The sequence below is a fragment of the Cervus canadensis genome, chromosome 4, assembly GCF_019320065.1.
Source record: "Cervus canadensis isolate Bull #8, Minnesota chromosome 4, ASM1932006v1, whole genome shotgun sequence".
Lineage (NCBI taxonomy): Eukaryota > Metazoa > Chordata > Mammalia > Artiodactyla > Cervidae > Cervus > Cervus canadensis.
In genome coordinates this window covers 63,906,200-64,040,081 of record NC_057389.1, presented here as the reverse complement: position 1 = coordinate 64,040,081, position 133,882 = coordinate 63,906,200, and the positions used below count along the sequence as shown (strand labels likewise).

The following is a 133,882-nucleotide window of genomic DNA, read 5'->3' as shown; positions in this document are numbered from 1 at the left end:
TTAGATGTGACACCAAAAGTACAAGCAACAAAAGAAAAACATGAACTGGACTTCTTCAAAATTAAGATGTTTTGTGCTTCAAAAAGACAACATCAAGAAAGTGAATAGACAGGACTTTCCTGGTGACTCAGTGGTAAAGAATCTGCCTGCCAATGCAGGAGCTGCAGGAGACATGGATTTGATCCCCTGGATCAGGAAGATCCCACGTGGCGAGGAACAACTATACCCATGCACCACAGCTAGGGAGCCACTGCTCTGGAGTCCATGTTCCACCACTACTGAGCCCATATGCAACAACTACTGAAGCCCACGTGCCTAGAGTCTGTGCTTTTCAATAAGAGAAGTCATTGCAATGAGAAGCCAGTGCACTGCAGCTAGAGAAAGACCTCTTGCAGCAATAAAGGTCCAGCCAGCCAATGAATAAATAAGTAAATAGATATTTTAAGAAAGTGAAAAGACAAAAGACAAATACCCAATTTTTAAAATATGCACAGAGGTTCTTTTTTTTCTTGCCCTCCTCAAAAGTTTAAACATAATGCTATCATATAACCCAGAGTCCTTGGTGTGTACCCAAGAAAATTACAAAAAAAAAAGGTCTTCACAAAACCTTGCACATAAATGTCCACAGTAGCATTATTCGTAATAGCCAAAAGATGGAAAACAATGTGAAAGTCCAGCAGGTGAATGGATAAACATTGTGGCATGTCCATACAATAAAATATTATTGGGCAATATGATACACTGTAAATGAACCTTGAAAACCTTATGTTGACTGAAAGAAGTCAGTCACAAAGGACAATACACAGTATGAGTCCATTTATATGAAATGGAAGTTATATTATGAAATATGGAAATTATAGAGATAGAAAAAAATTAGTGATTACCTATGGCTGGGTGCTTGGTGGGGAATGGGTAATGACTGCTAACGGGTATAAGATTTCTTTGGGGGGGTAATAAGAATTGATTCTGGTGGGGGTGGTATAACTCTGAATTGTACACTTTCAATGGGTGAATTATATGGATGTTCATTAAAACTCAAGAAGCTATTAATACTACAAAAAGTTAAGTCAAGGAAAACCAACTGATACCCCTTTGTTTTTTAATTGACTATTGATATTGCTCTCAATGTCTTTAACTCTGAGCAACTGTTCTCACAGAAAGGTTAATACTCTTAAGCAAGTTTATTTGCTCTGGATATATTTCTTTGGCTGCTACTATCAAACATGATTTAAGGAACTTGTCATCATTAGACGACTTTCCTCACTTACATAATGCTGCTGCTGCTGCTGCTAAGTTGCTTCAGTCATGTCCGACTCTTAGCGACCCCATGGACTGCAGCCTACCAGGCTCCTCTGTACACGGGATTTCAGGGAAGAGTACTGGAGTGGGTTGCCATTACCTTCTCCACACTTACATAATGAGTCACTAAGAAACTTTAGTTGCAGCCTCCTTTTCATTTTTAAACATTTTTGGAAGAAATTAATTTGTAATGAGGTGTTGTATATCAAATCTCGAATGTCTTTTAAACAAGTAAAATCTCCAGTGTTCTCTATGATCTAACCTCAGAAGTCACATTCATTTCTGTAATATTCTGTTGGTTGCACAAGTCAACCCTATTCAGTGTGGGAGGGGACTGTACAAGGACATGAGTACCAGGACTCAGAAGTCATTGAGGGCCATTTTAGAGATTACCTACCACAATGCCTTGTTAAGAGAAAGGAATCAACAAAAACTGTTGCTATAAAAATGCAAACATTAAAAAAAGTAGTTAGTACAAATCCACACTTGGTTCATAGTCTCTATACATACTCACTTTCTCGAAAAAAACTCCAAGTATACATACTATTGAGGCAAATGAGAATATTAATGATTTTGTTATTATTCATTTATTCCATAACAAATCACTCAAAACTTAGTGGCTTAACACAACAATAACCGTTTATTGTCTCTTACAATTTCATTGGGTCAGGAATTCAGGTGGGGCTTTGCTAGGCAGTTCTCGCTTGGGTCTCTTAACAGGCTGTAGTTATATGAACACTTAACTGGGAATGGAGGCTCTCCTTCCCAGGTGGCTCCCTGATGTGCCTGGCAGTTTGCTGCTGACTGTTGTTTGGAGGACACTGTTCCTCTCCACAGGGGCCTCTCTACAAGGCTGCTCATACCACAGAGGCTGGGTCATCCTAGAGTGAATGTTTCAAGAGACAAGGCAGAAACTGTAATGCCTTTTATGACCTTGCATCTGAAGTCACAAATGATGCAGTGTGGGAAGGGACTATACAAGGACATAAACAACAGGGAATAGGATCTTTAAGAATCATCTTGGAAGGGTAGTTACACCAATCCAAACCATAATTTTCCTTCATGTGATTTCAAGCAGTTTACATAGGAAAAAAAAAACCTCCACTGACGACAATAAAATCTACTTTTAAAATATTGGTTCAATTTCCTTTCCAGTCCTTATTTACATGCATAACCTGTGTACATTAACACTCACAGAACACTCCACCCAACAATAGCAGAATATACATTCTTTTCAAAGGGCATTCAGAACATTCACTAGGGTGTGTTTACTAAGGTAACCCATATTCCAGATCATAAAATAAGTCTCAATAAAGGTAGAAGGATTCAAGTCATATAAGGTTTTGAATATGGTATCTTGTTCATTCATGAACACCCATATACCTGGCTTTGGGGCTCCAGGTATATCTGACCACGGCAGAGTTAAGTTAGAAATCAGTAATATAAACATCTCTGGAAAATCCCTCAATATATAGAAACAATAATACACATCTATATAACCCATTGGTCAAAGAAGAATTCCAAAGGAAAAACTAGATAATATTTACCTTTTCAGTTTATAAATTTATATGTTTATAAAAGTATAAAATCATAGTTTTAAAAATGTGAGTTCTCTCTGTGGGAAGATTTTTAAATAAAAATTCAATTTCTTTATAAATATACAGGTATTTGGGTCATTTGTTTATTCTCGAGTGAAACTTGTTCATGTGGGTTCCAATGAATTTTTCTATTTTATTAAATAAGTAAAGTTATCTTGCTATTTCCTAGTGTCTTTTTTTTTTTTTTTATTAGTTGGAGGCTAATTACTTCACATCATTTCAGTGGGTTTTGTCATACATTGATATTAATCAGCCATAGATTTACACGTATTCCCCATCCCGATCCCCCCTCCCGTGTCTTTTTAATATATGTGGAATCTGTAGTGACAGCATCTCACTCATTTCTGATATTGGTAATTTGTCTCCTCTCTTTTGTATTGAGCAGTCTGGCTAGAGATTTACTGATTTTTATTAAACTTCTCATGGAACTACTTTTTATTTGTTTTATTTATTTATTGGCTGTGCCGTGGGGCTTATGGGTTCTTATTTCTGTGACCAGGAATTGAATCCAGGCCCTTAGCAGTGAGAGCACAGAGTCCTAACCACTGGACCACCAGGAAATTCCCATAGAACTACCTTTTAGGTTCACTGACTTTCTCTATTATTTGTTTTCTATTTCACTGATCTCTGCCCTTGATCTTTATTATTTCCTTTCTTCAAGTTGTTTCAGGATTTATTTGCTCTTCTTTTTCTAGTTTATTAAGGTGCAAGCTGAAGTCACTGTTTTGAGACATTTTTCTCTAATATTTAGTGCTATTAATTTTCCCAAAGTATGCATTCGCGGCATCCCACAAATATTTCGCTTCCATCTTTAGTTCTTTAAAAATATTTTGTAATTTTCCTTTTGAGTTCATTTTTGATCCATGAGTTATATAGAAGTGTTGTTATTCAGCTTCTGTATGTTGAGGGATTTTCCAGAGATGTTTCTGATACTGATTTCTAGTTTAACTTCACTGTGGTCAGATATACCTTGTATGTACTGTAAACAAAGAACAAAAGAGCATTTTTGCTCACCAACCAATTCTACAGGGAATAACCTGCTGCAGATGCTCACCAACAGTGCACTCTGCTTCACACAGAGGAAAGGATGATCTCAGGATGCTCTGTGATTTGGACAAGCAGGCCCCTTAGATGTATATCTCAGGAAGATTTTTAATGAACTCAGATTCCTGCATCTTCCCACATATAGGAAAGCACTGAAATCATTAACCTAAGATACCTATTGTTTGTGACTAAAGAATAGCAAGGAGAGATAAGAAAGCCTTCCTCAGTGATCAATGCAAAGAAATACAGGAAAATAATAGAATGGGAAAGACTAGAGATCTCTTCAAGAAAATTAGAGATACCAAGGGAACATTTCATGCAAAGATGGTGCACAATAAAGGACAGAAATGGTATGGACCTAACAGAAGCAGAAGATATTAAGGGGTGGCAAGAATACACAGAACTATACAAAAAAAGATCTTCATGACCCAGATAACCACAATGGTGTGCACTCATCTTGTATGTTAGCAAAGTAATGCTCAAAACTCTCCAACCCAGGCTTCAACAGTATGTGAACCGTGAACTTCCAGATGTTCAAGCAGGATTTAGAAAAGGCAGAGGAACCAAAGATCAAATTGCCAACATCTGCTGGATCATCGAAAAAGCAAAAGAGTTCCAGAAAAGCATCTACTTCTGCTTTATTGGCTACGCCAAAGTCTTTGACTGTGTGGATCACAACAAACTTTGGAAAATTCTTCAAGAGATGGGAATACCAGACCACCTGACCTGCCTCCTGAGAAATCTGTATGCAGGTCAAGAAGCAACAGTTAGAACTGGACATGGAACAACAGACTGGCTCCAAATCGGGAAAGGAATGTGTCAAGGCTGTATATTGTCAGCCTGCTTATTTAACTTATATGCAGAGTAGTAGTAATAGTGTTAGTTGCTCAGTCGTGTCCGATTCTTTGCGACCCCACGGACTGTAGCCTGCCAGTCTCCTCTGTCTATGGGATTCTCCAGGCAAGAACACTGGAGTGGATTACCATTCCCTTCTCCAGAGGATCTTCCCAACCCAGGGATCGAACACAGGTCTCCTGAATTGTAGGCAAACTTTTTACCATTTGAGCTATAGGAAATACCTGGTGTATATGCAGAGTACATCATTTGAAATGCCTGGCTGGATGAAGCACAAGCTGGAATCAAGATTGCTGGGAGAAATATCAATAATCTCAGATATGCAGATGACACCACCCTTATGGCAGAAAGCAAAGAACTAAAGAGCCCCTTGATGAAAGCCTCTCCTCTTTCAGAGGAGAGTGAAAAAGTTGGCTTAAAACTCAACATTCAGAAAACCAGGATCATGGCATCTGGTCCCATCACTTCATGGCAAGTAGATGGGGAGACAATGGAAACAGTGAGAGACTTTATTTTATTGGGCTCCAAAATCATTGCAGATGATGACTGTAGCCATGAAATTAAAAGACGCTTGCTCCTTGGAAGACAAACTGTGACCAACCTAGACAGCATATTAAAAAGCAGAGACATTGCTTTGCCAACAATGGTCCGTCTAGTCAAAGTTATGATTTTTCCAGTAGTCATGTATGGATGAGAGATTTGGACCATAAAGTAGCCTGAGCACCGAAGGATTGATGCTTTTTTAACTGTGGTTAAAGAGTTAAAGCCTGTTAAAGTTAAAGAGTTAAGAGACTGCAAGGACATCCAGTTAGTCAATCCTAAAGGAAATCAACCCTGAATACTCATTGGAAGGATTGATGCTGAAGCTGAAGCTCTAATACTTTGGCCACCTGATTGGAAAAGCTGATTCACTGGAAAAGACCCCGATGCTGGGAAAGACTGAAGGCGGGAGGAGAAGAGGAGGACAGAGGATGAGATAGCTGTATGGCATCAGCGACTCGATGGACAGAAGTTTGATTATGTGTAATGAGATTATGTATAACGTGGAAAAAGTGACAGATTTTATTTTCTTGAGTTCCAAAATCACTGTGGAAGATGACTGTAACCATGAGATTAAAAGATATTTGCTCCTTGGAAGAAAAGCTATGAGAAACATAGATAGCCTATTAAAAAGCAGAAACATCACTTTGCTGACAAAGGTCTTTATAAGCTATGGTTTTTCCAGTAGTCATGTATGGATGTGAGAGGTGGATCATAAAGAAGGCTGAGCACTGAAGAATTGATGCTTTTAAACTGTGGTGTTGGAGAAGACTCTTGAGAGTCCCTTGGACTGCAAGGAGATCCAGCCAGTCAATCCTAAAGGAAATCAGTCCTGAATACTCATTGGAAGGACTGATGCTGAAGCTGAATCTCCAAAACTTTGGCCATCTGATGCAAAGAGACAACTTAGAGCCTGATGCTGGGAAAGATTGAAGGCAGGAGGAGAAAGGGATGACAGAGAATGAGATGGTTGGATGGCATCACCAACTCAGTGGACATGAGTTTGAACAAATTCAGGGAGATAATGAAGGACAGGGAAACCTGGCAGGCTATCGTCCATGGGGTCAAAAAGAGTCACACATGACTTAGTGACTTAACAATGAGATTATAGACATGATTAGGTTTAAATCTGTCATGTTGATATTTATTGTCTATTTGTCCCATTTGTATTTGTTTTCTTTTTCCTCTTTTACTTTTTAAAAATTCTATTTATTTCCTTTGTTGGTTTATTAGCTAGAGTGTGTTATTTTGTTGGTTTATAGGGTTCATATATATTTAATTCTTTCCTCTAGGAATCTCCCCAAGACAAATGAAAGCATATATCCACACAAAGACTTATACATGAATGTTCATAGCAGCTTTGTTTGTAGTAGCCAAAAACTGGAAACAGTCTAAATATCCATCAATACATGAGTGGATAAACAAATTTGGTATATCCATACAGTAGAATACTACTATCAGTAAAAAGGAATAAACTGTTGATAAACATGACCACAAGAACGAAGGACTTCTCTGGCAGTCCAGCAGTTAAGACTTTGCCTTTCCATGCAGCAGGTACTGGTTCCATCCCTGGTCAGGGAGCTAAGATCCCACATACCACATGGTGAATAAACAAAAATATAAAGCAGAAAGAATATTGTAATAAATTCAATAAAGACTTTAAAATGGTCCACATAAAAAAATCTTAAAAAAAGAAAAAAATGAGTCCCCAAATAATCATGTTGAAAGAAGGCAGACCAAAAAAGTACATACTATATAATTCTATTTATATACATTCAAAAAATGCAAACTATTCTATAGTTAAGTAAGCTATATTTGTAGTTTTCTGGGGACTAATGGCAGATGGGTAAGCAAAGAGGAATGGGTGGGAAGGATTACAAAAGAGCACATGGAAGCTTTGTGAGACAAGGTTTAATTATCTTGCTTGTGGTTATGATTTCATGGGTATATATAGATGTCAAAATCCATCAAATTATATACTTTAAGTACGTGAAGATCATTGTAGGTCAATTGCACCTCATAAAGTTCTGAAAAGAAAATATTGGCAGGAATTTCCTGGCAGTCCAGTGGTTAGGACTCGGCACTTTCACTGCCCTAGCCGGGATTTAATCCCTGGTCAGGAATCTGCAAGCCATGTAGCCAAAAAAAAAAGAATGAAAGAAAGCAACGAAAAAAGAAAATTGGAAAGTAACGAAATAAAAAGTGTAAATTATAGTGTAATTATAAACCAATCACTGAGTTCTTGGCACCCAAATATGATAACTATTAGCAATTTGGTCACTTTCAAATTCTACGGACTAATTTTCAGACACCCAAGTGGTATCTGAAAATTTTCAAAAACTGTAGTATTCCATTGTGTTAAAAATTATTTTACCTTTCTCTAATTTCTAGGGTCAATTTTTATTTGCCAAGGTAGTAGTTGCTACTATTATTATAATTATACTGAAATGAATACTTTTTTTTTTTTTAATGAATACTTTTATTACCAATCATCCAAACAACAGATCTTGAAACCTTCCTGGGTTCACCTCTTTCACCACAAAATCAACCGATCACTGAGTTCTGTAATTTCTACCTTCTCAGTATCTCTCATATTTGTCACCTTCTTTCCACTCTCATCTTTAATGTGTTAAGTTAGTATAATTGTGTTAGGCTTGTACAAAAACCACACAACATATGATCTGCTGTAAGGAGATGTGTTCCCTCTGGCCTTGCCAAGAGTGATGGGGATGAGTCACTATGTCAAAGCTCTGGGGACCAACATCACCAAGAGTGACCCTCATTTCTCTTCTGAAAAAATTGAAATAATATCTCATTCTTGTATCTTAATGATAAAGATACTAAAACAATAAATCTAAATGTAAATTAAAGCAATAAATCTAAAATGTGAAAAAACAATTTTTCTTGAACACTTATATGTTTTTATAAGGTGATCAATTAATAACTATGTTTTATATATCTGAATATTAATTACACATCTATATATATGTTTACATGGGTTCAACAACTCTTTCTCAGCCATATGCAGCTGCCTTGGAAGGCTTTACCAAACTCTCCCTGTGGTTAAGACTCTAAGCTCTCTAGTGACTTAAGCTTGTACTACTTAACACATGTCTATAAGTGTTTATTAATAGCCTATTAATCCTCAGAGGACAAAGACAGATACTTAATACTGGCTGTTAAATTGTGCATAAATGAGTGTTTTTTCCTTTGTCCACATACTCACTGATTCTCTCCAAGGCAGCTAACTAGTTAGGGGTGATTTTCTTTGTACAAGTATCTAGTTATATTGGCTTACATGTTTATTGACCCTATGGATTTGCCTAGTACAGAAATAATCTCAGAATACTCTTAGGACTTCTCAAGGAAGGGAATTGTTTTATCAAATGTACACCACAATGTTTATGTAAAAATATTACCCAATAGTTGCATGGTTTTTCATTCTTGATTTTGACCAGAATTTTTGGGAGAGTAAGATCCAGTGCTAGGGATTTATCAGTGTGGCCTCACAGCATTTATTATCTATAACCCAAGTAGCTTGTAGCACATGGCAACTTGTATTGTGTCTTACTTAATTTTAAATTAACATAATACTCATAATCATAAAAGGTTGAACTCAGGTGTTTACTACTACTCGCAAAATGTCACATTCAAGTAATGAAAAATAATAATAACCAAAACCCACTAAGACAGCACAAATAGGAGAGGAGTACACAGGGGCGTAGCTTCTTACATAAACTTACCATCACTCTGTCCTTGAGCCCTCCCTGACCTTGGCTGATGAGTGCATACTGTTGTCGAGTTTTGAGCCTTTGCAGAGTTCCATGGCATGAATTGTCTTGCTTCCTATTGACTTTCCTTCACTGTAGGGTTACGATTGGGCCCTTAAAATGATTTGGTTGTTTAAGTAGGCATCCATGATTCCATCAATTTTTCCAGCTTCCACAAGAATTGCAGTTTCTCATGTTTCATCTCCTTTCCTTTTCTCTTTGCCTTATGGGTTTATACTTTGTGTCTGTTTCTTCCTCTCTCTTTTTTTTTTAATATGGAACGCTTCACGAATCTGTGTGTCATTCTTGCTCAGGGGCCATGCTAATCTTCTCTGTATCGTTCCAATTTTAGTATATGTGCTGCCAAAGCGAGCACTGTTGTCTGTTTCTTTTCTACCATGTTATTAGGTGTCAGGAGGAATGGTAATAAATATGGTTTCAGTTCGCTATATTTTAATGAAAGACTTTTTTCCTTTTAGTGTTTTTGTGTGTGTCTCCCCAACTGATAGTGAACTCCAAGGAAATCACTGCTGAAGTGTTATTTATACATTGTAGCATAGTACCTTCCAAATAGGAGTTATACTGATGTTTGTGGTTATTATTGAGAACCTTGAATCGAATGCGCAAGTATCCTTGGGAGGATACAAAAGACTTTCCAAAGACATTGGCAATTTCCAGGTCCTCAACTTCCATCCGTACTCTCCTAAAATGCATCTGAGAATGTCTGCAGCCCAGATGTCATCCTGGCTTCCCTTTCTCTCTTCCTCTTTCATACTACCTTTCTCTGTCTTTCTCTCTCACACATACCACCACCACCCCTACACCTACATCTTTTTATGGCATAATTTTACCAAGATGTAAAAACATGAAGGACAGCATACAAAAATACAATTTGAAATATTCCTTTGGGCCAACTTCTTTCAATTTGTTGTCATTGCTTAGTCACTAAGCCATGTCTGACTCTATGCGACCCCATGGACAGACACCATGCGACCCCTTTCAATTAAGGCACCATAGTCCAAGGTCTGAATATATATTTGGCCTATTATCAATTTAGATATACTGTAAAGGGGGAGGGAGGATGTAATGACAATTTTTGATTAAAGACTTTGTCTCCTCCATTTGTTGCCAAAGAACTTTGCTGCTTGAAGAGTACTGTGAAATTAAGCAAGCTAGGCTGAGAAATGTTGAAGGTGATGACACCTCATTTCTTCCTAGTAATGGCAGGTCTCCATGTCTTAACCACTTTAGAACACGATTATTCAAAATGCATAAAAAACCTACAAAGACAGCACCCAGATCATGGATTCTAAACATCATTCTCCAACTAAAAATCAGGACAGGTCCCTTGGAGAAGTGGTTGGTTCAAAGACAAGGCAAGGAGATCACAAGATGAACCCAGAACATCTTGTGATTTCAAAAGGTAAGGAAGTACTAACAAAAAGATGAAGATTTAGAAAAAAAACAAAGGAGCCAAACTGAAGGAATGCTTCTAATAGTCAAAGGTGGAATAATTTGAGCCAAAGAACAATGCTGTTATTGAATTTTAACCCACAGGACAGAAGAAACATTCACGAGTCCACAGTACCATCGATTAAATGAATGGGAGAGAAGACGCAGCTCTTCCTTATAGTATAATTCCAATTAGTGTAGAAGTAAAGAGGAAAGTGGAAAATTACCATTTGCCAAACATCACAGTAATAACTATTGTTATCTACACTAAAAGTAGTAGGTGACTGTGAGGACAATTTGCAATCTAAAAGTATCTCCTCCAAGATATCTATCAATTAAAAAGGGAAAGACAGTCTTTGTAATGGAGAAATCTGATGAAACCACCTTAATCTAGTGATCAAGGTCAATATCACCAATAGTAAATGACTTTATCGATATTGGGAATTTTTCATTTCTGCGATATTATTCCAAAAAGCATAACATCAGTTCAGCCATGAGAAAACATTTGACAAATCCAAATTGTGGGACATTAGACAAAATAACTGATCAGTGCTCTTCAACAGTGACAAGGGCATGAAAGATAAGGAAAGACAAAGGAACTTAGAGACAGTAGTAGATTTAGAAGTAACTAAATGCATTTTCTGGGTAATATAATGGAACAGAAATAGAACACAACTGAGAAAACTGGTGAAATGTGAGTAGAGTTTTTGGCTTAACTAACAGTATTTTATCAAGTATTAATTTCTTGGTTCTGCTCATTGTACTATGGTTATGTAAGATGCTAACATTAGGGGAAGCTAGGTGAGGTATACATGGAAATTGTAATTTTACAGATTCTCTGTAAACCTACGGTTAGTTCAAATTAGCAAGTTAAAAAAATAAATAAAATCATGACTACGAAGTACACTTTCTCTGTACTTTTTTCCATTTCCAGTGCTAACTTTTGGCCTAATGCCAAGACAAATTTACTATATTGTGCAGTCATACTAACAAATGTTTGCGGAGTAAAAACCTATGATCTGATTATGACTCCTTTTGATATGGTTCTGAGAAATAATACATTTATTACATTTGCCAGGGATTCAACTTCCAGAGTTCTGCTTTTAGGCAGGGTAGGGTAAATTCTTTGGAAGTTACTCTCCACTGTGCCATTGAGTCTGCTTTTTTGAGTAAACTGTGTGACCAGAGTAAGAATCTTGACCTCTGTACTTTTCTAGGTATGACTTTGAATAGTTGTAATAGTAAAAATAATTAGAATTTAAATGTTCTTACCATCTAAATGGATAAGAAATGGCATTAAGAAAAATAGCAGAGACATTAAAGAAGCTTAAGCTCATCAGCACAAACTGAGTTTTATTTAATTCCAAGTGATATAACCTATGCACACGTCTCCCTTCCAAGTTTTTTCACTGCTAAAATTGCCCTTACAGAGATCACAAACATTGTAAACTGCATTTCATTAGTAGTTTATCAGATCTGCCTGTCAACTGACACATTCTGTATAGAGCCTTAAAATGATGTTTTGAGAGCATTTATAATCACTGAAAGCAGATGATTCTGTAAAACAGGTAATTACAGATCTTTAAACTGACAACATACATATATTTAAACATTTAAATAGAAGTTCATTTCCTTCAAAAGTAATTTTCTACTGCTTTTTCATAAAAATATAAAAAGACAACATCTGTAGTTTTAAAAACCTATATTTTACCTAAATCAAGATTTTTCTACAAACGATACCTCTTTCCAAAAATTTAAAACACATCACAAAATAATGTGATGTTAAATCAAATAATTTCATCATGACAGAGTATTTTACTTTTAAGAAATACTTTGCAGTATTTCTTTTTAAACTTTCATGCTAGATTTCAACTGTGTATATACTATGTAAACACACTAGATTAATCCAAGTCACTCATATTTATGCAGTAGACTCATATATGATGAGTTACCATATAAACAGTCATACCACATTGCAAAATGGTAAAAGGCAATCTTTATGAAAACTTTATAAAAAAATTTAGTAAACGGCAGCCAACATCACTCTAATTTTCTGTAAAAACTATATCTCTTCCTCCTACCCCTTTGAATGGTATCTTTTATAGCATATTGACACACAAAAGTATTTACATCCCTTTTACATAAGTTAGCTTTTTATTTATTTATTTATTTTTTTAAGTTAGCTTTTTAAATGACTGTTTTCTTTTCTGACACATTGAATTTATCCAAAGGCACCAAGACTACACTCCTATGTAGTTTCAGAATTTTTGCTCTTTTTTAAGTTCCTCTAGAATCACTTTCCTCAGAAAAGGGTAACTCTAAGAACCAGAAGAAAATGAATGATAAAACACAGTAACCTGAAACTTGCACCATCCAAAAGGTATAAATTTATTAACAGGTTTCTTGAACTTTTCATTTAGGACAAGAAGTCAGAACAACTTTCTGAACATACACACAAAAATAGAGCACATTTAGTAACAGTAGGAAAACTCCTAAGTTTCTAATGTATTAAATCTCACATAATAACATACAGCCAAAAGCATTAGAAATTCACTGCTAGGTATTATGATGCTTTGTCCTGAAAAATGTCTGATACACAGCACTAACGTGGAACAGAGTATGGCATTTATTTCACAGGGAGAAAAGATAGGTTTCATCACAAAAACAGATTTACTAGATTTCAGCTTTGATTAATTTTAGAGATATATTTTAAAGATAAAAAAGAAAAACAAGATTCACCCCTAAAATAAAAAAGTCTTTATATATATATGTGTGTGTGTATATATATATATATATATATATATAATCCATTATTAATACTTTTTATGCTCTTACAATGTAAAACATTTAGAAACTCCTGAACTCTAGAAATGTTGGCCAGTTAACCTATTTGGCCATAACACATTCTGAATTCCCTTCTGAGAATCACATTAATGTTTTCAGTCCATTAGTCCAATATGGATGGAGCAATTCTATTTCTTTTTCTTCTTCTTTGGTGGTTCATCATCAGAACTACTATCTGTGCTGGTGCTGCTACTGCTGGAAGAGCTGGAATCTGAGTCTGAATCAGAGGATGAGGAGGAGCTTGTGGAGGAAGCAGAAGACGATGAACTGGAGGAGCTTTCATCAGAGTCACTGTCCTCTGAGGAAGATGAGGTAGATGTCTCTTCACTCTCTGATGAAGAATCACTGGCTGAACTGTCGCTGCTATTGCTACTGGAACTGGTTACACTCTTAGACCTATTAGATAATTATATGCATGAGAAGCTGACATTTAATAGAATGTTTAAAAGCAATTTCACTTGGGTGTTATGCATATATATACATATACTGAAGCTTTGCCAGTATGGTATCACTAGATTTGATGCTTTATGGATTGCCTAACTGTTAGTAACCCTAATGTGCCCACCCTTCACTCCAACCAGAAGGTCTTTAAATCTCTAGGATGGAATTTGAGAAAAGTGAACATACTATATTATGCTTCAGAGTGAATGCTAGAATACAGTTGCAGTTTAACAACTGGGTTTATTTAAACCTCATGTACAGTGGTTCATAACCTTAACTACTTTAGACAAGATACAGCTGGTCAATAATTTCTTACCAATAATTTCTAATAACATTTCCTAATCTAAGACAAGAGAAATTACTTACTATTCCCAGGTATAAGGACCCTGGAAAGTTGGAGAAAAAGGAGAAGCAAAGGAAGAAACTCCAGACAAGTAAACAGAGGAAGGTATCAGAAAACAGGATGATGTTTAATTATGAATCGCAAATGAGAGACTTCAGATCCAAATCTTGTAACTATTATTTTAAAATCAACCATCCTATCCCTCCAACTATTATTATATATTACCTATATAATATTAAAGCCACACATACCTTTTCTTCTTGGTCTTTCTTTCTACATTAGCTTCTCCAATGCTGATAAGCAACAGGGAAAGGGGGAGGAGCTCTTGTTAATAGAGTGATTATAAACAGCTCAGACAAACCCTTCTGATATCCCAAAACTGTTTTACACTGGAGAAACACTTTGTCTTTTGTAACATGTACTGAGAGTCCAGTGTTTCTTATTATAACCAAGAGAAAAGTTTCCTACTGCAGGTGTATATGGTCCATGCATGAGCTACTCAGGTTGGCTCAGTGGTAAAGAATCTGCATGCCAATGCAGGAGACATAGAGACGTGGGTTCAATCCCTGGGTTGGGAAGATCCCCTAGAGGAAGAAATAGCAACCCACTCCAGTATTCTTGCTTGAAAAATCCCATGGACAGAGGAGTCTGGTGGGCTATTGGCCACACGGTCGCAAAGAATCGGACACAACTGAGCACGCAAGTGTGGTACATGCAGTTAAATTAACTAGCTCTTAAGACAGATGCTATCGACTGTATTTTAGAAGTCTGGTAAGTTAATAGTTAAAATGAGCAAGCACACTAATTTGCTTCTTTTTTAATTGTGAACTTGGGCTGACACAACTAAATCAACTACTTAGTGAACAATAGAACAAAGTAAATAATAGTAGAATAATTGTAATTTATAATTTGGTTTTCCAGAATGGTATTATGTGGTCATTTTATATAAAAAGAAAAGCAACTATTAAAAAATTTTTTCTTAAATGATTCATTTTGGTGTACACTTAAAACTAACACAACATTGTAAATCAACAATTGTTGTTCTTTGTCATTAAGTCCTGTCTGACTCTTTTGCAATCCCATGGACTGTAGCCCACCAGGCTCCTCTGTCCATGGGATTTCCCAGGAAAGAATACTGGAGTGAATTGTCATTTCCTTCTCCAGAGGATCTTCCCAACCCAGGGATCAAACTCAAGTCTTCTGCACTGGCAGGCAGATTCTTTACCACTGCAAGCTACCAGGGAAGCCCAAATCAACTATACTCCAATAAAAATTAAAAAGTCCCATTTCTTGAGACTTCCCTGGCAGTCTAATAGTTAAGACTCTGTGCTTCCACTGCAGGGGGCATGGGTTCTATTCTCTGCCAGGGAACTAAGATCCCACAGGCCACTAGGCACAGGCAAAAAAATTTTAAAAACAAACAAAAAAACTTCCCAAACCATTAATTTTTCTGCATGTCCTCCAAATGTTCAGTTTTAAAACCAGACTTAATACTTCAAGATTATGCTCCCTCATTATTTATAAAGAAAAAAGTCTGGTGATTTCTGAGTGATTTTAAATACACAAATGGCTTGCTGCTATATAGCTGCCAAACAACATGCCTACTAAATCAGGCTTTCAAATTACAGAATTACTTCTATTACTCTACACTGTCCTATAAATTTAACATTTTTATATTCTGAACTTCTCTGCATATCCTAGACAATGCTTCTATCCTTATTTCCCAGATCTTCAAATATAAACATGTATTTACGTAAAGTTGTTTTACACGATGGAATTACTTACTGAAGAATTGTCATTTTTGCAATTAAAATAAATGGTAGAAGTACATGTGTTAAACCACACCACAAGAATTCAAGATCACTAAAATTCACACACTTCCATAATTTTATCACTGAACCAAAATAATCAGCAGTCTACGTAAGAGAGTCAAAACTAAAATTCATGTGAAAGTGAAAGTGAAGTCACTCAGTCATGTCCGACTCTTTTGTGACCCCATGGACTGTAGCCTACCAGGTTCCTGTGTCCATGGGATTTTCCAGGCAAGAGTACTGGAGTGGGTAGTTGTATGCATTTTTTAAGATCAAGATACTTGTGTAATACAACTAGAAAAACAAAAGTAGATGTTGAAATTATTCATAACTCTTATCATGTTTTGCTTACATTCCTAATAAATGAATTTTAACAAATTATGTTTTTCTCCTCATCTTTTTCTATCCTAAGTTTCAATATTTGCAGAGGGTATAAACTCTGGCATATTATATATAAAATACTGACATTTTAAAAAGAATATTGTTATATCATTTTGATAATTTGATAATTATCAATTTTCATTGATAATTGTAATGATATTATCATTAAAATCAAATTATCAATTATCAAATTATCACATTATCATTTGATAATGTAAATATCACAAAATTTGATACCTATCATAATTAATTTTTTAAAAATATGAACAAGCTTATCTTTAACAATCGGTACTTTTACATTATCCCTTTTCCTCTTTGAACCAGTGTTTTTACTTTCCTTTCCCCACAGAATGTATCCTAATATATTTTTATGCCTGAAAATTGTAGTGACCACTTATATTTCTCTGCAATAAAAACATAGACATAACAAAGCTTGAAATTGTATCTTTTAATTACATGTGATCATAAAGTTTTAAAAGTGCTTAAAAATTCTGAGTTGAATTACCATCATCACTGCTACTATGCAAATTGATTAAAACAATGTAAAATATATTATAAATTTTAGTAACTATTATGGAATGGCTACCCACTCCAGTATTTTTGCTTGGAGAATTACATGGACAGAGGAGCCTGGCGGGCTACAGTTGATGGGATCACAAAGAGCTGGACATGATTGAGCAACTAACACACACACATACATAAAATATTCTACTGGAACTGTATCTTTTAAAGACATCAGTTTTTTTTTTTTCTAGTTTTTGTATCCATCAATCTTACTGCTTGACTATGACAGAATTCAGTATCAAGTTAATTCCTGTATTTAATTTTTACAGATTTAACCCTGAAAAAGTTTGTTAACCTGAACAGGTAGACGGTATAGCAATGTTACTTAGTTCTTTGAATTCTTCCCATGCTAAATAAATTCCACAAGTCATATAATGATGTATCATTAAAATACACTTTTTGAAATAAGTTTTTAAAAATAATTTTATTTATTTTGGTTGGGCTGGGTCTTGTAAAGAGCTTAGCATGGTACCTTGCACCAGTAATACTCATTAAACATTAGCTAGTATTTATAATCTAAATCTGGATAGCCATCATAAGATATTTAGTCCCATAATAAATTTTATAAATAAAAATAAATATTCCTTTGAACACCATATGTAACCTTACCTTTGTTGTAATAACAATCTGTTTTCTTTTTCTTTTAAAGCTTTCTTTAGTTCTGCTGTTCTTGAAGGCCTATGTAGGTACTTTCTTTTTCCAGTGCATTCATAAGTCCAATGTCCAAATTCCAAGCATTTCTGACATCTTACATGTTGCTTATTTGCTTCACTACAAGATAAAAAAATAAGAATACAGGCCTTAAATTTTTGACTTGACATTTTCTGCGAGAAACATAAACAATATAAGCATAAAATGATGTGTATGTTTAAGGTACAATTCAAAAATAAACATCATTTTACACTTTAAATTAGTTGTTAGATTTAATCACTAGGCAATACAGTAAGTGGTTAAGAGCTTGGACCTTAGAGTTAGACAGAACTGAGTTCAAATCTTGTTTCCTCAATTCCATTCTAGTAAGGGCAGTCTAGGTAATTCAGACCAACTCTTCAGCTTAGAATTAGAAAAGACAGCCAAAACATTTTTAACAACCTGCTCAAGGATCAGAGAACTAACAAAGAGGTTAAAGAATCACCAAGCCAAGATATGGAAGAGGAGGGAAACCCAGAGTGGTCAGCTCTACATTTAACTCAACTCTTGTCCTGGGGCCTTTTCCCAACTCGGGAGAGTAAGCAAGCATCATTTATAACAAGCAAGGGAGACAAATTATGCATTCAGAGTTAGGACTCTGAAGAGCTTTACCCTAAGAATAAAGCAATGGTGTATGAAGTGCTGCCCAGCTTCTAGTCACCTAGGAGACTAAGAAAAATCTCAATCCCTGAGATTGAATTAAGATTGACAAGTGGAGAAAAAACAGATAAAAGAATTGGAAAGGAAGAAATAAAACTGTCATTCCTTACTGATGATGTATCATGTGTACTGCAAATCCAAAAGACTCTATAGATAAATTTTTATTTTTTTATTTTATTTTTTTTAAATAAATTTTTATTTTATTCTTTGGCCATGCTGTGTGGCATGTGGGATCTTAGTTTCCCAACCTAGGATTGAAACCTGTGCCCCTTGCATTGGGAGTGTGGAGTCATAACCACTAACCACTGACTGCCATGGAAGTCCACAAATATTTTTTTAATGATTAGAATTCATAAGTGAGTTTCAGTTCAGTTCAGTCACTCAGCCACGTTTGACTCTTTGCGACTCCATGGACTGCAGCACGTCAGGCTTCCCTGTCCATCACTAACTCCCGGAACCTATTCAAACTCATGTCCATCACCTTGGTGATGCCATCCAACCATCTCATCCTCTGTCCTCCCCTTCTCCTCCCACCTTCAATCTTCCCCACCATCAGGGTCTTTTCCAATGAGTCAACTTTTCCCATCAGGTGGCCAAAGTGTTGGAGTTTCAGCTTCAGCATCAGTCCTTCCAATGAGTATTCAGGACTGATTTCCTTTAGGATTGACTGGTTGGATCTCCTTGCAGTCCAAGGGACTCTCAAGAGTCTTCTCCAACACCACAGTTCAAAAGCATCAATTCTTCTGCACTCAGCTTTCTTTATAGTCCAACTCTCACATCCATACATGACTACTGGAAAAACCATAGCTTTGACTAGATGGACCTTTGTTGGCAAAGTAATGTCTCTGCTTTTTAATATGCTGTCTAGGTTGGTCATAGCTTTTCTTCCAAGGAGCAAGTGTCTTTTAATTTCATGGCTGCAGTCACCATCTGCAGTCATTTTGGAGCCCCCCAGAATAAAGTTTCTTACTATTTCCCCATCTATTTGCCATGAAGTGATGGGACCAGATGCCATGATCTTAGTTTTCTGAATGTTGAGTTTTAAGCCAACTTTTTCGTAACTGAGTTTAGAAAGGTTTTATATTGGGATCAGTAAACTTCTCTTTGAAGAAATGAATGTTTAGGTCTTCCTCCCACTTTTTGATTAGGTTGTTTGTTTTTCTGGTATTGAGCTACATGAATTGTTTATTTTGGAGATTAATCTTTCGTCAGCTGTTTCATTTGCAATTATTACCCGCCATTCTAAGGGGTGTCTTTTCATCTTGTTTCTAGCTTTCTTTGCTGTGCAAAAGCTTTTAAGTTTAATTAGGTTCTACTCATTTATTTTTGTTTTTATTTCCATTACTCTAGGAGGTGGGTCAAAGAGGATATTGCTGTGATTTACATCAGTGTTTTGCCTATGCTTTCCTCTAAGAGTGTTATAGTTTCTGGCCTTTAATCCATTTTGAGTTTATTTTTGTGTATGGTGTTAGGAAATGTTCTAATTTCATTCTTTTACATGTAGCTGTCCAGTTTTCCCAGAACCACTTATTGAAGAGACTGTTTTTTCTCCATTGTATATTCTTGCCTCCTTTGTCAAAGATAAGGTGTCCATAGGTGCATGGGTTTATCTCTGGGCTTTCTATCTTGTTCCACTGATCTATAGTTCAGTTTTTGTGCCAGTACTATCTTTATTATTGTAGCTTGGGATGTTCTTTTTATAACTATTTATTAAGGACATATTTATGTTGTCTGAACTTTTTTGTAGATCATGTTATAGGTCACAATAAAATTTTTTTTACAGTAAATTTTTAACAAAATCTTGGCTGTCTCACTACATAGTTTTAGGCTCTTTAGAAAGCTGATTTTTGAACTTCAGTTTCTTATTCTAAAAAATGGGACAATATCTACTTCACTAGATTATTGTGAGAATTAGACAAGACCATAAGCATGTTTTATACTTACTGTATGTCAGGAATTTAGCTAAATACTACTTATGCATAAATACATCTAATCCCCATGACAACCCAGTGAGTTTGAGAATAATATCCTCATTCTACAAACTGGGATGTTTGTACAGCAAGCAACAAGGATCTGGCATAAAGTAATACACAAATGGGAGCTGTGATTACCAGTCTACACATTAGACTAATCAACCATGTGGACTAATGATACTTGCCAATTCCTCAAACATGGGTGCATGAGGAGATGCTGGACTTTTAATTTCAACATAGAGTAGTCATCTTTTTACCCCTGGAGAACACATAATTGGTGTTCAGTAAATGTTTGTAAAATGAGTGACTGTTAAAGTAGGCAAGGGTTTAAGAGAACATATATTGTTTATAGTATGCTTTTCATTAACTAATTCCCACATTGTGGGCCAGCTTCTGTAATTTTGACAATAATTTATTTTGGACTTTCCTGGTGGTCCAGCAGTTAAGAATCTGCCTACCAGTGCAGGGGACACACAGTTTGATCCCTGATGAGGGAAGATCCACATGTCTTGGGACAACTAAGCCCTGGAGCTGCAACTACTGAGCCCACACACCACAACTACTGAAGCCCAAGTGCTGTAGAGCCTGTGCAACAAGAGAAGCCACCACAATAAGAAGCCCATGTACAACTAGAGAACAGTCCCTGTTCAAAGCAACTAGAGAAAGTCCACATGCAGCAATGAAGACCCAGTGAAGCCAAAAATAAACAAATAAATTAATTAAAAAACATTGTTAGCACTTGTCCAAAAATAAGCCAATCCTAATGTGAAAAATTAATGTTTCAAGTAAGGAACTAAGACCCAGCAGTAGTATTAAAAGATAATAAAGAAGAGTCAGCTTTTTGCCTAGTAATAGTTCATAAAATTCCATAAACAACTGCCAGTACCATGACTAGAACTTCAGAGTTTATCTCAATATGTAATAGTACAGCAAATTGTTAAGGCTTTCTATAATAAAAGACTTTATGGACTTAACATTAAGTTGCCCACTTTTCAGGTAAAAAGAATCACTAACATTTAATATATACAAGTGGTGCAGTATCCATCTGCCAACGCAGGAGACATATGACACACAGGTTTGATCCTTGGGTTGGAAAGATCCCCTGGAGTAGGGCATGGAAACCCACTCCAGTATTCTTGCCTGGAGAATCCCATGGACAGAGGAGCCTGACAGCCTTCAGTCCATATGGTGGCAGAGAGTTGGATATGACTGAAGTGACTTAGCACACACATTGTAATGCAGGGCTTCCCAAGTGGCTCAGTGGTAAAGAATCTGCCTGCCAAGCAAGAGACACGGGTTCAACTCCTGTGTCGGGAAGACCCCCTGGAGAAGGAAATGGTAACCCATTCCAGTATTTCTTGCCTGGGAGATCCCATGGACAGAGAAGTCTTGTGGGCTACAGTCTATGGGGTCACAAAAGAGTTGGACATGACTTAGCAACTAAACAACAACTATTATAATATGCATCCCAGAAATGATAAAATAAAAAACATTAAAGGATAATTAGTAAAAAATGTAAAATCATGACTCTAATACAAATATATAATGAACACATGTCAAAGGTTTTATTTAATCATTAATTAATAAGGGAACCAGTAAGATGTTGGAACTGGGTTTAGAACAGTATCCAAATAACACACATATATGGGCAATCAGGAATGCAGGAAACAAATTTACTAATAGTTAAAAACTGGTCAACAGCCACAGGGCAAGAATCAGTTGTACTGCTTTGCATGGGTAAGAATCTTCTCTTCAATTTTTCTACAATTCGCAGAGTTTTAAAATAGGTCAAAGACAATGAGGCACAGGTCCTGATAGGGTCACATAGCCAGGATAGGGGATTAGACAACTCAGCCAGTAATCTTTTTTTTTTTAAAAATCCATTTCAAAGTCTTTCACAATATTTCCTAGGAATGAAATTATGGAGAAGGATGGAAGCCTTTCAGAATCAAGAAAATAAAGTCGTCTTCTTCAAATTACAGTTTGTTTTCCCAATATTGTAAGAAATTGATAGCCTGGGATCTCAACTGTTAAAAATATTATCGGCCAGCACTGTGGGGTCTGTTTTTTGTTGCTATAAACAGAATTTCCATTAATATCTGAAGCCCACCTATGATGTTCTAAACGTTAACTAGAGACTTCTCTGATGGTTCAGTGGTTAAAACTCCAAGCTTCTGTGACAGAGGGCACAGACTCGATCTCTGGTCAGGGAGTCAATATCCCTACATGCCATGAGGCACAGCCAAAAATAAGTAAATAGATAAACATTTACTAACTAATCATTCTTAAAAATACTTACATCTTCTATATAGAATGCTGAGACAGACCTATAATTTCAAAATAAACAAGACCAGCAAGCATTTCTTTTCAAATGAATACCCTATTTAATAACATTCCTTTTCTACTAAGCTAAGGCTTAAGGAAGTGTTTTTAACAATACAGCCTTTTTATGTGAAACAACCTTCTTTGATACCTGAAATATTAAGACATGTCTGCCAGACTGGCAAAATTTTAAGCCTATGGTTGGCAAAGGTGGAGAAAGGGCACTCTGAATATAGTAAAATACACATTTTTAAATGCTGGTGAGAATGTAAGTTGCAGAAACTTTCTGAAGGGCTATGTGGTAATACGCAACAAAAATCTTAAAAATGTACATATCAAATAAACAAAAAATATAATATCAATAAGATTATCTATCTAGAGGATCCCTAAGAGTTCCATTTATTATTAAATAAATGAGTTTAATAAAGTCATAGGAAAAAAGGTTAGTATACGAAAGTCAATATACTAGCAATGAACAATTGGAAATTGAAATTAAAAAATACTACTACAATACTTAATTTTATCCTTGTTAAATTCCTTCTTGTTAGACTCAACATGGAGTTCATCTGTCAAGACCTTTCTGGATTGGGATCTCGTTATCCATTGTATTAGTCACCCCTCTTAGCTTTGTGTTAACTGCAGGTTTGATAAACATGTACATGTGTCCTCATCCAAGTCATTTACAAAAATTGTTGACAAGATCAAACTGAGTACCACAGTGAGGCCACCATGGGATACCTCTGTATATTTACTTTAACCCATTAAACAATACTCTGAGTTCATGATGTTCAACTGATGTACCTAACAGCTCTGTTTTGTTCACAAGGATACTGTGAGAGACTTTCGATGATGCCTTATTGAAATCCAAATACCTAAAAAAGGCAATAAAGGTTATCAATCTGTAATGATTTGATACCTGATGAACTTGGCTTTTATTTCTGAACAGATTTAATATATCCAGCCAGAATTTTGCCTGGAATGGATATCAAGTTCACAAGTCTAGTTTGTGGAATCTACCCTTCTCACTTTGAAAATCAAAACAACATTTGCCTACTTCTAGTCCTTTAGCGTCACTGCTGTTGGCCAGAGGTCCTCAAATTACCAGCAGCACTACAGCCATTTCACTTGGAAATTTTCTGTTATGTTGGGGACCAAATCACCTGGGTCAAGTGCCTTAAACATATTCAGAGTGGCTTATGGCTCTAATACCCACTCCTCAAGTAGCCTGAGCATCAGTTCTACTCTTGTCATTCTGCATGTAATTGTGTTTGAGTTAAATCTGATTCAGAGTTAAGCCCCTGAAAGATCTGCTGAATGGGAAGTTCAAATTTCCCCCCTTTCCTTCTTTGGTCCAAAGTCTTTTAAAAACAACATCAATAGTACTTTCTCACTTCTCATAACTTGTAGCTTAAAAATTGTTCTTGTGGAAGCGCTATCTGCTCTTTATAAACAAATCTTTTTGATGAATATAAAATAAAAAGCAAAAGCTCCTCTTTTACTTTCTCTCCTAAAATATTCCCCAAATTTTCCTGCACTCTCCTTGCCTCTAATGGCCCTCGGTCTCCAACTCCCTGGGAGTTGTCCTGACAGCCTTTAAACCATGACAGGTTTTGTTATACACCATGTTTTCTTCCCAGTAAGACCAGAAGCTCCTAAAGCTTTGTTTTTTACTTTTATGTAGCTCATGTACCGAATACAAGCATACCGAAGAAATGGAACATTTAACTCTGTGATACTCTAAAACTTATGCTAAAAGCACTAAAAGTCTTACTTTCAAAAGTGGACACTGTTTGATTTAGTCAATCTAGGCATCATCACCTCCTCTGACCTATCCACCCATTGTTTATAGAGACCCATTCAATTATGCTGGGAAGAGAAAGCGAAAGTGAAAGTCTCTCAGTCATGTCCCACTCTTTGGGACCCCGCGGACTATACAGTCCATGGAATTCTTTGGGCCAGAATACTGGAGTGGGTAGCCTTTCCCTTCTCCAGGGGATCTTCCCAACCCAGGGATCAAACTGGGGTCTCCTGCGTTGTAGGAGGATTCTTTACAATCTGAGCCACAAGGGAAGAGAATGAGATCCAGATTAATCAGAACTTCATATTCCCTAGGCAAGGTTTAGGGTAAGGCATGTAATCCAATCTAGACACTGAGATGCTATCAACTTGAAGCTGAGAGGCTATAAAGGATTCTAGATGCTGCAGCCATTTTAGGACCAAAGGAGTGATCTATCCAAGTATGGAACCAACATCCAAAAGAGCAAATCTGAGAGACCCTGGTAACACCATTTAAGTGGATATCTATTTAAGAAGACCTGTTACTCCATTCTAGATCTCAGAACCATCTTGGAAAAGCCGCCTTCCTCCACCAAGCATACTACTACTTCACTCTGATTCCCTAAGTCTTTACCTTTATGATCAAGGAACTCTTTTCATCCAGCATGAGAGGCAGAGTCTGATCAAAGAGAGAAGAAAAGGATCAGGACTCTTAGAATAAAAAACTATAAATACAAAAAGGAATATAAATATACACACTAGAGCAGGCTGAGTGATGTATGATAAACGGGCAAACAGTGACAAGCTGAGAGTGAATTAAGTGGTGAATGTTGTTTGGGTGTGCAGATAGGTAGAAGAAAAAAAAAAAGGTTGTACAAGAAAGGGGCATACGAACTCCTGCATTATCTGTTCACAGCAAACCTCTTGTGCCCTTCTCTCGCTCATGAGCCGTCACAATGGACATCTTTCAGTTCTTAGAAACTAAGTTCTTTCCTGTCTCAAATTAATTATGCTGTTCTGGATGCTCTTTCACCCAATCCGCTCATGACTGACTCCTTCTCACACTTTTCATCTCTGTTCAAACCCCACCTCTTCAGAGATGCCTTTCCAGTCCAACCAACCTAACCTGGACCGTTCTCTTTTCCCACCATCTCATTTCCTTCAAAGCTCTTACTATCCAACTGCATTTACTTAAAATGTTTAGTTTATCGACTCTTTCCACCAACAGAATGTAAGCTTCCTGAAAGCAGATATTCTGTCTTGAACACTTTCTTACACCCAAATAGAGCCATAGGTAATGCATACATTAATATTTGTTAGAGAATGAATGGCAGAATGTGAGAAGATAGCTTGGGAGAAAAGTCAGTCTGTTCCTAGGTAAGGCGATTACAATGGGGCAGGAAAAGCCAGCTGGCCTGGAGGTTGAACAGGAAGCTGAAGGTTTACGTCGGCGAGAGTAGGGGGTGTTGGATGCGGGCTACAAGCTTCGACTGGTCACTCGTGGGGTGCGCCCACCGCTGCCCACCGGCTGGGTTGGGCAAATCGGCATAAATCACTTAGTAACCAATTCCTGGACGTCCCTTTCGCGGGAACCAAACGCGAGACTCTCTTCAGTCACCCCTAGGTCCCGCCCAGTGGCCTTACGCAGCCGTCTTCCACGAAATCACTAGTGCACAGACATCAAACTTCTCGCCCCGGCCCGAGCCCCTTGTGGGCAGGCGACGTGTAAGAAAAACGGCCACCCTCCGCCAGGCCAAGCTGAGGATCCGACACCGACCCCGCTTCCCGGCACCGCTCAATAGCCCGCTGACGCGCTTCTCTCCGCCCCCAGCCCGCCCCGCCGCCCAACTCCGGCCCTAACTTACGCTTGTCTCCGAGCTATGAGACGATGCATGGGAGTCGCCATCTTAGCGCGGCTGCCGACGGCCGCGCTGGGTTTTGGGAAACTCCTCGAAGTGGGCGGGGACTTCGAACCCTGAAGGGCGTAGGCGTGGGCGGAGCCAGTGGTCCTGGCTAGGCTCTGGAGCTGCTTTTGGGGCAATGGTTGGTTGGGCCCTGGTGTGTTGTGTTTCCTGCATAGTCTATAGTTTGAGGGGGAGGAATGAGGCCAGTTGACTAATCTGAACAAGGGTTTTGAAGGACGAGTCCACATATATTGTTTGGAGAAGCAGGGAAGAACATTGTAGAATGAGGGATCTGTCTTTCCATCTTTATATACAAATCCATTTTTATATACATGAACGAATAAAGTTAATTGCTCAGTCGCGTCTGACTCTTTTGGGACCTTATGAATTGTAGCCCACCAGGCTCCTCTGTTCATGAAATTCTCCAGGCAAGAATGCTGGACTGGGTAACCATTCCCTTCTCCAGGGGATCTTCCCAACCCAGGGATCAAACCCAGGTCTCCCTCATTACAGGCAGATTCTTTACAGTCTGAGTCACCAGGGAAGCCCCACTGCAGTTTTCAGAAACAAGAAGTAGTCTGGATAGCAAAGTTTAAAGGAATAAGTTGAACAAGATTGACTATCAATTGAAGAAGACTGGGGCTTCCCTGGTGGCTCAGTGGTAAAGAATCCACATGCCAATGCAGGAGACACGGGTTTGATCCCTGATGGGAGAAGATTCCACAGCAACTAAGCCCATGTACCGCAACTATTGAGCCTGTGCTTCCTAGGAGTTGCAACTATGGAGCCTGTTTGCCCCGACTACTGAAGCCCGAGTGCAGTAGAGCCTGTGCTCTGCAACAAGAGAAGCCCCTGCTCGCTGTAACTAGAGAAAGCTCATGCACAGCAATGAAGATCCAGCACAGACAAAACTAAATAAATAAATAAAATGATTAAAAAAAGAGTGACTTTAACAAACTATGAAGTGTACATATATGTTAATTACTTATGTGTCATACATAATAATATTTTTCTTAATTTCATAGTGATGTTAGAAGGTTATACAGGTAAAACTGCTTTGTCAACTAGAAAAATATTATACAAATATTAATTATTTAAAGATATTTTAGCATTTAGTATCAGATCATGGAAATTTATTTGAAACACACATACCTTTTCAATTAATTAACTAGACTGCATTGGGTGATAGTTGCATCATGCAAGATCTTTTGTGGCAGTACACGGACTCTCTAGTTGCAGCACTAGGGCTCAATAGTTGCAAAGTTCTGACTTAGTTGCTTCCAGGCATGTAGGATCTTAGTTCCCCAGTTCAGTTCAGTTCAGTCTCTCAGTCATGTTCGACTCTGCAACCCCATGGACTGCAGCACGTCAGGCCTCCCCGTCCATCACCAACTCCTGGGGTTTACTCAAACTTTTGTCCATTGAGTCAGTGATGCCATCCAACCATCTCATCCTCTGTCGTCCCCTTCTCCTCCCGCCTTCAATCTTTCCCAGCATCAGGGTCTTTTCCAATGAGTCAGTTCTTTGCATCAGGTGGCCAAAGTATTGAGTTTCAGCTTCAACATCAGTCCTTCCAATGAATATTCAGGTCTGCTTTCCTTTAGGATGGACTGGTTGGATCTCCAACTAAGGATCCCAACTTAGTTCCCCAACTATGGATCAAATGTGAGTCCCCTGCATTGAAATCCAGATTCTTAACCACTGACATAGCCAAATAAATAAATAAATCTTAAGGAAAAAAAGAAAAACCAGGCCCTTGGCAGTGAAAGCATGGAGTCCCTGGAGTGCCAGGGAATTCCCATTTGTTGGTTAATTTTAAAAGAAATTGCACTCTAGTAAATGTGAAATGTCAAGAGACAGGATAAGATATAATAAACAGAAAGGAGGAAGCACATGACATTTTTTGTGACTTGGTTTGCACACCTGGAAAACCTACAAAAGCTAATTAAAAGCATCTAGACATAGGGGACAGATACAAACACATACAATACAATAATATCTTGCTTTTTCAATGCTAAGACCAGGCCAATGTAGCTTTTTCCCATTGAGGCTCATGGGCTTGTGAGCCTCTCAACTTTGTCCATAGGGCCCAGGCTAAAATTCAGACACTAAGTATTGTAAACCTTAATGGGTAGGAGCTGAAAAAAAGTTAAAACTCTTGCGAAAACTGCAAGTAATTTCTACTGGCAAGAATGAATACTTTAGGAGGAAAGGAGGGAAGAAGGGGCAAGATAGAGGTAGGGCATTAAGAGACACAAACTATTATGTATAAGATAAGCTACAAGAATGTATTATACAACATGAGGAATGTAGTATATGTAAATACAAATGGACTATAACCTTTAAAATTTGTGAATCACTATACTGTACACCTGTAACATGTAATATTGTATATCAACTATACTTCAATTTTAAAAAAATTTAAAAATGAATACCAAGACTTAAGCAGACTATTCTTCTACTCTAGGAAAGCTTCTGTCAAGTATCTTCCAGTTATGTAACACATGGGAAAAGATGGATGTAAAAGTTATGTGCTGGAGAGAGATTTGCATCTCTCTGAACTGAGCTGGTTTTGGTCAGGGTGGTTGTTTCCTGCCCTGATGGTAAGCATCTGTGGTTAGAGAGCTGAGTGTAGAACATGAACAGGCAAACTATACAGTCCACTTGGGTTAATGCTCTGCTATTGCTGTCTTGAAACTTCGAAAAAAAAATTATGTGTTTATTTTTTGGCTACACTGGGTCTTCACTGCTGTAAGTGGGCTTTCTCCAGTTGTGGTACATGGGCTTAGTTGTATCATGGTATGTGGAATCTCCCAGACTGGGGTTGGAACCCATGTCACTCAAATTGGCAGGCAGATTCTTAACTATTGGACCACCAGGGAAGTCCTTAAATTCTTAATAACTTTTGAACAGTGCACATTTTAATTTTGACCTGGGTCCTATACAATATATAGCTGATCTGGCACCAGAAGCTGGTGAAAGTGTTTTCACAAGACTGTGAGACTAACCACAATCGAAACTAGCTCCATCAGGATGAGAAGAGGGGAGAGAATGGATACGCTTTTAAGTTTTTTGCCCTTTCATTATGCTTTACAACTAGTGATTGTAACTATTCAGGAATTTAGTGTTGTAAGATTGGACCCTGATACAAAATCAAATGTGGGTTCTTCCTAATATGCTTTTGCATACAACAAAAAGAGTTCTTCTCCTTCCAGTCGGACAAGAGAATTTGATTAACTTGGCTAAGTAAGGGAGAGGTTCAGCATAGACGATTTGTTTTGTAAAGGGGAATGATCATGCAAGGGGATTGGTGGAAAGGCATTTGGGCCTCTGTGGATATGAAGCTCTGGTTCTCCAAATGAAAAAGCTCTTTTCTTAAAAAAAAAAAAAAAGAATTCCATTCACCTCTGTGTTTGGGGGTGAGAGTGGTGCCTAAGGCCCCCTGGAAAGGGGTAAGAGCTACATTCCTTGATTACTTCCACTTTCCAAGAGGGCTTGAAAACTAAATCCTTGGGCCTTGATGCAGTGCCTTACTGTGATATAAAGCTGTGTGCTTGTGAGTCCAGGATTTGCTGGTTTGTTGTTGTTCAGCTGCTAAGTCCTGTCTGATTCTTTTTGACCTTATGGACTGTAGCACGCCAGGCTCCTCTGTCCTCTATAATCTCCCAGAGTTTGCTCAGAATCAAGTCCCTTGAGTCAGTGATGCTACCTAACCATCTTATCCTCTGCCTCCTCTTTTTCCTTTTGCCTTCAATCTTTCCCATCATCAAGGTTTTTTCCAATGAGTCAGCTCTTCTCATCAGGTGGTCAAAGTATTAGAGCTTCAGCTTCAGCAATAGTCCTTCTGATGAATATTCAGGGTTTATTTCCTTTAGGATTGACTGGCTTGATCTTGAAGTCCAAGACTCTAAAGAGTCTTCTCCAGCACCACAATTCAAAATGAAGAATTCTTTGGCAATCAGCCTTCTTTATGGCCCAACTCTCCACATCTGTACATGAGTACTGGAAAAACCATAGCTTTGACTATACGGACCTTTCTCAGTAAAGTAATGTCTCTGCTTTTTAGCACGCTGTCTAGGTTTGTCATAGCTTTCCTTCCAAGGAGCAAGCATCTTTTAATTTCATGGCTGCAGTCACCATCTGCAGTGATTTTGAAGCCCAAGAAAATAAAATCTATCACTGCTTCCACTTTTCCCCCTTCTATTTGCCATGAGGTGATGGGACCAGATGCCATGGTTTTAGTTTTTTGAATGTTGAGTTTTTAGTGTGCTTTTCACTCTCCTCTTTCACCTTTATCAAGAGGCTCTTTAGTTCCTCTTCATTTTCTGCCATTAGGGTAGTATGGTCTGCATATCTGAGGTTACTGCTATTTCTCTTAGCCACTTTGACTCCAGCTTATGATTCATTCAGCCTGGCATTTCACATGATGTACCCTGCATAGCAGTTAAATAAGGAGGGTGACAATATACAGCCTAGATGTACTCCTTTCCCAATTTTGAACCAGTCCATTGTTCCATGTCCGTTTCTATCAGGTAAGATGCTCTGGTATTCTCATCTCTTTAAGAATTTTCCACAGTTTGTTGTGATCCACACAGTCCAAGGCTTTAGTGTAGTTAATGAAGCAGAAGTAGATGTTTTTCTGGAAGTCCTTTGCTTTCTCCGCGATCCAACAAATGTTGACAATTTGATCTTTTGTTCCTCTGCCTCTTCGAAACCCAGCTTGTACATCTGGAAGTTCTCAGCTCACATCCTGCTGAAGCCTAGCTTGAAGGATTTTGAGCATGTCCTTGCTAGAATGTCAAATGAGTGAATTGTATTTTAAACATTCTTTGACATTGCCCTTTTTTGGAATTGGAATGAAAACTGACTTTTTGTTGGTTTAGGAGAGACTAAAGTTGATATGCTAAGAGAAATAGAGAAGAGAGACAGAAAAAGACCTACCTAGACTAGATTGTGTTTTCCTTTGATTCTTTTGATTATCACACCCTTCCTTCAGTAAATCTCTTTTGTGATTCAGATCGTTGAAGTGGAGATTCTATGTCTTGCCTCCAAAGGATCCCCATTTTACAGATTAGGGGACTGAAACTCAGACATTTTTATTAAGTGATTTATCCAAGGCCCAGTGCCCTGAGCCTTTTCCATTACACAACCTTTCTTCCCTTCCTCCCAGTTTTGTTTATAGTCAGCCCTCTTTATCTGCAGTTTGGGCATCTATGGACTGAGTCAACCATAGGACACAAATATTTGGGGAAAAAGGATCCCAGAAAGTTCCCAAAAGCAAAACTTGAATTTGCACTGGCAACTCTTCACATAGCATTTACATCATGTTAGCTATTATAAGTAATCTAGAAATGTTTTAAATGGGAGATGGGAGGCTGTGTATAGGTTTTATGCAAATGCTATACAAGTTTGTATAAGCTACTTGAGCATCTACAGATTTTTTTTGGGGGGGTGGGGGGAAGCAGGGTAGTGTCCTCAGAGAACCAGTTCCCTGAGGATACAGAGGGGTGACTGTATTTTGATATAATATAGAAGGAATTCCCTTAATCTTTCAGGATTCCATTGCAAGAAACACAAAATAAAAATTTGGCTAAGTAAAGCAAGAATTTATTAATAGCTTATGACTAGCTCATAATTTAGAAGTAGGAAATACACACCCAGCCTTGTGAAGCCTTGAACCAGAAAGTCCAGATCTTAGTCATAGGAACACGTGTGTCACCTCTTTAAGCAGGTGATCAGGTCCAACCCCCTGCAGTACCTGTGTGCTTAATATCAACAGTGATTGGGGAGGGGAGGTGGGAGGGGGGATCGGGATGGGGAATACATGTAACTCCATGGCTGATTCATGTCAATGTATGACAAAACCCACTGCAATGTTGCGAAGTAATTAGCCTCCAACTAATAAAAATAATTGGAAAAAAATATATATCAACAGTGAAGTTCCCTCGTAGGAGTCTGCTTGGCTTCTTACTGAGATGTGCCCAACCCTCTGGTCAGGAAAAGGATCCCACAGTTAGTGGTCCCCAGAATGAGGAAGATCAGAGGAATACTTAAAGGAATGAATGCTGAGCAGAAAAAACAAAAGCTGTATATCCCATAACAGGACCTCTTAATAAGATCTTTCCATGTAAAATTTTCACATGTAGATAGTGGTGGGAGAGGTAACAGTGTTTTACAAAGGCCTACAAGTGGCCAAACATTTAGAAATGTCATATAGCAAAAACAAAAACAAAAAATCCTCATCTCAGATCTCCCTATTCTGGTAAGGATGATAAACTTCTGTGCTCTAAATCCAGATATTTCAATTGTGAGGTCAGATATATTATAGTTAATTTATTGAAGTTCCTATGAAATTGGGAATGATGATCTAATATTTCTTCCAGACATATTCCCATTCATCAAATGTCCCTGGCTGCCAATCCCCTCTACATGCAGCTTTTCTGCCATGTGCGTCCTGAGGCAAAAATGAGTTTATCCTAGTTTGAGCTTAGGTCTTGAAACCACACCTCTCCTGCCTTTGTTAAAACACAAAAGATGTATTTTCATTGTGGAAAAACTTAAAAATAGAGATAAAGAGAAAACAATATATATTACTTTTCATTAAGTACAGACAGAGATGTTTGAGGTTTTCTTTTGAGAAAGGCAGATATATCTTATATGCACAACTGAATCTTATCTAATTATAACACAATGTAAAATATCACAGACAATACATCTCTCAGCAGTAAAGAATTTGTGACAGCATGGCATCCCACTCCAGTATTCTCACCTGAAAAGTCCCACGGACAGAGGAGCCTGGCAAGCTATGGTCCATGGGGCTGCAAAGAGTCAGACATGACAGAAATGACGAGCATGGCATGACATGTGCTTAGTAGATCTTTGCTTCTTTTATTTATTTATTTTTAAGCAACTACATGTATTGAGTGTCAGACACTGTGCTAGGTCTTTGTATGTAGTATTTTTAAAAGATGAGATATAATTTACTAATAACAAAATGCACAGGTTTAAACCACATGAATTTGATGAATTTTAACACATCACGAAACCACAAAAGATGCAACCACCACCTCAATCAAGATACAGTATATTCTCTCCATGTCTGACGTATCATGAGGTAGTGATGTACAAGAGGTATATGTGGTAAGAGTTCCACCATCACCCTCCGTCCATCTGGAATAGAACAAAGGTGTCTGTTTTCCTATTTCACAGTATCCACATAACTCCTATCCCCATTTCTTGGCTCTTAGTGGGAGGATGGGCTCCTAAGTGTAGAATTCTGATAATTCCTTTCAGCTATTTTCATTTCCCTGTAAAATATGTTTATTTTTTGAAAATTTGAGTTTCACATAGACCCATTTTCTCTATTCAGCCTACATACAATTATTTCTTAAGTTTTTGACTTTTAAAGAAAAGTTTTAGTTCTGGTGAATGTAAAAAATATGGAAAAACAAAAAAAATATGGAAAAACAGAATTTACTTTTAGGTCCTTAACTGTATATAGATTAAACATTTGTTAAAATTTAGTGATGTCTATGAATGTGTATCTTAAGGTTTAAAAAGCATAAATCAAGTAATATTTTATCATACCAAACACTCCTTTCTGTGATAGATAAAACAACTGAAAAAAAGCTTTGTTTATTTTTTTCCAGGTTACCAGTGCCATTAGTGAAAAAACTCAAGCTGGCCAAACTACTTAAAAATAAATAACCTCTAAATCATTTTTCATTAGAATGCTAATCAGAAAAATACTAAATCAAGATTCAGTTTATGTGGTGTGTAATGCAAAAAAGAAAACAGTAATTACACTTTGTTTTATGAATAATAGTGGCAAGTAGCCTCTCTCCAAAAAAAAAGCAGATACATCCTAAGAGCAGTTACATTTTTTGTGAGAAGCATTTTATATAGCACCACTTCAAGGCAGGCTCTGGAGTTGTCAATAGATTCTTTTCTTGTGCTTGCCATAAGTAACTTTGCTATAAGGATTTTCTTTTTACATCATCTGGTTTTTATCAATCTTTTGAGAATTTGGAAAATTTGAATTGACTCCAGACATTGTTCCCAGGTGGCGCTAGTGGTATAAAGAACACACCTATGATGCAGGAGCTACAAGAGGTGCAAGTTTGATCCCTGGGGCAGGAAGATCCCCTGGAGAAGGAAATGGCAACCCATTCCAGTGTTCTTGTCTGGAGAATCCCATGGACAGAGGAGCCTGGTAGGCTACAGGTTACAAACAGTCAGACATGACCAAAGTGACTCAGCACGCATGTACCAGATCTTGTAAAGATTTGCTTTACATTTCCAAGTATAACCAGTATTTGTATATCTTGTCCATTTCAGGTATTATACCTTTGCAATCATTACATGTTGGAGCAGTATTATTTTTGTGACACAACATTTATGCTCTGTCTCTGCATTTTAAAAATACTAACTACAAGGAGTTCCCTGGTGGTCCAGTGGGTTAAGATTTGGCACTTTTAATTGCTATCGCCCGAGTTAATTTCCTGGTCTGGGAACTGAGATCCTGCAAGCCACAGGGCGTGGCCAAAAAAATTATATATATATATGTGTGTGTGTGTGTGTATGTATGTATGTATATACTATTCTGTTTCTCTTCCATTCTCTTCAGTGAAGTTTCATGAAGTCATTAAAAAATAGACGTCATGAAGGGGTTTCTTTTTGGAGGTATAATTGACACATAACATTATATTCTTTTAGGTGTACAACATAATGATTTGTTATTTTTACATATTGCAAAATGATCACCTAGTAAGTCTGGTTAGCATCCATATGAAGGGCTTTTTATCATTGGTAAATCATCAGAGTGAATCTTTTTTTTTCTTTTTGGCTATGCCGAGCAGCTTGTAGGATATCAGTTTCCTGACCAGGGATTAAACCTGGGCCACAGCAGTGCAAGCCTGAAATCCTAACCACTAGGCCACCAGGGAACTCCCTTTAAAGTGAATTTTAATCCCAGGAATTTTTACATGAAGATATTTCCTGCAGTTAGAAGGTGGGTTTTAAATGTGGTAGATTTGTTAGTCAGGGATACTCAAGTTGCAAGTGACAGAAACCAATAGCAAATTAACCTTTGCAAAGAAGGAGATGAAGGGATAAATACTGGGGGCAGCCAGGGCAGGGCAGCTCTAGGCATGCGGGCTCAGAACCAGGAATGCGATGCCTTTTGCCCAGAAAACCTAGTTTCTCCTTTCTTCTGAGTAGTAGCCTCCTTCCCTCAGACATCTTTCCATGGGTGTGAACATGGCTACTGGAACCTTGAGAACACATTCCTATAATTCAGAGCCTGTCAAAGACCAAAACCAAACAAATAAGCAAACTGGTTTTATTTAGTTCACTGCAACAGGGTGAGCACTTTTGCCTGGAGACTTTTATAGGGAGACAGCTTATAGGTGGGGTGATTTTAGTTGGAATTGTTGTTGTAATCAAGGGGTCTCAGTCAGTCTGAACGGCAAATATTTGTGTGTAGCTAAGTTTCAGATTATCACTTAGGAGACCATGAATGGGAATTTGGAAAGGTGGTGTCTGGCCTTACTGTAGGTAACAAGGAGGTCACTGTGAATCTTATTTAAGTCACATGTTCTTTGCAGTAAGCTGGAACATGAGGGTGCGGGGGATTTCTAAACCATCTCAAGTTTTCCAGGAAAACAGGGCTTAGGTAAATGTTGAACATTTTCAAGACAGAGAAGAAATTTCACCACTGACTACAAGAGATACATCTCTGGGAAGAGTGCCTTGTGCATGGTCATGTGGTCATCTGCCTAGCTCTGGTTCAGTCTTTGTGGCCCAGTGGGAGGAAGTGCTGTGAGTGATTCGGCTTGAGTTATGTCCACTCCTACGGTCAGGGTGACGACGAAAAGGGGTGGCAGGCAGATAGAGAAAATCGTTTCACAGTTGGCAAACTGTCACAATTTAATGCCAATTGAACTAAATTCTCACTTTTCCTTAACACAGAAGACGACACAAACTTTTGTTCAAAATTAAATAGAGGCACTATAATGATGATACTGGTAAATTACCACGAATTCTTTTCTAGGCTTTTTAACAGGCTGAGAAGTCTCACAGGCTATCCTGCATTTCCTTCCTCAGAAAAACTGCCCCTCACTCTTTCCAGTCTTAATGCTCTAAAACTGAAACAGCAAAAGCCTTTAGTAACATTTCAAATTATTCATTCTGTTTTTGATAGCTTTTCTCCTAGTACTTGCCACTTCTCCCATTCTACCTCAAAGTCATATTTGCCTAAATGTGGGCTTGAGGTCACAGAAATCCTTGTTCCTACTACCGAACAGCTTCAAAGCTTCAAGGTATATGAATCAGCATGTAAGAAAACAGCCCATTATAATAAGGTTCCAGGGAGATTTGACTTCAAAGAAGCAAATATAGACTAGAAGCCTTAGAATCTAAGGAACATCTAAGAGTTTTGAAACTCTTCATTGCTCCATTTCACCAGACCAACTGCAGATAAAGCACAAAAGCCCCAGACTGAGAAGGATCAGAACTCTAATTTGTAGTTTGTTGTTGTTGTTTAGTCACTAAGTCGTGTGTGACTCTTGTAACCCCATGGACTGTAGCCCACCAGGCTCCTGTGTCCATTGGATTTCCCAGGCAAGAATACTGGAGTGGGTTGCCATGTCCTTCTCCAGGGAATCTTCCTGACCCAGGGATTGAATCTGTGTCTCCTGCGTTGACAGGTGAATTCTTTACCACTGAGCCACCAGGGAAGCCCACTTCAAAGACTACCCTACTCTTTTAGCGGTTTAATTGCTCTTAGGTTCCTGCCCTTGGTCATATCTAGATGTGATGTTGCATTCCCCTTTCAGGTGCCCACTGGAAATCCCATCACACCAAGTAGCTCATGATTCTACCAAAGATATATGGGTTGCTGTAAAGGGTGGTCACATTATAGATGACATGACCTCTCACACTCTCTTCCTGGCAATCAATGACCTCTCTCATCTCCTCGCAGATCCAGTTCCCTCTGCCCTTCTCAACCCCCACAGTACCTGCATGTTACCTTGTGAAGCTCTCTGGAAAGTGAAGTGAATGCCCTCCCTTGTGTATGTTTATTTCAAAGCCCTCCCAAGCCTATCTGATTCCTCAGTGCTCTAGAATTCTGCGACACAACATTTTCTTTTACTATATCAGCCCTGTAAGACATCTTTTGGGGTGCCTTTCTAGCTCATGATGACAGTTCTCTGAGACTGGAATTAGTGACCCTGTATTCCCAGGTGTGGGGTTTCCATGGTGGCTCAGTGGTAAAGAATCTGCTTGCCAGTGTAGGAGACTCAGATTTGGTCCCTGGGTCAGGAAGATCCCCTGAAGATGGACATGGCAACCCACTCCAGTATTCCTGTCTGGTGGGCTACAGTCCATGTGGTTGCAAAAGAGTTGGACACAACTTAGCAGCTAAAACAACAAATTCCCAGGTATATTTGACTGAAACAGCTTTGACCAAGCTGGACCAATTAGGTTCTCTTACCTGGCAATTTTATAGTGGAACTGAAAGTTTTCAGTTTTCATCCCTGCATAGGGCTGGGCTTGAAACATGTGCATTCAGAGCTCCCAGCAGCCAGTTCATGAAGAGAGAGAAATTGGGTCTACAGAGAAAGAAGTGTATGAAGATACTTTTAGCTGCAAGTAATCGAAATCTTAAATCAAAAGGTTTTATATTTGCCTTAGTGTGTCTGTAAGGCTCTCTGTCAGTCGTCCCAGTTTCTTTAGTCTATGCTGATGAGCCTGTGTATTACTAACCACTGTGTGGCACATGCCCAGTAGAGATGTCTTCAGAGGACCCTCTGGGCCTGCTACTCCTTCGGTCGCTGATGGGGGTTGGGGGGGGCGGGCCCCAGCTCAAGCTCGACCTTCCTTCTCCATTGCTGCCTCTTGTTACAAGGCTGTCTCCCAGACAATAGCCTTTATGTGTGGGGTCTGGTGAAACGGTCCAAGTTCAGCCACCTATTCCAATGTGCAGTAAATCCAGGGGAAATACTTGTTTCCTTGCCACACCGTACTACTTCCTGCTTGGTCTCTTCAGTTTTCTTTTCTTTTGTTCATATTTGCCCTCCTTTGTTCAAAGGGGAAAATTGGCTAACATGCTGCCTCAGCAAATGGCCAACGAAGGCATAGAATGGAGGTGTTTCCTCCTCACAGACCACCCTCCAGTCTTTACATGGGTCTCCCTTCTCACTCATTTTCCCTGGAGAGACAGCACCTTCTGTCCCTCTTCTACTGGGAGGAGAAAGTCTCTCCTCATCATGAAGTAATTCTGCATTGCCCAGAAAGTAAGTCACTGTGTGCCCTTCACCCCTTCTCACTTTACAGAGGCCCGGAGAACTGGAGTGAGGAGGAGGCTGCAAATGTCTAGGCTGTTTTCTGTCTACTCTCTTGGGGAGGTGCCTGGCTCCAATCACTAGCAATTTTCTTAACGGTGTAGGTTAGTTCATACTCTTTTGTTCTCACCTGTGGGCCCTAACCACCAACTCTGGGACAACTGGACAAAATCTCAGGCACAGCAACAACCATCTCTAATTTTCTTGAGCAATTGTTATGTGTCAGGCAACGTACATTTTATAGTAACCATCTTATTTATGTGTCACATCAGTCCTACGAGGTAGACAATGGATCAAAGCAATTCAATGAGAAAAGGAGTCCTTACAACAAATGGTGCTGGAACAACTGGATTGTGATCTTCCTTGGCCTGTGATGGGGTTATGTCTCGATAAACCCATCATAAGTTGAAAATATCATAAGTCAAAAATGCATTTAATACAACTAACCTACCAAACACCACCACTTAGCATGTGAAAGTGTTAGTCGTTCAGTCGTGTCTGATTCTTTATGACCACATGGACTGTAGCCCTCTAGGCTTCTCTGTCCATGGAATTCTCCAGGTAAGAATACTGGTGTGGGAAAGGCATACCGTCCATTTCCTTCTCCAGGACATCTTCCTGACCCAGGGATCAAACCCGGGTCTCCTGCATTGCAGGCAGATTCTTTACTGTCTGAGCCACCAAGGAAGCCCTAAACATGTTAAAGCATACTTTAAACATGCTCAAAACATCTAAGCAATGCAAATTAGTCTACAGTTGGGCAGAATCATCTAACACAAAGCCTGTTTTATAATGAAGAGTTGACTATCTCAGGCAATTTATTGAATTCTGTACTGAAAGTGAAATGAGAACGGCCGTCTGTTTGTATACATATAGATGACTGCATGACCACCCGGGAGCTGCGGCTCACAGCTGCTGCCCAGCATCTCAAGAGAGGTTGGTCCTACCTATCACTGGCCTGTGAAAAGATCAAAATTCAAAATTCGAAGTATGGTTTCTACTAAATGTGTATTTTTTTTTGCACCATTTTAAGTCAGGGATTGTCTGTATATGAAGAAAACAATGTACCGCACCCTCTTGTTCATCCTACACTTTTGCGGAATTATGTTTATGGGAAATTTAAGTTTAGATCTTGAAATTACAACACTAAAAAGTTAAATCTGCCTATGAGAAAAAAAATCCTATGAGGTAGGTCCTATTATTTCCCCCATTTTCCAGCTGGGGAAATTGAGACTTGTAGACTCTAAGCCACTTGGAACTGGAATTTAAGCCCAAGCTATAGTGTTAAGTAGTCTGTTATACTCTCTCTCGTATACACAGGAAAGCATACTCTCTAGGAAGACAGAACCAGATCATATTTTCCCTGATACCTTTGCCAGTAAGATGTATTACAATTTGCTATAAAAAATAGAATTTTTTTTTTGGCTTTACTACACGGTATGAGGAATCTTAGCTCCCCGATCAAGAATTGAAAGCATGCCCTCTACAGTGGAAGCTAGAGTATTAACCACTGGACTGCCAGGGAAGATCTCTCATTGTTGTTTAATTAACATTTTAAAAAAATCCAGGTGAGGTTGAACATTTTATGTTCATTTGTACTTTTTATTTTATTTTTAATTGGAAGACAGTTACTTTACAGTATTGTGTTGGTTTCTGCTACACATCAACATGAATCAGCCATAGGTATATATACGTCTCCTCCCTCTTAAACCTCCCTCCACGTCCCTCCCCACTCCACCCCTCTAGGTTGTCACAGAGCTCCAGCTTTTGGTTCCTTGCATCATACTGCAAATTCCCACTGGCTATCTACTTTACATATGGTACTATATATGTTTCAGTACTATTCTCTCAAGTCATCCTACCCTCTCCCTCCCCTACTATGACCATGAGTCTGTTCTTTATGTTGGTGTCTCCTTTGCTGCCCTGCAAATAGGTTCATCAGTACCATCTTTCTAGATTCCGAATATATGTGTTAATATGTGATATTTGTCTTTCTCTTTCTGAGTTACTTCACTCTGTGTAATAGTTTCTAGGTTCATCTACCTCTTTAGAACTGACTCAAATGTGTTCTTTTTTATAGCTGAGTAATATTCCATTGTGTATTATATGTACCACAACTTCTTTATTCACTGTACTTATTCTTTAGTGAGCTTTGTCTTCTAATCTTTGGTCCATTTTTTTTTTTATTAACTTATGGCAAGCATGTATATATCAAGATTATTTGATGTCACAATATATTAAGGATATTTCTTCCTAAATTATTGTCAAAGAATAAGTTTTTTATGTGGGAAAGTATACAAAACATAAAATCTATCATTTTAATCATTTTTAAGTGTATAAGTGAATGGCATTAAATATATTCACAATGTTGGGCAACCATAACCACTAATCATTCTGGAACTTTTTTATCAAACCAAATAGAAACTAGGTATCCATTAAAAAGTAATTGATTCACCCTTTCCCACAGTCCATGGTAACCTCTATTCTATGTTCTATGAATTTTCTTATTCTAGGTACCACGGGGGCTACAGTAGTTGTGGCTCGAGAAGGCTCTAGAGCAGTCTCAGTAGTTGTGGCACCTGGGCTTCGTTGCTCCTCAGCATGTGGAATCTTCCTGGACCACGGATAGAATCCCATGTCACCTGCATTGGCAGGCAGATTCTTATCCATGTACCACCAGGGAAGTCCTGTTTATGGTCTTTTTTGCCTTCATTTTTCTATCTTTGCTTTATTGTTTTTGCCTTTTGTTGTTTCGCTTACAAAAGTCCCCTATGTGTGTGTGTTTGTGTAAATATATATATGTACATTTTCACATTTATTTTCTGGTAATTATATGTTTTTATGTTTGAAACTTAATTTGTAAACCTTTAAGTATTTGATTTATCAGGAATATATTCTTGCATAAGGTTTGAGGTAGCGATCTAAAATTTTATTCCCAAAAGTTTAGCTATTGTCCCAACACCATCCCTCCCTCACTATCATGAAATGCCATGTATCCTATACTGAATTCTCATACTAGGATTTGCTTCTAGAATTCTACTTCTGTTTGTCCATGTCTTTTCTGATACAGGATCACAGTTGTAATTATTACTGCTCCATTATACCGTGTTCCCTCTTGTAGTTCTGACATGATGGCTCTGTTGCTGGCAACCACGCCTTTAGTCAAGAGAGACAGGCAGGCAGGCAAGTGCCCAGCCTTGATTCACAAGTACCAGCAACTCTCAAATATTGCAGTGCTTTAGGAAATTCCATTGAAGAGTCTAGAGAGAGGCACTCACGTAAGGAATCTGAAAATTAAGCCTGAGTGGTATGTGTGTGTGATTGAGGAGGGGGGGGTGGTGGTGGGGAGCTCATTCATGAACTTCCACTCCATCATGTGATTTTACTTTCTGTTCATTTACATGGAGATGCCAGATTGCCCCTGTGTCCTCTCTGGTGTGGAAGAGGATTTTACTTTTAGAGAAGTAAATGTCACTCCACTGACATTCTAAATGATTGGAAGAGAACTTTTAGCATGGTAGGGCCTTCTTGGGGCCCTGGGTCTCATTTAGAGGTAAGATGATATGCTAAAGACAAGTATGCTACTCCTTCCTGACTTCTTACAAGTGCTAATATTATTGGAATAAAAATAAGATATCCCAAGCTCTGCTCATTGTCACAGACTACTGAACCAAGTAAGGATATTAGGTTGAGATCTTTAAGGTCATTGCTTTTTTTCAAAAGTAAACTTTTGCCTTCAGTGGAAATGGCACACAATATAACCATATTTAATAGACTAAATAGTATTCCTAAAGGGCCCGTTGTCCAGTTCTGAAGAATGACTTATTATGCACATTTTTACTCTTTGCAAGTATCCAATTCTTTCAAAGCATTTCAAGAATACATAAAGTTCTTATCATGGTTTTGTTTCATAGTACCCCCATAGTGGAAGCTTCTTCTGGTTACCCTTTTTTCACACTTGTCTTTGTCTTGTCTGAAAGAGAAACTCTGATGCTTTCAGTGAGCTCAAGCCATCCCCTCTCTTGTTTCAGCCTGCTGTTGCTATTGCTGCTGCCTTTGGCCTTGGGGATGGATTCCTGTGCCAGTGCCAGGAAAACTTGTTAGTCACTCTCCTCTGAGTTAGGGTTTGCACTGCTGGTGTTCAAGTGTCAAACTGTAATCATCTGTGATATATTTAGAATTTGAACTCACACTGCATTTGAACATTCGCTGCATGTCCACAAGAAAATAAATAGTCGTCCTTTAGTTGTGAAGCCATGCCTGGGCAGAATGCCACATAAAATTGTTCATAATAACACTGATTCTTTATCAAATTACAAATATTCACACTCCAGATTCCTCTTCAATCAGGAAACCTGAAAAGCAAATCGTTATCATGGGGCACAGGTCCTTTTAAAATCATTGTCCTTGAGTCTTAAAGCAAGAAGCAAAGAGCATTCTGTCCTGAGACAAAGGAGCTGTATTTAGCTGAAGGGAAACCAGCACAGGATACACTGAATCCTGATGAATTTGATACTTGAAACAAAAAGTGGTAAAAAGAGTTTTGCAATTTGTAGAGGAGAGATGCCAGCTGCTACTGTGGCAGGATAGCTCCCTGCCGGGGCGGGGAGGGGGGTCGGGGGGTGGGGGGGTGTCCCTCTGTACTCAGGAACAGGACAAGCCAGAGAGAAACTGGACCGAGCAGGTCAGAGTCATGTTTCTGTCCTAAGTGGACCAGACCAACAGGCTGGACTTTGGGGGTGGGGTTGGAATGTCAGCTGCTAGAGGTGGAAGGCGGCTGAGTCTGGGGCTGGTTGAGGAGAGGGTGGAGTTTATTAGGCAAGGGGATTGTGAGTCAGGTTAGGAGAATTATCAGTGACCAAGGGAACTAGATGAAGGGGTTAAAATTTACTGATGGTATCAGCTTGGTGGCCTGGAGAAATCTGTGCAAGTGTATCCAGCATTTTAAGATTATAAAGAGGGAAAGAGTTGGGATTGATGATACTGCAGGAAGTATGCATAAGAGTAATCAGCCCAAATAAGGGAAAAGAGTGAGACTTTGGGGAAGGACCTCAGAGTGAGAGCATAGTGCTACTATGTAAGCCGACAGTATGATAGAGAGAGGAAGGACACTAGGATTTCAGACAATTTGGAGTTAGAAGTGAACTGTAATGGTAGTTTCTGTATCAGAAGAGTGTTACCATTAGAAAAATGCTCGAGGGGAAAAAAAATCGAGAGACTAAATTGTGCTATGTGCTCAGACGCTCAGTTGTGTCCAACTCGTTGCAACCTCATGGACTGTAGCCCACCAGGCTCCTCTGTCCATGGGATTTCCCAGGCATGAATACTGGAGTGGGTTGCCATTTCCTCCTCCAGGGAAATTGTGCTATACTACTCTTTATACTTATACTTGTTATATTTCCATTTGTACTTAAAATTAAACAATGTTTAAACAGGTTATTTTAGGCTTTGTCAGAGCCTTTAAAATAACATTATTAACCTCAAATCTCATGGAACACAGTTTGGGAAAGGCTGGTTTAACCAAATATTAAAAAGTGAGTGAGTGAAAGTCTCTTAGTCATGTCTGACTCTTCGTGACCCCATGAACCGTAGCCCACCAGGCTCCTCTATCCATGGAATTCTCCAGGCAAGAATATTGGAGTGGGCAGCCATTTCCTTCTCCAGGGGCTCTTCCCAACCCAGGGATCGAACCCAGATCTCCCGCACTGCAGTGGATTCTTTACGAGCTGAGCCACCAGTGAAGCCCAATATTAAAAAATATTAAATATAAAAAAATGTTAAATATCAAGATATTTAAAAAGGCACAGCCAAATTCAACCATCATCTATACATAAAAAAAAAAAAACACTGAAAATAAGGAAAGTCTTCCAAAAGGTCTATAGTGAATGACTCTAGATGAATTAATTTCTCTTAATCTTTTGTAGCCTGGAGTCCTGCAGTCCATGGGGTGGAGGAGAGAGTCCTATACAACTTAGTGACTGAACAACAACAATTCTTTTGTTTTGCGTATTTACTCTAATGCTTCCTGGTGGCTCAGATGGTAAAGAATCTGCCTGCTATACAGGAGACGTGGGTTTGATCCCTATGTTGGGAAGAGCCCCTGGAGAAGGACATGGCAACCCACTCCAGTATTTTTGCCTGGAGAATTCCATGGACAGTTGAGCCTGGTGAACTACAGTCCATGCGGTTCCAAAGAGTTGGACACAACTGAGCGACTAACATTTTTATTCTAATGAGGCTTTGCAAAGAACATGAGCTTAAAGAAAGCAGTGGTGTAGTTGTAGGAGGCCACTTTGAAATCGGAATTTTAAAAGTTATGTGACCTTGACCAAGCTCTTTAACCCCATAGGTCTGTTTTTTCACCTTTAAAAAAGTGGAAAATAACACCTATGGGCTTCCCTTGTAGCTCAGTCGGTAAAGAATCTGCCTGCAGTGCAGGAGACCTGGGTTCGATCCCTGGGTTGGGAAGATCCCCTGGAGAAGGAAATGGCAACTCACTCCAGTATCCTTGCCTGGAAAAATCTCATGGACAGAGGAGGCTGGTGGGCTGCCAGTCCATGGGGTCGCAAAGAGTCGGGCATGACTGAGCGACTGACACTTAATGGGTTTGCTGTGAAGATTAAATGGATTATGATATCCAAATCACTCAGCACAGTGTGGCACATACTGTCGGAGCTGGAGCTGGAGTAATTACCGTCATCCCTGAGCTGTTAGAATTTCAGAGTTCAAGAAAGGAGCGCTGGTTCTGTTGCCAAAATCTTGGCTGTCTGTGCACCAATGCCAAACAGAAATATGGAGACAGAGTAATGGAGGAGAAGGAGAGAGTGGCTTTATTACTTTGCCAGGCAAAAGAAAACACAGTAGGCTAGTGCCTTAAGAACTGTACCCACCCCCACACTCACCCCCCATGCCCCCACCTTCACTCCCTGGTAGGTTGGAGGAGAGGTTTTATGTATGTAGTTAGATGGGGTATTCGATAAGTATCAAGGCAGTAACAGTTTTTCATCCTTTCTTATGCAGAGTTTCAAAAGGATGGGGTGGCTGAAAACATTGGTGGAGGCGGGGGGAGGTCTCAGGTGGTCTCATCTCCTAATCTTGACGAGTCTCTCTGGTCCCTTTGGTTTTGCCTCACGTGGTTTTGCTTCTGCTTCTCCTTTAATCAGTAAGTGTTCTGCCCTTTGGAACTCAGAGAAGGTCACCGAGGGTGGAGTCTTGCGGACAAGAAATGGGGGACAAAAAGGCCTTCATGCCCAGGAGTCCCTCTGGGCCCTGCTCGGCATCAGTTTGATGAAGGACCTGGTCTACTCACTGTGACACCAGGGAAATCAGAAAACACCATTATCTGAGCTTGTAGCTTACTTGTGAAACAGATAATTCCAGAAGCCACTCCAGAATGTAGGACAGGACTCCACTGGACACCTGGTAGGGAAGATTATGAATTTCCAACTGATTTTTGTCTTATGGTGAGCAGGCTATGAACACTGTATATTTAAAATAAACAAACACTTAACTGCTTAGAACAAAATATATTTATTTAAAACAATTTAAAAAAATATTTATTTATGGCTGCACTGAGTCTTCATTACTGTGTGTAGACTTTCTCTAGTTGTGGCAAGTGGGAGCTACTCTCTAGTTGCCGTGTGTGGGCTTCTCATTGCAGTGGCTTCTCTTGTGGAGCATGGGCTCTTGGGCCCACAGACTTGGTTGTCTGATGGCATGCGGAATCTTCCTGGACCAGGGATCAAACCTATGTCCCCTGCAATGGCAGACAAATTCTTAACCACTGGACCACCAGGGAAGTCTATATTCAACTACTGTGTCAGAGAAAGGCATTTAACAGGTTCCTTCTAAAATACTCAAAATGCTCTGCTAAATGAAAAGAACTTGTGCTACATCCATGGTATCTTTAACATTAAATATTCTGGCAACTTTACTGCTTTACAATTGATTCTTGGAAACTTGTCCTTTTATTCTTTGAAATTCTTGAGTAACTTTTCTTCTGACTTCATTTATTTAAATATCCCAGAATAGCCTCTTGAGCTATAAGTTTGATGATCAGGGAAACTATTTTTAGCAGGATGAGTACTCTGGGTGACGGATGTTAGCTATACTTTATTTTGAGAAGGACAAATTGTTAAAAGGATTGATAGTACTAATGGTATTTTAAACTAAAAGCTGTGCCAAGGCAAATGAGGCAGGTAGGTATGAAGTTTGAGACAGATCAGGGATGTGTTTCTGCCAGTTTAGCTAAAGGCTGTCGAGGCCTCCCACAAGATAAAAGACAGAGAGGCCACAACCCAGACATAGTGATCTTTTAGGTAGTTTAGGCACTTCACCCTAGGGGAGGCTTGTTAACTGAAAACTGGGTTCTACTTTTGGTGGATGTTGAGCTAAAAAACACAACCAAGCCAAAGATGGGGTGGAAAAAAGGATTTATTACATGCAGTTAGAAAGGAGAACATTGGGGATATTTTCCAAAACAGTGTCTCCCTGAACAGCAAAATTGGGGAAGTTTTAAGCTAAGGAAGGGTACACGTATATCCATGAAAGGCCTTGTGTGGTGTATGCATATTCATGAAGGGGCTTGAGCTGAGAATTCTTGACACAGAATTGAGACATATTGTGAATGAAGCCACAAGGGTCAGAAAAGAAACGTCATCATTCCGTCCTCCACCTAAGTGGGGGCCTTAGATCTCATAGAACTCAAAAGATGTGTATCAGATTATGTATATCCTTTGAGAAGGAACCAGGACTCTGATTTTTTAAGGCTGAACTTTTGTTTCTTGACTGGTTTTCCTTTATTCCTGCATTCCCTCACTTCCCCTCCCCCACCCCCAGTCTGCTTACAGACTGGTTTCTGTTTGTCCAGTGCTTAATAACCCAGAGTAGACAGACGGAGACAGGACTCTGTAATAAGGAAGGTCAATAATATCTTTGGTGTTATTGATATCCCTCTAGGTGGGAAAAAAATAGGAGATAGAGGAAGGACGGTTAAATGCAACAAAATATACATAAGAAAACTTACCATGTTAACCATTTAAAAGATTCATTTATTTTTATTTAGCTATTTTTGGCTTCACTGGGTCTTCATTGCTGTATGTGGGCTTTTCACTGTGGTGACTTCTCTTACTGCAGAGAGAACCTACAGCATCGGCTCTAGGTTCAAGGGCTTCAGTAATTATGGCTTGCAGGCTCCAGAGTGTGGGCTCTGGAATAGTTGGGGTGCATGGGCTTAGTTGCTCTATGGCATGCAAGGATTGAACCCGGGTCCCCTGCACTGGCAGGTGGATTTTGAACCACTGGATCACCAGGGAAGCCCCATTATAACCATTTTTAAAGAGCACAAATCAGTGGCATTATGTATGTTCACACTGTTGTGCAACCATCACCGCTATCCATTCAGAACTTTCTCATTATCCCAGACTGAAACTCTGTACCCATTAAACAATAATTCTCTAACCCCAACTACCAGCCCAGCCCTTTGCACGCGCATGTGTGTGTGCGTGTGCGCTCAGTCTCCTCCGACTCTTTGCGACCCCATGGACTATAGCCTGCTAAGCTCCTCCATCCATGGGATTTTCCAGGCAATAATACTGGAATGGATTGCCATTCCCTCCTCAAGGGCATCTTCCTAACTTAGGAATCAAACCTGCATCTCCTGCACCAGTCAGCCCCTAGTGACCACTGTTTCATTTTTTTTTAAGTTTTTTTCTCAGTATTCTATTTTCTATCTCTATGAATTTGCCTAGTCTAGGCACCTTGTGTAAACATAGTCAATATTTGTTTTTTGTATATTTAGCTTCTTTGACTTAGCATGGTGTTTTCAAGGTTCATTCATGTTGCAGTGTGTTAGGATTTTGTTTCTTTTAGTCTGCATAATATTGCATCATAGGTATATTTGTTGTTCAGTCACTCAGTCGTGTCTGACTCTCTGACTCCATGGACTGTAGCACGCCAGGCCTCTCTGTCCTTCATCGTCTCCTGGAGCTTGCTTAAACTCATTGAGTCGGTGATGCAATCCAACCATCTTGTCCTGTCGTCCCCTTCTCCTCCTGCCTTCAATCTTCCCAGCGTCAGGGTCTTTTCTAATGAGCTGGCTCTTCACATTGGTGGCCAAAGTATTGGAGCTTCAGCATCAGTCCTTCCAATGAATATTTGATTGATTTTCTTTAGGATTGACCGATCTTGCTGTCCAAAGGACTCTCAAGAGTCTTCTCCAAGACCAGTTCAAAAACATCAATCTTTCGGTGCTTAGGCTTCTTTATGGTCCAAATCTCACATCCATACATGACTACTGGAAAAACCATATGGTGGAATTGCTCAGTCGTGTCTGACTCTTTGTGACTGCATGGACTGTAGCCCACCAGGCTCCTCTGTCCATGGGGTTTTCCAGGCAAGAGTACTGGAGTGGGCTGCCATTTCCTTCTCCAGGGGAATCTTCCTGACCCAGGGATTGAACCTGGGTCTCCCACATTGTAGACAGACGCTTCACCGTCTGTGCCACCAGGGAAATCCTCAAAAACCATAGCTTTGACTATATGGATCTTTGCTGGAAAAGTAATGTCTCTGCTTTTTAATATGCTGTCTAGGTTTGTTATAGCTTTTCTTCCAAGGAGCAAGCTTCCAAGTCTTTTAATTTAATGGCTGCAGTCATGATCCACAGTGACTTTGGAGCCCAAGAAAATAAAGTCTCTTACTGTTTTCATTGTTTCCCATCTGTTTGGCATGAAGTGATGGGACCAGATGCCATGGTCTTCGTTTTAATGTTGAGTTCTAAGCCAGCTTTTCACTCTCCTCTTTCACGTTCGTCAAGAGGCTTTTTAGTTCCTCTTCACTTTCTGCCATAAGGGTGGTGTTATCTACATATCTGACGTTATTGCTATTTCTACTGGCAATCTTGATTCCAGCTTGTGCTTCATCCAACCTGGCATTTCACATGATGTACTCTGCATATAAATTAAATAAGCAGGGTATATACCACGTGCTAAAAAAAATTCATCCTTCAGTGGACACTTGGGTTATTCCCAACTTTGGCTGTTGTGGTAACACTGTGAATAGGGGTGTATAGCATCTGTCCTTGCCCTCTTTTTTGAAAGGTTCTTTCTTTCTGTCTCTACACCTCTTATTACAGCCTCGGGGCGCACTCTGTACTTGTTTTTGAAGACAAAAACAGGTATGATTCAGCCAAAATGTGAGAACCATGTGATGATTCCCTCCTGACTCAGTTGATAATGAATTCACCTGCAATGTAGGAGACCCAGGTTCCATCCCTGAGTTGGGAAGACCCCCTGGAGAAGAAAATGGCAACCTACTCCAGTATTCTTCCTGCAAAATCCCATGGACAGAGAAGTCTGGTGGGCTACAGTGGGTTGTAAACAGTAGGCTACATCTTAAGGACTAAACCACCACATGTGGTAGCTAACAAGTTTAAAGGCACACAAAGCGGGCTTTAGGCATTGCTCCTAGAGACTGAGAGGCTTTCTTAGGTAGCAAGTATGAAATAAAATTCATATTTTATGGCAAAATAAGAAAAATTCAAACATAAAAAGCTTTCCCTGCCTCCCCCCTCCCAATTATGAATGACTCAAACTTGCTACGAGTCACTGGGATTCCATTTACTCCTTTAGCTACTCCTGTGACCAGTTGGATTTGGGTTTTAGGAGACTTAAGCTTATACAGTGTCAGCGGCCCTTAAATCAGAGCAAATACTTATAACAAGGTGCTGTGCTTAGTCACTCAGTCGTGTCCGACTTGTAACAAGACATCACATCAAATTAGTGGAGACATGGAGATTCAGACTCCTTGTCTTCTGAGGTATCTTTCGACAATTCATCAGAAATGCTCAATACTTAGAATTGCTTCCTGATTGCCAGCTGGCTTCCCCTGCACATCTGGAAGCCACTTTCAGAAGCGTTTCTCTTCCAGATGTCCAAACACGTAAGGTGCCCTGAAGATTAGCTACCTTCAATTTCATCCTGCCACTTACCAGGAGCATGTCATCTATTTCTGTGTGTCAAGCATCGAGCTTAGACTTATGCTTGTGCTTAGAATGGGTTGGGGGCTGAAAGTCTTATGTGCCGTAGGCCCCTCAATCTGACCGAAGGGCAAGAGTGGTTCAGAAAAGGGTGCGACAAGGCTGACGAACAAAAAACAAGGTGGAGTCCTGGCCTCCGGCGCAGAGGGCACTGTCTTTGACAGAGCTCGATCGAACACTCTGCTGAGGGTCGCGTTTCAAAGGAGGCCTTCTCCTCTGCCCAGTAACCTTCCCCAAGCAGAGCAGATGAGAAATCCGTCCGGACTTTGAAAATCAGTTTGCGATCCCACTTCCCTACACAAGGTGGGGCGTAGGAGGTGCCACAACCGGAACTTCCTTTGAGATAAAGAAAAAAGACGGAAGTAGGCCAGAAGCACTTGCTCAGTATTTTGCCTCAAACCTGCTCTCCCTCCTACTTGCTACTGGAAGGGAGGTGCTTCACTGCTCCTTACCGCTGCAGGGAGTGCTGCGGCGGGTTCTGTGCGCAGGCTCAGTGATCAGCTCCGCCTCCCAACTACCTTTCGGCTTCCCTGTCGCTCCTCTGGTTTTTGGGCCCGGGCTTGACGCACTCTTGTACGTAACTGGGGGGCGGAGCCTTAGGAAGAAAGGCCTCTGAGACGGGGTCTCGCGAGAACATTCCCTCGCAGTTCTCGCGCTGCAGCTTTACTCCCGTCGCAACGAGATCTTTCGAGATCTTCTCCGCCCCCGCTACCGGCGCCCACTCTGCGGCCGCTGAGCCGGAGCCGGCCTGAGCAGTGCCCTCAGCGCGGCCCTCTTTCCAAGACCCTAGGCGCTCGCGTGGACCTTCGCACGTCCCCCACTATCCCAGGTCCCCCTGTCCCACGCGGCCAGCTTTCTGCGCGCCAGCCCCGCCGGGGTCCGTGTCTTGTCTTGCCGGCCGGACCTGGGCTGGAGCCTGAGCTGTAGCCGGCGCCATGTCGGTGGTGGGCATAGACCTGGGGTTCCAGAGCTGCTACGTCGCTGTAGCCCGCGCCGGCGGCATCGAAACGATCGCTAATGAGTACAGCGACCGCTGCACGCCGTGAGTGTGGGCCAGGCTAGCCGCGTGCACTGGGGGTGGGGAGGTAGAGCTTGTCCGGGCTGTGACCCTCGCTATTTGGGGAACGCGGACCGGGTGGTCACCTCCGTTCCGAGCCGAGGTTCCGGTAGGTAGGGGAACCCCACTGGGTTTTAGGTTATTAGGGCCTGCGACCCTTCTTGTGGGTCTGCACTAAGGGCGACGCCTTTTTCTTGTGACCGGCCGGCCGAACAAGGGCTCTCAGTGGCTCCTTGGACCCGCGGAGGCCATGGGTAGGAACTGGAGGGAAAGGCAGGCCTGGCATGTGGGATGGACCGATATTCTCTTTTAGAAGGCACATTATAGGCGCGGGGTGTACTAACGTTTTTTCAGGCCAGCAGAGTTCGGGGCTTTGCACACAGCAAGCGCTTAATAAAAGTTTAATTGAACCGCTTCTGGCCTCTGCCGGCAGGCGGTAAGACCATGCAGCGGCCAGTCCCACGTGAGTGGGGGTGGGGTGGCGCCGGGGAGAGAGAGAGCACCGGAGATCTCAAGATTGGGTTGGCACGGAAAGATTCAGAAAAAGATATAATAAAATCGATGCCTTTTGGATACCTTTAGCGTTCACTTTGGTTTTTCACGTCGCTTCAGTATATTGAACTGGGTTGGGTCATTTTCTGCTGTCCTGTGTGCATCCACCCCAACAGCGTTCCGCTTTTAGGGTAATATACATTCCAGCCAGGGTGTTGGCCCCAGTTGTTAATGAATGACTCAGGGGCTCACTCTAACTTTTAAAAGAACCTATAGTAAGTTATGGGACCGGTAAAGACAGCACTAAAAAAAATCATGACTCACCCAGGTTTTTCCTTGGATAGGGTAAGAAAGAATCTTCTTGTATACTTAGAGATACCTTTCAATCGTTGTCTTCCTTTGGACAAAATCTTTTAAGAAGTTTCGTAATTGTTTGTTTGGTTCTCATTGTGTCTCATTAAGGGCCTCTGTTCTAAGGCTCCTTTTTCACCCTGACTTCTGTTATGCTTCTTCAGCGATAGACTTCTGGCCAACTCGATTGCTCCGTTTACCAGACTAATCTTTACTACCCAGGGGGCTGACAACATTTTCCTTAAACTTACCAGATTTCTACCCCTTTTATTAGACCTAACCCAGGTGCTTCCCCGAAAACCCATCCCAGATTCAAAATCTCAGTTTGATGTTCCTTTCTCAATTTTATAGTTTTTAACAGCATTAACGAGATATAATTCACGTACCATACAGTTAACTCTTTCAAAGTGTACAATTTGGTTTTAGTGTAGTCACAATTATGCAACCATCAACACAATTTTAACATTTTCTTTACCCCACAAGAGAAACCCTGTACTCATTTTAACAGCCACAACCCGATCCCCCACCCTCCCATCTTCATAGTTTGTAATAGTGCGTCTGATGTGTATTTCCAGGCAAATGTATCGTACACTGAAGTTTAAGTATTTAAGCATTAATTTCCTATTTGTTACTGTCTTTCTGGATCCTGTTGTGCTTCATATGTAGAGATAGTTTTCCTCAAGGACTAGAGCACTGAGTTAGTAATGTAACTTTTTGGTCTTTTTCCCACCTAGAGTTGAGCATATTTTATTTAGCTCCAAACGTAAGAATATCAAGTATTAGAACGAAGTGTTCCTGACCTTTCTTTTTTAGCCTCTTATGATGCCCCCTCTTTCGCCTTTAGACAAATAGAAACTGTAACAGTGTTACCGTGAATCTCATTATTTGGAACTGAAAGAGTTGTTTCAGAAAAGGATAGATACACCATGTAAGTGTGATAAAGAATGTTTATTTTTTATTTATTTATTTTTTTGATAATGCTTAAAAATAGTTTTCCTTATATCTCTTGGAAACTTAAATGCCATACATTCAAGTAATTTTTGGACTATGATCTTGCTTAGCTTCGATTTCTGTCTTGGAGTCTTTGGTTAAGTAGAACATGGGGGCAGAAAGGTGTTTTTTTTTTTTTTTTTTAAAGTAGTGATTACCAAAGCATGGATTTATACCTCAGAGATACACAGGGACTGATGTAGGTTTGCTTGAGTGTGAGAGTGGAATGAAATGGAGGGTTGGGTATGAAGAAAAGAATGCATTTCAGATGAGATCGGGAGTGTTCAGGGTGGTATGGCAGTAGACATAACTGATTTCAATTTCTGGGTGCATCAGGATTTGATTTCCATTTTTGAGGAGCTAGTTGAATTTTACCTGGGAGAGATCCTTGCTTTCTCAGCAAATAAGATTCTTCCATCACGGACACATGGCTAGTGGGCAACACCAAATGTGTAATTACTGACTGTGGTAAGGACCCTGATGTATGGAAAACAGTGAAGGGGCACCTAATTTAAATGCATATGAGGTGGTGATGGAAGGCATTCTTAAAAAAGTCTCATTTAAGATGTAACCTGGAGGATGAATAGGGTTTTACCATGGAGATGTGTGGTGGGAGTGAGCAAGAGTTGTTTAGGCAGAAGAAATAGCAAGTGAGGAAGACCTGAACTTGGCACACTTGACACTACTGAGGGGATTATGGCCACCTGAAGGAAAGTTGACCTGAATTGGTTAGGCAGGGTGGATGAGATCATGGCAAGGCTTTGCAAATCATAGATTTTTAGGTGCATAGATTTTAGGTGGAAGGTGATTCAATTGGTACTTTAAAAATGTGATTGGCTTTTTTTGGTGGAGAGTGGATTTATTTGAGAAGGGCAAGAGAAGCCCGATGCACCCAATGATACTTAGGAGGCTACTGCAGTATTTGGTCCACGTGGGAGTTGCTGTTGCTCTCCACTGGTATGGAACCGGGAGGAAAGTGTGGGCGGCTTAGAGATAAACTGTGGAGTTCTAAATTATGAGTGTTGGCATTTTATGACCATAGGCTTTGGTATAAGATGGAAAGCCTATTTTTATATTTAGTTGGATTATTAAAATAGAAAGAGTACAACCTTAAAGCTTTGGAATTGAAATGTTAACGGACTGCCAAACTTTACAGGAGTTAGTTGGGCTGCATTATGCAAAATTTATAGGGTTATGAGTTACCTAAGAAAAGAATTCTGTGTATGAATAGTTTTTATTATCATTTTCATGGGCTTAATTCCTAATAAAACAGTATATTAGGAATTTGAAGAGATGAAATTGTCTATTAATAACTACTTGAGAGGGAAAGCTGAAAATAAGTACAGGTTCTGGTTAACTGGCAGATTAACTTCTGATACCTTATTTGTGCAAGAAAAGTGTTCCTCTCTAGAATAAATATCTACATGTTGTAGATCTGAGTAGAGCTGCAAGATGACTTGAATCTTTTGGGTTCAATGAAAAGGAAAGGTGATTTGTTAATTAAAGCTTTAGTCTACTTCCCACATCTAGTTGTGAAAGTTATCAAAGGAGTTTAAAAAAACCCATTTAAGAAGTAAAATAAAAGCTTGTATACAGAATTGGTGGGCATAGTCTACAGAAACTTTGTCATCAGGTTCTAGATTGGATTTCCGAAATTATAACTTTTTCCCTGACTTAACAAGATATTTGTTTGCCACAACAACAAAATAAAGTACTAAGTAAAATTGTTTCTTATCAAATTATTTGCTATCATATACATATAAATATATATATCATTTCATGACATTTTCTAGATTTATACAAATATAAATATACTTATACAAATATATATACAAATATAGATATATATGTATATTTGTAAAATATAAATACACCCATATAAACAAATAGGCTCATACAGTATTTTGTAAGTATTTCACTTATGTTTTAGACATCTTTCAGAGTCAGTAAATACGAATTCACCTCAAGAATATGAGAGTCCATATTATGACTTGAACATGCTTTACTCAAATGTTCAGGTGGTTTCTAAAATTTTTACAATTAGAAATAATCTTCAACAAGTAGTCTTTTATATTTATGTTTGCATGTTAATACTTTTAGTTTTGTTGGATAGATTTCCAGATGTTGGACAAAGGATATATATGCCTAGAATTTCAGTGCATATTGCCTGAATACTTTACAAAAATTTAAGAGATTAATTCATACCAGGAACGTAAGTGATTTCTCTGTTTCACTGGAGTTGGTGAGGATTATAAGTTAAAATTACATGAAGTATTTAAAATAATCCCTAAGTGTTTGTTAATACTATTATTATTTTTTGTATTTTTTATTATTTCTCTTTATTAATGGACTACATTGGGACAGACAGTAGAAGGAAATCTATGGAACTTTGCCTTTAGCACTTATCAGATATGTAGCTTTTAATGTGCAAATCTTATTGACTCAGGAGTTTAGTTCTTTAGGAACTGCATATCTTGCAAGTATGAGTTGTTCTGTTTGGGTACTTTCTAGCTCAGGGCTAACACAGTGATCATGGGATACACTAATAAATGTAACCATTTTCATGCCAGTTTTGCCATTGTCTCTTATTTAATAGTCTAAATACTATTGTGGGTTCTCTGTAAAACTTATTTTCTTATATTGTTTAAAACATTGAATTAGAACAACAGGTGTCTTCATATCCTGAGAACAGTTCTACACACACATATAAACATGAAGCTACCTTTTAAGGATCTGTGCCGGTTGCAGCTGTTCATAATATCCTATTAGAATGTGTGTAAATGTTTGGTCAGTGGTATTTCATACCCAGGAAGGAGAGCAACATTGTTACCTAGTTTAAATGGATTATTTTTTATAGGACTTAAAAGATTAGAGCAGAGATGTTTTGAACTTGATTTAAATTAACTTTTTGATGTCAACCTGTAATTTGGAATGGAGGAAAAGTAGTATCAGTCAAGTAGCAAGTGTCTTGAGTACTACTGTTTTTAGCAGCATTAAGTTGGCCTTGTGTGGAGTATAGAGGAACTGTAAGATAAAGCCCTGCTGTGGAGGGCTCTTCCAATCAGTCTAGTTGGAAGTACGAAAGCAAAAGTAAATAGAAGAAGGATAGAGTACAATTATGGGCGAAGGTATTAAGTACATACCTTAATTAAGTACAAGTTAAATGGAGAGGGAACATTAGTGGGGGATGGGATGATATGGAAAGGCAGGAGTGGGACTTGCAAATAGGATTAGAATACATGAAGACAGGATTGGGACAGTCTGAGTGAAGGTATAGAAGTAGGAATAAATCTAGAGGGTTTCGTAAGCAGTACAAAAGTATGTTTATGGATAGGATTTGGAGTTTGATAGTCCTGATTTTGAATGCTGGACTCTAATATTAGTTATGTTTCTAGGCACATAATGACTTTATTCAGTTCTTCATTTCCAAAGTTGGGTCAGTAATGGTTCTTTTCTCAGAGTGTTTGGGAGAAGCAAATGTAGAATGCTTAGCACACTGCCTGGCATAGAAAGGTTCAAAAATGAAAGCTGTAGAACAAGAGAATTTGACCTGCTTGGATGAAAGAGAGGCTTCCTGCCATACATGGGGATTCCATATAGGCTGTGTGCAAATTTTGAATATCCTGGTGAGTGGGAAGTGGTACACGTTTACTTTAAGTATCTGGTTTGCTATCAAAACTCGGACAGAATTATTCAGTCACTGAAGATTTTAGAGCGTGTTTGTTGAGAAACAAATTTACTGGGGGTATGTAGCTTCTGTTTTTAAAATAATTATTTATTAGGATTGCATAGGAATATTTACCTCAATGGTAGTGGTGGCCATTTATGGGGCGAGGGTTTTGGTTGCAGAGTTACTGATAATGCTTATTTTCTTCTTTACACTTTGCTAATTTTCTGCAATGAGATTGTTCTAGTGGTGGCCCCAATATCTGACCTAATCTTTTTGGGCCCTTTTCACATTTAAATATTTATAAGTGTAAGCTTGTAGTTGAAAAACCTCTGCAGTTAGTGCTGTTTAACATACTGATCTCTTTCAGTTGTCCTATTGAAAAGGAAATGGTAGAATTTTTATTCCTTATGATTTAAAGATGACTGAGTGGGTTTTAGTAAATAGTTTGAGAAGGTTAAGTAGAACTTCCAAGGCAAACTCTGGTATATTTTTGTCTTGTTTTGGCTGTGCTGCTCAGCTTGTGGAATCTCTGTTCCTTGACCAGTGATTAAACCCAGGCCACAGCAGTGAAAGCCCTGAATCCTAACCACTAAGCCATTGGGGAACTCCTTAGTTGGTATATTTTTTGTATAAAACTTCTAACTGTTGGAGGATTAATAGTAGCTAATATTATTTATGATGTGCCAGTCTCTAATAATAAAGTCCTTTAAAAGTGGATCTCTGATAGCTCAGTTGGTGCAGAATCAGCCTGCAATGCAGGAGGCCCAGGTTCGATTCCTGGGTCAGAAAGATCCACTGGAGATGGGAAAGGCTACCCACTCCAGTATTCAGGCCTGGAGAATTCCAACGGACTGTACAGTCCATTGGGTCGGAAAGAATTGGACACGACTGAGCGACTTTCACTTTCAAAAGTGGATCAACAAATTTAGTCCTTCGCGCAACCATATGTAATTTTCTCTATTTTAGAGATGAGCAAATTGAATTTCAGAGACATTAATTAACACAGGTCACACAGCTTGAAAGATAGAGAAGGGATTCAGACAGACCCATACTGTCTAATTCTAGAGCCTGAGCCCTTTTTTTTCACCTTCAAACTGTACATATGTTGTACTCAGTCAAGTTGACAGAGTGGAAAAGCCAAGGATTTCTTTCTGTAGTGTAATAGTTGGCTTGTTACAGAACTTTTTTAGAATGTAAGAATTATGTAATAATATATTAATGATTTTCTACAATATATGATAAGAGTGTGAACTCTGCCAGTACTTTACAAGAGTTATGCTTTGTTTGAGGTGTGATTGCTATATTATGTGGTAAAGATTGATGTTCCACTAGTGAGATTTGATTGCTTTGTAGCAGAAGTGGGGAACTGTTTGTAGCGTGTGCATGCATAGACAAATAAGAGGATGAATAATTTGAACTGAGACAAACTTGTATTCGGCTTTCCAAAATCTATGAAACACTTGCAAGCTGTTACTGTTAAGGCATATGTCGTTTTTAAGAGTAGGTGAAAATGTTCACTGACTTCAAAGAGAACATTGCTTAGAGCAGCTCTGCACAGTAGAACATTGTGTGATGGTGGAAGTATTCTACATTTGCATTGCCCAAAGTCCAGTAAGTTGAAAGAGGTTGAAGTGATTAAGTTTTACTTGAGAGGGATGCATCACAAAGTGTGTGCTGTTTCTGGAAAATGAGTGAGATTTAGAAGGACCAGGGCATTTCAGGTGGCGAAAGTGATAGAGCAAAGTTGGAAGATTGGAAGACTGTCTGACTTTGTGTTGAGGCACTGTGCATGAGATGCAGCTGAAAAATGGGAGTGGGGTTGGAATTACGAGAGGTCTCAGGTTCCACATTAAGGAATCTGGACCCTATTGGTAATTCGTTTTGTTTGGAGGATAAGTAGAAACAAAACAGTTACCAAGGTAGAATAGAAAATTAAACCTTCAACAGGACATACAGTAAAGTTGGGGACATTAATTTTTTCGTTCTTAGAGCTTGTCCTGTTTTGAGGAGATGAAGGTTTGAAAACGGCTGCAGGAAACGAAGATAAATAATACGGACTTTTAGTTTTGGTGGGATACATCTTAGAAATTCAGATCTGCTGGCTTTTAGAAAGATGTATGTTTGCATGCATAGGCTAGAAGCAGTGGAGAGGGTGAATGGAGTGGATGAGATTACAGTGGGCAGTTTCCTAAAGGGCTTTATGGGCTGTGATATGCATGTGTGTTCAGTCACTCAGTCGTGTTCGACTCTGCCACCCCATGGACTGTAGCTGTCCAGGCTCTTCTGTCCATGGGATTCTCCAGGCAAGAATACTGGAGTGGGTTGTTGTGCCCTTCTTCAGGGGATCTTCATGACCCAGGGATCGAACCCACGTCTGTTATCTGCCACGTTGACAGGCAGGTTCTTGACTACTAGCACCACCATAGGAGAGACAGGTAAGTAGTACTCAGGAAATTTTTAAGTGATAGGTTGTCTGTTTGCAAAAAGGCTGATCTTGACACCTGTACTTCTTGAAGGGCTCTCCTGGCATGTTCCTGGCCCGTGGAGCTTAGAGTTCATAGGAAATCTCATGAGATCCCAGACTGTGCTGTATGGATACAGGGCATAGCTGCCTGTAACTGCTCTGGGAGTTGGAAAGGGCTGTTGAGGCACAGAGTAAGTTTATCTAAGTAAAACGGTTCTATTTAATTATTGTGTCAGATTTGGACCAAGGCAGTGTGGTGCTGGAGCTCTCATTCCTACTCATTCCACTCAGTGAGAAGAATTAAGGGTCCAGGGAGGCTAGGGAGATCAAAGCTAGCTAGAGTGTAAAGTATGGAGAAATGATCTATAGTCCTGACTCCTGTTGTTTTCAGATTTTATGACTTGGGATACATTTACCTATAATACCTTTTATTGGACTCAGTTTCCTCTTCTATATGGTAGAAATAAGATAGGGTGCTTATGAAGATTAAATAAGATAGTGCACATAAGCAGTTTATTACTTTAGTAATAATGTAGGAGTAGGAGAAGGGTTTCCTAACCTGAGGGGGAAATGGACTCTGGGAAGAACTTTGTCTTTTAGGATTTTTTGGGTGGCACGGGTGAATTTGATCTTAGTTTGAGAGAAATCTGCTACTGGAAAGGGAGGCAACGTGTGAATATGAGAGTAAAGGGAACACAGGCAAGGTTCCAGAGTGAAACATGGGGAGAAGCATAGAGGCCATGATTACAAAGGCATCAACTCCCAAGTATAACTGACTTTCTAAGCTTAAACAGTGTTTTAAAGTATTTATACCTTTAAGCAGGTATCAATTTTGCTTTCTAAAATAAGTGTCATATAGGTGAAACCAGCAGGCAGTATATGAATTGATTTGGAAGAATGTGTTCAGAAGTGGGAATGAAGTTCCTTGTCAGAAATTGAGTCTTTAAAAAAAAAAAATTGATTCCTTGGAAACTAGTTCTAGAAAAATAACTTTCCACATATTTACAATAAGATAAGAGTTGTTTTCAGGGCTTGTAGACTACTCTCTAGGCGAAGTTATGAGCTGTTTATAAAACACAAAGAACATTTAATTGATGTATTAATATGATAGCATATTGTTTTATGTTGGAATTTTGAACACCAGACTTGAAGAATTAGAGGATAGTGGAGACTGGTTAGTCCACCTCTCTCTAGTATTTTAGACAGATCATCATCTCAGACTTGTGCTTCAGCATCTCAGTGACAGAATTCCCATTATTCTAAGAAGCAGTGCATTCCATGGGCAGTTTTACTCAGTAGAAAGGTCAGCATCATAGACTCATTGTGTGCAGTTAAAAAACAGGGCTTTTTGGCTGAGACTCAGAAATCTTGTCTGCTCTGGTTTTGGATGTGATGTTGCAGTAAGGTTTAATGCTTAAATGTTTGTTTTATCTTTTAGGGCTTGCATTTCTTTTGGACCTAAGAATCGCTCAATTGGAGCAGCAGCTAAAAGCCAGGTAGAGTTCTGTTTTTTTCATACTTATTTCTGTGGTTGGGCCATCCTTCCCATGCAGCAGCTCTTTCAGTGCCCATTATGTGTGGAGCACGGGGAGCCTCTGTGTGTACAACTGAGAGACAAACCTATTCTCATGTACTTGAGTGAGAAGCTAAGAGCTTTTTAAAATAGCTTGAACAGTGGTCTGTTTAATGCAAACTACCAGGATGTATTTTACCTAGATATTGTTAAAGCAAGGTTTTACTTGTTCCTGAGTTGTTAACAATTTTTTTCCCCTGGGTATTTAAAATAATCCATAAAGTCTGTCTTGTTGAATTTTCATCTTACTCATATTTAGGGTCAGTGTTGTCTCTAGATTTGACCTTGTTCATCAAGGTTCTCAAGGAAGGAAAGCATACTTGGAGAAGCACATTTACCATTAGTTTACTTGTAAACCAGGAACCTGACTTATTTGCTTGTCTCTCAGTAACCAAAACAGCAGAACCTGAAGAGTTGTATTTTTCTCAGTGCCTGAAGTTGCTATAAAATTAAGGAGTTGCATGTTAGATGTTTCTGTAGTTCATTCTGGAGCAGCATAATAGAATGAATAACTGTCTTTTTCTGGACCAGTCTGGGCCTAAGATTTTTAAGCCCCCCCAAATGGTGCTTGATCAATTGATTTTTAATTAATTTGGGTGTTTTATAAATTGCAGAAAGTTCAAGATGTTTTAGGAGACAGCAGGTAGCAAATACAGAGCTGTTTTGGTTTTAAACTTGCTTTCATTATTGAGAATAGTTGTTATACTAAACTGGCTGCCTAGTTCTAGGTTGACATAGTTATTGTGATATTGGATTTCTTGGCAGCTTACTGAAGCAGAGCCTGACTTTGGAGGCCTCATATTGTTTTACAAAAGAACTTCTGTTTGTGCCTTTTGACATACTGGATTCAGAGGAGCTCTGTTGTTTTTCCTTGGGACTTGTTGCACTCACTTCTGCGTTGGGAAGAAGAGCCCATAAGTCTTGAGCAGAAATTCATTTTCAGTTTTTGAATATCTTTGCCAGCATTTTTTTCATAAATTACAGTAGTTTTTGTTAGAGATAAATTAGGAAACGCAGGTGTACAAGTATAAGGCATTTAGAAGTTAGCATACTACCATTGTCCAAAAATCACTGTTACTGTCTTAATATGTAACCTCTTATATTATAAGCATATAAATGTTTTTCTCCCCCACTCTAAGAAAGTGACATCATATCATATAGATACTTGTCTCCAGACTTCTAAAATAATTTATCCATTGTATGGATAGACTGTAATTTATTTACTCATTTCCCTGTCATTGACCCTCTCGGCTCTTACCAGTTTCCTGTTTTGATAAGTAATACTCTGTCAGTTTATTTACATTTATCTTTAACAGATGCTTAGTGTCATCTGTTTTTTCTTTATGGTAAGTTTCATTCGCTAGAATAACTGAATTAATATATACTGTTGGATTGACTCCTGGAAAGTTTGAATCACAAACGACAGGTAATTTTAAAAGATAAAAACTATTTAATGTAAATATTCATTAGAAGTTGAATAACAGGAAATATTTTTACAAGGGTAATGATCTGTCTTAGTGAGAAAGTAAGACAAACTGGGCTGTGGTCCTAGCCTGCCACTGTGTGACCTGTATAGGTCCATCACTCCTCACTTCAGAAGGCACCATTTATAAAGGTTTAGTGCTGAAGGAAACAAAACTAGGAAGGAAAGTTTGGCATGAAAAGGATTCTAATTTAATCTTGAAAGTTTTGAATCTCCCCCTCCCCCCATTTAATTGCTGTTATAATAGTCTTTCTACTCTTTGATATCCTTTCTCTTAGGTAATTTCCAATGCAAAGAACACAGTCCAAGGATTTAAAAGATTCCATGGCCGAGCATTCTCTGATCCATTTGTGGAGGCAGAAAAATCCAAACTTGCATATGATATTGTGCAGTTGCCCACTGGGTTAACAGGTATAAAGGTAAGGTTCTGAAGATAATGCCTTATGATTGAAAAACAGTATTTTATGTTATCAGATCAGTGTATAGAAGTGAGTAGCCATTCCCTTCTCCAGGGGATCTTTCCAACCCAGGGGTCGAACCCAGGTCTCCCATATTGCAAGCTGATTCTTTACCAGCTGAACCACAAGGGAAGTCCAAGAATACTAAAGTGGATAGCCTATCCCTTCGCCAGCAGATCTTCCTGATCCATAAATTGAACCGGAATCTCCTGCATTGCAGGCGGATTCTTTACCAACTGAGCTATGAGGGAAGCCCTTGAGAATGTTACCAGATCAATGTATATCATACCATTCTAGTTTTAACTTGTAATGAAAATTGTTACAAATGCTTTGGGAAGTCTTGCTGGTGAAGACCATTTGGCATTTTTTTTTTTTTTTAAATGATCTGGCTTTTATTTGGGAGCCATAGGTGGCACTGTTAATAGGGGTTGGACAGATAGGTGGTGACGATGTGAAGTTAACTTCTTGTCTTGTTTTCTAATGCCCAGTAGTCTTTCTGGTATGATTTTAGTGAGTGATTACTGGAGGAACAAGAAAAGAAATCAACACTTTAAAGTCACTCCCAGATATGTAGTCATACTCTCGACAGTAGGATTGGAAAACGGTGTTGTTCTTTTGGAGAAAAGGGAGTTTAGTCTTTGCTATCTCTGGAATATCTAGGAGAATCTCTTTGTGAAGCATGAAGTGAGCTGATCATTCAAAAAGATGAGAGGCTGAGCAATGGGTATGGTGAACACATCTGTCTCTTGCACTCAGGTGGTAAAAGGAATCCAGAAGTATGTTTGAGCTTTCCAGGCAACCGAGTTTAGAGAGAGGAGATTTGATTTTTGAGACACCCCATTTGGAGAAGTAAGGATCATGGGAACAGGTTCAAGTCCAAGAGATGTTGAAAATCGTGGGAAAAAGATAGTCAGTTTTGCGGTTGTAGCTGAGAATTCAGTTGAATTTGAAAGTAAAGATTTCTGATAACTGAAAAAGGATCACTGGATTTACTTAGGGTGTTTTCAGCAGTAATTTTAAAACAGTTTTAATGGGCCTAATGATGGATAAAGAAGTGCAGAGGAGGAAGAAAAGGAAACAGAGGTGAGGAAATTGCTTAATAGTTAAGAAAGAAATAGGGTGGGTATTGGCAGATTTAATCAGAAGAGCCAAAGGAGGAAGAGAGACTAGGGAGAACACCTGTGGATCCAAGTATGAGGCTGGAGGAATTTTGGAATATTTACATGAGAAAAGGTAGCTTTGAAAGGCTCACCGGGAGGATATATATTTTCCTGTCTGTATCAGGAAGGTGAGAAACTGTTCTAAACCAGAATAAATGATGGTTGGGTTTGGGAGGGAGAACGTGAGAAGATGGTGGTCAAGTTGGAGCAGGAGCTGAAAGTACAGAGTTGACATTTTTTGGTCTGTATTGTAGTTGGGAAGTATGGACATGTGAAATAGGACCTTAGGCAGTCTTTTCAGCATTTACAGTTTGTAACTCTTGTCAGAATTTCATACCTTTATGCAGGGTGTAGGATATCTTGAAGGTGTCAACAATTATTTATTTTGTCAGGTCTACCCTTGATGTTGGGGCTAAGGTCAGTTCAGTCGTTCAGTCGTGTCCTACTCTTTGTGGCCCCATGGACTGCAGCATGCCAGGCTTCCCTGTCCATCACCAGCTCCTGGAGCTTGCTGAAACGCATGTCCATCGAGTCAGCAGTGAACAGATCTGACAAAAACTATTGCCTTAGATTGGATCGTAATTGAGGTGATGATTATAAAGTCAACACAGTGAGCAAAGTAAAATATACATAATATGTTAGATGATAAAATAGTTTCCACCACCAGGCCCTTTAATGGAGGGGCAGTGTGGGTTATGGTGAGTTACACACCAGTTCGCTTCTCCCAGGTAGTTGTCTCAAGTTTTGTTGGTGGTCAGAACATACCACTGACATAGTGGTCCTCATGGACACAGATGAAAGGAGCAGTGACCCTACAAGAGACTGACTCAGACTTGCCTGTGAGTGTCCAGGAGTCTCTGGAGGAGGTGTGAGTCGGCAGTGGCTTGCTGCAGGGTTGGGGACACTGAGTGTGGCAGTGTGTGCATGGGACCTTTTGAAGGAGGTCACCATTACCTTCATTACTTCCACCACAGTTTGGTCTCAGGTCAAACAACAGGGAGGGAACACAGCCCTGCTCATCAACAGAAAATTGGATTAAAGATTTACTGAGCATGGCCCTAACCATCAGAACAAGACCCAGTTTTCCCCATAGTCAGTGTCTCCCATCAGAAGCTTCCATAAGCCTCTTATCCTTTCCTGTCGGAGGGCAGACAGAATGAAAACCACAATCACAGAAAACTAATCAAACTGATCACATGGACCACAGCCTTGTCTGTCTCAATGAAACTATAAGCCATGCTGTGTAGGGCCGCCCAAGACAGACGGGTCATGGTGGAGAGTTCTGACAAAATGTGGTCCACTGGAGAAGGGAATGGCAAACCACTTCAGTATTCTTGCCTTGAGAACCCCATGAAAATATGAAAAGACAAAAAGATATGACACTGAAAGATGAACTCCCCAGGTCAGTAGGTGCTCAATATGCTACTGGAAAAGAGTGGAGAAATAACTCCAGAAAGAATGAAGAGATGGAACCAAAACAAAAACAACACTCAGTTGTAGCTATTAATGGTGATGAAAGTAAAGTCCGATGCTGTAAAGAACAATGCCAGCAAGGTAATGCTCAAAATTCTCCAAGCTAGGCTTCAACAGTACGTGAGCTGAGAACTTCCAAATGTTCAAACTAGGTTTTGAAAAGGCAGAGGAACCAGAGATCAAATTGCTAACATCCCTTGAATCACAGAAAAAGCAAGAGAGTTCCAGAAAAACATCTACTTCTGCCTTATTGACTATGCCAAAGCCTTTGACTATGTGCATCACAGCAAACTGTGAAAAATTCTTCAGGAGATGGGAATACCAGACTACCTACCTGCCTCCTGAGAAATCTGTGCAGGTCAAGAAGCAACAGTCAGAACCGGACATGAAACAACAGACTGGTTCCACATCAGGAAAGGAGTATGTCAAGGCTGTATATTGTCACCCTGCTTATTTAACTTATATGAGGAGTAAGTACATCATGTGAAATGCCGGGCTGGATGAAGCACAAGCTGGAATCAAGATTGCTGGGAGAAGTATCAGTAACCTCAGATATGCAGATGACGCCACCCTTATGGCAGAAAGTAAAGCAGAACTAAATAGCCTCTTGATGGAAAAGTTGGCTTGAAACTCAACATTCAGAAAACTAAGATCATGGCATCCAGTCCCATCACTTCATGGCAAATAGATGGGGAAACAGTGGAAACAGTGACAGACTTTATTTTTTTGGGCTCCAGAAGCACTGCAGATGGTGTCTGCAGCCATGAAATTAAAAGATGCTTGCTCCTTGGAAGAAAAGCTATTACCAGCCTAGACAGCATATTAAAAACCAGAGACTTGACTTTACCAACAAAGGTCTGTCTAGTCAAAGCTATGGTATTTCCAGTAGTCATAGATATATGGATATGAGAGTTGGACTGTAAAGAAAGACGAAGAATTGATGCTTTGGAACTGCGGTGTTGCAGAAGACTTGAAAGTCCCTTGAACTGCAGGGGTATCAAACCAGTCAATCCTAAAAGAAATCAGTCCTGAATATTCATTGGAAGGACTGATGCTGAAGCTGAAACTCTAATACTTTGATGTGAAGAACTGACTCATTTGAAAAGACCCTGATGCTGGGAAAGATTGACGGCAGGAGGAGAAATGGATGACAGAGGATGAGATGGTTGTATGGCATCACTGACTTGATGGATATGTTTGAGCAGCTCCGGGAGTTGGTGATGGATAGGGAAGCCTGGCATGCTGCAGTCCATGGGGTTGCAAAGAGTCAGACATGACTGAGCTTCTGAATTGAACTGAATCTCATCTCCAGGTATCCTGGTTGGTAAGCACGTTAACAAGCTAAAAGTGACCTTTGAATTATTTTTTGCTTCCAAAACTAGCTTTCTTAATTTCCTCTTGAGATAATGTTACACTGATGATTTAGAAATTATTCATTTTAGGTTTTTAGGACATGAAGAAATACAGTTAAGTTTAGATCCTTTTGTTTTTTATTGCAGGTGAAATATATGGAGGAGGAACGTAGTTTTACCACGGAGCAGGTGACTGCCATGCTTTTATCCAAACTGAAGGAGACAGCAGAAAGTGTTCTTAAGAAGCCTGTTGTGGACTGTGTTGTTTCGGTAAGTTTCATCCCTGCACATTATTAGGGTCTGTGAAGAAGCAGAAAGAAGAAAGCTGTTAATTGAAAATAAAATTGCTTTTTGTCTTAGGTGGCAATCATTATTATAAGAACTTTTCAGACTGGTTCTGATATTCTTGAATATTTTTTTTCCTTCCCTAGTTTTTGCTCTTGCTTCTATTACTCTGTCTGTTTAAAGGCTTCTCTCTGACTAAGCCTGCTGCTTCCTGGATTCCTTCTAGCACCCTGCATAGTGCCTGGTACATGGTAGCCTCTTGTTTGTTGAATTAGTTGAATACTCTCAATAAGAAATGTTTTTTCTCTATTCCTGTCTCTGTATCTTTGCTGTTTTTATATCCAGCACTAAAGGCAAGACAGCAGTAGACTTCACCTTGAAATTTCCACTTGCCTATTTAGATGGAAGCCTGGCTGTTTATAGCTTTGTGCTTGTAGTATGGTGGCATCCTTAGGGACTGTTGAAATTTAGGTGGTTGAATTTGCTTTTCCAGTGAATTTCCTCATTCTGCAGTTGTTATCTGATATTTTAGCTCTTTGGTTTCTTTTGTCTTTCAAATTTTTATTAAATTTTTTTTTTGACGTATAACTGATGTAAAGTGTGTAATTTCTCCTGTATAGCAAAGTGACTTGGTAATAAATTTATATATGTATACATGTAATGTGTTAGTCGCTAAGTTGTATCTGACTCATTTGCTACCCCATGGACTGTAGCCTGCCAGGCCCCTCTGTCCATGGAATTCTCCAGGCAGGAAGACTGGACTGTGTTGTTGTTCCCTTCTCTAGGGGATCTTCCCCACCCGGGATGGAACCCAGGTCTTTTGCATTGCAGGCAGATTCTTTATCGTCTGAACCACCAGGGAAGCCCCATATGTGTGTGTGTGTGTGTGTGCGCGCGCGTATGTGCATATATATATATATTGCTTTCCATTATGATTTGTGACAGGATATTGAACATAGTTCCCTGTGCTGCACAGTAGAACTTTGTTGTTTATTGGCCTGTTTTGTCTTAATTTTGGTGCGCTGATTGGCAAAGCAGTTGGGCTTATTTCACCCCATAGTCTTTGTCTGATGGAGTTCTTGTTTCTTGGCTATCTAGTAAAATCATACTGACTTTTGTCAGGAAGAATTGGATTATGGCCCATAACCCACATTTGGAGGATGCAAAGAAGAATGCTACTTCCTTTGAAGAGCTCAGATTCAATACAGGCACTGTGTTTCTTAGATGGTTTCTGCTTTCCCCCAAATCTCTAGTGGACTTTCAGATTTCAGTGGACATTTTCCCCACCTACTGTCCTAACTTTGATTCTGAATTTTGCTCTGTATTTCAGTTCAGTTGCTCAGTTGTGTCCGACTCTTTGTGACCCCATGCAGGGCAGCATGCCAGGTTTCTCTATCACCAACTCCCGGAGTCTACCCAAACCCATGTCCATTGAGTCAGTGATGCCATCCAACCATCTCATCCTCTCTTGTCCCCTTCTCCTCCTGCCCTCAATCTTTCCCAGCATCAGGGTCTTTTCAAATGAGTCAGCTTTTCGCATCAGGTGGCCAAAGTATTGCAGTTTCAGCTTCAACATCAGTCCTACCAATGAACACCCAGGACTGATCTCCTTTAGGATGGACTGGTTGGATATCCTTGCAGTCCAAGGGACTCTCAAGAGTCTTCTCCAACATCAAGTTCAAAAGCATCAATTCTTCGGCACTCAGCTTTCTTTATAGTCTAACTCTCACATCCATACATGACCACTGGAAAAACCATAGCTTTGACTAGATGGACCTTTGTTGACAAAGTAATGTCTCTGCTTTTCAATATGCTGTCCAGGTTGGTCATAACTTTCCTTCCAAGGAGTAAGCATCTTTTAATTTCATGGCTGCAATCACCATCTGCAGTGATTTTGGAGCCCAGAAAAATAAAGTCATCCACTGTTTCCCCATCTATTTGCCATGAAGTGATGGGACCGGATGCCATGATCTTTATTTTCTGAATGTTGAGCTTTAAGCCAACTTTTTCACTCTCTCCTTTCACTTTCATTGAGAGACTCTTTAGTTCTTCACTTTTTGCCATAAGGGTGGTGTCATCTGCATATCCGAGGTTATTGACATTTCTCCCGGCAGTCTTGATTCCAATTTGTGCTTCCTCCAGCCCAGTGTTTCTCATGATGTACTCTGCATATAAGTTAAATAAGCAGGGTGACAAAATTTGCTCTGTATAGAGGTAAATTTTATCTAAAATGGCAAGACTGCCTGAGCTGCTTTTCCAGCTTTTGGGATCCAGTTAAAAGGTGATGGATTAAGTTATGTGTTGAGGGTCCTGGAGAATTTTGGTGATTTGCTTGGAGAGTTTACAAGACTCAGAATAAAACCATATTCATGGCTAAGATTTATTGTAGTGAAAGGATGCAAAGCAGAATCAGTAAAGGGAAATCGTATGTGGAGAACATATGGAGGAAACCAGCTAAAAGCTTCCAAGAGTCCCCATCCATGGGCGTTGGACCAGAGTGCTTAATTCCTCCAACAACAAGTTGTAACAACACATGTGAAATGTTATATACCAGGGGAGTTTGGCCTGAGGCTCAGAGTCCAGGATTTCTGTTGGAGGTCATTCACAAAGGCATGCTATACCTTGGATGTACCAAAATGTGAGAATTCCAGAAGGAAATTTAAGTATAAAAACATAAACTACGTTGTACAAACAGTTTAGGCACAGTGAGCCACTCTTATAATTTAGGGAAGTTTTTCTGTCGCTTTGGGGAACTACTTGTCCTTCAGGTCCCTGGATTCAGGGAAGGGCTGACCTTGCCGGCGGGCTTGTCTGAGGACTGGTCTCTGGCCTATGTGTGCACTCTCTTCCGTGCAGTTGCTGCTCCAGCCTTTGGTGCTGTGGTGGTATCTGACCGCTCCGTAAATAGGGCCTGGGTGTATTTTGCTCTGTTTGTAAATTGATGATTGTTAAATATAAGTTGTATATTTTGGGAAAGCTAATAATAGCCCTCAAGTTTGAATCAAATCACATGTATAAAAGGGTGTATGGGAAGCTTTAGCACCTCTGCTACCTAGTAAGTAGATTTTCCTTCCCAGAGATTACTAGTTTTACCATTTTGTTACAGATCTTTCCAGAGGTTTTTATGTACCCGAGCAAGTAAGTACAGGTCTGTCTGTATTTTTATTTTTCTTTTAAGAAATTTTGGACGGCTTCTTACTTGTTTCATAGCATTAGAGAGGTGCTTCGTTCCATGTCGTGGAGCAGAATGTCCCAGTTTACGCATGTGCCATAATCTATTAATATTTAACTGTAGTCTCTTTTTTGGGGGGTTTCCCTGGTGGCTCAGCTGGTAGTGAATCCTCCTGCACCAGAGGAGACCCTGGTTCGGTTCCGGGTCGGGAAGCTCCCCTGGAGAAGGGATAGGCTCCCTACTCCAGTATTCATGGGCTTCCCTGGTAGTTCAGAATCCACCTGCAATGCAGGAGACCTGGCTTTGATTTCTGCGTTGGGTAGATCCCCTGGAGGAAGGCATGGCAACCCACTCCAGTATTCTTGCCTGGATAATCCCTATGGACAGAGGAGCCTGGTGGGCTACAGTCCATGGGGTCGAAAAGTCGGATACAACTGAACAACTAAATACAGAACACAGCATGGTCTCTTTTTGTTGGACATCTCGGTTACTTCCCGATTTTGTCTTTTTAATTGCAAAGAATACTATAGTGAGTAAAAGTTGGACAAATACATTTTGCTCTTACATGATAAGTTTGTAGGTTATAGGCTAACTTCCTAGAAGTGCAATTGCTGGGACTGAGGATACATATGTTTTAAATTTTAACACCTATTGTGTAATTGCCCTTTAGAGAATTTGTACTAATTTATATTTATGTCAGCAGTGCACAAGAGGGCTTGTTTGACCACAGCCTCATCAGCTCAGCTTGTTTGTCAGATAATTCTGACCAATGAATAATGGTAGCAAAGTATGTGTGATTTTAATATTTTACTTTTTAGGTAAACTTGAATGTTTTAGAATTTATGAACCATTTTGGGGACTTCCCTGGTGGTCCAGTGGCTAAGGCTCCATGCTCCCAATGCAGGGGGCCCAGGGTTCGATCCCTGGTCAGGGAAGTAGATCCCACATGCTGCATGTAAGACCCAACACAGTCAAAGAAATAAATAAAAACAAAACAAAACAAAAAAAAGAATTTACGAACCATTTTGTATTTCACTTTTTGTGAAATATTCCTATCCTTTCCTCATTTTATTTTGAATTTATGGTCTTCAGTTTTTTAGAAAACATTTTTTTAAAATGTTTTTCTTTTACTTTTCTCCAACATTTTTAAAACTTTATTATGTTTTTAAAAATTGTTTATTTTTGGCTGTGCTAGGTCTTTGTTGCCGTACAGGCTTTTCTCTAGTTGTTGCAAGGGGGGCTGCTCTCTAGTTGTAGTGTGTGGGCTTCTCATTGTGGTTTCCTCTTCTGTTACAGAGCATGCGCTCTAGGGCGTGTGGGCTTCAGTAGTTGCAACTCCAGGGCTCTAGAGCACAGGCTGAATAGTTGTGGCCCACAGGCTTAGTTGCTCCGTGGCATGTGTGAGCTCCCGGATTAGGCATCGAACCTGTGTCTCCTGTGTTGGCAAGCGGATTCTTTATTACTGAGCTACCAGGGAAGCGTGGTCTTCATTTTGATTTGTAGTTCTTTGAATATTAGATTAGCTCTTTGCTATTTTATGATGTGAGTTGCAAATATTTTTCCTCATTAGGGTGTTAAAATTTTATAATGAATCAGATGTTTCAGTTCCGCTCCCCCTTTTCCTTCCCTAGCAAAACATTCTTTTTATCTTAGCAAATGTTCTCATTTGGCACCTGATTGACATCAACCAAAGACATCAGTCCAACAGACGTGGATATGATCACTTGTAAACTTAACATTTGTAGGTCTCAGTCCCTATGAGCATTAGAACACCTGCTCCTCCTCCTGATCCCTTGTGTGCGAGCTCAGTCATGTCCGACTCTAGCCTGCCAGGCTGCTATGTCCGTGGAATTTTCCAGGCAAGAATACTAGAGTGGGTTGCAGTTTCCTCCTTCAGAGGACCTTCCTGACCCAGGGATCAAACCTGCATCTCCTGTGTTGGCAGGCGGATACTTTACCACTACGCCACCCGGAATGTCCCTTTGTTGTTCAGCCACTAAGTTGTGTCTGACTCTTTGCAAGCCCATGGACTGCAGCACACCAGGCTTCCCTGTCCTTCACCATCTCCTGGAGCTTGCTCAAACTCATGTCCATTGAGTCAGTGACACCATCCAGCCATCTCATCTTCCGTCACTGCCTTCTGCTCCTGCCCTCAATCTTTCCCAGCATCAGGGTCTTTTCCAGTGGGTGGGCTTTTCCCACTAGGTGGCCATAGTATTGGAGCTTCAGCATCAGTCCTTCCAATGAATATTCAGGGTTGACTTCCTTTACGATTGACTGGTTTGATCTCCTTGCTGTCCAGGGGACCCTGAAGAGTCTTCTCCAGTACCACAGTTGGAAAGCATCAATTCTTCAGTGCTCAGCCTTCTTTATAGTTCAACTCTCACATCCGTACATGACTACTGGAAAAACCATAGCTTTGACTCTATGGACCTTTGTTGGCAGAGTTTTGTCCCTGCTGCTTAATATGCTGTCTAAGTTTGTCAGTAGCTTTTCTTCCCAAGGAGCAAGCATCTTTTAATTTCATGGTTGCAGTCACCATCTGCAGTGATTTTGGTGGCCAAGAAAATAAAATCTGCCACTATTTCCACTTTTTCCCCATCTGTTTGCCAAGAAGTGATGGGACCGGATGCCATGATCTTAGTTTTTTGAATGTTGAGTTTTTAAGTCAGCTTTTTCATTCTCCTCTTTCACCACTCATCAAGAAGCTGTTTAGTTCCTCTCTGCTTTCTGTCGTTAAAGTGGTATCATCTGCATATCTGAGGTTGTTTATATTTCTCTAGGAATCTTGATTCCAGGTTGTGATTCATCCAGCCTGACATGTCACATAATGTACTCCGCATATAAGTTAAATAAGCAGGGAGACAATATACAGCCTTGATGTACTTATTTCTCAATTTTGAACCAGTCTGTTTTCCCCTGTCCGGTTCAAACTATTGCTTCTTGACCTGCACACAGATTTCTCAGGAGACAGGTAAGGTGGTCTAGTATTTCCATCTCTTTCTTTGACAGTTTGTTGTGATCCACACAGTCCAGGGCTTTAGCATTGTCAATGAAGCAGTAGTAGATGTTTTTCTGAAATTCCCTTGCTTTATCTATGATCCAGCGGATACTGGCAATTGGATCTCTGGTTCCTCTGCCTTTTCTAAATCCTGCTTGTACCTCTGGAAGTTCTTGGTTCACGTATTGTTGAAGCCTAGCTTGAAGGATTTTAAGCATGACCTTGCTAGAACGTGAAATGAGCGCAGTGGTAGTTTGAAGATTCTTTGGCATTGCCCTTTTTAGGGGTTGGAATGAAAACTGGCCTTTTTCACTCCTGTGGCCACTGCTGAGTTTTCCAAATATGCTGGCGTATTGAGTGCAGCACTTTAACAGCATCATGTTTTGGAATTAGAAATAGCTTAACTAGAATTCCATTACTCCACTAGCTTTGTTCGTTGTAATGCTTCCTAAGGGTCACTTAACTTCATACTCCAGGCTGTCTGGCTCTAGGTGAGTGATCATGCCATTGTGGTTATCCTGGTCATTAAGACCTTTTCTGTACACTTCTGTGTATTCTAGCCACCTCCTCTTAATCTCTTCTACTTCTGTTAGGTAGGTCCTTGCTGTTTCTGTCCTTTATTGTGCCTATCTTTGCATGAAATGTTCCCTTGGTGTCTCCAGTTTTCTTGAAAAGAACTCTATCTGGTCCTAAGTCTGTCCTAGGTGCACTAACAGTGCTGGCCACAAGATGGTGGAAGAGTCATGGTACTGCAGTCTGCTGGGATTGGAAGCCAAGCAGCGCCTTGAAAGCAAGTGGAAAGTTCTTTTTTTCTCAGGCGACAGGACTACAGATAGGGTCCCAATCATGCTCACTCAACATACTCTGCCTGGGTTGGAATGATGATAAGGGCCATCCTCCCCAGTAGCACAGGGGAGGATTCACAAGCTGGTTTACACTTTTTAAGAAAGAGATAGAGCGTCTAGGAAGTCTCGTCTCAGGGAATGGGACAGAGAACTCACAGGTTGGCTCTGCTGGCCAGGGGAAACACTGATTCCAGCTTAGCAGCCTTTGTGCGATGAGTCCTTTCCCAGATCCATGAAAATACTCAGAGCTCATCAGACCATTTTACTTATATGCAGTTTTCACCTGACAGAGGAGGTCAGGACTGTCTGGCCTGGGGCTTTTACTAGGATGTTAGTTCAGGATTAGCTATTTAAATCGTGAAATAAGAGGGAATACATTTTAAGGGTCAAGGCTGCTCTTTGTATCCCTGCTGAGGGAAAATTGTAGACATGATTGGTATAGAGAAAAGTGGGCACTGGGCAGGGCACAAGCTGACTTTCAGGCCCAGGCTTCTTCAGTGGTATGGTGGAAGTGGGGCCTCATCCTGGGGTCCAGCATTCTAGCTTATCCTCTGCAAGGCTAGTTGCCTCAGCAGGTGCAGCTCATGAGCAACTGCAGGAGAATGAAGACGTGAGACATGATCAGGCCAAACCAGAGTTCCTAAGTCTGCTGCACCAGCTTCTGGCACAGTATCATCTTGAATTTGAATTGTGTATACCCAGAAAAGGCTGAGGAGAAGGCAATGGCAACCCACTCCACTACTCTTGCCTGGAAAAGCCCATGGATGGAGGAGCCTGGTGGGCTGCAGTTCATGGGGTCGCTATGAGTCAAACACGACTGAGCGATTTCACTTTCACTTTCATGCATTGGAGAAGGAAATGGCAACCCACTCCATTGTTCTTGCGTGTTCTTGCCTGGAGAATCCCAGGGACGGGGGAGCCTGGTGGGTTGCCATCTCTGGGGTCGCACGGAGTTGGACACGACTGAAGTGACTTAGCAGCAGCAGCAGAAAAGGCTGAGCACAGCCAACCGCTTCTCTCCGTCCTGGGAGAGGTGCATGGAGATGATAGTGGGGAAGTAGGTACCAAGCTTGTGAGCAGCAAAGAAGGGCACAAACATGTTTAGCCAGGAGAGGCTTGGAGCCAGGCTGTAATCACATAGGGCCAGTAGCACAAAAAACACCCGGCAAGTACACAAAGATCTCAGAGGCAGTGAATCCTAGCCACTGCACCAGCTTCCAGAGCAAGAAAAGCATCATGCAGGTTGAGTGAACCAGGGTCCAGCTGAGCGCCCCACACACCGGGCCTGTGCCCCATTCCCTTGGGCCTTGCTGATGCCTGCTGCTGTTGCTGCCAGGCGAGTGAGAGGTAGTGAGCAGTCCTGCTTGCTGCGACCCTTGGCCCCAGTGCCGCTGATTTCCCGGCCACGTCTTGGGCCCCAGCACCGGCCACCAGAGGATGCTCATCTTGACCTGCTGGTTCTTTTGGATTTTGTGTTACATTTAGAAAATCCCTTCTGTTTTTTTCCTTCTTTCTTTGACAGTAAAGATTCCCTTTTATTCTGATACTCATGATTTTTAAAAAGTATTTACATCTTTGGTTTGAAATATATTTTGGTGTTTGGTGTTTAGTAGGGATGCAACTTTATTTTCCATGTGGCTGTCCATTTGTCCCAAAACTATAGAATAGTTCAGATTTTCTGTACTGATTTGAAAGATTTCCTTGATCATAATACAGAATAAAATGCTGTAGCTATTTGAGGGCATTTCTGGGTTTTACTGTTTTTTTGACAGGTATATTTTAAATCAGGAATCTCCATAATACGGTAAATTAAAAAATTCTTTTTATAGGTTCCTTGTTTCTATACTGATGCAGAAAGACGATCAGTGATGGATGCAACACAGATTGCTGGTCTCAATTGTCTGCGATTAATGAATGAAACTACTGCAGGTAAGTGATTATTAACTGAAATTTTTTTTTTACTTGCTCAATCTCAGAGGTGGTGAAATCTTAAAACCCTAGGGTTTCTTATTCCATATTTTACTTGGAACACTTACCACCAGTGTCACAGTATTTTTGGGTACCTTGTCACATATGAAGAGTTTACTTGACAAGTTCTTTTTCTGTATCTTCATAGCACTTTGATATTTAATTGCATGCTTTCTTGGAAAGGAACTACATTTATTGTCTGCTTGGAGCATTGCTTTGGTTTAAATATTGGGTTTTTCTCCCAACTTGTGGGCCAGTAGAGTCAGAGGGGTGGGGTTTATAAAGCAAGATCTCAGGAGGCAGAATATATGGGAGTGTTGAGAGATGGCACAAGGGAATATGGGGGAAAATGTTTGGAAAAGTGGGAGAAAGTGGTTTTTGAAAAAATTGCCACAGTTGCTGGAACTGGAAATTGGAAACATTAAGGAAGCCAAAGTGAAATGAATGTCAGCGTATAACTCTTCGAAGTCAGTGTTCTTCATGAATAAACCATGCAGAGCTTATAAGGATTTTGAATCGTTTTTTGCAGTTGTAAATCTCTTTTTTCCTATGTAAATGAGTTTTAAGTTTACTACTAAAATGATAACATTATTTTTGTATTATTGTGTAGTTGCTCTTGCATATGGAATCTATAAACAAGATCTTCCTGCCTTAGAAGAGAAACCAAGAAATGTAGTTTTTGTAGACATGGGGCATTCTTCTTATCAAGTTTCTGTATGTGCGTTTAACAGAGGAAAACTTAAAGTAAGTATATTTTTCCCAGGAGACTATATTACAGATGTATGATAATTAGGAATTCATGACAGGCAACTTAAAGTAGTTGGTTATGGAGTTGTGTTTCGGGGCTTCCCTGGTGGTCCAGTGATTAAGAATCCTCCTGTCAATTCACGGGATATGGGTTTGTGCTCTGGTCCAGGAAGATGCCATGTGCTGCTCAGGTGAAGCCTGTGTGCCGCAGCTACTGACCGTGTGCTCTAGAGCCCTTGGGCTGCGGCTGTTGAGTCTGTACGCCACAAGTGCTGAAGCTTGTACGCCTAGAGCCTGTGCTCTGAAGCATGAGCCATTGCAACTAAAGGAAGCCCACTAGAGAGCGCAGTGAGGGCCCACCTCAGCCATAAATAAATGCATCTTAAAGAATTTTGTTTCACTAGTGGAAACTTGGTATGAGCCATCTGAATTAGAAATTAGTTGTGTAGGGGTGGGGTGGAAGTTGGAAGCCCAAAATAATTTTTGAGGTGTTGACAAGATAATGAAGCAAAGAGCATAGAACTTGAGGAAAAAGTCCTTAGATTCCTGAGCCTGTTTTTTTAATCTGTAATGTGGGGAAAATAATGCTTGCCTTGCAGGTTTACTAGGGAGTCTTTAATGTATAGTTCCTTCAGATGTCTTACACCGAGGATTAAGGGATGATAAAGGTATTCTCTTAAGGTTTTGAGTGTTCTGGGAACAGGGTGGAGTGACTAGAACTTGGCTGGCCAAAGAAACCAGCCTAGGAGTTCTAGTCTAGCTGTCTAGAGATGATAGAGCTCTGGAGAAGGCAGTTTTGTACACAGAGAAGTCTAGTAATGTTAACGGCAGAGAGGGACCAGAGGGTGATGCTGGTCACAGTTGAAAAAAGCTTTTTTAGTATGTATACACACTTCCTATATTAGTCTCTTTATTAAGGTAAAATTTATGTAGAGTGAAAGGTATAGATTTTAGGTGTTCAGTGAGTTAAAAAATTTTTTTAATTGAAGTGTAGTTGATTTATTACAATGTTGTGTTAGTTTCAGGTATTACAGCATAGTGATTCAGTTATACATACATTGATAAATTCTTTTTCAGATTCTTTTTTCCTTACAGGGAAAATTACAAAATTGCAAAATACTGAGTGTGGTTCCCTGTGCTATACAGTAGGTCCTTATTGGTTCTCTATTTTATTTATAGTAGTGTTAATCCCATCTTCCTAATTTATCCCTCTCCCTTACCTTCCTGTGCTTAACTTTGGTAACGGTAAGTTTGTTTCCTGTGTCTGTGGGTCACAGTCAGATTTGATAGTATTTGCTAGTTCCTCAGTGGTACATAAAATCAATTTTCTATCTTCGTGATTTTATCTAGAATGTACTTAAAAACCAAGGATAATCTGCATATTTGCTTTAATTACTTGGGTTCTGTATCAGGGTTTTTGCTGCGGGGTCTAAATTGGCTTTCTGCTCCTCCAATTTGGGGATTAGTCCAATGGAACTACCTATCCCAGAATAAGTATTTGTTAGATTTGAAGGGTATTTTGAGTTTCTCTTTGTTACAGTCCTTTGTTTCTTTGAAAAATGGACTTGCTTCTGCTTTGTATTCTGATTTGTTTCCCTTTTTTTTTTAATATAAAGCAGATCTTGGGGATGGTTGGGAAATAAGAGGATCATGATTTTTACAGATACAAATGATGGACCAAGTGTTATTCTCAGTGTTTAAGCTTTACTTTTATCCATAATAGGATTATTTCTAAATTCCAGTTTATACTCTTACCTTTTTAGGCAGCAGGTATTGGCTATAATTTAGCCTTGTCTTTGAGTCAGAGTGATGTGTATTAGTATTTGCTTCACTATCAGCTGTCACTTGTCAGTTTTCCAATTACAGTTTAAATTTAACTATCAAAATACTATAGAATCATACCAAATTTGGAAACATATATGTATAAAGGAAAGACATCCATGATCTTACTACAGAATATTTCATTCTAGTCATTTATGAAAACAAAATTGGAATTAACACAGAACTGTATTCAGTTCTGTTTTTTTTGTTTTTTTTCTTTCTTTCATGAGATCACTCACTAAGAACAACTTCCTGAGGACATTTAACATTCTTTGAAGAGATGGTTTTGAGGGTGTTGGTCATCATTTACTTAGCCAGTTTTCTATTATTGAATCTGATTAGTTCTAGTTTGCTTCTGATTTCTTTTAGAGATTTAGAAAAGGATAACCGAACCTAATTATAGTCTTCTGTGCTGAATAGAAACAGATTACTGTGAGTTAAGGCTTTAGCATATTTTCTGGTGGTAAATTGCATGGAGCTAAATAATTAGTAACCTTTGGTATTATTTGCAGTTTTGTGGTAGAGAAAAGACTAGAACTGTATATGACATGTTAGTGTATTGGCTCTTGAATTATAATTATTATTTGGAGTCAGATTGGTGTAGTGGGGAAGGCATAGGTTTTGAAATTGAGCTTGGGTTTTGAATTCTACTTCTACCACTTAATGTCTTTGTGACTTATAGATTGTCTGATCTGTCTAGATCTGTAAATTGAGGGTTATGATGTCTCATTTCATAGTGGTTGTAACCTTGTTTAAATGACATATGCACGTTGCCTTGTTTCGACCTTAATGTCCCTTACTGCCTTTTTATTACGGTTTACTAGTTAGATAAATGTCATGGTAAAATTTTAAATTGGTTAGTTTTTTAGCTAATTATCATCTTTTCCCAAAGGTTCTGGCCACTGCATTTGACACAACACTGGGAGGCAGAAAATTTGATGAGGTGCTAGTAAATCACTTCTGTGAAGAATTTGGAAAGAAATACAAGCTAGACATAAAGTCCAAAATCCGTGCATTATTACGACTGTCTCAGGAGTGTGAGAAACTCAAGAAATTGATGAGTGCAAATGCTTCAGACCTTCCTTTGAGCATCGAATGTTTTATGAATGATGTTGATGTTTCTGGAACTATGAATAGGTAACCATATTAATATTTTGATGGTAAACTGAACTGTGGAGTTTCTCTGTATTAACCTTAATTATCTAATTGTTGAAGTTATCATGATTGTTACAACTTCAGATTTTGTAGGTAAAAATTAGAGGCCATTCAGGATCTTGCCTTTAATGTGAAGTTTGGGTTTGATTATTCAAATAATGTCAACTATTAGGTTTGTTCTGGTTAATTGAATGTTCCAAGAAATTGGCAGTTCTTTGACATGTGCTTAACGTGTGTTAAACATGAGTCACACACACACACACACACACACAAAAAACATGAGTCACTAGTTTTCATAAATTCAGGGCAGAGTGCTTTAATGCAGAATTATATGGAATTTGCTTTAGTCATTGATTCAGAAATTGTGTTTTTGAGTAATTCAGTATCACTTGAGACAACAGGTCTTTTTGCATAACATGATAACGAATTCTGGGTAATTTGATGTTTCAAGGTTATTCTCAGAAACACCCAGAATGTTTCCGTTACCAGGTTAGGTTGCTTGAATGTTCTTCATGATGTGAACTCTACTTACTGGTGGAATTCAAAGACTACTGAATTGCTTGGGAAAGTGTGGCCTGAGCCATGCTCAGAATATTGAGATGGGCATCAGAATTGCTTCCAGTCTGCCAGAATTAGGTTACTGTGCCTAGTAACCAGATTGTACTCACCTTTTTCTTCTACTTGAAGTGATGGTTTTCATTTTTATTTTTTTCTTTTCATTAAACCATAGCTTTCTTGTGTTTGTATAATAGGTGGAATCCTACACTATGTGTTTGGCTTCTTTTGTGTCTGGCTTCTTTAACTTAATGTTTTTAAGTTCATCCACATTGTATGTGTTCGTACCTCATTGCTTTTTATGGCAAGTAATAATCCATTTGTGTGGGCATACCACATTTTATTTATTCATTCATCAATTACTGGACATCTGTGTTTCCACCTTTTAGCTTTTGTGATGAGTGCTTTATAAACATTGACCACAAGTTGTTTGAGTATCTTGTTTTCAGTTCTTTTGGGTATATAGCCAGGAGTGGAATTGCTTGGTCTTGTAATTATATATTCAGATTTTTGTGGAATCACCAAACTGTTTGCAGTGTGTCCAGTGCTTCTCTAGTGGAAGTGCTCACTTCCCTCCTAAAAGCTCAGAAATACTTATTTCACATAAAAATGAGTAAAATACTGAGTTACCATATGATTCAGCATTTCTGCTCTTAGGTATATATCCAAGAGAACTGAAAACACATTTACACAAAAATTTATACACAAATGTTCATAGCAGCACTGTTTATAATACCCCCAAAATGGAAACAACCCAAATTCCCATCAACTGATAGACTAGGTAAAACTCAACTGATAAACAAGATATGATATGTCCATATAATAGAATATTATTTGGCAGTTAAAAAACTGTTGTACAGATGCATAGTATAGCATGAATGAACCTTGAAAAGTTTATGCTAGAGGAAAGAAATAAGTTAAAATTACTGCATTTCATCTAATTCTATTTATATGAAATGTTCAAAATGAGTGGTTGCCTAGGGCTAGGGTTTTGGTGGAGTTGGAAGAATAATGTTAATGGTGGTAAAAATACTCTTTTAGGGTGATGAAAATGTTTTAAAATTGATAGTGGTGATGCACAATTCTGAATATACTAAGAGCCATTGAATTATGCACTTTAAATAGGACACTTTGTGTCATTTCTATTGTATGTGAATTTAAATTTCAGTAAAACTTTATAAAAAGGAACGACCTCTACCACTACCACTGCTGTCTTTCTAGAATGCTCTCTGTACTTCGTTTTTCATGTTTTTATTATGGACATTTTCACATATGCAGCAAAAGTGGAAGAATTTTACAGTGAACATTCTTATCCTGCCACTTAGGCTCTACTCATAATATTAACTTGTTTTTTCACATACCTATTGATCTGTCCATCCTTCTGTCTATCTTTTGATGCATCTCAAAGCCATCTATCTATACACTTTTAAGTATGCATATTAACCAGAGTTTAACGTTTGTAGTTTTTGGTGTACTTTTACATAAAGACATTCTCAAGTTTTAAGTGTCGTTTGCTGAGTTTTGACAGTTGCATGCATCCTACAAACCACCACTCTCCATCATTGTAGTTTTCTCAGGCCTCCATCCTCAAGGGCAGCCACCGATAAGGTTTTTTATTTTGAGGGGCATAGATTACATTAACCTTTTCTAGAAGTATAAATGAAATCATACAGTATTTCATTTTTTGTGTATGACTTCTTTGGTCAGCATGAAATTGAGATTCATTTAGTTCAGCAGTTCCCAACTTTTTTGGCAACAGGGCCTGGTTTCGTGGAAGACAATTTTTTCCACAGATGTTGGGGGTAGGGGAGATGGGAATGATTCCTGGATGATTCAAGAGCATTACATTTATTATGCTGCTGCTGATCTGACAGAAGATGGAGCTCAGGTAGTAAATGCGAGTGATGGGGAATGACTGTAAATACAGATGAAGCTTGCCCTCCAGTTACTTCCTGCTGTGTGGCCTGGTTCCTAACAGGCCAAGGACCAGTACTGGTCTATGGCCCAGGGTTTGGACCCCTGACTTGGTTGTTGCGTATATCACCTGTTCCTTCTTGTGTATTGCTGCCTAGTATGACACTTTAGACTTAGGTTTTCTCCTATTGCTAGACACTTAACTCTTTCCACTTTTTTGATATTGGGAACAAAACTGTCATTTTAAACTTGATTTTGGTTGCTACACATCCTCATCAATATTGGTATTAGTGATCTTGAATTTTTGCCATTCTGGTGGGTGCATTCTATACCTCTACTGTTTTTCTTTTTTTGAAATGTAATTCGTAAAAGTTAACACATTTATAATTCAGTGGGTTTTAATGTATTCACAGAATTGTGCAACCATTACCACAACCCAGTTTTAGAATGTTTTCATCACCTCATAAAGAAACTCTAGATGAGCTATCATTCTGTGAAAAGACATGGGAAAATCTTAAATGTATATTTCTAAGCAATAGAAGTCAGTCTAAAAAGGCTGTATGATTCCAACTATATGACATTCTAGAAATATTTGACATTGTATATGACATTCTATATGATAACGATATGACATTCTAGAATAGAGAAAACTGGAGACAGTAAAAAAGATCAATGGTTAGAGGTTCAGTGGAAGGGAGGGATGAATAGAGTATGGAAGATTTTTAGAGTAGTGAAACTGTTCAGTATGGTACGGTAATGGTGAATACTTGCACCGTTTGTCAAATTATGTAGAACCTTAATTTATACTACCATGTGTCAGTATTGGCTCATCAGTTGTTAGAAATGTGTCTTACTAATGCAAGATGCTAATAGGGAAAATGAGTTGGGTATAAGCGGTGTATGGGAATTCTGTGTACTTTCTGTTTATTTCTCTGTAAACCTAAAACCAGTGTAAAAAATAAAGCATTAATTAAAGGGAAAAAAAATCCCCTTACCTAGTAACTTGTCTTTCCACATCTGTTCTTCCTGTCCTTAGTCCTAGGCAGTCATTAATCTACTTTGTCTCTTTGGATTTAGTTCTGAACATTTCATATAAATGAGGTCAGTCATATAATATGTCTTCTTTGGGATTGCCTTATTTTACTTAGCATAATATTTTCAAAGTTTATCCATGTTTCAGCGTGTAATCAGTCCTTTTTATTCTTTTCATCCCTTTTTGCTGAATACAGTTCATGGAAATTAGGGTTTTTCCCACTTTTTTGTCTCTTGTGAATAACGTTGTGACCATTCACGTGCGGAGTTTCGTGTGGTCACGTGTTCTCAGTTGTGGAGAAATACCTAGAGTGGCATTGCTGGGTCATATGGGAGCACCATGTTTAATATGTTGAAGAATTGCTAAACTCTTCCAAAGTGGCTGTAACATTTTGTATTCCTGCTAAGAATGTATATGAGGTCCAGTTTCTCCACATCTTTGCCAGTGCTTGTTATGTCTGTTTGATTATAGTCATTTAGTCTACGTAAAAGTGGACTGTGATTTAACCTGTTGTTTTTTTTTCATAGAGGCAAATTTCTGGAGATGTGTGATGATCTCTTAGCTAGAGTGGAGCCACCGCTTCGTAGTATTTTGGAACAGGCCAGTAAGTATTTTTGTGATTGAATTGTTCATCTTGGGCTGTTTGGAAAATGTTAACTTTCTCCACCGCCCCCCATCCCCAGTTTTACCAGTTTTCGTTGTATGAACTACTTCAGTGCAATATTAAACTTCTTTTTACCAATATCTTCCCCTTGCAGTACCTCCAGTAGTATTTGGGAAAGTCTTAATAGTTTTCCCTGGAAACATAGTTCAGACAGATTCAAAGATGGGTTTAATGTCTCAAGTATTTCATGGTGGTAAAAACTATCTTTAGCAATGTTGCTGTGTGGTGGTTTTGTAGGATTTTGTCATTGAATCTTGTTGACTAATAAGGGGGAGGATATGATAACCACATACTTAATTTAATCTCACTGTAAAAGGTAGAAGTTTGATTTAGGAATATATATTACTGTTGTTTCCCAAATTTTTGACAGACCTTTTCCTAGAGCCCACTCTTGTGTTGAGAGGTACTCTGATCTTGACACAGGCTCAGATATGAAAATGGAGCGATTTTGACAAATGCATGTTCTTTTCATACTGGTACAGCCCATTTCTTTAAATAGCCCTTCTCAACAGATTGTCACTCAACAGATTGTTGCATAAAATGTGAGCAGGAAACCAGGTGGTATTAAGAGGTATTTTATGAATGACAGCAGAGCCTTCGTGGTACCCTCTGTCCTTCTGTTAGGAGGAGACTGAGCCTGTGTTATAATCTGAGCCAGCAGAGCCCTGAGGTCCCTTGGCTGATACTCTCAGACCATATCCTGAAGTCTATTTAGTCTTAGTCCATACAGGCCTGTCAGGCTGGGTCAGACTGAACTTCCTTACCACTTTGTGTCAGCCCTTTTATTTTCTTTATGGCTAGCTTAACTGTTGGTATTTTAACACTTACTTGTGTGAGTCTTTCTGAGATTACAGGACTTAAGCCCTATAGGACTTTAGATGTTCCTCACTCTCACCTCTTAAATCTCAGTACTGTTGTGCCACCCCTGCCCTCATTATTTTGAGCATTAAAATATAACTACCTGCTTCTAAATGGCAAACACTTTTGTGTGTATGTTACTGTGAAGGAGATGAAGAGTGGTAGTGGGTTTTCTTACATATTTGTGAATTATTTTGTTGTGATAAGATGTCATATTGCTCTTTTATTTCATTGTAAAACACAAAAGATTCTTTTACTCTAAATGTCTATTCTAATTGTTTTTAAATAGAGTTAAAGAAAGAAGATATTTATGCAGTGGAGATAGTTGGTGGTGCAACACGAATCCCTGCAGTGAAAGAGAAGATCAGCAAATTTTTTGGTAAAGAAATTAGTACAACACTAAATGCTGATGAAGCTGTTACGCGAGGCTGTGCCTTGCAGGTGAGCTTGCTCTCTTTCCCAGGTGGCCACTGACAGGCCGTTGTAGCAGCACAGCAGTGGCTAATGTATCCAGCCAGTCTGAGACTAGCTCGGTGATTTTAAGGTCTAAGATTCTGAAACTTTTGTTTTAAAGTTGATACTAGAGGTGGCGTTCATAAATGGAATTGTTTGTACTATATAACATGTAATAAGATGAAAGAATTTACTAGAAACATAAGTAGGCTTGAAATACTGCTAGAATTTGGCATATTTGTTACATGAAGTAGTGTTATACATCAGTTAAATAAAGGTTGAGATTAATGGAAAAAGAAGGAATAGCTAGATTAATGGGTGATTTGACAAATGATAGATACTTATAAAACCACTTATTTAGATAATGCTAAATTATTAATGTAAGTAGATGCTCTTCTGAAGTCATTTTTCTTATAGGTCTTACAATAGTTAGTTCATAATGTCTACTTGCCAAATGGAATTTTTAAAAATTCTTATTCTAGTGTGCAATCTTATCGCCTGCTTTCAAAGTCAGAGAATTTTCTATCACTGATGTAGTGCCATATCCAATATCTCTGAGATGGAATTCTCCAGCTGAAGAAGGGTCAAGGTAATGTTTTTTTAATCATTTTTGTACTTAACAAGTTGTGTCTTGGTAAATACTGTTTCAACTTACACAAATCTCTTATGTTATAGCGCATGAAATAAAGTGATAATTACTTTACTCATCAGAATAGGTTTGTGTCCTTACTAGTTTTGTTTATTTGATCCTGCTGAAATAATTGGTGCCTTTTATGTGCCCTGGTGGCTCAGACGGTAAAGAGTCTGCCTGCAGTGCGGGAGACCTGTGTTTGATCCCCGGGTCGGGAAGATCCTCTGGAGAAGGAAATGGCAACCCACTCCAGTATTCTTTCCTGGAGAATCCTGTGGACAAAGGAGCCTGACAGGCTACAGTCCATGGGGTTGCAAAGAGTTGGACACGACTGAGCGACTTTACTTTCATTTTCATGTGTTGATTGAAGTGTGTGTGTTTAAAACTGATACTGTATACACAGACACACACACTTTTTTTTCTTTCTTGGAAACTGTTATAAACTGGAAATGATGCCAGTTGAGAAGAGTAACTAGAGTTGTACAATAATTACAAAATTAGAATACCTGGGTAAAAGTGTTAGAAATGTCCTAAATTTGTGTTTGTCTTTTTTCCTCCATTCAGTGACTGTGAAGTCTTTTCAAAAAATCATGCTGCTCCTTTCTCTAAAGTACTCACATTTTATAGAAAGGAACCTTTCACTCTTGAGGCTTATTATAGCTCTCCTCAAGATTTGCCTTATCCAGATCCTGCTATAGGTAAGTAAAGAGTTGGGAATTAAAAAAAAAAAATCGTGTACCTTGGAGAACGGGATTAGCAAAGCAAGTATAATATACTGAAATTTGAGTATTTTAAATCACATGCACAAAAAACCTTTGGGAATAGCAAAGTGAGTATAATATACTGAAATTTGAGAACTTTAAATCACATGCACAAAAAAAACCTTTCAGTCTTATTATCAGGTTCAGAACCAGCAGGATGGTCATTATTTAATTGGATCTCCTACTGTGGACTGAAGTTCTTTTTTTTTTCTTTTTGAAGGTTTTTAAAGTTAATTTTAATCAGTTAAAAAGTTTTTGGCTGCACCATGTGGCTTATGAGATCTTAGTTCCTTGACCAGGGATCAAACCTGTGTCCTTGGCAGTGAAAGCATGGAGTCCTGACCGTTGGATCACCAAGGAATTCCCTTGGCTGTAGTTCTTGGTTAATGCACATTATTGTTACACTTTGTGCATAATGTGATGCTGGTTACTGAAAGTATTCAGTTGTGACCCTAACATAGAGTTAGGTGTACGCAGAAAAATTATTAGCAGATTGTGACAGTCGGTATCATAGGTTATGGAACCATGTTGTCTTCCTTCTTCATTGATTATGAGAAACTTAGTATCTGGAAATAATACCAGTTGAGGAGAGAGAATCTATAGTTAATGATAATTACAGAACTAGGGTACATGGGTAAAGTATTAGGAACATCCTGAATGGCACTTAGAAGCTTAGAAAGTTAACCTACTGTGTTTTCCTCACTTGTAAAACAGAAATAAACATGATAATTCATAGTTTACAGAGTTTTATGAGATTAAAAACATGAGCACAATGCTAGTATAGTAACTGAATCTAGAAATGTCAGTTTCTTAATAAGTGACAAAGAATATGGACTCTTTGGGGTTTTTAGTAGATGAAAATGTGACAAATCTGTTCTAGGAATTTACTCTGCAGTAGCATATAAAGATGAATTGGGATAAGGGACTAGAGGGAAGGACATGTTTGAAGAGTTAGGGGATACTTGAGTTCTTAATTGGGAGAAGATGATTAAAAGTTTGGTTATATGTGAAAGAAGAAGGAGAAATCTGATGATGTATTAATATTCTAAGAGTGCCCACTTTGCTTATCTGAAGTATCATGCTACTGACCTTTCACTGAGAAATTGACATAAGCTGGCAGTATGGGCATACATTTGTGTTTGAATTCTTCTCTTAGGTTATGTGTTCTCTTTCGTCCCTCATGTGTCCTCAGCTCAGTTTTCAGTTCAGAAAGTCACTCCTCAGTCTGATGGCTCCAGTTCAAAGGTGAAGGTCAAGGTTCGCGTCAACGTCCACGGCATCTTCAGTGTGTCCAGTGCGTCTCTGGTGGAGGTGCACAAGTTTGAGGAAAACGAGGAGCCGATGGAAACAGACCAGAATGCCAAGGAGGAAGAGGTAATCTAGACAACTCTGTACCATTTTAGGCCATTTATAATGGCTCAGAGGTGACGCTTGTCTAGAAATTCTAGCAGATAGGGCGACAGAGCTGCTGAGAGGAGGTTTGCATGTGTACCCCATCATGTGTGAACTAGCCCAAAGTCTTTATATAGAATTTGTATAGAAATGGGACATAGTTGGCTTCCTCCTTTAGACCATGCACTTGTCAATTTGAGTTATTCTTGATTCTTTTGTGATTACTGGAGAATGCTGAGTCTCAGTTATTATTTCATAGGTAGCATAGGATTCACACCCATTTGTTGGAGTCATGCACTAGGCCTTGTCCTTATTGTGTGTAAAAATCAAGGCTTTATAAAGCGGTGCACGTTCAGGTCTCATCCCCACACATTTTGTTAAAGTTGGTCTGGGCTATGGCTCAGGTGTTTGTATTAAAAACCTCTGAGGCTATTATAATATGCTGTAGGCATTGAAAGCTAGTGTGATTCAAGGTCTCTACAGACATCTTTATTATTGGCAGACTTTGTTCTTCAAGCACTTCTAACAGAATTTTCAAGGTGTCCACTTTCCCTAATGCATACAATGGTTGTACTTTAGAGGATGAAATGTCTGATTTTAAAAACTACTGGAAGAAGTTTAAACTTCTGAGAGAAATGTGTTCGTGAGGAAGCAAGGAGAAACTCATGTTCTCTTCAGATTTTATTGTGTTAAATATTGCCACACTGTGTACTTCTGAGTACTGCTGTGGCTTTATAATGTAGTTCTGTAACCACTCTTGTTTATATAAGGGCGGGCAAGTGTTATCTCCATTGTACAGATGTGGTAACTGAGATCCAGAGAGGAAAACTTTTGTGTTCTAAGTGTAACATATATGTCATAGCTGGAATTAGAGTCTGGTTTGTCTGATTGCTGGTAATTAGCAGGACTTCCATATCCTCTGATTTTGCCCATGTGTTGTGAAAGTTGCTTTAGTCTTTTGCTAGTATTTCCTGGTTTCAGAATTTGATGTGACCTATTTTTCAGAAGATGCAAGTGGACCAGGAGGAGCCACATGTTGAAGAGCAGCAGCAGCAGACACCAGCGGAAAATAAGGCGGAGTCTGAAGAAATGGAGGTATAAATTGTATCTTACAGTGTGATTTGCTGTCTTTTTTACACACATGGTTTTGACCTGACATTATGTCTTGGAAAGGGATTATATTAGAAATCTTCATTTATTTGAATTTATTTAGAATCGTTTTTTGTTAAAAAAAAAAATCCCCCAAATTTAGAAGTTTGGCTTTCAGCACATATCCAGGCTGCCTTAACGGCCTTTAGAAATATTAGAATTGTAAACATTAATGAACACTCCCGAGTCTTCCTTAAATAATGTATGACAAGTTCCAGGCTAGTACTCTTAAAGGCAAAGTTACATCAGTTCTCATAATTTTGACATGTTGTAGTCTTTATAATTTAAGAGATCAGTGTAACATTCCCCTAAGAGCTGTTTAACACTGTGTACCAGGAAGAGAGAGAATACAGAGGTCTTTCAGTTCTGCCTTGCATAGAGATAAAACTCAATAATATTAACTCCGCAATACTTAAAAGCCTTTCATAAAAAAATGTAACAACTTTCTGCTTTAGTTTCCAAGAAGCCAGAAAACTCATCTCTAAATTTGAAGCTTTACGTCCCTGTGCCTCAAATTCTGAGGTGCTCTTTTGATTTACATCAGTTTTATGTGAGGCTGATTGTCCCATTTAAGAATTGTGATTTTCTTTTTTTAAATAAATATTCAACTGGAAAATCCCTGGGCAAGGCCTTACCAATCAATATTTTAATATTGAAAATTGAAGCGTTTAACACAATATTTTTTGAGCAGAAAATTCCCTTAGGCCTTGAAGCTTTTAAGTTCCTAACTTTCAGACCAAAAGCTCTCAGTGCAGTGGGGTGAAATTGAGAGCTATGTGGTGGACCTTATTTCCCACCGTGATAAAACTAGATTTCTGCAGATCTTGTAGCTCTGCCCTGTCAGTGTAGTTTCAGAGTCTTACTCTTGTAGTTTTCCAGGTAATTTTTAATGGACCTAACTATTGATACATAGCCTAATACAAAAGAAGTCAAAAGGAGAAAATTTCAAATCATTTGCTCGAGATTACAGGACTGTATTATTGTTGAAATGTCTGTCTCAAGCACTGTGAATCTGTTAGCAGTGAGCCTTGGGGTCCTCGGGAAGTCCATGGGAAATAAAAGACCTTGTAAACTTGGCTAAGGCTGTGCAGCACCCATCAGCCCCACTCACGAGACTGTGCTGCTGTCCCGTCTCTGCCAGCATATTTGAAGTTTTAGAGCAAGGTTTTGTAGTGTGTTTGGAAAGTGTGTTTGGCAAGATGGTCTTTGAACTTTAGTCTGGATGGCATGTGGGAAGAAAGCACTCAGAAGCCCTGGTTTGACTTTGCTTAGTGATTGGTCCATCTGGTTTCTGAATGGCTGTTACTAATAGTCATCTTACCCATAACGTGTTCTTTACTAATAGTGAAACATGATTTTTTCAAATTTTGTCAACTCTTCTGAAACTTATCTTTACATCGAAATACTGTTCTAAATAATAATATATTGAAATACAGTTGGTAAATAATATTTAAATGAATGTGTAACATTTTTGGGTCCTTTACAACCTGTTCTTTAACTTTCGAGTTTTCATGTTTAAATTTTATCATCAGCATTGAAAACAGCTTTTCTTACAAATTATTTATGACATTGCAGGGTGTCATCTCACCTTCTAAGGTTTTTCTGATTGTGGCATTTAAAAAAGTTTGGCAGAGCCTTTAGGAGGCTCAAGTCTGGTACCCATTTTCATGTGGGTTAACAAATTTTAATTATTTTAACTTTGCAAATAATTGTAAAAAGAGAAAATAATGGACAGAGGAAATCATGCTGACAGATGCTTTAATGTCTTGTAGGCCTTTTCGGAGGCGAAGACCTGTTGTTGCCTGGGTTTGGGGCAGCAGTGGGGGAGAGAAATACCTATTTTTCTTTGTTCTTGAAGGTGGGGGAGGAGAAAGGAATGAGGTGGGCCTGACCTTTCCCTCTCCCCCCATCAGGCCTTAGAGGTGTGGGAAGTTTCATGGAGTTATTTAGGTTCCTTTCGTGAGGTGGCTTGGGAACTTAAACCTTTTATAGTATTGTTTCTAAAGAAAATAAAATACAAATGATAACATAAATTTCAGCTCTGACGTAAGATTTGGACAGGAGGTGGGGAAATGATTTTGAAATCTTGCCTCATGTCATAGAGAAGATTATATTCCATATTATTTGAAAGTTACAGATGAAGAATTAAAAACAGCTGGAATGGGACTTCCCTGGTGGTCCAGTGGTTAAAAATCTATCTGCCAGTGCAGACGTGAGTTCGATCCCTGGTTCAGGAAGATTCCATGTGCCACAGATCACACAGCTAAGCCTGTGCATCACAACTACTGAGGTTGCTGTTCTGTAATAAGAGAAGCACCTCAGTGAGAAGCCCTTGCACCACAACTAGAGAAAGCCTGTGTGTAGCAGCAGTGAAGGCCTAGTGCAGCCAAAAATAAATAAATATTAAAAAAAGCTGGAATGAATATTTTTCTAATCTGTGAATCAGCAGGAGCTTTGAAAGCATGAAAGCAGGGACTTCCCTGGTGGTCCAGTGGTTAGGACTCTGTGCTTCCAACGTAGGGGGCGCAGGTTCAATCCCTGGTCAGGGAACTAAGATCTCACATGCTGCACAGCACAGCTAAAAAAAAAAAAGCGTGAAAGTAATCTCAAAGGGAAAGATGGATGAGTTAAAAAATAAAAGCTTGCATAGACTAATAATAAAAGATTAGAAAAAATCTACAAGAGTCAACCACTGGGGGAAAAACATCACAAAGATCCCAAGAGAACGGTGAATGAAATATGACTAGGCATTTTGGAGGAGTAAATATGCCTTATAAATGTGTACGAAAAGGTTATTGCCCCAATGAAAGTAATAGATCATGGCAAATGAATTCCTCTTTGTGGCCAGGGTACAGCGAAATGGACTCTTACTCCTTGTGAGAATATAAATAGGTGAAGATACTCTGGAAGTCATCTTATTGCTGTATTTTTGATCCTTAAAAATGTCATTATCTTCTCCCTACTAATTTGCTATGCATGTTTGTATGTTTAGATAAGAGTGGAAGAAAATTAGAGAATATTTAATTGTAATGGTATGTTGATGATGGGGTTATCGGAGTTTGTTTTTGTGTGTATGTGTGTATATAAGTCTATGTGTGTGTATAGGGGTTATGGGAGTTTGTTTTTGTGTGTATGTATGTGTATATGTATGTATATAAGTGTATGTGTGTGTACACATCAGTAGTATTAAGTATAATCACACTGTGGTACAGTCAGTCTCTAGAACTTCTTTCATCTGTCCAACCAAAATTACCTGTGAAACAGTAATTCCCATTTCCTCTATTTATTCTCCCCCATCCTCTGGGAACCATCATTACTTTTTGTCCATGGATTTGACTTCATATATTTCTAACTTTTCAGATACTATAAGCAAACAAACTTAGTAAAAAAGCAAAACCAGCCTTTGAAACATGACCCATTTGGAAGCTGAAGTCTGTATGTGTGTACTTAATGATTTCTGTTATTTTAGACCTCTCAAGCTGGATCAAAAGACAAAAAGATGGACCAACCACCTCAAGCCAAGAAAGCAAAAGTGAAGACCAGTACTGTGGACCTGCCAATTGAGAATCAGCTGTTATGGCAGATAGACAGAGAGATGCTCAACTTATACATTGAAAATGAGGTGGTTATTTTAAGTCTGCTAGAGCAATAAGCTAGAACATTAATGGGACCATAGTGTTCAAATGCGGTGTCTAGTGACCTTTATGCATTGTATGGGGTTTGGGAACAATTTAACATTTTGGGGTATTGGAGGACAAATTTAATAGATCCCAAGATATATCATCAAAATTGTTTTATGGTGATATGTCTGTTGCTAAAAACTCTTAGGAAATCTTTGACATTTCGGGGAGGTATCCTTCATGATTTTGGGTGTGTGAGTTTGGGTGTTCACTAGAGATTGGGATGTTTGAGGCCAGGGTCAGGGAAGTCGATCAGTGGGAGAACTCAGAGTAGCCTTAATGTTTTGTTTATTAGTTTCTTTGTCTGTTACCAGTCAGTATGTAACTCTAGTTATGGTGAGTGGTGCCGTGTTTGGGACCTTGGGGCACAATTTTTCAATTAATTGTTGTCTGTGAGGTTTCTTATGATAGGTACATTGGGTCTTAGAATAGTTTTATAGAACCTTTAGCATCTATACTATATGAATAATTTTGGTTTTTCCTGGGTATGTAATACAAGCAGGTTATATGACAGTGAGCTAATAGTTGCTTTTAGTTCTTGTCCTAGCATTTTCCTCATTTTTACTTTTGAGTTTCAACATCTTGCTATTTCTTCTGTTACTCTTTTTTTCCTAAGCGCACCCACGAAACTCTCACTTGATCGTCATAATTTACTGAGGACTAATGCTTCCAGCTCTTTTCTCCGATGATTTGCAGAACTAAAAGGATTTTGAGAAGAAGGCTTCTCTTAACTTTTGTAACTATATTACTTAATAGTTAAGAGGAAATTGTCTCAGTTTTTTGAATGTCTGACTACTGTTCACAGGGTAAGATGATCATGCAGGATAAACTAGAGAAAGAGAGGAATGATGCTAAGAATGCAGTAGAAGAATATGTGTACGAAATGAGAGACAAGCTGAGTGGTGAATATGAGAAGTTTGTGAGTGAAGATGTAAGTATGTGCCACAGTGTGTCTGCTCATTTTGTGTCTTCTGGGAGGATCCTTAAGTGTACTTACAAGTGATGTTTTACATCTGTAGGTATACAGTAGAATGATTAAAAATATTTTTTGGGGGACAGTTTTTATATAGTTTTGTTTTATACAGTATTGGTGGGGTGTTTCCTAAAGGTTAGTCTTTGTGCATCACTTTTTTTTTTGGTGTGTCACTTTTTGATACACTTGCATGCTATTATTTACCTAGTATTTTTCTTTAAAAAAAAGCTCACTTTTCTCCTGATGTTTATTTTAACTCACTTGTTAGAAAAAGATTTAGGTATAATTGACATATCAGTTGTTTCAGATGTACAGCGTAATGATTAGATGTTTATATACATTGTGAAATGATTACCACCATAAGTCTAAACATGTATCACTACATATACTTAATTTTTTTCCTGTGATGAAAACTTTCAAGATTTATTCTCTTAGTAGCTTTCAATACAGTGTTATTTACTCACTTATTTTTAAATGTAATTTTTAATTCTGAAATTTTCAAACATATCCAAATGTTTCCTACAGTGGAGAAAATAATGTAATAAACCCCCTTGTACCTATAAAGCAAAATAAGATTGTGTCAGTCTTGTTTCCTATATCCCCACTCATGTTTTAAAGAAAATTCCAGATGTATCATTGTCTGTGACTGTTTCTTTATTCCTGAATATCCCCACTCATGTTTTAAAGAAAATTCCAGATGTATCATTGTCTGTGACTGTTTCTTTATTCCTGAATCAACCAGTTTTTGATCAACTTAATTGCATTGTTTCCTTTATCTTTAGGACCGTAACAATTTTACCTTGAAATTAGAAGACACTGAAAATTGGTTGTATGAGGATGGAGAAGACCAGCCAAAGCAAGTTTACGTCGATAAATTGGCTGAATTAAAAGTAAGTGATTCTTGAAAGTGAAATGTTGTACTTTGCATGAAGAATATCTCAAAATTGTAATTCTCATGTTAAATGAAGGCAGGTTGAAAGTGATTGAAAAGCTATACTTTTTATCACTTAGTTTCACTGTCTTTTATTTTACTTATTTTTTCTTTCTTTCTTTTAAAACTTCATGATAACAAAAGAATTTTTCTGAAAATTGAGTTCAGACATAAAATTTTTTACCGAATTGGAGCTGGAGTGTGTTCTTAGTGTCAAGGAGTTGGAAGACTAACAGGGTACTCCTGTCCTCTAACAGGCAGCGGCAGTGCAGCTGGGGCAGGGCTGTGTATATGCAGCTTCCATTCTCAATAGAGCAGAAGGGACTGGTTTTGTGTTTAAAGAAGTGATAGTTACACTTTAGAGTTAAAAGTCCAAAGAATTATTTAAAGTTGAGGCCTCTTGTTTGGAAAAAGATGCAAGTACACAGGAACTTTTTCCATCTCTGGTTACTTGGTTTCTTGTTAAACTATTCCATTGTGACTGACCTTTGGAGTGAAGTTGCTCAAGGACAGTAAGTGATGCAGTTTCCTGTCATTCTGGCAAGAGTGTTCAGAGTCTCCAGGGAGATCCTGCTCATTGAGTTTTTTTATTTACTTCTTTTAATGGGACCTGTCTAACACATGGAAGGAGACAGAATAATAGTTTCAGCTGTTGTCAGCTTATGTCCAGATTTGTTCCATTTCTGCTCCTTTCCACTTCCAGTTATTTTAAGCAAGTCTGTTAGGTTATAATTAACCCCAAAATACATCAATGTGTATATAAAAGAAAATGTAACCTTATGCTGTACCATTATCACATGTATAAAAATTCCTTAACATCACTATTAATATCACCATATGTTCAGTCAGTTTTAAAGTTCCATTTGTTTCGCACATTATTTTTTAGCTTCTTTGAGTCAGGATCCAAACAGGGCCCATACATTGTGTTGATATATCTCTTAAATCTATCTGTAGTTCTCCTTCCATCATTTTCTCTTCCTTTACTTGGTGAAAAAACTGAATCACTTGTCCTGGAGAATTTATTCCCAGTTTATATTTTACTCCTCTCACCCCCTTGATGTTTTATCTTCTTGGTAAATTTGTGGTTAGAGCTGGAGGCTTTGTGAGACAGACTTAAACGTTTTGGCAAAAGTTTACGTCATATACAGTGTTGTGTATCCCTGTCAGGAGGCATCTGATTTTTGGTTGTCCCCCCACTGTATTTTGAGAACTACAGTTCAGGTGACAAGTTGAAGTGGATCCACATGGAACAGTATTGATGTATATTCTAATGAAGCCTGAGGGTAATATTTCAATGGTCTGGGGAAAAATATGCAACTTCTTATATATAGAACACAAAGATTAAATGTATTTTAATTCATAATCAATCTTAGTAGAAAAATACTGCTTTGTTAGTTTAAACTCCCCTGTGAAGAATTTGTATATTCTCTCTTCTATTAAGAATTTAGGTCAGCCTATTAAGATGCGATTCCAGGAATCTGAAGAAAGACCAAAATTATTCGAGGAACTAGGGAAACAAATCCAACAGTATATGAAAGTAATCAGCTCTTTCAAAAACAAGGTATCTTTTTCTTTTCTTTTCCTCTTCCCCAAACTAATGTTTTGGTAGAGTTTTGAGACATTTTTGTAGCAGTTTTTTCTGTTATTTAATAACATTGTTTTCTTTTTGGATGTTAATGACATGTATAATGTTTTATTTAACCTTATTAAGAACCTTGGGATTTGCCAGCTTCTCTTTAGTAAGGAGACTCAGTAATTGAGCAGTATTACTCAGTTTCCTTTTCTTGTTATGAAATGTTTCATTAGTGACTTAACTTGTTCTAATCTGATTTTAGAACACATTAGGCAAATAATTTAGTATGTAGGACTGTTTCAACAATAAACTATAGGTGTGTCATTTTCTTGAGTACTATATGATACTCCAAAATATATCATTAAATCCACACAGTACATTTATGAAATAGGTGGTTTAATCCTTACCCAGGTTACTCTTGGGGGAGCTGGGATTTGGCCTGTGGTCTGGGTTGCTCTCAGACTTTGGTCAATAGTTTGGTTAATTCTACTATTATACTCTAGGCTCTTGTCAGTGTTCAGTTCAGTTGCTCAGTTGTGTCCGACTCTTTGTGACCCAATGAACTGCAGCACACCAGGCCTCCCTGTCCATCAACAGCTCCCGGAGCCTACCCAGACTCATGTCCATTGAGTCGGTGATGCCATCCAGCCATCTCATCCTCTGTCGGCCGCTTCGCCTCCTGCCCCCAGTCCCTCCCAGCATCAGGGTCTTTTCCAATGAGTCAACTCTTCACATCAGGTGGCCAAAGTATTGGAGTTTCAGCTTCAGCATCAGTCCTACCAATGAACACCCAGGACTGATCTCCTTCAGGATGGACTGGTTGGATCTCCTTGCAGTCCAAGGGACTCTCAAGAGTCTTCTCCAACACCACAGTCCAAAGGCATCAATTCTTCAGCACTCAGCTTTCTTTATAGTCCAACTCTCACATCCATACATGACTACTGGAAAAACCACAGCCTTGACTAGACGGACCTTTGTTGGCAAAGTAATGTCTCTGCTTTTTAATATGGTGTCTAAGTTGGTCATAACTTTTCCTTCCAAAGAGTAAATGTCTTTTAATTTCATGACTGCAATCACCATCTGCAGTGATTTTGGAGCCCCAAAAAATAGTCAACCACTATTTCCCCATCTATTTGTCATGAAGTGATGGGACCGGATGCCATGATCTTAGTTTTCTGAATGTTGAACTTTAAGCCAACTTTTTCACTCTCCTCTTTCACTTTCATCAAGAGGCTCTTTGGTGGTTCTTCATTTTCTGCCATAAGGGTGGTGTCATCTGCATGTAAGAAACTTAAATACAATAAATTAAGCTTTCTAAAAAAATTAATTTTAAAATTTTACTTCTGAAAGGATTCTTTTAAAAAACTATATTCATAATTATTTTGTTTCTTAACTTCGATGCCTAAACCACCAGTCTCATATCTAATGACATGGCCTTTTTTTTTTTTGCATTGTAAAATTATATTTATTTGCACAACTATATAAGATTTTGTGTAAAGCATGTGTTGTTTATACTGCTGAAACCTTTTAATTGCCACCTTGTGTATTCCTTTTGATCTTGAAATGCATTTCCTCTGTTTTAAAAATTGAGGTTACTTTTCTTTATTGAATTTTTAGGGAATTGAATGTGTAGCTTGTGAGGCTAGATGGGCTTCATTTTGGGAAAGATTGTAACTTTTTGGAAGATGCTGAAGAACTAGGCAGTATTTGAGTAGGGAATGTATCATTCTCTGATGCTTGTCTGGTTGGCTTCTGGTTATAGGAGGACCAGTATGATCATTTGGATGCTGCTGACATGGTGAAGGTGGAAAAAAGCACAAATGAGGCCATGGAGTGGATGAATAACAAGCTGAATCTGCAGAACAAGCAGAGTCTGACCATGGATCCAGTTGTCAAGGCAAAAGAGATTGAAGCTAAAATTAAAGTAATTCATGATTTTAAAGATTTAATAGTTTTTTCTAGTCAGTATTGGTATTTTTAATAGAGAATTTCATTACTCCATCTTTGTTTACATCTTGGGGATAGGATAGGAGAGGGTGGGCGTGGATTTTAGTATGCTGTGTAAGATTTGTTACAAGAAACCAGTTTTCTCTCCTGTTGTTGTAGGAGCTGACAAGTATCTGCAGCCCTATTATTTCAAAGCCCAAACCCAAAGTGGAACCTCCAAAAGAGGAGCAAAAAAATGCAGAGCAGAATGGACCAGTGGATGGACAAGGAGACAACCCGGGCCCTCAGGCTGCTGAGCAGGGTACAGACACAGCTGTGCCTTCGGATTCAGACAAGAAGCTTCCTGAAATGGACATTGATTGATTCCAACAATTGTTTATATTAAAACAGACTATTATAAAGCTTTAAGTTGTCAACTTTGTTCTAAATATCAACTAGAGCAATTAAATACTGGAGATTTCTTAGTCAGTTTTTAGGGGACTTGAGGGGGAGGGGATATCGGTAATGTATGGAGCATTTTGACTTCTAAATAGTTAGATACAGAAATGAAGTGCATTGTTATCTTTTTCATAACGGTACTATTTAGAAGCCCAGTTAGTCTTACTGAGCTTATGCTTCACTCCTTTTATGTTTAATCATGCTTATACAAAGAGAAGTTTGTTTTAGAAAGTTGAGCTATAGCACAAGCTATACCTAGCTATCAAGCAAACTTTTTGTTATGACATAAATGACAGGAACTCTAATTGTGCTTAGAAATTCTGCTGTGGAGGTTGCCACAATGGCTCCCCGCCTGGTGTGGGGATGGGGGAGGGATCACCCTCTGCTTCTGAGGGGCTAGAGCATGGCATCGATTAACAGAACAACAAAGGTGTGCTCTGAGCTTCACGTGTCACTCCGCTCCCCTGGGACTCCCACCCCATCTTCCCATCTCTCCCAGATAAAAGGGGTTCCCATTACAAATGCCGTGTGTTGCTCTTGGGAAAATAGACCCTTTCACCTGGAGCATGTTGTTAACTGAGGATTTTAAACCTGGAGGTTCTTCCTGAGAATGTATATTTCTGAAAGTATGTTCATTAATACCCCAAGCATCAAAGTCTAAATAATTTTCTCTTCAGAAAGTTAGAATTGGGTAGATGTATTGTTGGATGTAGGCATGGTAAATTTAACTGAGGGATTGATTCTTGTTAATTATGGTATAAAGATTTGTATCCTGGCCTGCTTGTTCAGGTGAGAGAGATTCTGTGTAAATTTGAGGTATAGCTTGAAGTCTTAGGACAGGAGTTAAAAAGTTCTTTTTTGGCTCATTCACAGTCACTTATGTGTTAGCGTTAACATCTGTCATGAATCTGCCAATGTGTATGTGTTAAACAGCTGACAGACTGTACAAAAAACTAAGATGCACTGGATTGTACCAGATGAGTCTGAAGTTAGTGTTAAAAAAGTGTGGTGCCTGACTTTAGCAGTGCCTCCTTTGTACTCTGCAGTCACCGTCAGGAGCACCAAAGCATTCCCTGTGACTGCGCTTTGGGCGCTGTTGATAGGAGTGAGGCATTTTGGGAACTCTAAGGGAAACCTGTACTGTTAGAGCCCAGAGCCGGTCCTTGCCCTAGAAACTGTTACAAGCTTTGTTGGTTACATTTTGGACCTTTGTAATAATTGTTAATCTGTGTAACAGAGTGCTTCTCTGTTACTTTTGACTTACGTTGTTAGAAATAAGAGTATACCTTGCATATTTAGAATGAGTTTCTGTCCATCTCTGCACTAAAAAATTCAGACTGTTACAAGCTCTAAAGTGCTGTACAGAAACGTCACTTAGAGGAGGAAGGTGGAAGTGTATTTATGTTGGCGTGTAAGCATGCATGGACGCCTCGCAGCACCAGGACTTGGCCTTGTTCTTAGAACATGCTTTGTCCATTCTCTACCTGTCCAGCTTCAAGAGTTCAGCTGGCCTGCTGTGAGGCCAGGAGCTCCTTTGGAGTGCTGGCTGCAGGATTAAGCCAATGCTTATGCAACTTGACTCAGTCCTTAATGGCCATTTCTTCTAAAAATTTTCTTTTGTGTGTGGGGAGGGTGTGGGACTTGGGATGGGGTTGAATTTGAGGTTTCAACTAGAATTAAGATGATGTGGTCTTCTTGCTCTCTGTTTAGACAGGCTTGCAGACCAATTGAATTTACATGGAGGCCAGACCAGAGAGTAACAGTTGATGACTTGTGCGCAGACAAGCATTTATCCAGGTTGCATTATCTAAATTGGTTTGTTAAAGCTCCAGGTTACATTCTTACACAAAGAAAAACATTCAGTCAACATGAGACAAGTTTAGGAAAACTTAATAAAAAGAAACCTGTCTTACACTCTTAAGGAATGGTTTTCTTAATTTCATAATTGTGTGTGTGTTTCTGTGTTTCAATAAAAAATTTTCTCTGGAGGCACGAGTCCTCTTAGCTAAATTCCAAGTTGTTAACTTTTGTCAGTGATCTCCATTCTGAAGAACATTCAAGGCTCAGCACCTTGGGTTGTAAGAAGTAGTTCTCTTTCCATACTTAGCTGCCCCATGCTGAGTCTCAGCACGGTTCTCTGGGCTCCTTACTTTGCTCCTGTAACTGGGCCTTATTTTGAGGGTTTTTACAATAGCAGGGGGTGAGTTATGGCCCCACGAAGGCCAGTGCCAGGACTGACGCCTGCCCTTTCAGAGAATAGGACATGGCCCAGAATGTGCTTTTAACACTGGCTACCATAACAGTTGCAGTAGTGTGTGCACGCATGTGTGTGTTGGTATATATGTGGGGGGGGGGGTGGTGAGTGCGGAAAGGGGATGAAGCCACCAGAAGAGACAGTAAGTGTACAAAGCCTGGGGCCGAGATGTGGAGGGGCACAGGGCCTTCCTGTAGTCCTGCCACTCAATAGTCCCATGCTAGGCCCACCAAGAGAGCCAGTACTTGCCACCTTCAAGAAGTGTCTGGAATAAAGTTGTTTTTCTCTGGGCCTCTGTCTGGGGGAAGAGTGGACACCTGGTAGTGTGAGTGGGAAGCTTGGGCCCAGCCAGCTAGCTCCTGATTATCCAGAGTGTAGCCATTTTATAGGGATGTTGGGAGTCACGTGTAAAGTATAGCAGACCTATTTACCTGGGAGAGGTACCAGCATTTTTCTGTGTCACTGGGGAAGAGGGTGTTGGAGGTAGAGCTAGGGCTGGTGTTGAAGGTTTTGCAATGGAGCAGCTACAGATTAATGTGAAGAACTTGCACAGCTCCCATGGGATTTGTGAGGATTCACACAGGCTTTAAACCAGTGACCTCTGAGATGCTTTGCAAGCATCTTAAGGGACTTTGTAGGGGAACTGTCAGAGGTGAAAGAGGTGGTAGGTCTTGCTAAGGCTGAGAGACGAGTCCTGGTGTGGAGCACTGGGCTTCCAGCCCGAGGGTGACAGTGTTTAAGGGGCGCCTGTGTGATACGTGCAGAGTGAGTTGGACCTGGGGGAAGTTGGAGGTAGTAGAACTTTTAAAATCCATGTTTTAGGGTTGTGAACCAAAAGAAGGAATAAATGGTAAATCTTGGTACTGGAGGGAAAGAGAAGATAGAAAATTGAAAAAAACAAAAAAAAAAAACCTTTAAAAAAGTTTTAAAAAAACCATGCTGTTAGAAGCAGGGGGAGTAGCCAGTCTATGGGTTAATGACAAGGGCACGCGGGCCAGGCTTCAAGGACCAATTGGCATATTACTGATCTGGCTTTTGGTAATACACTTGTGTATATTTGGTTGATTTCAATCATTTTTCTTTAAGTGGCTTTAACAGATCATTTCTTATGTAAAATTTGTCAGTTATAAAACTATGTACAATTTCTTGTTTGGAAAGAACATGGAATGTGTTTGCATTTAAAAGTCAAATCTGGCTAGATGTTTCAAAATGAAATGGGTTTTTCTCAAGGTGGGATTGGAGTGATTTTTTGTTAGTAAATTTTTGCTTGTTTGTGTTTGCTAAGATTTCTGTAACAAGCATTTTGGAGTTTTGTAGTGTTAAGCAAATTAGCATATTTGATTTATTTTTAGATCTTTCTTTTGGTTTTGTTTTGCTTTATTTTTGTATTTATTTGATTGCACCAGGTCTTCATTGTGGCTCGTGGGCTTTTTGATCTTTGTGGTGGCATGCAGGATCTTTTCAGTGGTAGTAGGCATGCGAACTGTTAGTTGCGGCATGTGGGATCTAGTTCCCTGACCAGGGGTCAAATCTGCTTTGGGAGCATGGAGTCCTAGCCACTGGACCATGAGAGAAGGTCCCTAGAAGTATATGTTAAGAAGAATGGCTCCAAGGTTTCAAAGCTGGAACAAAGGACACAATAGACAGATGGAGCTCCTGGTTTGTAGGAGTCCGTGCAGATGCTCTGGGGAGTCTGGATAAGATCAGGAAGTTGTATAACATGGAGCTGAAGGGTCCTGTAGCTACAGCTGCTGTGGAAGGAAGCTTTGGAGGTCAGGGTGTGTTCCTGCCTTAGGGAGTAAAGGATGGTTTATTGGTTGTGTCAGGAGGAAGTGGGGGCTTTGAAGGAAACAAGGAGCTCCCAGAGGGGAATGACCATGCCTCAGGCATGTTAGGGAGAAGGGGGTTTGAGAAGTGAGAGGTGGCAGTGGCTGGTGGGGTTAGCGGCTGCGGGGGTCCTTCAGGAGCATGCAGTGAGGCCTCAGGTGGAGGAGAGCATTTGGCCAGGAAGCTTGGCCTAGTTAAGGGGTCAACTTGGGGAGGAAGGAGGTTAGGCAGCATCCTAGGCCCACTGTCCTGTGTGCAAAGGGGGAGAATTTGCACCAGTTACCTGGAGACTTGCAGTCCTTCCCTGGTTAGTGCTCCCTTGCCTCTGGCTGGAGCAGCCCTGGGATATGACCCTCACTACCCTGGTCATCTGAGCTGGATACCGCACTCTGGGGCAGGTGCCATAATGTAGAAAAGAAGGAGGGGACCTCTTAAGCAGCAGGCTAGAGGCAAAATGGGAAAAAGGCATGTTGGGGTAGAAGCACCAGGAGGATAAAGGAGGGAGTGCATTTCTGGTGGATCAGAGAAGGGAGGACCTCAGAAGATGTGAGCCAGATACAGAATGCTTTCCAGATCCGCCCAATATACATGAGCAAGTGCCAGGCTAATCCTGACCTGTCATTCTGGTTTTGATACAGCGGTAAGGGCAGGGAGGGAGAGTAGGGGAAACATTTACTTCTAACCTGGGATTTGCTGGTTTCAGAAACAACCGATAGGAAAAAAAAAAAAGCTGTGTTTGGGGCCATTTTTCATTAGTTGGGTCTGTGTTTACATCCTTCAAAGGCCAGGTGAACTTGTAAGATATGGAGTCCTGGATCACGGAAGATCAAAATTCGTATCACAAGTAAGCAGGCCCTTACCATGTACATTGTTTTTTTCTATGTGCATTTTAAAATAGACTACTATTCAGTCAAGACTTGGCTAAATGCTTGGGGGAGAGAAAACTGAAAACACTTGGAAAACAGTCTCAGTGTCTCAGCGAAGCATTGCAAATCCCGGTGGAGCATTTTTGAGGATCAGCTGAATTTGGTAGGTGTTCCAAAAAAGGATCGCCCAAACGATAGTGTGCCTTTCAGCAATGCTGGTGGACAGGCCTCTAGAACTCACATGAGACCTCCGTGAGGACCAGGAGGGTTGTGTGGGATAGAACTTAGAAAATTGAGAGGGTACATGCAGTCCTAAATGAAGCTGGGTGAGGGGCCTTTCCTCTGTGAGTCTTGTCTTCATCTATATTTTCAACTAAAGGATGGACCCTGCCTTGTTCACCACTGCCCTGGGCAGCCAGCGTGAAGCACGGAATACTTGAATCCACACGCACAATATTTTCAGTGAATAAAAACAGAACTATATTTGAAAACATTCAACTCTTACTTTGTGGATGAGGAAAGGGTCAAAGCAGGTAAAGCTCATGGAGCAGGTAGATGGCGGGGCCGGGAATCCCTACTATGGTTTTTACGGTAGTCACGTACAGATGTGAGATTTGGACCATTAAGAATGGCTGAGCACTGAAGAATTGTTGCTTTTGAGCTATGGGGCTGGAGAAGACTCGCAGGAGGATCAAGCCAGTCAATCCTAAAGGAAATCAGTCCTGAATATTTACTAGAAGGATTGATGGGGAAGCTAAAACTCCAATAATTTGGTCATCTGATGGGCAGAGCCAACTCATTGGAAAAGACCCTGATGCTGGGAAAGATTTAGGGCAGGAGGAGAAGGGGGTAGCAGAAGCATCATTGACTCAATGGACATGAATTTGAACAAACTCCAGGAGATAGTGAAAGGAGTACATCAAGATTGTATATTGTCACCCTGCTTATCTAACTTACATGTAGAGTACATCATGCGAAATTCTGGGCTGGATGAAGCACAAGTTGGAATCAAGATTGCAGGGAGAAATATTAACCTCAGATATGCAGATGACACCACCCTTATGGCAGAAAGCGAAGAATTAAAGAACCTCTTGAAAGTGAAAGAGGAGAGTGGAAAAGTTGGCTTAAAACTAAACATTCAGAAAACTAAGATCATGGCATCCGGTCCCATCACTTCATGGCAAATAGATGGGGAAACAATGGAAACAGTGACAGACTTTTTTTGGGGGGGGGGCTCCAAAATCACTGCAGTTGGTGGCTGCAGCCATGAAATTTAAAGACGCTTGCTCCTTGGAAGAAAAGCTATGATCAACCTATAAGGCATATTAAAAAGCGGAGACATTACTTTGCCAACAAAGTTCCGTCTAGTCAGAGCTATGGTTTTTCCAGTAGTCATGTATGGATGTGCAAGTTGGACTGACTATAAAGAAAGCTGAGCACCAAAGAATTGATGCTTTTGAACTGTGGTGTTGGAGAAGACTATTGAGAGTCCCTTGGACTGCAAGGAGATCCAACCAGTCCATCCTAAAGGAGATCAGTCCTGAATATTCATTGGCAGGACTGATGCTAAAGTTGAAACTCTAATACTTTGGCCACCTGATGCGAAGAACCCTCATTGGAAAAGACCCTGATGGTGGGAGGGATTGGGGGCAGGAGGAGAAGGGGACGACAGAGGATGAGATGGCCAGATGGCATCACTGATGCGATGGACATGAGGATGAGTAGGCTCCGCGAGTTGGTGAGGGACAGGGAAGCCTGGTGTGCTGCAGTCCATGCGGTCGCAAAGAGACACGACTGAGCAACTGAACTGACGGAGAGAAGCCTGTCGTGCTGCTGTCCATGGTGTCACAAGGAGTCGAACATGACTGAGTGACTGAACAATAACCAACAACCTTCTGGAAAAGTGTGTGCCTGGAATGTGGGGCTGTTACCTCCCCAAACAATAACCCTGCACACTGCGGTATCTGGAGAGGCACTGGCTTGCTGAGAATCCCATGCCCCTCCTCCAGTCCGTTCTGATTTGGTGTGGTGTGAGCGGCAGGGTTAAAGTGGCCACTTGAGGGCGACATCGCTCTTCCTTTGCCTGGTGTCAGACGGACTAGCAGCTTTGCGCCTTAGGAGTCCTGGAGTTCAGAATGCAGACACTCAATTCCTCTCCTTTGGGGTAACTGAGAGCAAAACAAACGTGGTTTAACAGAGGCCTCAGGCTAGAAGGCAGGGAACTTCTATGAACTTTTGCTTGTAAGATGTCCTTATCATTCAAAGTGTGGCATTGCTTGTTATAAAAGAATATTGGACTAACCCCAGATCTTAAGCACCCTGCCCAGTGCTTCTCAGACCAGGCTGGTGCTCTTGCTAAAAGGCAGATACTTATCTGGTAGGGGCTTGGGAGATTACAGTTCTAACAAGCTCCCAGGTGACGCTTACAATGGACCATATTTTTACTTTGAAAAACTTAAGCTCTAGAAGCCTTAGTTTCTCCATCAGTGAAGTTGTGATCACACCAGTTCTGCTCATCACATGAAATGATGGATGTGGAAGACATTCTAGATAAACAAAACAGATAAAGATACTGTGAGCTCTAGGCATGTAATTTTCCTTTTTAAGCCCTATTAGCAGCACAAGGAGCAGCTGACCCAGGTATAAGCAGTTTCAGGGCGGTGGAAGAAATTTCCTTCTTGCCCTTTTCCTGCCAGTTGGCTGGCATCACTGACTCAATGGACATGAGTTTGAGCAAATTCCGGGAGATGCTGAAGGACAGGGAAGCCTGGTGTGCTGCAGTACATGGGGTACAAAGAGTCGGACATGACTGAGCAACTGAACAACAATCCTTCCAGTAGCCCAGATTTCTGAGGAACGATGTTGATGAGCAGGCTAGGGAGCCTACAGGCACTGACTTCCTAGCGGGTATGGTCACTAGTCCCCCTCCCCCACCCCACCGCCAGGTTGGGGAAGGAGTGTTGCTTCCTGCCCCTGGGCTGTACATATTACCGAGCGCCAGAGGCCTCAACACACCTTTTGACCTAAGCCTCTCCTGTTGACTTGGTGTGACCCCACTGGTAGCCCCAGAAGGGGGGGGAGGTTTGCTCCTGACCTCTGTAGAGGGTAGGGTCTCTAGCTGGGCCTAGAGACTCCCAGGAATCAGCAGTATGCCTCTCTGAATCCTGGACTTTGCTGCAGAGGATTATGACCAGCTTCAGAAGGACTGGGGGAAATGGAAGCCTCCAGACACCTAGTTTCATGTTCTCTCCTTGCCTCGTGGTAGATATCCCTGTTCTGAGTGGTATGAGAGACACAGCTTTCCTCGTGTAGGAGGGCTCCTGGTCTTCCCCTCCACTCCCATCCATTTAAGAGGATTATCTCCTGCCATGGCCCACCCTCTGTGAGTTCTGTCTTGGCCACTCGTTTTCCAGATTTCTTTAATACCAAATCAGGAGGATGAGTGCAAGAGACTGAACTGAAGTGGCGGGGCAGACAGTGGTAGGGAGGCTCCTCCCTGTGGATCAGCTCCTGGACTCCCTCCCAGGTGAAGCAGTGACCCCACTGTGCCTCAAAGCCTTGGGGAGCTTGTTAAAATCTGACCCCCCCACCCCCGCCCCATAGGGTTTTTGAGTCAGAAACTCTGCAGTGGGGGCTGAAGATTTGTATATATAACAAGTTTCAGGTGAGGTTGATGCCTTTGTTCTGGGTGTAGAGAACATGGGGAATGGGTAAAGAGGGAATAAACGAGGCTGTTGATTGATATAACCAACAGCTGAGGGGTGAAGGTGGTGGTGGGCTGGAGGTGGAAAGAGAAAGCCAAGTTGTGGGGAGCAGAGGGAGAGGAAGACGCAGCATTTTTTTGGAAATGCCAAGTCAAGTTTGGAACTTCTTTGAGACTACTTGTGATGGCAGGACGACATGTCTCTTCAACACAGTATCTAGTTTACACTGGTCCCGGCATGACCAGGGCCTCAGGAAATTTGCCCTGACTTGCGGTCTCTAGTGTGTGGGGCTTCTCTTCTCTGGGACCCACCGGCCTTCAGCCTCTCTCCATGGTGCAGTTTGCTTCCCCAGCACTGCAGGGGAGGTAAGTCTGTGATTTCCTTTTCTCAGTGTGTGTCTTTTTCCTGACTGTGCTGAGAGTCTGGAGAAGCACTTGCTGGGCTGGTTTCCCTTCTCGAATTGGGCCCACAGGCTCCAGAGCCCTGTTGCATGTAGGCACACCCCTGTCTACCCCCTTCCTCAAGCTGGAGGAGATTTCTGTGGCTTGGAAGGGCCCTCACAGTTCAAGAGAAAAGCTTCAGGGTTTTGATGTTCCCAGGTGAGGCATAATGTCACCCACTTTCCATTAAATCAGTCTCTGCTCTTCAGCCTGCTACACATAGCGTTTAAGGACAGTTTAAAAATAAGCTCTGAATTGGAACAAACTCATCATGCAGTACTATCTGTTAATGAAATTGCTTCCTGTTAATTTGAGTTTACAAAATAAATGGTTTCTGATAATCTGGCATTGCTGTTCATGGTGCCCACCTCCCAGAGTGGGCTGCTGGCAGTGGCCTGGGAGGACGGCCCCTGGCAGCCATGGCAACCGCCCCAGAAAACCTGGATGCGGCTAATGGGGAGTCTGGGTTTCATTTGTTGGCTCCTTGGTCCTTTCCACAACCATTTTCTTGAGTAACCATGGGGCTCTGCCCTGTCCTGAGGATGCAAATATCACCTGGACCCAGAGCTATCTCCCCATAGCGCTTCGCTGGGGCCTAGAAATCAACAGGTAATTGAGAGTCAACCTGCAGGGTAGGATTGGAGCTGAGATGTAATGGGTGAGCAGGCGGTGGCTGCATAGGCAAGTAAAGACAGAAGGGTTGGTGCAGGAGCTGCAGAGGGAAGAGCGTGACCAAAGGTGGGCAGGGATGGGCACACAGCTCTGGGTGGAGAGCGAGGGCAGGGAATGCCCAGAGATAAGGGGGTCGGGGGTCAGTGGGTGGAGTCGCATAAAGTGCCCCTCTCTAGGATGCCTTTTTGCAGCCATTATTTTATATGGGAGTTCAAAGTCTTTGAAAATTGAGGATGGTAAACAGCACCAGATGAGGGTGTTGGTGAGCAAGGTCAGATTCTAGGAAAGGCCACAGAGACCCATGAGAGGGTCTATAAAGCGAGGGTCTATAAATCTGGCCTGGTGATGGAGGAGCAGGGAGCAGCACGTCCTCACCCTGCCCCCCTGCAGCTCAAGGGTACTTTGGTGTGTGTGTGGTGACAGCCGGCCCCCGGGCACCTTTGCCCGAGCGTGGCTCTCTTGAACAGGCAGGACAAAGGGGTGCGTGTCACCTACGTGGGGCCTGTGCTGATGCCTGGCGCCCGTTATAGGATGTGGTGGGTAAGTCATCCATGCACGAAGCTTCCTGGGGGAGGTCCCAAGCACTTGGGGAGGGACTTCCTGGGACTTGCCTTAAGAGACAAAAACGGCCTTGATTTTCTGCTGAGGGTGTTGAGAAGCCCTGGTAAGTTTCTAAGCAAAGACACAGTTTGTCTGATTTGCACTGTAGAGAGGTCTGGCAGTTTGCGGGGAGAGAGGAGGAGGGGACGGACTGGCAGCTGGGAGGCTGGTGAGGATCTGGGGTGAGGCCCAGTGGGTGGGCTGCGGGGTCAGGGCAGAGGGCCATTATCTCTGGGAAATAGCAATCCTGGGGCTGGGTGCTTCACTGTGAAGGTGGGTGGCCAGAGATCTGGCCAGGTTTCTGTGGTTAAGTGGGGGCTCACGTGTGCTATGAGTAGAATCAGAAGGAATCAATCTGCCTTTTAGGAAACGCACAGTGTCATATGTTAAGAAGACACAGTACGTATTCAGAGTGGGGATCCTGTGAGCCGCAAGCGGGACAGTCTGTTTGGGATGTGTCTTCTCTTCAGACCACCTCCTCCAAGTCCTGGCCCTTTGGCAGAGGGAGTTGAGGATAAAAGATGAGGCCTGGGGGACTCTGGGAGGAGACACCTCGATGAGGATGCCGGTGGCTTGCTGAAGATGGCCATAGCAGGGGTTCAGGCCTCGGCGTCTCTGGAAGCGCCAAGAACATGCTGGTTATTTGCTGTCCTAGTTCAACTCCCCAATTTCCAAAGTTCAATATAAAATGGGTTTGGCTGAGGTTTCTCCCCCATGCATAATTGCAATTATGCAATTGAGCACTAATAACTGGGTGACCTCATATTTTCTCTGAAGGGAGCAGGGAAGAGGAACACCTGCCCTGGGTCTTGGAGAGACCAGTCCAGCGCAAAGGTGTCAGGCATCCCAGTTGCTGTTCCTAGTTTGAAAATACGGGTAAGTCATCTTTGGGGACAGTTATTTCTATTTTCATGCCAGTTTTGAGTCTTTCTTTTCTTTTAAAAAAATTATTTTATTTTTGGCTATGCTGGGTCTTTGTTGCTGTGGGGGCTTTTCTCTAGCTGCGGTGAGAGAAGGCTATTCTTTGTTGTAGGGTGCAGGCTTCTCATTGCAGTGGCTTCTCTTGTTGCAGATCATGGGGCTCCAGGGCGTGTGGGCTGAGCATTTCGGCCCCTGGACTCTAGAGCACAGGCTAAGTAGTTGTGGCACGTGGGCTTAATTGCTCCACAGCATGTGGGATCTTCCCGGACCAGGGATCGAACCATGTCCCCTGCTTTGGCAGGCAGATTCTTAACCACTCGACCACTAGGGAAGCCCCTTGAGTCTTTCTCTTCTTATTTCATAGGTCTTCCTGGTGGTGATTAAGTTTCCTTTGTTTTCAGCCATATTTGTGTTAGAATGGCTCAGTTAACAACTTCACCAAAAACAGGGGACCATGTGAACAACTTAATAGGACCTTCTACCAGGACTGGAGGAAGCTCATGTTGGGGGGTGGCCCTGCCTCTGCCCGGCTGTAGTTCCAGTGACGATGGGGGTGTTGATTTCCTGGGGCTGCTGTCACAAAGTACCTCATGCTGGGAACTTATATGACTGAGGAACGGTTCTCTCACAGTTCTGGGGGCCAGAAGTCTGAAATGAAGGCATGGACAGGGCTGGTTCCTTCTGAGGCTGTGGTGGAGAACCTACCTGTGATGATGTCCTGGCTTCTGATGGCCTCAGGTGTTCCTTACCTGTGGATGGCATTCTTCCTGTGTCTTTACACTGTTTTGTCTCCATGTGGGTCTGCCCTCTGTGTCCACATTTCCCCTTTTTATAAGGATGACAAGTCAAATAGGATTAGGGTTCACTCTAATGAACTCATTTCACTTTGTAAGGGCTCTATTAGATCCTATTGCTGGGAAAGATTAACAGCAAAAGGAGAAGTGGGCAGCAGAGGATGAGGTGGTTAGATAGCACCACCGACTCAATGGACATGAATTTGAGCAAACTCTGGCATAGTGGAGGACAGAGGAGCCTGGTGTGCTACAGTCCATGAGGTCACAAAGAGTTGGACATAATTTAGCAATTGAACAACAACCACAGATTTCCTTTGAGCAAACTCTGGAAGATAGTGGAAGACAGAGGAGCCTGGTGTGCTACAGTCCACGGGGTCGCAAAGAGTTGGACATAACTTAGTAACTGAACAACAACGGATTTCCAAATAAGGTACCATTCTGAGGTATTGGGTTTAGGACTTCACACTATCCTTTTGTGAAGGACACAATCAACCCACAAGTGTGAATTTCTCAGAGACTTCAAGGTACATCTGCTCAGAGATGAGGGTGGGTTGACTGAGTATCTGGGATTGCCCCGTGAGCAGGTCCAGGGGCTGGTCCCTCAGCAAGGGTCTCCGGGCTTGAGCAGAACGCCAAACTTTGCTATTGAGAATTCTGGCCTGGGGGCACCACTTTCCCAGGCTCTCTTTTCTGTGTCCATCCTACCCCCACACCCCCCACTTGCTCTGTGGGCAGTTGTATGAGGAGGCACATGTGAGCAGGGCTGGCTTCCCAGAGGCCCTGCAGTGGGTGGCCCAGGAAACTTCCAGAGAACCAGGTATAACTCTAAGTCACACCCAAATGTGCAAGAATCCACCTTCCTAGTTGGCCTGTATATATGTGCCAAGAATCAGGCTGATTTGGGTTCTGGAAGGGTGGTCTACTGGTCCAGGCTTGAGTCATCTAAAGTATAAACACTAGAGCGCAGAGGCTGTTGACCCCTGTGACCTGTACTCTGGGGTCATCAGGGGTGAGCCCTGGGGGTCTCTCCTCTGCTGCACTTGGTATCAGTTTGTTTTCATAGGTTGTTCCTGGGGTTTCAGAGTGATCAGGACCCCAGCCCCAAACGTAGCCTTGGCTTCAGAAACCTGGGACCTAAAGGCAACAACTGAATTTCAGATGTAGATCTTGCTGCATTTAACATTTATGAGTGGCAGTAAAAGGGAAGGCTGGAATGTATCTGCAGTTCTCAACCACAAGCCATAATTTTACACACTCAAACATCTGTTTTAAGATCATAGCCGTGAGTGTTGGGTAATTGGCTCTCTTTGGTCCTGGATCCATCAGTTAGGCCTCATCAACTTTATCATAAATTCTCAGGGACTTGTTAGTAAACAACATTTGGGGAGCCCGATACTGCCACACTGCAGCCAGGGAGTCTGAAGCATCTGCTGTCAGTACGCTAGTCCAGGAGCTGCTAACGTGGGGCACCTGGGGCAGGGGGTGGGGAGAGAAGTTACATCTGCCTGGGAAGGAGGCAGTGGAAGGGGGGAGGGTCGTGGGGGTTCCGAATGCCTGATGCACTGGGGGATATGATGCACTGGGGATTTGGGTGCAGAAATATTTGATAGGGCCAGGAGGATGAGGGAATAGGTGATGGTCTTGGAATTGGACAGAACTGCCTCAGTCCTGACTCTACCATGAACCAGCTGGGTGACCCTGGTAAGGCTCTGCGAAATGGAGGTGATGAGGAGTTAACAAGACTGTGTGTGAGGCTCACCATTCTGACCACACAGAGAGACCCCACAAAGTGGAATATTAGTACCGGGAAGTGAAGGGAGGGGGCTGAATCAAAGAGCTGGGAGTTGGGCGGATGGTTGTCCACAGGAGCAGTTGAGGGCGCTGGGTTTGGTGGGTTCCGTATGGCTGCCTCCTTATGGCAGGAGCGGGCCGCACAGGAGACGGACTAGCTGCTGGCCATGCACTGCCGTCTGGCTGGGAGAGTGGGCGGTGTCTCCCCTGTATTGCAGGGTCCTTCCTGGCTCATCTGGGCCTCCATGCTAGCAGTCACATTGCTCTCCTAGTCATTTGGCCAGACTCTCCATCCACTGACTGATCCACCCACCCTGACTCAACTCCTGCAGGGCCAGAGGTGCCGGGAAAGGCCCAGCAGGAGTTGTGGTCGGGGGTGGGGGCCCTGAGATGCGTGGTACTCAATGTCCTTTATCTGGGGGTGGGTTCCGGCTGTGCTGCCTCTTTGTGTTCACGTGGTGGGGCATTCCCAGGATGCAGGAGTGATGGGGACCCAACAGGTCTGCACTCCAGGGTTTGAGGTGCTGTGGGGCAGAGGGATTGGCCAGCATGGGGCCTCTCTTTTGGCCCTTTGACCTTGGCACAACTCATCTGGTGAACCTGCCTGGAAGAACTGGAGCTGCGGAGGTTCCTCCAGGGAGTACATGGCCCAAGACAGCTCAGCGTTCCCTCATCATAATGGCAAGCTTCAGCCTGACCTCCTTCATGGGTTGGTGGGGAGTGATGAGAAATCCCTGATGCTAGTTTGCTCCAGAGCACCCCAGGATGACAGGTTCCCAGCAACGAACCTGTGACTGGTCGTGTAGCTCAGACTGCACTGAGCCCAAAGGCTGGTGCCCCTGTGACTCAGCCCTGGAAACTGCAATTAGCTTCCTGATTTGTGAAATGGGATAAGCACAGAATCTACCTGTGGGGACTAAACAAGATAGTGTGTGTCAGTGCGTAGTGCCACATCTGGCCCCTGGTAAGGTCTAAATAAACATTAACTCATCTTACTCCTCAGGTTACATGAGGCAGATTGGCATTCAGTGTGAGATCAAACCCATCTGGGTCTCGATTGTGAAAAAATTTTCTTGGTGAGGCATAAACACATAGACTCTTGTGGGGCAGGACCCAGTTCAAATCCTGTCTCTGTCACCCGTGTGACCTTGGGACCGTTACTAACCTCTCTGAGGCTCCACTTACTCATCCACAAAATGGGCATAAGAACATTGCCTACCTCATAGGCTTGTGAGGAGTAGATGAAACAGACTCAGTAAGTGTTTGGTTCAGTGAATGTCAGTTTCATTGTTAGGAACTTATTTATTCACATCAAGGGAACAATTTTTTTCTGAACCCTGCTCCTCCCCTCACATCTCCCTGGTCCATGGAGAGGAGATGAATGTACATGAATGTACATGACCGAGGAGATGAACCTTGTCGGCACATGGCACAGACAGGGGGATGGACTGAGGCCAAAATAATCATGGAGATTATTCCTTTCTCCATGATTAGCATACATCTGTATTTTTATCACCCTAACTCTAAACTACCACAGAAAACCTTAGATTTCGTGGCATAGGACTGTGGTTGTAGTTTTTAGGTATTTACAGATCTGAGAGGGGGAAAAAAGGATGGTTTTTGCCGTAAGTGGGATGTGAGTGGCAGGAGAGGCCAGCTTGGCACGGAACTCAGGCCACACTGTCTGCCAGCTGGATTCCAAGGCACCCTCACAGGCAGCTGGGGCTTTGAGCCTACCCTTCCCAGGCCTCGCTCTGGGGAGGCTCTGTGCTGCTCTCTGGAAGTCTGGCTCCCCAGCGGAGTGTGTAAGATCTCTGCTTTCCATCAGTAATAAGGGTTTATCTTATGTGATCTCCCCAAAGGCCCCAGAAGGTGCCAGGGTCTCCCTGGCAGATGAGGAAATGGGACTCAGTCTCAGGGCCCTGCCCACTCCCCCGAGTGGGGATGACTGGGAAAAACCCAGGGGAGCTGTCACTCTCCCTGGCTCAGCGTGTGCTCATCATCCATCGACTGGCTTTAAAAAAAAATAATTTAAAATATATTAAAATATTTTTAAAAATATTTAAAGAAAAAAATTGTTTAGCTGCACCAAGTCTTAGTTGCACCCCAACTCTCCCAGCAGAGGTTCCTTTGTTCACTCTGACTTCACTGGTTTGCTCAGTCTTACTGGGCCTTGGTGTTCACTGTAACAGCAACCCTCTCAACTCCCATAATCTCCAGTGTGGCATGTGGGATCTAGTTCCCCAACCAGGGATTGAACCCGGGTGCCCTGCGTTGGGAGCGCAGAGCCTCAGCTACTGAACCACCAGAGAAATCCCCCTCACTTAGTTTTGCATCTGGGGTTTGTGATGCAGTTTCTGTGGCCGGCAGCCTGCTCCGCAGGGGCCCATATGGTTCCTGGCTCGCTTCCTCAGGTTTCTGGCCATCCTGGGTTCTTCTGAGTGAAAATGACTCCCCCCAGTTGCTCTTTCCCATCACCCTGTTTGTCTCCTTCATGGTCTTATCACAAGAGATGCAGAGTGAGGGGGCTGAGAGAGAGGGTTTAGAACCAGACACATCTGTGTTTGTTGTTCCTGACCCTCCGTGGACCGAGTGACCTTGGATGAATTATTTAATCCCTCAGTGCCTCCTGTGTAAAATGGAGACAATAGAACTTTCCTCATAGGATCAGATGAGTTAATGCATGTAAGATACTGAGAACAGTGCCTGCCATTAGCGTCAGTGCTCAGGGAGTGTAAGCTATCATGATTATTATCACAGTCTGTGCTCATCTTATTTATCCTAGCCACTAGACTGTAAGCTCCCGGAAGGCAGGGACCATGTCTCACCTAATCTCTGCTGTACTCCAGTGCCCAGGATGACATGGATGGTCCACAGGAGCTCAGTGAATAAAGCAGCAGCACCAAAGTCATCTTAGTGGATGGCAGAGGTCAGGCCTCAAGTGACAGAGGCCCATTCCAGGGCCTGGACTTTGTTCACTCCCCACTGACATTCCTAGGTAAAAACATCCTAAACTATTTAAACTCAACAGTTCCTGTTCAATTTTCTGGCTTTCCTCAGGAAAGCAATTTATAGAGGAAAATAAAAGGGTGTCCTTCCTTGCTGAATCAAGCTTGGCATCAGCTCTGCTGTAGCAAGACAGTGGCTTGGTCACCGGTGTTGGGGGTGGGATGGGAACAGCGGCAGGCTTGTCCTCACCTTTCCTTTCCCTTTGTTCATCACAAAGCTTATCTGTGCCAACAAAAGACCCTCAGTGATGCTGGAGTGGGGAGTGTGGGTGCCATCCGCCTTGTCCTGGTCCTCTGGCGCTAGTATCCCTATGCGGACCTGAAAAAGGGCTGGCCTTTTTCCAGGGGTCCATTCTAGCCCAGCCTGGTGCTTGAATCTTGGAAGTGCAATGGGGAGGGGACACTTGGGTAAGGAAGGAGGGGACTTTGGAGTGTGGTCCCTTGGCCAGGTGGCCTCAGGGTGTGACTGGTCCAGTCCATGTAGGGGGGACATTAGGAGATTTTGGCATTGGCCCACCTAGGCAGGGGGAGAGACAGGCGATGGTGCCTGGCTGCCTCGTCTTGGATAGCTCATGGAACCTCTGTGAGTCTCAGTGTGTAAAGTAGATCCAGGAGTTCTGTCTTCTCCCCCTCCCCACACCACACTTCTAGAGCTCAGTGACACCAGGGCCTGTGATTCCACAGTTCAGGGACCATCTGGGGGGTGAACTGGGGTCTCCCTCCTGGCAGCAACCCTGAAGTTGCCACGTAGCTAGGGGGCTGAACACCCTCTCTGAGCCTCCTCTGGGAGTGTTTCTGGGCATGAGGGTGACGGGGTGGATAAGAAGGGCCTGCTTGGCCATGTCTCTTTTTTTAGTCTCTCAGTGGTATCTGACTCTTTGTGGCCCCATGAACTGTAGCCCACCAGGCTCCCATGTCCACGGGATTTCCCAGGCAAGAACACTGGAGTGAGTTGCCATTTCTTTCTCCTAGGGATCTCCCTGACCCACAGATCAAACCTGAGTCTCTTGCATTGGCAGGCAGATTCCTTACCGCTGAGCCACCAAAGAAGCCCTTTGGCCATGTCTTATTTAGTGGGCAGAGCTGTTGTGTTTGAAATGTGTAGGCCTGTCTTCACAATGTCCTGAGCTTTGGGGCTCAGTCCAAACTCCAACCCAAGAAAATTCCGTTGACATCAAGTTCTCTTCCCTAGGACACCTGCCTGCTCAGGGAACAACAGTTTCTAGGGCTTGATCCTTCCTCTCTATAGGCCTGGCTGGGCGCCTTCATCAGAGCCTGAAGTCCAAGGGCAGAGAATTCAAGCTGGGTCTGGTTGGAGTGAGGGGAGTGAAACTCAGGCATGAGCCTTCCCTGTCCCTCACCTGCTCTGAGCCAGTGTGCCTGAGACTTAGGTGCTGCTGGCCCATGTCCACGTCTCCTCGTTACCGATGGGGCCGCAGACTCATTTGTCTGATTTATGACTAATAGTCTCCTGGTTTATACCTTTTCTCAGCAGTTTAATAATGATCCATAAATCTGTCTCCATGGACTTAGATTTGGAAGGGCTGAGCCTCTGAAGACCAGTTGATTTTTACAAATTTTGTAAAGTAACTGGGGGATTTAAACTCTCCAGACTGGCGCATTTTCACACTTTTTTTTGACCCTTAGCCCACTGGGAATCGCTTCCCAGAGTGGTCTCCCCATGTATTTTGTGATTGACCTTTACATCCATGAACAGGTTGAGCCTGGGATGGTGATGGTGGCTGGGTTGTGTTCTCATTTGCTCCAGCTGCTGGGCTCTGGTTGGTCCCTTGGGCCCTGCTGACTCTGGTTAGAGCCTCCTGATTCTGAAGGCGTTGTCATCTCTCCCTGGAGTCTCTTTCTTGGGTATTTCAGGTTCCTGCCTGTGGCCCTGATGCCCTGCAGGGTTTGTAGGAGAGGGGGTCCTGGTTTTGGTTTATAGCCCTCTTCTCTCTTACACCCTGGTTGAATCATCGGGGTCAGAGTTGATCACATCATCAGGCTTGGTCTCTGGGTTAAGTTCGTCATGCTTGATTGTTTTTCTCCCAGGACAAGTCCTCTCCTGGGAGATACTTCAGTGTCTCAGCAGCTGGACACCCAGGGAGCTCACTGTACTCTTGTCAAGCTCGCTGCTTATGAGCCCAGCCAGGCTTAGCTTGAAGTATCTCCCCCACCCATGGTTTTTGCTGGGGATTGTTCAGCGAGGATGTTTTTCCTCTGAAGGATGTTGACAGGCCTAAATGATGAGGGTTGCATGTGGAGTGGGCATGGACAAGGGTAGATGGAGCTGCCCATGGGTGAACAGGCGGTTCTGCTTAGTGGTCCCCAAATTTCTGAGAGAGACTCCTATTGCTTCTTTTTTAAAAATTTTAATTTTAATTAATTTTTGGAAGGGCTGATGCCTTATTTTTATTTATTTTTTTACTGAAATATAGTTGATTTACAGTTCTGTGTTAATAACTGCTGTATGGTAAAATGGGTTCAGTTATATATATATATATATATATAATTAATAACATAATATATACAATACATTTAATGTTATATATATTAGATTATATAATTATATATTAAATATAATAAAAATAATATATATATTCCTTTTAATAAATACTCTTTTCCATTATGGTTTATTATAGGACATTGAATTTAGTAGGACCTTGTTTATCCATTGTGGATATAAAAGCTTATATCTGCTAACACCAGCCTCCCACTCCATCCCACCCCCAAATCCCTCTCCTTTGGCAACCACTGGTATGTTCTCTATATCCATGATTCTGTTTGTTTCATGGATAGGTTCATTTATGTCATATTTTAAATTACACATGTAAGTGGTATCATATGGTATTTGTCTTTCTCCTTCTGAAAGACTTTACTTAGTATGATAATTTCTAGTTGAACCCATGTTGCTGTGGATGCCACTGTTTTGTTCTTTCCTATGGCTGAATAGTATTACATTGTACATATGTATCACATCTTCTTTATCCATCTGTTGATGAACATTTAGTTTGTTTCCATGTCTTGGCTATAGTGAACTTAGAATGTGAACATAGAATATTGCTGCTATGAATATATGGGTGCATGTATCTTTTTGAATTATAGTTTTCTCTGGATATATGCCCAGGAGTGGGGTTTTTGGATCACAGGGTAATTATAGTTTATATTTTTAAGAAACCTCCATACTGTTTTCCACAGTGGCTGCACCAACTTACATTCCCAACAACAGTGCAGGAGGGTTCTTTTTTCTCAATATCCTCTCTAGCATTTGTTATTTGTAGACTCTTTAATGATGGCCATGCTGACTAATGGGAGAGGGTACCTCATTGTAGTTTTGATTTGCACTTCTCTTTTTTTTTTTACCCTGGCTGTGTTGGATTTTTGATACCATGTAGGGAATTTCTTGAGTTGTAGTGAGTGCGGGCTTTGCTCTAGTTGTGGTGTGTGGGTGGGTTTCTTGTTACAGTGGGTTCTCTTGTTGTGGAGCACAGGATCTAGGCACAGGCCTTCAGTAGTTGTGGTTCAAAGGCTCCAGAGAGCAGGCTGTATAGTTGTGGCGCATGGGCTTAGTTGCTTTGCCACATGTGGGATCTTCCTGGACGAGGGATTGAAGTCCCCTGCATTGCAAGGTGGGTTCTTAACCACTGGGCCACGAGGAAAGTCCCAGCATTTCTCTAATGATTAGCAAGTTTGAGCATCTTTTTCATGTGCCTGTTGGCCATCTGCATGTCTTCTTTGGAGAAATGTCTATTTAGGTCTTTTGCCTGCTTTTGTTGTTTTTTGCCCATTTAAAAATTGTTTTTGTTATTGTTGTTGAGTTGTATGAGATTAATATTTTGGAAATTAAGCCTTTGTCAGTCGCATTATTTGCAAATATTTCTCTCATTTGTTAGGTTGTCTTTTCATTTATTTTATGGTTTGCTGTGCAAAAGCTTGTAAGTTTGATTAGGTCCCATATGTTTATTTTTGTTTTTATTTCTCTTGCCTTGGGAAACTGATCTAAGAACACACTGGTACAATTTATGCCAGAGAATGATTTGCCTATGTTCTCTTCAAGGAGTTTCATGGTGTCATGTCTTAGGTTTAACTCTGTAAGCCATTTCGAGTTTATTTTTGTGCATGGTATGAGGGTACGCTCTAGCTTCATTGATTTACACACTCCTTCCAACTTTGCCAACATCACTTGCTTAAAGACTGTCTTTTACCATTGATTATTCTTGCCTCCTTTATTGAACATTAACTGACCATAGGTGTGTGTGGGTTTATTTCTGGGCTCTCTATTCTGTTCCACTGATACATATATCTGTTTTTGTGACAATACCACAGTGTTTTGATTACTATAGCTTTGTAGTATTATCTGAAATTTGGGAGGGTATGCCTCCTGTTTTGTTCTTTTTCTTCAGGATTGCTTTGGTAATTCCTTTTCTTCTATGGCTCCAAATGAATTTTAGGATTATTTGTTCTAGTTCTGTGAAAAATGTCATAGATAATTTGACATGGATATCATTAAGTCTGTGGATTGTTTTCATTAGTAAGACCATTTTAACAGTATTAATTTTTCCAGTGGATATCTTTCCATTTCTTCAAATCATCTTCAGTTTCTTTTATTAATATTTTATAGTTCTCAGTGAAGAAGTTTTTCACCTTCTTGGTCAGGTTTATTCCTAAGTTTGTTTTTTTTTAGTGCAATTTTAAAAGTTGTTTTTTTTTACATTCTCTTCGTGATATTTCATTGTTGATGTAAAGAAAGGCAACTGATTTCTGTATGTTATTTTTGTATCCTGCTACCTTGCTGAATTTGTTTATCAGTTCTAGGAATTTTTATGTAAAGTCTTTTGGGTTTTCTATAATCAATATACATCATCTGCTTTTAATGGCAATTTTGCTTCTTCCCTTCCAATTTGGATGCCTTTTACTTCTTTTTCTTGTCTGATTGCTGTAACTAGGACTTCTGATGCTATGTTGAATAGAAGAGGTGAGAATGAGTGGATTTGTCTTGTTTCAGGTTTTAGCAGGAAGGCTTTCAATTTTTCACCACGAGTATTATATTGGCTGTGGGTTTGTCATAAATAACTTTTATTATGTTGAGATACTCCTCTATACTGACTTTAGTAAGAGTTTTTTTTTCTATCATGAATGAATGTTGAATTTTCTCAAATGCTTATAGTGCATCTTTTGAGATGATTATGAGATTTTTAGCTTTTCTTTTGCTTATGTAGTATATCACATTGATTTGTGCATGTTGAATCATCCTTGTGAACTTGGGATGAATCCCTTTTGGTCATGGTGTATGATCTTTTATATATGTTGTTGGATTCATTTGTTAATATTTTGTTGAGAATTTTCATATCTCTATTCATCAAAGATATTGGCCTATAATTTTCTTTTTTGGTGGTGTCTTTGATTTTGGTATCAGGGTGATGGTGGCTTCATAGTATGTCTTTAGACTGTTCCCTTCTTTTCAATTTTTTGGGAGAGTTTGAGAAGGATTGGTGTAAGTAGAATTTGCCTGTGAAGCCACCTGGTTGTGGGCTTTTTTTGGTAGAGAGTTTTCAAATTACAGATTCTATGTCACTTTTAGTGATCAAATTATCTACTTTTATTCAATTTGGCAGACTGTATGTTTCTCAAAACTTGTCCATTCTTCTAGGTTGTTGAATTTGTTGGCATATAATTGTTCATAATATACCCTTATGGTTTTTTGTATTTCTGCAGTATCAGTTGTTATGTCTCCTTTTATCATCTCTTTTTTGAAAAGTTTACTTATTTTTAATTGACGGATAATTGCTTTACAGTATTGTGTTGGTTTCTGTGATACATCAACACGAATCAGCCATGGGTATATATGTCTCCTCGCTCTTGAACTTTCCTCCCACATCCCACCCCATCCTACCCATCTAGGTTGTCGCAGAGCACCAGTTTGGGCTCCCTGAGCTGAGTCATACAGCAAATTCTCACTGGCTATTTATTTAACCTATGGTAATGTGTATGTTACCATGCTGCTCTCTCCATTCATCCCACTCTCTCCATTCATCCCACTCTCTCCTTCCCTCACTGTGTCCGCAGGTCTGTTTCCTGTATCTGTGTCTCCACTGTTGCCCTGCAAATAGGTTCATTAGTACCACCTTTCTAGATTCCATATATATGCATTAGTATGTGATATCAGCTTTTCTATTTCTGACTTCACGCTGTATAATAGGCTCTAGGTTCATCCACCTCATTAGAACTGACTCAAATGTGTTCCTTTTTATGGCTGAGTAATTCCACTGTGTATATATGTATCCCATAGCTTCTTTATCCATTTCTTCTGTCAATGGATATCTAGGTTGCTTCCATGTCCCAGCTATTGTAAATAGTGTGCAGTAAACATTGGGATACATATGTTTTTTTCAATCATGGTTTTCTCAGGGTCCTTTTTAATTTCTTATTTTGTTTATTTGGGTTCCCTCTCTTTTCCTGGCAAGCCTGGCTAGAAGTTTGTCAACTGGTTTATCCTTTCAAAGAACCAGCTCTTGATTTTATTGATTTTTTTTTTCCTTTTTAAAAAAACCTCATTTGCTTCATCTCTGATTTTTATTATTTCCTTCCTTCTCCTGACTTTAGGTTTTATTTATTCTTTTTTAATTCTTCTAAGTGGTAGACTAGGTTGTTTTTTTGAGTTTTTTGTTTGTTTTTGAGGAAAGCCTGTATTGCCATAAACTTCCCTTTAAGAAGTGCTTTTGCTATATTCCATAGATATTGTATGGTTGTGTTTTTGTTATCATTTGCCTCAAGGTATTTTAAAATTTTCTCTTTGATTTCATAGTTGACCCTTTTTTACTTTTTTTAGTAGCATGTTGTTTAGTCTTCATGTAATTGGTTTCCCCCCCTCATTTCTTTTTTTGTGGTTAATTTCTAGTTTTCTGCTGTTGTGGTCAGAAAAGATGTTTGAGATAATTTCTAAACTCTTAAATTTGTTGAGGCTTGTTTACTGCCCTAGTATGTGGTCAGTTCTGGAGAATGTTCCATGTGAACTTGAAAAAGATGTGTGTACTCTTATTATTTTGAATGTAATGTCCTGAAAATATCAATTAACTTCAACTGTTCTATTGTATCATTTAGGATTTCTACTGCCTTATTGATTTTGTCTGGAAGATCTGCCCACGGATTTGAGTTGGATATTAAAGTTTCCTACTATGACTGTATTCCTGGCAATTTCTCCCTTTATATCTTTTATGTTTTTGGGTGCTTCTATAGAGGTGCATATATGTTGATGAATATAAAATCCTCTTCTTGTGTTGATCCTTATATCATTTTATAGTGTCCTTCTTTATCTTTCTTTATGGCCTTTGTTTTAAAGTCTATTTTGTCTGGTATGAGTATTGTGCCCCCAGCTTTCTTGTTATTTCCATTAGAATGAAATATCTTTTTCTATCCTCTCGTTTTCAGTCTATGAGTGTCCTTTGCCCTAGAGTGGGTCTCTTGGAGGCACAATATTGTAGGCTCTTTTTTAAAAAATTCAATCTGTGTCTTTTGATTGGAGCATTTAGTCCATTGAAATTTAAGGTAATTATTGATATGTATTGTCATTTTTGTTTTCCCATTGATTTTACATTTCTTTTTTGTCTTTTTCCTTTTGTTGTTTGATTTTCTTCTGTATTATACTGATTTTCTCTTCTTTTTGTTTTTAGTGAATCTATTGTATGTTTTGAATTGTGATTACCCTGTTTTTCAAGTATGCTAACCCCTTCCAATCTCTGATTGCATTAGACCAGTTGTCATATAGGCTCAAACAGATTCTCTGAAAAGAGTCCCTACATTTTCTTAGTCTCCTTCCCCACATTTTATGATTTTGATGTCCTCTTTTACATCTTTGTGTTCATCCTTCAGCTTTCATTGTGTTTATCATCGCTTTCACTGAAATATTTTGTTTTTTTAAAAATGTATGTACTGACTTCTTTAATGGTTTACTTTCCAACTGTGATTTTCTCTTTCCTACAGATTTTTCTTTTCTACTTAGAGAAGGTCTTTCAATATTTTCTTTAGGATTGACTTAGTGTTATTGTATTCTTTTATTTTTTGCATGTCTGAGGAATTCATTATTTCTCCTTCTATTCTAAATGAAGGCAGGAGGAGAAGGGGATGACAGAGGATGAGATGGCTGGATATAGCATCACTGACTTGATGGACATGAGTTTGAGCAAGCTCCAGGCATTGGTGATGGACAGGAAGGCCTGGCATGCTTCAGTCCAGTTCAGTTCAGTTCAGTCACTCAGTCATGTCCGACTCTTTGAGACCCCATGAACCGCAGCATGCCAGGCCTCCCTGTCCATCACCAACTCCCGGAGCCCACCCATGTCCATTGAGTCGGTGATGCCATCCAAGCATCTTATCCTCTGTCATCCCCTTCTCCTCCTGCCTTCAATCTTTCCCAACATCAGGGTCTTTTCAAATGAGTCAGCTCTTTGCATCAGGTGGCCAAAGTATTGGAATTTCAACTTCAACATCAGGCCTTCCAATGAACACCCAGGACTGATCTCCTTTAGGATGGACTGGTTGGATCTCCTTGCAGTCCAAGGGACTCTCAAGAGTCTTCTCCAACACCACAGTTCAAAAGCATCAATTCTTCAGTGCTCAGCTTTCTTTATAGTCCAACTCTCACGTCCATACATGACCACCCACGGGTTCACAAAGAGTCGGACATGACTGAGTGACTGAACTGAATTGATTCAAAACGATAACCTTGCTGGGTAGAGTAGCCTAGGTTGCAGACTTTACTCTTTCAGGACTTTGAATGTGTCTTGTTACTCCCTTCTGGCCTGCAATGTTTCTGTAGAGAAAACAGCTGGTAGCCTTATGGGGGTTCTCTTGTAATTAACTCCTTATTTTCTCTTGCTGCATTTAAAAATTCTCTAACTTTTGTCATTAATTTTTTTTTTTTTTTTTCAGTTTTTGGCTGCACTGTGTGGCATATGGGATCTTAGTTCTCTGACCAGGGATTGAACCTGCACCCCCTGCATTGGAGGTGCGGAGTCTTAACCACTGGACCACCAGGGAAAGTGAAAGTGAAAGTTGCTCAGTTGTATCCAAATCTTTGCAACCCCATGGACATAGTCCATGGAATTCTCTAAGCCAAAATACTGGAGTGGGTGGGTAGTCTTTTCCTTCTCCAGGGGATCTTCCCAACCCAGGTCTCCTGCATTACAGGCAGATTCTTTACCAGCTGAGCCAAAAGGGAAGCCCAAGGATACTGGAGTGGGTAGCCTGTCCCTTCTCCAGCAGATCTTCCCAACCCAGGAATTGAAATGGGGTCTTCTGCATTGAAGGCGGATTCTTCACCAACTGAGCACCAGGGAAGACTTGCCATTTTTATTATACTATGTCTTGGTATAGGTCTGTTTGGATTTATCTTCTTTAGGATCCTCCGTGCTTCCTGTACCTGCATATCTGTTTCCTCAAATACATTTTTGATCCTATCCCTAATTTTCTTTCTTCCCCTTTTGTGATACCTTTTATGTGTAGATTGGCATGCTGTTTATTATTCCGTAGGTCTCTTATATTGCTTTCATTTTTTGGGGGGTTTGGCTTTTTGTCTGCTCTCCTGACTGTGTGATTTCCCTTATTCTATCTTCCAGGTCACTTATTTGTTTTTCTGGATTATTCATTCTGCTATTCATTTCCTTTAGCTCTGCTTTCATTTCAGCAAATAGTTTTCTAATTTTTTCTGGTTCTTCTTTATAGTTTCTAATTCCTTATTTTATAGTATTTTGCATTTCTACTGATAGCCTTTTTTTTTCCCTTCAGTATTTTCATTATTTCCTTTTTGAAATTGATTTCTATTAGACTGAAGAGGTCTTTTTCATTGTTCTTTCAGGGGGAATTCTCTTGGTCTTTTATATGTGAGTGGTTCTTCTGCTTCTTCGTTTTACTTATATTCTCTCTTACTCTATGAGTTTAGGGGAAATAATTATCTACTCTGATCTTGGAGGGCTATTTATATGTGGGGGTGTCTCTGTGTAGCTTGTGTGGATTTACTGTATTTGGAGTGAGGACTCTTTCTAGTATGGATGTCTGTCACCTCTTTCCTCAGCATGTGCTGGTCGTTATCCCCCTGAGAAAGGATGGGATGGTTGGATGACATCACTGACTCAATGGACATGAGTTTGAGCAAACTCCAGGACATGGTGAAAGACAGGAAAGTCGAGCATGTTTCAGTTCATGGAGTTGCAAAGAGTAGGACATGACTTAGCGACTGAACAACAACAACAATCCCCTTGATAGGGACTATTCTGATGTCTGACTCTTTGCAACCCCATGGACTGTAGCCCACCAGGCTCCTTTGTCCATTAAATTCTCCAGGCAAGAATACTGAAGTGGGTAGCCACTCCCTTTTCCAGAGGATCTTCCCAACCCAAGGATCGAACCCACGTCTCCTGCATTGCAGGAAGATTCTTTACCATCTCAGCCACCTGGGAAGATGTGGTGGCTGGTTCCCAGTTCTGAGGTTCTTGGCAGTGGTGGCAGCTCAGGTGTGGCCCCAGAGTTTGCAGTGGGAGCGGAGGTAGCTTCTGACTCCTCCTGGAGTCTGCCAGGGTGGTGGTGGCAGCAGTTGGTGACCATTTCTGCAGCCTTGGAGGGAGGCAGTGGGAGCTTTTAAGCACTCCTGGTGTCCATGCAGGAGGCAGTGAAGGCATGGGACCACTCGTAACCTCTGGGCAGGAGGTGGTGGAGGCTTGGGACTGCCCATGGACTCCGTGCAGGCAGTGTCCTGCTTTTTGTGACCATGCACACAGGAAAAAAGGCTGCAACCCATGTTCCTCCTCTCCCCTATGCATCCCCCCAAACAATGGTGTCTGGTCTCTAAGGCAGCCCAGGATTCCTCTTAGTATACTCAGTTGTGGTCACACTGATTCCAGACTCTTCAGGTTATTTCCATACCACCAACCCCAGTCCTTTCCCTGGTTCTAATCTTTGAAGCCTGAGTTCTAGCACCCAGCCCTCACCCACCATGGGGTTGCACACCTATTTTGGCTGCCCCAACCCAGCTGCTGCGCTCTCCTCTGAGGCTCTGAAGCTCACTCTGAAGCTCCCTGTCCCAACTTATCTCTCCACCACTGAGGGGGCTTTTCTCACAGTTCCCTCCAAAGGGAGCAGGTCCCAACCTGGATCCTTTCTTGCTTTCTTTTCTTTTTCCTACTAATTACATGGAAATTTTTCTTGTAGTTTCAGCAGTCTGAGTCTTCTGGCAGAGTTCAATAGCTATTTTGTGAGAATCATACCACAGGTAGATGTATTAGGTTGGTGCAAAAGTGATTACAGTTTCAGACCCTGAATTTTAAATCATTATAACTAGGCTTAAACATATCTTTACCAATCAAAGTAGGAACCATTACAATCAACACATTTTTTGCCAACAAGAAATAAGTTTGTTTATTCCTGTAGCATAAAAATCCATGCTTTGGAATTCGACAAACTCTTGGAAAGCATTTTCTGCCTCCTGTTGGTTGTGGACACATTTTCCCTGTAAAAAGTTGTTGAGATGCTTGTAGAAGTGGTGGTCAGTTGGCAAGAGGTCAGGTGAATATGGCTGATGAGACAAGACATTGTAGCCCAATTCATTCAACTTTTGAAGCATTGGTAGTACAATGTGTGGTCGGGTACTGTCATGGAGAAGAATTGGGCCCTTTCTGTTGAACAAAGCTACAGACATTGCAGTTTCGGTGCATCTCATCAATGAGAAGTATGCTCATTTGGTGAGCATACTTCTCAGATGTAATGGTTTCGCTGGGATTTAGGAACTTGTAGTGGATAAGACTGGAGAAGGCACTCCAGGTACTCCCCACTCCAGTACTCTTGCCTGGAGAATCCCATGGATGGAGGAGCCTGGTAGGCTGCCATCCATGGGGTCGCTAAGAGTAGGACACGACTGAGGGACTTCACTTTCACTTTTCACTTTCACACCACATTGGAGAAGGAAATGGCAACCCATTCCAGTGTTCTTGCCTGGAGAATCCCAGGGACAGGAGAGCCTGGTGGGCTGCTGTCTATGGGATCACACAGAGTCAGACACGACTGAAGTGACTTAGCAGCAGCAGCAGTGGATAAGACTGGCAGCAGACCACCAAACAGTGGCTATGACCTTTTTTGGTGCAAGTTTGGCTTTGGGAAGTACTTTGGAGCTTCTTCTCAGTCCAATCACTGAGCTGGTTTTTGTAGGTTGTTGTATAAAATCCAGTTTTTGTTGCACATCACAATCCAATTGAGAAATGGTTCATTGTTGCATAGAATAAAAGAAGATGACACTTCAGAACGATGATTTTCTTTATTTGTGGTGATTTATTTCTTTATTTATTTTCTTTATCAGCTCATGAGACATTCAGGTGCTGAGCTTTTTCACCTTTCCAATTTGCTTCAAATGCCAAACAACCCTGGAATGGTCGACATTGAGTTCTTGAACTTCTCATTTGGTTGTAAGAGAATCAGTTCTGATGATGGTTCTCAGTTGGTCATTGTCAACTTCTGATGGCCAGCCACTACACTCCTCATCTTCAAGTTTCTTATCTCCTTTGCGAAACTTCTTGAACAACCACAGCTCTGTATGTTCATTAGCAGTTCCTGGGCCAAATGCGTTGTTGATGTTGTGAGTTGTCTCTGCTGCTTTATGACTCATTTTGAACTCGAATAAGAAAATTGCTCGAATTTGCCTTTTGTCTAACATCATTTCCACAGTCTAAAATACATATAAGATAAGTGGTAAGTTTCAGTTCATCAGCAAAAGACACAAAGCAAGAAATGTGCATTACAGTGATGTATTACATAGTCACATTTATTTAAGAATGTATTCCAATATCAAATGGCAAAGTTCAACAATGCAGAAACTGCAATTACTTTTTAACATGTTGGTGGGAGAAGGTGAGCTTTATGTCCTACTACTCCACCATCTTGGTCATGCTCTACTTATTGCTTCTTTTCCCATGGTGTCACAGCTTTTCCCATGGGTGTGCCTGGGTGACACTGGGGTATATGTCTTCAAATATGTGGACAAGTGACTCTGAGCCATCCACACACTCTCACTCATGGGAGGAATAAATGAGGGATTGGTGTCCAGAGTCAGTTTGCTACTGGGGGCAAGTGACAGTCTAGGGCCACTGGGGACTGACATTTAGGCTGAGTCATGTGGAAAGGATATTCTTCCATTGAGAAAAGGGGCTTGAGCCATGGCACTATAACCCTGATTTTGTCTTTATTCATTATTCATATTTATAATATTCCCTAGTTGCATGATGTTGAGCAAAATCTGTGGTCCCTGCTCTCATGGAGCTTAGATCCTGATGGGGCCAGGTATTTAATATCCATACATATGGAAGCATTGCCATAAACAGTAATGAGTGCTGGAAGGAAAATGTGTGTTTGGTAAGGAGAACTTCTTGCCATAGGAAGGCATATTTAAACTGAGACCTGAAGGATAACCTTTAGACAAGTAGGCAAGAAAGATGGGGTTTCCTTGTGATGGGATGGTCAAGGTGAGTTCAAGGGACCAAATGGAAGCTGGTGGCTGGAGTGCTGAGAGCAAGGGGCCATAGTGGGAGGTGGAATGGGAGAGAGAGAGGCTGGAGCCGGACCATGTAGAGCCGTGACGGCTGGAGAGGAAATGTGGTCTTTACCTAAGAGCAGTGGACAGTACTGAAGGTTTTAAGTAGAAGGTGAGTGACCCTGGCTCCTGATTGAGAATGGATTGTCCAGGGGTAGAATGCAAGTAGGAAACCAGTTAGGGGATGAGTGCAGGTGTCTAGGTGAGAAACAATGGTGGCTTGGCCCAGTAGTGGAGGTGTAGATGCAGAGAGATGCCATTTATTTGAGAGGAATTAAAAAAATGGAATCAAGGACTTCCCTGGTGGTCCAGTTTAGGTTAAGACACCAGGCTTCCATGGCAGGGATCATGAGTTTGATTCCTGGTTGGGGAAGTAAGATTCTGCATGTCACATGCCCCCCCCCCCCAAAAAAAAAAAAAGGGAATCGCCAGGACTGTGTATGTGTGGGGGTGTTGGGCATGCAGTGTAAGCAGAAGGGAGGTGCTAAGGTGTCTGCTTCCAGATGTCTGGCTTGCTCCGTGGGATGACTAGTTGGATGAAGATGCCACTCCTTTAAATAGGAAAAGTCAGGTTTGGTGGAGAAAATCACTAGCCCAGATTTGAATCGTTGAGTTTTAAATGTCCACTGTTATTGTTATTCAGTCGTTAAGTCGTGTCTGACTCTTTGCAGCCCCATGGACTGCAGCATGCCAGGCTTCCTTGCCCTCACTATCTCCCGGCGTTTGCTCAAATTCATGTCCATTGAGTTGGTGATGCCACCTAACCATCCAACCTCTGCTGCCCTCTTTTCCTTTTGCCTTCAATCTTTCCCAGCATCAGGGTCTTTTCCAGTGCGTTGACTGTTCCCATTATGTGGCCAAAGTATTGGAGCTTCACTTTGTGATGATGTTGAAGTGTCTGAGAGTAAATGTCAAGGTGGCAGTTAGCTATTTTAGTCTGGCACTCAGGGTAGTGAGTTGGCCAGAGAGAGGCATATCTGAGAGTCACGTGGTCATAGAACCCACAAGGGCAAGGGAGATGGCCTAAGGAGAGTGTCTAAGTGAGGAGGGATCACCTAGCCGAGCAGAGGGCCCAGTGCCCTGCTTCCTTCCTTCCTGTCCATCCTAGGCTGTGTGCAGCTGCTCATGTTGGGGGTCTGGAACCCAGAGGGGCAGACCCCCTCTCTGGGGGCTTTTTAGGTACTGGGAAGCTGTGGCTGAAGAAGGTCAATGGTCTGGCCTCCCTTTCTCAGTGACTGTTGCCAGCTTCTGTGTAGCTTGATGTCTAGACACTCCCAGAGTCCATCTCTACCTGGGAGGTGACTCTCCCCACCTGCCAGGAGCCCTTGCCTATAAATACTCCTGGACTTTGAAGGCCAAAGATGCTGAATCCTAGAGTCCAGGGCTCTCTGGGATTCCACACACTGCCTTGCTGGCTCATCCTGGCTGCTCCAGTGAGGACCATCCAGGGTTCAGTCTCAGCGAGAGGACTCGGTGGCTTTCTCTGGGGAGGAGGGAGGATGAAGCTATTTGTCATGCAGAGTGACCCTGGTCATTCCCACTCATCATTTTAGGTGGCCATGTCTACTCTGGAGACGATGATGCCACTTTGCTCATGGGGAAAACTGTTAGTGTTCAGAAAAATAAATTTCGTGGCTGGGTTGAAGATATTTTTTCCTTTTCTTTATTCATTGTTATGAATTTGCAATCAAAGACAGTTTAATGGTGAAATTGCTATAAAATGGTGAAGAAAACATTTCTTTGGGTATTAGTTTTGTTTTAGTAAATTACAAAGTAGTGATTTAACTTGCCACCTTCAGGATTATTTCTGCCTCTCAGTGGGGTAATATAATCAGCAAGATCTACTACAGCCTTCATTTTCTGGAGAACACAGATAAATAATCTTCCAAAATGCTCTCGAGCAAACTACATTACCTGTGACTTTTGATATCCCCCAAGAGGATGTCACTTTCAGTGGGTGGCTGGGGAAGGGGAGATGCTACAGTTTCCTGGGTAGCCTGCTGCCAAGGGGACAGAGAGTTACAGATGGAAGCTGGGAGCCTAGGAGAGGCTCTCCCTGAGGGAACCTGCAAGTGAACATGTATGCAGGGGTTCCCAGTGGCCCTGCTGCACCAAGGTGGTGTGATCTACAGGTGCATGGGCTTGCAGAGAAATGGGAAGAGGCTGTGATTAAGAGTGGGGACCCAGAATAAATCAGGATCTTGGGATTAGCATACACCCACTACTATATCTAAGCTAGATAACCAACAAGGAGCTATTGTGTACCACCATAAAGAAGGCTGAACACTGAAAAATTGATGCTTTTGAACTATGGTGCTGGAGAAGACTCATGAGAGTCCCCTGGACTGCAAGGAGATCAAACCAGTCAATCCTAAAGGCAATCAACCCTGAATATTCATTGGAAGGACTGATGCTAAAGCTGAAGCTCCAGTACTTTGGCCACCTGATGGGAAGAGCTGACTCATTAGAAAAGACCCTGATGATAGGAAAGATTGAGGGCAGGAGGAGAAGGGGGCAACAGAGGATGAGGTGGTTGGATGGCATCACCAACTCAATGGAAATGAGTTTAAGCCAGCTCCAGGAGATAATGAAGGCCAGGGAAGCCTGGTGTGCTGCAGTCCATGGGATCGCAAAGAGTCAGATATGACTAAGTACCTGAACAACAAATTGTATGGCCCAGGGAACTCTACTCAATATTCTGTGATAACCTACATGAGAAAAGAATCTAAAAAAAATATATATGTATATGTAAAACTGAATCAGTTTGCCGTACACCTGAAACTAACACAACATTGTAAATCAACTTTACTCCAATAAAACTGAAAAAGAAAAGAATAGTGGGGACCCAGACAGCCCATTGGTGACACAGGTTATTATTGCACTGTAAGCTTCCTTCTGGTTATTGATAAGCATTTTCTGAGTCCTTACTGTGTGCCAGTCTCCTGCTTGCTGGGCACTGGTTTGGTTACAGGATCCATATCTGCTCTTTGTGGGGGCCAGATTATGGAGGGGCACCCGAACCAGCAGATGTATTGTTCACAGGGGAAAATGCAGGAGGAGCAGTTGTTCTGCCTGGGCTTGTCATGGAAGGCTTCAGTGAGCTGAGCTCTGAGGGAGACTTGAAGGCTGTAGTGGACTTTTCTGAGCAGGAAGGGGAAGGGAGAATGTAACAGGCAGAAAGAGAAGCATGGGCAGGGGCACCGAGGCGTGAAGGCTCTGAGCTTGTTGTAGGCACCTGCAGGTTGTTCTCTCCAGGGCATGCTATTTCTGGGAGACGGGATGGGAGGAAGGTGGGACGGGTTGGTGAGAGTGCCTCTTCCTGGGCCTGCCTTGGTGCTATCATGGCTCTGGGACCTTGGAGGAGCCTTTCAGAGCCCTCTCCTCTGCCTGGTCCCTCTGTCTAGAGGGGCTGCCAGTGGGGAAGGGTGGGAGGGAAGAGGGCAGCGGCATGGACAGTGGGCGCCCTGGGGTCCAATCTGCTGCCCCACTCTTGTTGATACCCTATATGCCTGGGCAAGGCCCTCAGCCTCTTTGAGCCTCAGTTTCTTTACCTCTTGATTGAGACAGGGTTTCCCTACCCCCATAGACTTCTAGGGGTTCTCAGAGAATCCATGAGACCACCCAGTATGTAAGCATTGGGCATTCTCTCTCCTGGGGACCAATACCTCTCTATTTCTCCAGCCTCACTGGCTAGTCCTGGATAAGAGAGAATCTGAGCAGGGGTAAAACAGGCTGAGAGGCAGGCTGGCTGGATAGCATCCTGGTATCCCATCTCTCAGAGGAACCAGGAGCTCCCTGAACATGGGCAGAGCCACGATGACAGATCTCACTCTCTATGGTTGGGAAGAATTCCCTTGGGGGCTTCTAAGAATGGAGACAGCCTTCTGGGGGCACAGTTAAGTAACTCACGGTGGTTAGACTATGTGTGTTGGAGGTCAGCCTGGTGACTGCAGGGCCTAGGTTTTGCAGAGAGGGTGTGCTGGTCTGAGGCTGGACCTTAGTTGTTCAGGACAGTGGAGGAGGGGTTGTGAGGGGGCTGCAGCGCTTTTTGTTTTCCTGTCCTTCCTGTCACACTGCTCAGCTAGTCCTCTGATTAAGTGCTTAGCAAACACTTGGCAAATATCAATTTGAAAAGGACCCAAATTATCAGGGTGGCCTCAATGTCTGGGTCCGGCCTTGAAATATGATAGCTGCTAGCTGTGTGTGGTATTGAGCACTTTAAATTTGGCTTGTCTGAACTGAGATGTACTCTAAGTATAAAACACACACTAGACTTTGAAAACCTGGTACCAAAAATTGTGAACTACCTCAATAATCTTTATAC

At 40.8% G+C, this 133,882-nt stretch overlaps 2 protein-coding genes and 2 non-coding genes across 4 annotated transcripts; 2 read left to right on the top strand and 2 right to left on the bottom strand.

Annotated features, from left to right (window-relative positions):
* Nucleotides 1-9,375: 9,375 nt before the first annotated feature.
* LOC122441081 lies at nucleotides 9,376-9,482 on the bottom strand. The gene has a single exon (XR_006269224.1). It is a non-coding gene; the product is annotated as a U6 spliceosomal RNA (small nuclear RNA).
* Nucleotides 9,483-12,922: 3,440 nt separating this feature from the next.
* ZCCHC10 (zinc finger CCHC-type containing 10) lies at nucleotides 12,923-26,347 on the bottom strand. The gene is made up of 4 exons (XM_043465524.1): nucleotides 26,229-26,347; nucleotides 17,552-17,713; nucleotides 14,438-14,479; nucleotides 12,923-13,798 (listed from the first exon to the last, which is right to left on the bottom strand). Exons 1-4 carry the CDS (start codon nucleotides 26,267-26,269, stop codon nucleotides 13,531-13,533), a joined length of 513 nt encoding a protein of 170 aa, XP_043321459.1. The 5' UTR covers nucleotides 26,270-26,347; the 3' UTR covers nucleotides 12,923-13,530.
* A 24,954-nt stretch (nucleotides 26,348-51,301) lies between these two features.
* On the top strand, nucleotides 51,302-101,035 carry HSPA4 (heat shock protein family A (Hsp70) member 4). The gene is made up of 19 exons (XM_043465523.1): nucleotides 51,302-51,687; nucleotides 61,108-61,165; nucleotides 63,004-63,144; nucleotides 67,316-67,438; nucleotides 76,301-76,400; nucleotides 77,050-77,183; nucleotides 79,900-80,144; nucleotides 84,192-84,268; nucleotides 85,476-85,627; nucleotides 86,122-86,228; nucleotides 86,835-86,968; nucleotides 88,224-88,405; nucleotides 89,429-89,518; nucleotides 93,042-93,194; nucleotides 94,058-94,183; nucleotides 95,008-95,115; nucleotides 96,598-96,717; nucleotides 98,492-98,653; nucleotides 98,836-101,035. Exons 1-19 carry the CDS (start codon nucleotides 51,581-51,583, stop codon nucleotides 99,037-99,039), a joined length of 2,523 nt encoding a protein of 840 aa, XP_043321458.1. The 5' UTR covers nucleotides 51,302-51,580; the 3' UTR covers nucleotides 99,040-101,035.
* TRNAG-UCC lies at nucleotides 92,050-92,122 on the top strand. The gene has a single exon. It is a non-coding gene; the product is annotated as a tRNA-Gly (tRNA).
* Nucleotides 101,036-133,882: the final 32,847 nt, after the last annotated feature.

Excerpts from the sequence above, each read along its gene's own strand:
- HSPA4 (XM_043465523.1), top strand. The coding sequence starts at position 51,581 with ATGTCGGTGGTGGGCATAGACCTGGGGTTCCAGAGCTGCTACGTCGCT. Across the intron at positions 76,401-77,049 it reads AATGAATGAAACTACTGCAG|TTGCTCTTGCATATGGAATC; the intron begins GTAAGTGATTAT and ends ATTATTGTGTAG. Across the intron at positions 88,406-89,428 it reads AGAATGCCAAGGAGGAAGAG|AAGATGCAAGTGGACCAGGA; the intron begins GTAATCTAGACA and ends CCTATTTTTCAG.
- ZCCHC10 (XM_043465524.1), bottom strand. The coding sequence starts at position 26,269 with ATGGCGACTCCCATGCATCGTCTCATAGCTCGGAGACAAGC. Across the intron at positions 17,714-26,228 it reads CTCATAGCTCGGAGACAAGC|TGAAGCAAATAAGCAACATG; the intron begins GTAAGTTAGGGC and ends TTTATCTTGTAG. Across the intron at positions 13,799-14,437 it reads AGAAAGACCAAGAAGAAAAG|GTCTAAGAGTGTAACCAGTT; the intron begins GTATGTGTGGCT and ends ATTATCTAATAG.